The sequence below is a fragment of the Malania oleifera genome, chromosome 12 (genome assembly GCF_029873635.1).
Source record: "Malania oleifera isolate guangnan ecotype guangnan chromosome 12, ASM2987363v1, whole genome shotgun sequence".
Classification (NCBI taxonomy): Eukaryota; Viridiplantae; Streptophyta; class Magnoliopsida; order Santalales; family Ximeniaceae; genus Malania; species Malania oleifera.
The window spans coordinates 65,004,977-65,133,578 of record NC_080428.1 but is presented as its reverse complement, the minus strand read 5'-3'; the positions used below and the strand labels follow the sequence as shown (position 1 = coordinate 65,133,578).

The window sequence follows — 128,602 nt, the reverse complement described above, 5'->3', positions numbered from 1 at the left end:
TAAGAACTATAATCCAACACATTAAAGGGACAAGTGTATTATCATTAGAGAATGACAAGTCAACAATATCATACGTGGACAATGCAACATGTATTGCACAAATCAAAGGTGGGTACATAAAAGGTGATAGAACTAAACATATTTCACCAAAGTTCTTTTACACTCATGAATTTATGAAGAAAGGAGATGTTGACATTTGCAAAATTCGTTCAAGTATCAATTCAGCAGATATATTCACAAAAGCATTGTCAACTTGAATTTTCAAAAATCATATATATAACATTGGAATGCGACAACTTAAGAACATTTCTTAATTGATTGTATTTTTAGGGGAAGTATGAATATTGTACTTTTTTTCCTCTGTTAAGATTTTATTTCAAAGGGTTTTCCTTAACAAAAGTTTTAACGAGACATATTCATGATGTATAGTCATCCAAGGGAAGTGTTGTAAAACGTGTATATTATACATGTGGATGACTATTAATGGTTCATTATGGAATTGACTTTTGAGATGTCAATATAATCTTTACCTCTATAAGGACATGTTTTACAATCAAAATGGATATAAAAAAAAATAATTAGCAACATCTAGTTCTTGAAAAACTAAACTGTTAAATTTCTATAACTCCAAATTTTTTTACTTTAATTTTTCTATAATTTTCACTTTATTTCATTTACAATATTTTCAAGATTTTTAAATTTTTGCCTACCCTTCTTCCACCATTTTCCTTGATAGAAAGAGACTTGTGGTTGATTAATAAAAAAAATATGAAAATTTTAACGATTTTTTTGAATTTCTAAGCTTGGTAGTTTATTAATAAAAAAGTATGTTTAAGAGTCAAACGTTGTGGTGCATTTAATTTTTAAAACCACAGCGTCTTTTTTCAGCCAACAGTGTCTTATGCCCAAATAAAAAACAGAGCGCTTCCCCTTCTTCTTCCTCAGTTCTCGAATCTCTCAGCGGAGCAGGATACAGAAATCAAACCATAGAGGAAGCAGAACAGGGTGCCATGGAGGAGCTGAATCAAACACAGCATCAACTCACCCCCGCGAGCCGCCTTGCCCTGACGAAACCCATCCGCTGCATCGTAAAGCTGGGTCTGTTCTGTAATCTCAGCCTTATCTCTCTGCTTCCTTTCTCTCTACTCCTCACCTGTCAATCCCTAACTTTCTCGAACAATGTTCAATAAACTGTTTGATTAAGTGGCTTAAACTGCTTTTGTTGCTTTCAATCGCATGGCTTCTGGGTCTTGGCAGCTACTCAAAAAAAAAAAAAAAAGGGGAAAAATGCTAAGTAAAACAGTAGCTGTAGATGTGCATGGATTTCTGATATACACGGTTTCTAATGAGTTTAGGAGGTGCGGCAGTTACTTGCAAAAACGAGATAGAGAAGATAAATGAAGAAAATCTTGGTATAGTTTCGTTGCAGCTGAGGCAAGCGATGATTCCTGAGTCTTGCTCCGGAAAGGTTCTTGGGATGGACTGGAGCAGGCGACCTGGAGTGTCAGAAATTTCCTCAAATGCGGATGATTTCAGAGTCCAATCATCGTTGGACTCTAGCAGTTTTATTGTCGTTCATGGCGCGGGTTAGTTATATAGCTTGATATACGAATTTTCTTGCTACTTTTGCAGCATTTCTTGATATGTTAGGAACGTAGGGTTAGGGACATTGAAAATGAACTGGGTTAGTGAGTTAATGATGGTTTTCTTTATATGTATTTGATTGTATGTATGATGAAGAATGATGGTTTTAGGATGAACAGTACAAGTGTATAACCTATTGGCTTTTATTTTTTAGACTCATTGTACAATAAAGGGTAAGCTTATTAAGGTGATTTTGCCAGTTCTAACTTCTAATTTTCTAAAGCTGTGTGAGGGTTGAGTTCACAATGTTCAGTGCTGGATCCAGGTTCTTTTGGGCACTTTCAAGCTAGCAGATCCGGTGTTCATAAGGGAGGATTGAATCAACCTCTTGTCAAGGCTGGTTTTGTTGCAACACGCATTTCTGTAAGATTTATACCGCTTTGATTTCTGTTAATTGCTGATATTCACTTGTTCAGCAACTATTCTAAGCTGCCTTATTCTTGCAGTGGCTAGAAGGTTTCATGCATGTTTAAGTGTTTGTAAGACACTAATTCTCTAGTTAATAACCTGCCTTGGCTTTTAACATGCTCTCTGCAGGTACAGTTCCTGTGTCCAAAAAAATTATAGGGGCTAGAATGTGTTCAAACTTCAAATATTAATAGTAGCACACCTCAAGCTTTTGATGTGATTTGATGTCCATGGTATTGAATAATGGCCGTTATGCTACGTAATGGCCGTCATGTAATGGAAAAATAGGTGGCCGATACCGTTACAAGCTGCATTAGCGGTGAGTAGAAAATTCACGTGGGTAATGGCTGTTACAGCACATAACGTCCGTTACGCACGTTACGACCGACAGCCCCTTATAGTGTACCTTATCTCCTCGAGCTCCATTTTGTGCGTCTTTCCTCCGTCTGATCTCGTCATTTGAAGCCTCCGAAGAACTGAAAAGCAGCTTCGAGCCTTCGAACCCAGATCTGTCGTGCTCCGCAAGCTGAGTTCCTTCTTCACTCGAATCACTCTTCGAGTCTTCGTCTCCTTCATACAGTTTTGATCTATTGATCTGAAGCTACGAAATCCCTAAAATCCCCAAAATCAGCTTTGTCTCCCTCAGTCCTTCGTCATTCGTCTCCTTCGTCTAGCGTAAGAACCCAAAAATCAGCTTCGAATCCTCCAAAATTTGGAGGCCTACAGGTTGCAGCTGCAGCAGCTCTCTCGCAGGCTCGCAGCTTCCGTGGGAGTCGGGTGTGGGTAAGTGGTAACTGGGTAGTGGCCAATGGGTATGTTGCTTCTTCACTTAATAATTTAGTTTGTTTCATAATTTCAATTTATACTTTATATAAATTGTAAATTTCATTTTGTTTTAAATTTTAATTTATTTAATTAGTATATAAATTGTAAATTTCAGTTTTAAATTTAGTTTGTTTTATAATTTCAATTTATACTTTATGTAAATTGTAAATTTCAGTTTATTTAATTAGTATATAAATTGTAAATTTCAGTTTGTTTTAAAATTTCAGTTTATAAATATAATTAGTATATAAATTTAGTTTATTTATTATTTAATTAGAATATAAATTAACAATTGTAAATTAGTAACGATTGTATAAGTAGAATTTATTAATTAAAATAAAAAATTAGTATAAAATTTTTAAAATATAAAATTTATAGAGTTACTTGACTCTTAGAGAGTTAAAACCTAGAACTTAGAACTTAGAAACTTACAAATTTAGTAAAAAATTATTAGCTAATATTCTACATATTTATTTATTTTAATACCTTGACAATTAATAATTTAATAGAAGATCTACAATTTATAATAAATTCTAATTTGTACACAATTAGTCAAGTCTCAACTCTTAAGTGACTCAAGTTCAAGTATATTACCATTTAAATAATTAAATTGTAAGATTTACAATTCCATATTTATTTGGTTAAGATTTACAATTCCATATTAGTTACATTTCTACATTTTTTACTCATTAAAGTAATGTAAATAATAAAAAAAATTATGTTTTTTTTTTTAAACAGTGCACTAAAATTAATATAAAAATCATAATGTCTATTAAAAAACATTTGTAGGTTGAATGAAGGCCTTTAAAATTCATTAAAAATCATGTATTAGTGGATTTCATGCTTATTTTTCGATTTTGGCATGGTTGTGCATGCGTGAACCATGTTCATGTCCTAAGGGCCAACCCCCAGGGTGACTCACTTGATGATTTCCTTCCTTCTTTGGGGTTTTTACTCCCCTTATGAACTGAGTGAAGAAACTAGTATCATGGTTATACAAAGGAAATTGGATAAACCAGGTATAATGCTAGGATGTGAGGCCAATTCAGACTGCCAGCTATTTTTATATGAAATTCAATATGTTATTAATATCTCATCTTTTAACAAAATAATTTTCTTGAAACTGTTCCAAGTTGGGGCTTCTAAGCGTTTGGGGCCTCTAAGCTTCTCAGTTTTGTTTGCAGCACACTTTTGAATTTGTAGCATGTAAAGACTTGCTTTTTAAGCTATCATGATCATGGTTTAGTATTTATTCTCTTGTATGCATAGCACCCACACTGCAGACTTGAGCTCTATTCTTTAGGGTTGAAGTACATGCCTTTTAAAAAATTGACACATGCGCATGCATGCACACAAGAACTTTAAAAAAAGAACTCTAAGGCTCCATTTGGATCAAAGATTTTGTTTGACAAAAGGAGAGAAAAGAAATAAGAAAAGAAAATTAATTTTTCATTTTATTTTAGAATGAAAATTTATTTAATTGCAATTAAAGATTGAGAAAAACTATAGTTTAAAGACTTGTAAAATCAAATTTTAGTTAATTGATTATTGTATATTTTATTTTCCTTCTTACTTGATAACTATACATGTGGATTGTTCAGACTTTTCTTCCTTTTCCATAATATTTGCGAAGTTCCAAATAGGGCCTAAATGCATTCTTGCCTACGGTAGTCTACATGTTGTAGAGATGCATAACAATGGCCTTTTCTACATAGTTTAATTTAAATGAATTGTTTTTTCTCCTCGCCCCCCCCCCCCCCTTCTATGGATTTGAAATATATCGGAAACAATATTTTTTATTTTTTTTTGTGATTGTGGGGGGTTTTGCCATGCTGTTCACCAACCACTGACCCACCTGCCTCATCCCTGTCCAGCATTGGAAGGGAAATAAAAAAGGTGAAATTATATGCTGCGAGAATGCAGGTACACTATGATGCCCAGAGTAATATTACCACTGTTCTGCTTATTGTAATGCTTGCAAAAATAATCTGCTACTACAATGTACATCCAAGCTAGTATGCTTGCTACTTGTTATAGTCTACTATAGATCTGCATTATATAATAATAATTTTATTATTCTTTCTATTATAGGCATATGTTTCCCATGCAACGGTCAACACCATTGTGATAAGTTGGATAACCATTTTGCTATGTTAAAATTTATGCCAACCTATTGTTTGATTTACTATTGAAGGCATGCTTTGACCTAATGATAAGGCTATTATTCCCATGGTCTTAAATTTCCACGAAATTGTTGAAATTTCCATCGAAATTTGCGGTTTCTGTCACCCTCGAAATCGAAATGGTAGTTGATTTCTATCTTACATAATTTCTCAGAATCTCAACGAATCATCTAAAATTTATCGAAATCTCAAAACTTCAGCGAAACTTGTCGAATTTTAACTATAGAATGAAATTTCCTCATATTTCAAATGAGACATTTAGGAGTGAAGTGAAATTTCTCTCTTAATTTATTTTGTTTTTTTTTTTGTTGAACAAAAGATTATTGTGAGTACTTTTGAAATTATATGAAAAAATATACTTATAGCAACATTTTATTTAACCATGCATATCTAAATTATCATTAAATTCATATAAATTTACTACAACATTTTATTTAACCATTCATGTCTAAATTATCATTATTTGTATATGAAATTCTTATCATTATTTGTATATGAAATTCATTTGTATTAATTGAATAGTTTAACACACACTATCTTACAAATATGTTTGATACACATTATATTACAACTTTTTCACCCCATACACAACATAGATGTATTAACTTGTAATATATTAGCCCTAAAACTTACATTAATATATCTATTAACTATTTTTAAGGTTTCATAAAAGAATTCCATGTTTTACTACTAATTTTTGTTATTTTTTCAAATCAAAATCGAAATTGATATCGAAATAGAAATTTTTGTTGAAATTTCCATATTTTTGGAGCTTCGAAATTTGAGTCGAAATTGAAATTTAAGACCTTGGTTATTCCCAAACTTGGAGGTCACAAGTCCGAGTCACAAAAATAGCCTCTCCAAATGTGGAGGTAAGGCTGTCTATGTTATGCCATTCCCAGACCCTGATATGCACGGCCACTTTGTGCATTGGGTTTTGCATACATTATTATGTGATGTACTATAGCAACTGTCGCTCCAAACGCTTTAGAGAGCAACACACTTCTTGGTTACCTTTACATCCCTTACATGCCTGCAATGTACATCATATCACCTTGTTCTGCAACGTGTTGAATGTATTCAACACTTGATGCTTCACTTTAATGTTGCATTTTAAAGAACTTAAATGTTAGTAAACTAATATGGAAACAAGGCTCACGACTTCAGTATTTTTTCTTTAATGTGCGCAAGTTGTTATGTGTAATAAAGGTGGAGTAAAAATCTTCTCCCAGTGTCCCTGTGTTGTTTCTGAAAACCATGCAAGATTTTATCACATTTTTATCTGTCCTTTTGTTATGGGAGTAATTTCCATGGATTTATGTGGGGCCATTGCATAGATTTGAGAAGGCATTGTCTTAGATAAATAAATCACCTCACTTGTTGATCTATGTTAGATAATTCCTGGTCCATTATTGCTTTCATAATCTCCGGTGCAACCAGATTTCTTCTTCATTTTTTTAAAAAATAAATAAATAAAAACCAGCTTTTTTCCTTAACCTGTAAGAATCAAAATCTTCCATGTATTCTTTAATTTTTTCACCCTCATATATTGTTTCGTTTGTTCTAAAGCTAACGTACTCTCTCTCTTATAAATTTTTGTTGGAACAAGGATCTTCTTGTGGTCCCATATTAATCTTTTCTGATTGTTTCCATAATTGCAGGTTACATCACTGAATCTTGAAATAGTTAGGGCACTAGCTAGAGGTATTGTTCTTGTTTACTAATCACTCTTTTTGTTTGGTCAACTCTTTCTTGAGAAACTGAACTCATCTGGAGCAAAGTATGGACTGTCTTCCAGTAAGGTGCAGGAAGCTAAATGTCTGGCGCTGAGTCAGCTTTCACCAATTTGGTTGGCAAATAGTTCAATATTGTTTGTTTCAAACTGTCTTAGGTTTCCACTTCATTATTCTCATCTCCATTTCTTTCAGGTTTCATGTAAAGCACAGTGCTGTTTAATTTCATGGATAAGAAATAATGCTTTGAGGAATCATTGCATTGCCCTCTTGTCTTTCTCTTTTTGTACTGCTCTCACGGCTTCTCAGCCAAGAGCTTATTTGGGCCAGAATCACATGTACAATCAACTTCTTTATGTGGCATTTGAAGTTGCATAAAGTTGGTCATGCACCTCTATGTAATTCAGATTAGCCATAATTATTAGATGTTAATTAATCTTTTTATTCAATGCTTTATATTTTATGCTTAATTAGTACCTCACTTCTGTGCATGGCATTTGAATTTGCATGAAGTTGCTTATTCACCTTTTCAAAATCCCAATTACATGTGACCTTAGGCAGTTGATCTTCTGATCTAATGGTTGCTGCATATCCTTATGCAGCTCTATTCTTCATTAGCTATATTACTTTTGGAACTAGAGTGCATTACATCTAATCAAGTATTGCATTTCTCTTGCAGAGGGTATTCCTTCCGTTGGACTGCCTCCATTTTCATGTGGATGGTCAACCTGTCAAAGAAATGTTAGAACTTCCCAGAAATATTATTTATATGTTATATGCATCAATTATTAAGATCTCTCCCTTCTGTGCATATGTGCTTGTGTGTGTTGTCTTTTGTGTTTTCTGTGTGTATGCATGTGCACTTGATGTGCTTTTATCTTTTATCCTCTCTTTTTTTTCCTTTTATTTTACTTATAACTGAACCCCTGAAACTTGAAATCTGGGCTCTGATATTTTTCGCAGATAGCCTCTGCTGATGTCTCTGTGGTAGCTAAGGCTATTACTGCTGGTTTTGTGCCCGTAAGTTAGTATTCCTCTACTTAAAATGAGTTCTTTAGAGCTTAAAATAAATTATAACTGTTATATTATTTGTATGAGTGTTCAGAAAGCCCCTATTTGTGATGCAGAATTAGGAGCTAAAATGTAAATTCTGATGGTATTTGATCATTGAAGCTTTCAAAATGATATGAAATTGAATGAAATCTTCTCTATATTTGTCCTCCCTTGCTTTTCTTTTTCACCCATTTGCTTGTTAAGTGAAAAGGCCTCGAGGATGTCAGCAGTACTCAATAAGCAGGGAATCACAAACATGCTTGAAAAGTGTGTCAAGAATATAACTATAATAATGAGAAACTAGTATGTATTAATTTTGCATCATATTCTAGTTTGATGTGCCTCATGATATACTAAAGGACTCCTTAGCTTGCTTAGTCCTACCCTCGTCTCGGTTTGACGAATGCAAAGCTTGTCATTTTAGTTATCCATTTACTGCACCTTACCACATTTTTTTAAGTTATTCATCCAATTCATTATCACTCTTATTCTATGCAGTGGTGGTACTGGTAGCATTAATTGGTTTAGATTACTATTTCACCATATTTTATTCTAACAGAAAATATTTTTATTTAGTTATTTTCAAGGATGTACAAAATTGGTGTTACCCAGAAAAGGCAGATTGATTTGCTTTTTTTAATAGCAGAGAGTAAGGGAATGACTGATCTTTGAGTTGAGAGAGGAAAAGAGAAAAAAAATTTCTTTATATACGAGCTTAAAACTTCAGAGATTGCCAAATGTCATGTTGTATTAGGATCAAAGTAAAACTGGATCAAAACTTCTGTTGGCAGCATGTTGATTTCTGATGACCTTGACCTTGGTTACATTCTTGCCAGTTGTAAAAAAGAGGAATTGCCAACTTTGACTAATTGGACATACTGAGGGAGGGGCTTGAGGAACGGGTAACCTTCAATGAAATTTGAATTTGCAGAAATGGATTAATTGCAATTTCATATCAACTGACAACAATGTTTTGAAAGGCTTAATCAAGGCTCACCGTGAGACAAGGCATGCCTAAAATGCCTTGAGGCTCAATCTAAAATACCAAATTCCAAAAAGGCTGATGCATTACATGCAAAGGCTTATGCATTTGTACAAAATACACGCCTTTTGCGCCTTTTTGGTTGAGGCTTGCGCATTTTGGGTTGTGAGACTCAAGTTAGATTTGCATAGAAAATTTTAACTACATTTTTATATAAATGAATGTCATAATATAAGTTGATTTCTAAATCTCTTGAACCCAAACCTTTCCAAAAACTAAGTTGTAACTTAGATCGTGAAAATAATTTGAACTTTGTAATAGTATAGCTATCTTTTTTCATGATTTATGTCATGAATTCATGTTAGTTAATTTTGAGTGGCCAACAAGTAGTTTGCAAAGTATGTTTAATTTTCTTTACAATATATTTGTGTTTTTTTTAATTTTTAAAATATATGTTATCTATTTACATATTTTGTGTTTTTCTTAATTTTTTTCTTAATTTTTAAATTATGTATTATCTATTTACGTATTTTTTTTAATCTAAAAATTAAATCCTCAAAAGGATTATGCCCCAATGCCTTAAGGCTTACGCCTTGCCTCTTAAGGGTTAAAACGACTTGCCTTATGCCTTCACCTTTTAAAACATTGACTGACAATAAATAAAGATAAATTATTACTTTTTGGAAAGGTAAATTTTGCTGCTAGATATGCATGGCATATATGTCAAGAATTGTCGAAAATTCACTTGTGAGTTTGTCCTACATTGAAAAATAGACTGAAGTATGGTGTTTATGTATATGGTTGGGCGTAAGACACAATAGGCTTAGGATTTTGGGTCAAGATTGTATATAAAGTGCCCATAAGGACTCACCTAGTGCTAGCAAGTGGTATTAGAGTCAATGATTTTTAACTCTAGGCGAGCAACATCATAAAGTTGAGGTGTGGAACTAATTCTTCATATGTGTTAACATTTGGAGGACTAAGCATGTGACCAAGAGCAACAAGGATCATCTACACCTAGTAGGTGGATCTAAATAGGATCTGGAGATGGAAGGATTTTATTGGAGAATTGGGCTTCTCCACGATGACCAGTTTTCACTCAAGGAGGAGAGTTCGAATTTGGGCTTGAGTGTTAATGCATTTGTTCCTGTGGGTGCAGAAATGTGGAAGAGGAGTGGTGATGTGTGGACTCCCATGGTTTCATGCCTTTCCCATGGTTTGAGTAATGACCTCCTAATTGGTTGCATGACAAGCAATGACTTTCATTTAAGGAGAAGTAGTTGGAACTTACAAGCGAAGGGGAGATTGTTGAGAATCTCATTTATGAGTTTGTCTCACATTAGAAAAATAGAGTGGAGGATGAGTGATTATATACATGGTTGGAGCTAAGACTCAATGGGCTCAAGTTTTTGGGTCAAGTTGGTGTCTACTCATGTTTATGAAGTACCCATAAGGACTCCCTATGTGCAGGTGCTGTTGATATAGGCCTTAAAGTCCTTTAAATGGATGGTTCATGTATCAATCCCAATCAGAGAAATGAAATATTGGACTCTTATAACATATGTTCTTCACCTCTAATAACCATAAAAGATTGATCCTTGACAGGATGACTAAATCATTAAATAAATATTTATTTTTGGTGAACTTATTGTATTATTTTGCTGGTTCTGTGCATCTGTTGAGTTCGGAAGAGTCAATTGTTGGAGCATGAATATACACCATTAATTAGCATGAGCTCCTTACTAGGTATATTCCTTTTATGGAGCACTGGATATTAGATTTGAACATGTTTAGAACGCATCATCATTACAACTGGTGAAGTGAATTCTAAGGCATTCTATACATATAAAATTAACAAAATAAAAGCAGCATAAGTTTGTTACAACTGTATGTCTCAAGCTGTACTGTTATATCAACACATTCACATGTTACATTGGTTTTTATTTTCCTTATTGCATTTTCTTGTCTAGGTTCTACATGGAGATGCTGTACTTGATGATTCACAGGTTTGGTGTCTCTGAGTAAAGTTGATCAGCTTTTGCTCATTTTGTTAATTGAAAATTGATATGTACTTATCATTTTATTTGATCAGGGCTGCACAATATTGAGCGGGGATGTAATTATAAGTCATCTTGCAGAGCAATTAAAGCCTGAATACGTTGTTTTTCTTGTATCCAGTCCATGGAATAGATCATTTTCAAACTTCTGTATCTTGGATACAGACGTGAATTGGAGCCAGAGAGCAGTGAAGCTAATATATATATATATATATATATATATATATATATAATATATATATTGTAAAAAAAAGGGAAAAGATTTCTTTATGGAGAAAAAGAAATACAAGGAGCTTAAGAAAACCTCCCTAGGAGTACAAGATCAAAAACTGAATTTCCTTGTGCTGCATCACACCAAATGCAGAAATGCATTGTGCTCTCACATCTGGCTCCAGATTCATTTAGTCTACACTTTTACATTTCGATGCATGCTAAGAATGATACCTTAATTTTGAACTGCTTGTCACATCTGACACGTGAAGACAGATGTTTTGGGTGTGTATGATCGTCCACCAACCCAGCCAGATGCAGTTCTACTGAGGGAGATTGGTGAGCAAGTACTTTTTGGCCCTAGATTTTGTACATGGATGACTCTAGCACTTGGGTTTATCCATCAGCTGTGACCAGTATGACTGATTTTTCAAGTATAACAGCCGTGGATGAAGATGGAAACTGGTCTATTGCGAAACCCAAACTACAAAACATGAATGAGCAAGGTTAGTGACTGACTGTTTCAGTTCTTACACTACAATTGTACAATGTAGTTGTGAGGCATGTGTGTGAGCCCAACATCATACCAGCTATTGGAGCTAGTTCATTAGCATGGGCTGCATTTGAGTGAGTATATTTGTTATCTAGTTTTTAAAATATTCACATGAGAGCTTAACTGTTGCTGTTTTAGTTCATGCACCACCTCAATTCAATGTTTCAAACAACAAAGACTTTTGCTAAGCTTCAGTATACTGTGGTGAACAGTTGAGATCACTGTAGCAGGCCACGATACTACTGGGGGGATGATGACTAAGATATCAGAAGCTGCAGTGATTGCAAAACTTGGAATTGATGTCTACATTGTGAAGGTAATGAGTTTCTAAGACATATTCTGCTCTAACTTTATATAGTTAGGATGTGTTGTACCGACTTCTTTTTATGGAAGCAGGCAGCCACAAGCCACTCTCAAAGGGCGCTAAATGGGGAATTGAAAGACAACATTCCCGATGACTGGCTTGGCACAGTCATCAAGTTTTCCGGCCAAAGAGCTGACTACCAGAAACTCTAGCACATGTGGGGAAAGTAGGGATCCCAGCTGCTATTGTCCTTGAATCATGAAGACAAGCATTGAATGCAAGCAGGATGATCATTGGACAAGTTGGACCAGGCAAGAGTATTTTTGTCTTAGCATGTTGTGTCAATGGGAAAGTTATTGGGCACCGGAATTGCTGTAGTTAAGTGATTAAATTGTCAAGATTGGGATTTGTTCACTATTGAAGATTGAATATATATTTTTGTCAGGTTCATTTTTAATTTTTCTTGAGCTAAAAATAGTTTCCAAATCAAGGGGGAATGACTAGTCATTTGCAAGTGAAGTACATGATATGGCAGTTCGAATGGGAGTTATTCTCAGAAAACATGCCGATTAAATGCCTTCAGTAACATTTGATTTTAAGAGAACTATAATGCATGTTATGTCCATCAAACTAGGGATGAACATAATTTGGTTTTAACCAAATTAATTGACCTAGTTCAGTCGGTTTGGTTCGATTTTGGAATGGGATTACTTTGGGTATTCTGTTTTTATGGGAAAAATGTAATTCGATTTTTAATAATTAATAATTAAATATAAATTATTAAATTATATGATTTACGATTTCAATTTCAGGCCTGATTAGGTGCCATTCCAATTCGGCCATTCCTAATTTTCCATTTCCCTCTTCCCTTCCTAAGTTTGCAATAAGGCACTTCAGTGAGTTCGCATCGCAACTTTGCATGCAGCGCACACCAGCAGACGGTGACGGTGAGTTCACACTTCCAGGGTTCCAGTCCCAGATCCAGTCATGGAGCTTAATGCCATGAGAGCTGAGATTCTCAAATACAAGTACAGGAAGCTGCTGCTAATAATAATAATCTCAATAATACTTCACCTTCTTGCTCTCATCATCTTCCTCACATTGCTTTGCTCTTTTCTGGGAAGTTTCATAATTATTTTTAATTTTATTCAAATAAATTCAATTAATCAAATTATTCAAAAATTTGATTCGATGGGATACAATTCAGTCTATTCAGTTAATCAAAAAAAGATTAATTAATTTAATTAAATAACCAAATTGGCCCGACCAATTACACACCCCTATATCAGAGTAATCATTTTTATTCTTCAGTTCTCTCAGAGACGAAACTCATATTTAGAAACATGTATCAAGAATTTTTGATCTGGTAAAACTAGAAAATATATATATATATATATATATATACATATATATTAAACAGAATAAAAATCAATATATTAACAAATGTTGCGCCAACCTATGAAGTTACAGCTTTCCCAAAAATTGAAACGAAGGCAATAATGCAGACGCAGCTGCCGATCAAGATTGCTTTTTAATGTAGATTAAGGCATAGTCTGAGAATTAAAAATATAAGGAGAGAGAACATATGAAAAATTCATATTTCCTTTATCGATTATGAAAAAAAATAACAAAATATAATAAATCAAGACAGAATTTCAACTTTTCACCGTGGATCTTCAACTCTAATCAATTTTCAATTCATTTTGAACAAAAGGTTGCATTCTCTAAAATATACGACACAAACATTTTTTTTTTAAAACAAGAAAAAAAAAAATGATTTTCAAATTCTCCTTCCTTAAAAACAAGATCCACTAATAAAATTCCGGCCTTGCCTTAAAATATTTAGGAACAAACTGACATAGATTACAAAGCAAAGTCCTTAACCCCAACCTGAATTTCCTAAGCTGCATTCACATCAAGTTTAAACATTTTTCAAGCACCCAACAGTGTGACATCCATTTATCAAATCAATGACAATCTTAAAAAGCACCCCAAATCAACAAATAAATTGAGAGCAAAATATACAATCCAGACAGGGATGAAGTGACCAAAGTCCATTAGGGAATTAAAACCAAACTATAAATATCAAGCTTGCACCAACAGAGTGCCAAGACGTATTTACAGTCTTACTGACTGGACTTTCATGAAACAAGGCATGGCTCAAAGAAAACAAAAATATTGATTATAAAGGTCTATTAATGACTAGAAGTCTTGTTGTGAATGAAGGCCACACCACAAGGAACGGATAGATAAATATTGGTTCCTTAAAATGAGTTGCCAATTCGAGAACCAACATAAAACTCTTCAGTAAGACAATATATATATATCTGCTTGGTTTGGAGTTCCAGACTATGAGCAATCGACAAAAGGGAATTACTTGGGGCCAATGTCCTTCAGGGCACAGATCTGCTCCTCTCCCATGGCACACATTACAGAGACAACAAGGTCTTTTCCATCAGCAAATCCATCTTTGATCTGCATTTAGTCAAAATTGGAGACATGATTATTAGAAATTGAAATACCAATGTCATTATTCACAAAGTTGAAATAGTGATGACAGCGATTTGCAAAACAATCATATTAAGTCAATGCAAGCAATATTAGAGCACGAATCCCATATGAGAGCATTAATTGGACACTTATATTGCTTTAGTTCTAATATTTATATTAGGAGAAACAGAAACATTCCTAAGCTACACCTACTACTGCTAATAATGCACCTAGTAAACTTCTAAAGTAAAATATGCCCAATTGGGTCGAAGGGGTACAAAGTCATTCTCTATAATAGCTAAAAGCTGTTCACTCATATCCTAATTAGCAGCAGTCTCCTTCACCCCTCGCCGCTTTAAAACATAAAGAGGCCTTTGCTATATGAAAACTGTAGGTGTATTTTCCCTTTCAAATTTGTGTCTACAATGATGAGATGCTCAATAAGATCCTCTCTATCCTAGTGAGAAAGGATTTAATATCTCAGTTAATTGAAGAAAATGCCCTTAATCACGTGAATTGGAGAAAAAAGATAAATATAACCAATCCCACTTTGAGCTTGTTATTATTGTTGTGTTTAATTTCTCTCTTCAAACTCCCATAAAATTAGAAAACCAAATCTAGCTCAAAAGCACACCACCTTACATCAACTGACCTCTCCCAGAATTAAACATAAGTATTTTGTTGCAGTGACTGGAGATGCAGAACCTAGACCCACACTTCCTCTTACATTATTAACCAGTGTTTTAAAGGCATTCGTGACGCCCGCCTGATGCATTTTGAGTATAAAACACCCCAAGGCGTAACTTGAAAGGTGTAAATCCTAAAATGCGTATGCCTCAAGGGAGAATGCATACACATCAGGACAAAAGGCGCGCCTTTTAAGCGTCGTAAGGGAAGGCGTACACCTTTTGGGAGCAGCCTGATTTAAAATACTTACAAAAAAAAAAATTAAGTAAACAAAACTAAAAGGGCTTTGACGGGCATCAAAACCCCCCTTCGACGTTTCATCTCTCTCCGACGACCCCTTCGAACCTCTTGTCTCTTTCCAAGCTTGCGTCTGGCTTCAAAGACTCCTCCCAGCTTCTCGTCTCTCTCCTACGAGTCGATAACCCCTTCCAACCTCCCATCTCCTTGAACTAATTCAAGTATTCAACTCTCTCTCCAGCGTTGTTCGTAGCAGACTCTGCCAATGTCTCTAAAACTCAAGGTAAGCTGCAGCTGCTTTTGATTTGTTTCAGTTCACTTTTATACTATAGATAAATTTATTTTATTTAATAATTATTTAAAAAAATACAGTCCCAAAATGCTTACGCCTAAACGCCTTAAGGCTTACACCTCAACCACTTAAGGCTTACGCCACCTCGCAGAGGGTAAAATGCCTCCCCTTACCCCTGCGCCTTTTAAAACATTGTTATTTACACATCCAAGGGAAACAAAGGGATATCTAAGCACTGTGTCTTCATAAACTACCATATTCAAAGTTACCACAAAACATAGAAACAGCTCAGTAGTAAAGTCAGATTACAAATATAACTAGAGATCAGCAGGAGAATGATGCTGTAAAAAAGGAATCAACACCTTCTTGACAACACCAATCCTCCAACAACAACCCCCCCGCCCCAAAAAAAAGAGAAAAACCAACAAAAGGAAAAGGGAAAAGAAAGGGCAAACAAAAATCAATGGAAATAATTTTTTTTTTAAAAGTGGAAGGAATTCTCATCAACTGACCTGCGAGAGCAGATTGTCATCAGTTGGAAGCCTCAGATCATCTTTAGTATTACCACTCTCAGTCAGCAGACTGACCTGGAACATTGAAACATCAACCAGCCCATTAAACTAAATTCTGGCAGAACCAACCAGCCAATCAAGCAAGGGAAAGTAAGAATATACAAATCCATCCTCAGATATATCAATCAGCTGGTAATCAGTACGGTTGACATGGGGAACCTGCAATGTAAAGCACAGAATTTAACTTCTAGGAAAAATTAGTGAGCAAAATGCAGCAAACTAGAATAACACAAACAAAAACGAAAAAACTAATCCAAGTAAGATCATACATCACAGTTGTGGGAGGAGGGCACAATATCTTCAAGTTTTTTTCCATTGAAGATGTCAATTCCAACAAAGTGACACTTGGCATGGCCGTGCTTGCCAGTTTTAGAAGTTGAAACCTCCACAACCTGTTGTCAACAAAGAGACTTCAGAACAGGACTACATTTAATCCTCAAAACAGGCAAATACATGGGAATCAGGATAGGCAAATATTTGGCCTTCCTCAGAACAAAATTGTAGGAATATTCACCAAATAACTCGTGGTGATCAAGTAACAAAGACAAGGGGAACCTTTTTGCATGGGCGAACAAAACATCTGAGGGCTGCTTAACTGATTGAATAATAGAGAAAATACAGACATGAAAATAGAATTGCATGCCAGATTTGGCTTCTGCTGGTTTGTGAACCTAACTAATAGAAGAAGGACTACCGACCACAAACTGCATCACGAGCGCAAGGCATATTAAAGTACTAAATTTTTGCCTTCTCATGTACCATATTCAGTTTAATATATTGAAGAAAACAACAAAGACACAAAGCATAAGTGCTTCTATTCTCCAAGAAAAGACAGGCACACTATTGTTTCTTTGCCACATGCCGCCCCACTCTCCGCTGACCCCACAACTTCATGAAAAAACATACAGAGCCACCATAAAAACATATTAAAGATATGCTGGTCAAAACCAGCACAAAACCAGAAAACACACAGAGCCACCAGCACAAAACCAGAAAACATTTCTCACAAATTTTCAGCTTTTAGGAGTAGTTACCCAGTCTTAAAGGAATAAAAATCAATTGTCGACCTATGAACAGTAGTTTAGTCATGGTTCAGCAAAACTAACAGCAGATCCGAAAATAAACCTCCCTCTTTTTCCTATCCAACGCCTTTCCCCAATCACAACCCCCTCCAAAAAAAAACCAAAGCCTCCTCATGCGGGTGTGTTGCAATGTCATTGATTTTAATTTTCAAGCACGTCACTCCTAAGGATTAAATGAACATTTTACTCTATTTTCCTAATACACGGTAATGACTAGCAGACCAGCAGCCGCCGCTGCTGTTCACGGCTCCTCTTTGGCTGCTCCTCTCCTCTCTCTTTTTAATGCTTCTACATGACCCCAGCTACCCTAACTAATAGCAGACCAGCAGCCCCTGCTGCTGCTCACGGTTGGTCACGGCTCCTCTTAGAGAATACCCTAAACTCACACACTCGAAACCTCCTCCTGCAGCTTACTGCTGCTGCTGTTCGCCCTAAGACAGCCCATAACAAAAAACCCAAAGTTGCTCTTCTTCTTGGTGCTATGCGACCCTAAAACCCCAAAACAGCAGCCTCTTATTGCTGCTACTCACGGCATTAATGAAGCCCTCTAATCTTTCTTACAAATGAAACTACCCAAACTCCAACTTTTCATTTCATAAGATCCGTGTCAGCTGGAACATCATCTTGAAGTTCCGCATCAGCAAGTACAAACCCTACAAATTATCAACATGTTACGGATTCAGGAGCAATTAAGACCAACAAACATCAAATGCCCTAGACGCTCGGAGAGTGAAAAAAAAGAAGATGAAAAATCCAACATCATGTGAATAACTAAACCTCCCAAATCAGAAAACCTAACAATCAAACCGAACAAATCCAAGATCTACACAGCCCTGGAACTCCAGATTCAACGGGGCATCAAAACAAAATAAGAAACAAATAAAGGAGACGCAAAAACAAATCAAAAAACGAATATCAAACCTTGCAAGGCCTGTTTTTTATCACAATGTAACCATTCTTGCGAATGGTACCAGCCTGCTGAGGAAATGTCTTCGAAGCTCCCGCATCGGCCTTCGACTCGAAGTGGTGCTCCTCGTCCGACATGGCTCTCGCAAAGCTTCGAATGAGAAGAAGGGAAGAAGTACACGAGACACAGAGAACCAGAAGAGAGGGAGAGGGAGAGGGAGAGGAGTTTTACATATAGGCTTATCTCTCTGCGTGAATAAAGGTGTCTAGGGTTTCCAATTTCAGGAAAAAGAAACATATATTTGACGCAGCGCCGCATGTGTATACAGATGCGGCTGTGGGCATCCGCCACGTGCACTTCTGGCGGCTGTTTCTCGGGCCGACTGTGTGGGTGAGCTTCCTGATGGGAGCGGAGGGTGAGGTCGCGACGTAGGGGATAAAACCTCTTCCTGAAGATCCGGATGGATCTGAGCCGTTAAATTCGCAAAATAGGGAACGTTGGATTTGGATGAATGTCTTCAGGGTTGCGTTGGAAGGACGCTGATGAGCGACGACACCCGCACACGTGGGCTCCGCCGGCCAACTTGCCTCCTGCTGTGAAGATTCTGCAGTAGAGCGTGGAAACCTGTTTTTTTTTTTTATTAAAAAAAAAAAAAGTGAAATTACAGAAAGCCCCTGAATGGTTTGACCTTAATAGGGGGCTATCTTGTAATTTTACACTTGCATAGGAATATTTAATGCTCGTGTTTAAATTATGTAATTAGTCATAATAAAGAAAAAAATAATGAGAACAGTAGTACAATAATAAGAAAAGCATAATAACTTTTAATTTTGTATCCAGAGTATTAATTTTAAGTTTTGAATTTGAATTTATGTGAATTTAGAGAAAAAATAATATAAAAATATATATTTTTAACTTCACTCAAATCTAAATATAATATAAAAAATTCATACTTTCAAATATTACTTAATAATATTCTATTCTAATAATTATGATAATAAATCATAACAATAACAACTTTAATTATTTTTTACTCAGAACAATTTGAATGAACTAAACAATCAAATGGTTCCTTCAACATTTTATGCTATAAATATTTGGCAGGTTTGAGTTTTAGGGATTATGATTTTTTGTTTAAAATTATATTTTAGTATTTAAATAAAAAATGGTAGAACGATGGATCCATTATTCCAGTGGATTAGTTGAGTATCCAAAAAGTTTTAGACACCATTATTTAATTTAATTTTTTTAAAAAAAACATTAGGGCATTTTCAAGTGAATTTAGTTGGTATTGTATGATGCTTCATTTTTTATTTTGAAGTTAAAAAAAAAAACCACTTTTGGATTTAGAGTGTGAATAAAGTTTGTTATAAAATTGTACTTTAAAAAAAAAAATTGATGGTCGAATATGCCTACCCATACAAACCACTTGAATAGGGGGACTTTCCCTAGCGAGAGGTAGATTAGGTTTGTCATAGATCAAACCCTAATTAGGAGGCAAAGTCAAATTTGTAGATGCAGACACATCTCTCATGTACAAACCAGATGACCATATGAAGATGTTTCGTAAAATGACCTGCTTAGGTAGAACAATTAGACAATTCTATCCATATAGCATAACTACAAATGCACAATTTCACCCACCTAGTACAATAAAAAAATTTACTCTTATTTTGTACGGAGTCCATCATTCACCCATTGTAATTGGAGTAGTGGACCACTATTCATTATATATTTTTTATTTTATTTTCAAAGAAAGTTCATAATGAAAACTCCCACAACAGTAATCATTTATCTTAAAATGTTCATCGATTTAAGGATATTTTAGAATTAAAAATTTTAATATGTTAAAAATGATATTAATCCTATATTTAGTTTGCGAAATGTCTATTCTTAAAAATATTTTAGTAATAATAAATTAGTTATATAAGAAATTATATTGATATCATAAAATAAATAATAATAATGTCAAAGTCACATAATTAATAATTATTTTTGAAGTTTATTTTTTTATACTATACATTAAATAAAATAATGAAAAACTTATAAAGATTAACTATTATTTTTTAAAAATTTTTATAATATTTTATTTCATCCTAAAGGATAGTTATTTTGCGAATCAAAATGAGCCATAAAATTAAAAGGAGATTGTGCATCTTAGAAATAATTTTATATAGTTCTATGGTGACTTATTTTTTTTTAGCTTAGGACTGTCACATTAAAAGTTTTAGCCTAGGTCAATTTACGAGCAACAGCAGATTACAACAATTAGGAGGAAAACGACGTCGTTTGCCACTAGCCAGTGCCAGTGCCAGTGCCAACGTTCCACAGTCGTAAATTGCAGTCCTAAATCCTCTGATGCTTCAACTTTCAGCACTGGGAAGAAACTCGTTCCTGAGGCGAGGGAGGCTGCGACTCTGTGAGTAGGCAGGCACTTCCTAGAATTTCCCCAATCTGAGGAGGGTCGGGAAATCGCGAGCATGGCGATTGCAGGAGATGCGAGGGTGTCTGTGACTCTGGGCACTCATCGGGCATACCCTCTTCGAAAATCTCTGCCCCCATCAAAGGTGCTTCAACTCTGAACCCCAACCCAGTTCATTCATATATAATCTCTTAGCGTTGTGCCTTAATTCGTTCTAGATTCACGCAATTTTTCCAATTATTGCTCAATACTCCGTTTGATTGCCGAGAAAACTCGAAAAAAAGAAAGGAAATGCCAAATTCGATTGCTATTCTTTTCTATATTTCTGAAATTCCTCTGAAAACGACCTAGCATCTAGTACAGTTTGCCCCAGATAAATTTAGGGTTTGTTTTGCAAGGTGTGAAGTACATGGATTTCTATGCGGACCATATTTATTTTTGTTCTATGTGATCTTATCGTAGACGGTGCTTGCTAAGTAGGTCTGTGTGGTTTTGTAAAATTATTAGGGGCGTGTGTTCTTGGCTTATGATGTTCTTGCTTGATGGGTAAGTTTCCACACTTTGTAGCCGATGCCTGGGGTCAGAAAGGACCCGCGTAGGCTGATAGAACTGCCAACACAGCCCTCGAATTTCCAGCAATGAAAAAAATTTCATTTGAGGGATTTTCTTCTTACCATTTCTATTCGTTTGTGTCAAAATTATGTATGGCTACGTAGAACACAGTGAATGAAAGCACTTGAGGAATATGGAATGATGCATTGCACACTGCACACACCTTAAGTTGGTCCTTTCTTTCAGGTTTAGCTTGGATGAACATTCATCTAGGTTTTAAATTTTGGTGCCTACTGTTGCGTTTCTGTTCTGCACGTCATTCAATGATTTGATAGAGAATTGAGTGGCACTACATACTTGAATGGCAATTTCCAATTGTATTTTCCATCTGCATTTGCTTTCTTGATCACCAGAGATTCGCATCTTAAAAGGACACTTATCTTGTTCCGCTAGGAAACCCATTCTGATGACTTTTCAACATGCTTTGTGTACTCATTTGCTATTTTGGTTAATCTTTTTTCCTTTTTTTCCTTTTTCATTTCAACAATTTCTGTCCGCGGACTTCATTCTTTGCCCATTTGTGATCATAACTTTTGGTGTAAACCATAAGGTTTGTAATATATTTAATAAAAGTGGATTCTGCAAAATAAGCTTGCAAAACACCCCAAATGACCAGGTTTGCTGTTCAGTTCTATGTTTAGACAAATCTTTCAACCACCTTTCATTTCACCACCTCAAAAATTAATAAGTTTGCCTACAAGTTCTACATTAGATGAGTATGATGACCATCCTTTTCCTTTTCTCACTGCATAGTCCATTCTTTTCATCCATCTGGGCAGGACTTTTCAGATTTATTTTGAGTTGCGCCTGACTTTTTTGTCTTCCAAGATTCTGTGCAGTTGCTGTTATAAGCTGTTATATAAGTCTTAGGATGCTAGCTCACGGGTTAAGTCTTTTGGAAATTCTCTACAGTGCTTATCCAAAAGAAAGGGTATTGTAGGCTTTCTTACTAGGGTTTATCAAAAAAGAAGGGGCATAGTAGGCTTTCTTACCAGTATTGATTTGTGTGTGGAGTAGGTGATTCATAGAATTTTGCCACGGTTATTTTGTGTTCCTATGCTGGCCTTTTTTAGAACTTAAAGTTGTGGATTTTTTGTAGAGAAATGAAACACCTAATTCTATTCGTAATGGTTAGTATTCATTTTATTGGAGTGTGGTCAGCTGTTCCAAGTTCCAACCACCTTTTGTGTATGAAATCATTGTGCATCCTTCTCATCAGCCCTTTTTTAACCCTCCTAAACAAATGTGACCATAATAAAGATAATATCTAGAAAAGATAATTCCATTTTTCCTATTTAGTACCTAGTCTGAATCTACTATTGTGATGCCAATTTCACATTTTCCCAAGCAAATTTTGCATTTTTGATTAATATTTGTCGAAGCCCACATTGTATGTTCATTGAATAATTCTTCTATTATATTTTTCTTTTGATCCCATTCAACACTGATTATTAAATAATCACCCTGCGCTATCACTCTCAATCTAGGAATGAAGAACATATTAGCGAGATAGTTGTGGATTTTTATTTGGTTGTTCATGTGTTTTAATTTTGCTCATTACATCCAAAATAAATTTCATCTACCAGTTGTATGGCTATTCTTCTTGTTCTCCGCCCATTTTAATCGCCTACTGCATTGAATTTGATTAGAATAAACTTTTTTTGAGTTAGTATGTCAATCCATTCATATAACAATGATAATATTGTGAAATCACGCCCTAATATCATGTGAGAACACAACGAATTTACATGGTGCGACAATGTACCTACATCCACGGAGCCCATGCACAATTTCCACTATATTATCGAACGAAAATTATCTTGGGATTTTAACCCTTGGTCACAAATATGTATATATAGCCCCATGTAAAAATCTCAAAATACCCTCATATGACAACATAATTACACTATCCCTGTCTTAAACAAAATGTAGGCCGGGGGGGGGGCGAAGACAAGGAGGTATGGAAACATCGCACTTGTAACAAACTTTAAGTGGATAAATTCTTCTGAATATGAGTCATAACTCAACAAGATATTCACCTCCTTAGAGCTTTTAGATATGTACCTCCACCTAAAGTTACACATTACTAATTCAGCAACTAATAAGATGGAGTAAGTTCAAGCAATGTTAGGACTTCTCCTTAGTAACAACTTTTATCAAAATATCAACTACATATTTTTTTGTAGCCAACTTATCCCTTTGAATCTCATTAACACCAATCAACTTTCGTATCTTGTTATATCTGACCATAATGTGCTTTGTTCTAACATGATAGATTTAATCATTGTTAAGTGAATTACACTCTGACTGTCACAAAGTAAATGCATAGTCTGCTACTCTATGCTAAGTTCAACTACGAATCCCTTCAACCACTTAGCTTCTTTTGCAGCCTCAGTCATTGCTATATACTCCATTTCAGTGGTTGATAATGCAATAGCTAACTGTAATATGGATTTAAAACAAATAGAGACGCCTGCCATAGTGTGGCGAAGACAAGGAGGTATGGAAACATCGCACTTGTAACAAACTTTAAGTGGATAAATTCTTCTGAATATGAGTCATAACTCAACAAGATATTCACCTCCTTAGAGCTTTTAGATATGTACCTCCACCTAAAGTTACACATTACTAATTCAGCAACTAATAAGATGGAGTAAGTTCAAGCAATGTTAGGACTTCTCCTTAGTAACAACTTTTATCAAAATATCAACTACATATTTTTTTGTAGCCAACTTATCCCTTTGAATCTCATTAACACCAATCAACTTTCGTATCTTGTTATATCTGACCATAATGTGCTTTGTTCTAACATGATAGATTTAATCATTGTTAAGTGAATTACACTCTGACTGTCACAAAGTAAATGCATAGTCTGCTACTCTATGCTAAGTTCAACTACCAATCCCTTCAATCACTTAGCTTCTTTTGCAGCCTCAGTCATTGCTATATACTCCATTTCAGTGGTTGATAATGCAATAGCTAACTGTAATATGGATTTAAAACAAATAGAGACGCCTGCCATAGTGTGCACGTAACTTGTTATGGACCTTATGTCTTCCTACATAATCTACATCAACAAATTCCTTTACTAAAGTTGAATCTTGTCTTGTACCTAATTGAATGATGCCAAAATTTATGGTGCCTTTCGAGTACCTAAAGACCTACTTCAAAGCACTCTAATGCTCCTTGCTTGAATTTTCCATAAATTACTCATCATACTAATTGTATGTGTAAGATCTAGATGGATACAAACCATGTCATATATTAAGAAACTCACTACATTGATATATGGTACCCTTGACATTTCCTCCACATCCTCCTTTGATTATGGACATTGTATTAAAATTAGTTTGAAATGCTTTGCCAATGGGGATGACATTGGCTTGGAGATTGCTTATACTAAATCTCTCTAACACCTTCTATGTGTAAGCTTTTTAAGATACCCAAAACTTTTGATTTTTCTTGTCTCTTCATATTTCCATCCCAAGGATCTTTGCAACTCCAAGATCCATCATTTCAAATTCCTTTCTTAATAAGTATTTTCAACCATCGATGTCACGGATATTCCTTGCAATAGACAACATATCATCAACATATAATAGTAGAAGGATAAATAAACCATCAGATAGAATTCTAAAATAAATACAACAATCATACTAACAGTGGGTATATCCAATACTGATTATGTATGAATTGAAGTGTTTGTACCCTTACTTTGGTGATTGCTTTAGACCAATGTTTTAAAAGGCAAAGTCGTAAGATGAGAAGTTTTATCTTTATGAGGCGAGTCGTAAGCCTTAAGGCGTTGGGGTATAAGCCTTTTAAGAATTTTGTTTTTAGATGACAATATGTAAATAAATTACACATATTTAAAATAAATAAAAAATGAAGAAAATCACAAATATAATGTACAAAAAATAAAATATAAATTGCAAACTACTTGTTAGCCATTCAAAAATTGCTAACTTGAATTTATTATGCAAATCATGTTAAGAGATAGTTGTAACTTAACAAAGTTCAAATTATTTTCAAGATCTAAGAATCAACACTCAATTATTTTGAAAAGTTGAGGTTCAAAAGTTTAAAAATAAATTTATATTATGACATTCCTTTCCAATAAACATGGAGTTAAAGTTTTCAAGCCAAATCTAACTTGAGAATCACACACTCAAAATGCGTAAGCCTTGACTAAAAAGGCGCAAAAGGTGTGCTTTTTTGTATAAATGCATAAGTCTTAGCATGCAATGCTTTAGCCTTTTTGTGATTTGGTATTTTAGATTGAGCTTCAAGGCATTTTAGGTATGCCTTGCTTCGAGGCGAGCCTCGTTTGAGCCTTTTAAAACATTGCTTCATACTGTACAATGATTTTCTCAACCTGCAAACATAATTCTCCTTTTTAGGTTTGAAACCTTTCGACTGCTCCATATAAATTTGTTTCTCGAAGCCACAATGAAGAAATATTGTTTTAACATCCAACTGCCCTTAACTCCAAATCAAATTGAGCTACCATGACTACTAAAAATTCAAATGGAGGTATATCAGACAATTAGAGAGAACACCTAATCATAGTATCCTTTCCCTATGAGAGTACCTTTTTACCACTAATTTGGCCTTGAATCGTTTGCCATCTCTTTATGAAATATCATCTTTCTTCTTAAACAACCATTTGCATCCTACTACTTTCCTTCCTTTAGGAAGTTCCAATCCGATTTTTATGCAAAAACTCCACCTCTTCCATCATAGCTTCCCTCCACCTCTCTGGACTTGACATTGCATCTTAGAAAGAACTTAGATCTCCACTACCACTAACTAGAGCAAACGAGTCTATATCCTCAAATCCATACCTTTGTGATTCATGAGTAATGATTTGGGTCTATCTATAGCTACACTATGTTCATTTGACCGCTATTGATCATGCTACTCAGTTGAGGGCACCTTTGGTGCTAGTCCTGTAGTCTTACCAAGCTCCACCTTCATCTTTAGTCCCTTCTTGTTAACATTACTGCTTTATCCATCTTCTTTGTACTTCAACTTGGATGCCTCATTAAACACCACATCTTTGCTCGTAAATACGTTCTTGTTCTCTGAATTTGACAACTTGAACCCTTTAATCTCTTTTTCATAGCTAGTGGAAATGCACCTCTTGGATTTAGGGTCTAGTTTGGATATAAGCTCACTAGGATTATGAGCGTATGCTAGACAACAAAAGATCCTCAATATAGAGTGGTTAACCTCTTGACTTGTCCAAACTTTCCCGGCCACTTTACTGTTTAGGTTCGTAGAAGATGGCCTATTAATAATATAATAGATTGCACTAGTTGCATCTATTTAGGCAATTTTGCATGTAGTTTCATACTTCTAGCCTTCTTAAACAAGATCATGTTCATCCTTTTAGCCACCCCATTCTACTGCAAAGTCTGACAAAATTGTTAAATGTCTGACAATTCCCTTAGACCTGCAAAAGTTCAGAAACTCATTAGACTTGTCCTCTAGTCCATTAATAATATCTCTGACTTTTCTGTCTATTTCTTAACCTCTACCCTCCATTGCTTGAATTTGGATAATATCTTTGACTTTTCCTTATCCAAAGCTTCCTAGAGTAGTCATTGTTGAAGCTAACAAAATATTGAGCTCTGTTCCTAGTTGGTACTCTTGTTGGTCCCCAAACGTCATTGTGAACATAACCTAAAATGCTTTTGCTCTTCTAGGAGGACAACATAAATTTCACTTTGCACTGTTTACCCAAAACATAATACTTGCAAAAATCAACTATGTACTCCTTCAACCCTTTTAATAATTTCCCCTGAACATAGGCACATATTCCAGAGCATAGTGTCAACGGTGTTGGTACCCAATGAAGTGACTACTACACTACCATAAATGTACTTTTTAATAGCTGATATAGATTGTGATCGACTTAATTATCCTTCATAACTAACATAGAACCCTTTGACACCTATAGGATCCACGTCCCAGATTCGTTGAAAGTCTATGCAAAGTCTTTTCTAAGTAATCTAGAAAAAGCAATTCTTCTTCAAAAGACTAAGTAACCTAGAGAAAGCAGATTCTCCTTCGATTCTAAAACATGTCTAACATTTTGAATGTTTTATTAATGCCATCAAGCATTCTAACTTTCATAGTATCAATGCCAATTACAGGATAAAGATGATCATCCCCAAGAACTACTTACCCACCATCACATTTCTTGTAGGTATCAAACCACTCTCTATACGAACAATATTGAAAGGAGCAACCAGAGTTCATAGTCTAAGTATCCTGAAAAGAATTGTTACCTGAAGCAGTAAGTTTGAGTTCTTCATCATCTGAATTATTTGCCACCACACTTTCAAAGCTTAATTGTTTGTTTTTCTTGTCTGCCTCTTTCTCCCAAAGAGGACAATTCCCTCGGCAATGCCCATTTTGTTTACACTTGAAGCACTCAATGTTCTTGGCATTGATCTAGACTTCAATGTACCCCTCTACTTACACTTCTCCTTGGATCTCCCTATCCTATGCTCAGCCTTGGAAACCGAGCCCTCTAATTCATGGTCCTCTTGGTTGAGTCTCTTAGCTTAAGGAACTCCAAAAACTCTTCATAGCATAGAATGGATTTCTCGTACAATAGTGTCATAGCCAAGTGTTCAAATGAAGAAGGAAAAGAAGATACAACATCAATACTTTATCTTCACCTTCTATCCTCACATCCACTTTGAGCAAATCGCTGTGAGTCTTATTGAACTGATTTATATGCTAATTTAGATCTCCACCCTTAGGCATATTGCTCTTCGACATAAACAAGCTCAATTTCGTTCATAAACCCTTGACAATTTTCTCCTCTTATCACATTGAATACAATAGAATCTGTCAAATAGGATCAGACAGTACTGAAGGCAATCTGTTCTAACTCTATCCAATCATCATCGTCCATCTTCTTCAGTTTCTCTCCTATTAAAGCCCTTTAAACGTTTCGTTGATCAAATAGATCTGTTGCTCGCATCTGTCACAAGTTAAAGTCTCCTTTACCATCAAACTTGTTGAGTATGATCTTCACCTTACTCATCCTTGCTGTGATCAAAATGCAAACCTTAGAAAACCGTAGCACGAACCTAGTGCTTTGATACCAATTGTTATGAACTTGCACCCTAAGATTACACACACAGAGCAATACAAAAAAAGACAAATCAAAAGAGAAGAAGAACATAATGAATTTATGTGGTTCAGCAGTGTGCCTTTATCCACGAAGCCCCTGCAATTTCCGCTATACTATAAAATGAAAACAGCCTTAGAATTTTAACCCTTGGTTACGAAATTGTATATATAGCCTCCACATGGAAATCCCAAAATGTCCTCATGTAATAACATAATTACACTATGCCCTGACCCAAATATACTGTACTGTACCATGGGGAACGAAGCCTCCCCCCAGCATCCCCCTGCAAGGAAGCCTGTAGGGCTCTTGAGCTCTCCATGCAAAATCCTCCACTTTTAACAGACTTCAAGTGATAAATGTCTTGAATATGAACCATAACTCAACAAATAACATGGTGTGCTTGTTGAAGCAAAGAGGTTTAAACAGTAGCCAAATCTGATCCCAGGAGGTTGTGTATGGTAACCAAAGGTGTAGTTGGGTGAGGGCCCACATGATATTCAGTAATTTCATTCTGCCTAAAAGGAGAAATGAGGTTCCTCGAGGGGGAAGGGGTTTGACGTCATACCATCCCATCTCAGATGTCTAGAGATTTTAATTTTTCATTCTTGCCTATTCCCCTCCCCCCCCCCCCCCCACCCCCCCACCCAATATCCTACAGGCTACAACCTCTCAATAAATCAAGTGGTTATCAAATTCTGGAATTGAAATGTCAGAATGGTACATACTGAATCCTCCAGCTGAGTCTCATTTGCCATCATTTCCATTCTTCTTGTTCCTATGTAGTCTTTAACTTGTTTGACACCCTGCAAATGCATTTGTTTCTGTTTTTCAGTCAGCAAATGCTTGGGAATACTAAATGGTAGGACCTTTGTCAGCATTGTTTTTTTTTTAACTCAATTCTAGTTCTAAAAATGATATCATACATGCAGTTAAAAAAATAAAGTGAGGTGATTTAAATTGCCATCTTCAAAATAAAGTGAAGTGATTTTGATTTAATTTTTTTTTTCAAACATGTGTTTTATTGCAGATAAATTTCACTGGTTTCCAAAATGGTGTATCTTGCTATAACGTTTGCAGCCATTTGAAACAGAATATTGGAATAATGGGGGAAAATAAGCTGCCTCCACGAGCTGTTAGTCAGGAAGCTGAGAGTTTCCTCCTAAATGCTATAAATTTGAACTTCTTTGAGCGGTTGAACTTGGCTTGGAAGATTGTGTTCCCTTCAGCAGCATCAAGGAGGAGCTCTAATGCAAGTATTGCCAAGCAGCGCCTAAAGATGATCCTTTTCTCTGATCGGTGTGCTGTTAGTGATGTTGCAAAGCAGAAAATCGTCAACAGCATCGTGCATGCCCTATCAGATTTTGTAGAAATAGAATCACAGGATAAAATCCAGCTTAGCGTGTCTACAGATTCGGGTCTCGGGACTGTTTATTCTGTCACAGTGCCTGTACGGCGGGTGAAGTCAGAATATCAGGAAGAGGAGGAGGTTGGAGCAATAACGAACATAGAGTACAGAGATACTGGGGAGAAATCTGGTTCTGTTGATGTCACTTTTGATTTCTTTATTCCAAGCAAAAATGGTTAATGAATTTCCATGTTTATGTTCAAAGAAAGGTGATGATCCCAGCAGGTCTAGTGTGGCCAGTGTCAGAATTCTTCCTTTATATGCTTGGATTTTTAGCTTGGTTGATGATCATGTATATATCTGTGAAACATCTTGCAAGGGACTTGCAGATTTTGCTACTTTGGAGTTTGCTTTTTAAACCAATGACTTTATAACTTGCAGTTTTGCTCGTGTAGTTGTGTCAGAGCGTGCGCACGCATGCAAAATGACATCAAATTGACTACTCTACAACCATTTTTGTGCCATTCATTCAGAACCTCTCTCCTCCATCAACACCCTGTGGTTATTTTCCAAAATTTTATCTAACACTACAGGTTAGGACTACGATCATTAAATAAAAAAATTTCTATGATTCCAGATTAACCAAATCGAGGTCTCAAAACACATGTTTCAGCTTTCGTATCTCCATTTTCAGCCAAGTCTCATATAACCAGCCTCTGCGGGATAGAGAAGAGAGAACAGGAAAAAAGATTAAATTGGGGAGAAAAATTGAAGATAATTGAGAATGAGGCGGGCACGGGTAGGGGTGTACACCGTTCGGTTCGGTTCGGTTATTACCAAAACCGTCAACCGAACCGAACCTATCGGTTTTTAAAACTACTAAACCGCAACCGAACCGTATCTTGTCGGTTTAAAACCAAACCAAACCGTTTATTTTACGGTTCGATTCGGTTAATTCGGTTTTATCAAATTTTAAACAAACAAAATAAAAACGTAATTAAATAAAGCCAAGTCAGGCCACGGCCAACTGGGCCACGACTTTGAGTGAAAAGCCCAGCACGGAAGTGAATAAGTAGATCCAACTTCAATAAATAGGGTGAGGAAATTTTTTCTTCCCATTTCCAATCGATGTGGGACGGCCAGAGCACCAAGATAATGTGGGCGTGACCGTGAGCGACTGGCTTAGGCGACAGGCATGAGCATGGGCATTGCTGTGTGCCTGTGTGTGAGCGTGGGCGCTGCTGTGTGGAGATGTGAGAGTTGCTGTGTCCAGTGTGCCTGTGTCTGTGTGAGCGTGAGTGTGGGTGTTGCTGTGTGTGTCTGTGTGAGCGTGAGCGTGGGCGACTGGGCGTTGCTGTGTGTGACTGTGTCGGCGTGGAGATGTGGGGTGGGCGTTGGCGACTGGCGTGGGCGGTGGGCGTGAGCGGCTGAGACTCGGAGAGCATGGTAGTCGGCACTGTGCAGTGTGCCGTGGGCGTGAGCATCGTGGAGATGTGGGCGTTGGCGACTGGCGTGGGCGGTGGGCGTGAGCATCGCTGGTGTGGGCGTAAGTGTCGGAGACTTGGAGGGCATGGCCGTCGGCACTCGACTGTCGGCACTGTGCAGTGTGCAGGTTACCAGGAGGCAGGAGATGGAGAAGATGATGCCTGGCGCCTGCTGTGGTAGTAGCACTGTAGCAAGCTGGTGGTTCGGTTCTTCCAAGTTCCCAAGCACTCATCCCACATGGCCAAAACGGGAAGTTTTGGTTCTCATTCTCCTTTATAAAATCCTTCCCCACTCCTTCGGAAAGTATTAGTCAATAATTTAAATTAAAAAATTAATATAGGTATAATTTTTTTTTCATGTACTTGTAATCAAAGTTCCCATGGATAATTATTTTAAAATTATAATCGGTTTTCGGTTTTTACGGTTCGGTTTTTGAGTGAAACCGAAACCGAGACCGAAAATCTATTTTTTATATATACAAAACCGAAACCGATTACCGAAACCGAAAAACCGAACCAAAGCTTCAAACGGTTCGGTTTCGGTCCGGTTCTCGGTTTTTCGGTAAATTTTGTACACCCCTAGGCACGGGTGAGAGAGAGAGAGAGAGAGAGAGAGAGAGATTAAACTAATCATCCCATTTCAATAGCCTGTACAGCCATACACTCAAGTTTATGAAAGTAAAAAGCCCTAAAAATAATTAAAATTATAAAATAAGCACAGTAATTAAAATATAAAAATAAACTCAAAATAACTAAATTCCTAAAATGAGCAAATGTCTTGAATTAAAATAAATTTCCTAATTCCTTGGCATGAAAGCAATCTATGAGAACCAATAGGATGGAGCCCACAAAGACCATCCTTGTACACAAGTAGCATTTTGGAAAACGGCGATCCCTCCCAATGTGTCAGTGCTATCCTCTGTTGGAAGAAGTCACAAGCTCATCATGTAACATGACCTCAAATCTCATCTTTATCGTGGAAGGGATGGTGCCCAACAGACTTTCAAACCTGCAGGAGTATTAGAAGACAAAGCAAGATGCTCAAAGGTGCCTTGGTGTCAAATGACTAGGGGAAGGGCAAGAAAAATAAAAAAACCAAACTAAAAAACCTGTTGACCATTTTTTCGGTGGTTCGGAGTTCTTAATTTTTTGAGTTATCGGTTCAATTTCGGTTTGGCCCATTCAATAACCACAATTAACCAAACTGAACCAATATACTATAAATATACATATAAAATACATATTTTAATAATTTATATTAAAAAAGTTGTATTAATCTAATATTCATGCTTAAATTTTATTTTAAATAATTTAAATTTACATGTTGATTAATATTAAAGAAAAAATATTATTTTTAGTAATTTCAAAACTTTAAATTATACTCAACGGTTCAATTTTGTTAACCATTGGATATTTGTCTAAAAACCAGTTAACTGAATTTTGGTTAACAGTTTTAAATGGTTCGGTTTCAATTCACATTTTCTAATGAACAGAAAATTTGATCCAATTAATGGTTCAGGGGTTATGGTTTGGTTAACTGAACCATGCCAACCCCTACAAATGACCCACATTGAAAATGAGACTAATGTTCATATCATCAAGCAACTCAATATGCTGTATGCATTAGATCAAAGTTTAATGATGGGAATGGGTCGATACCACTGGCATGCAATATCTAATGCTGTATGCACTAGAACAGTGTGAACGGAAACACATAGCTTGCATCCAAAGACCTGCTCAAAAGGGCTCTTGCCCATAGACCTAATTACAGAACTGTTATAAGAGAACTCAATAATGAACAGTACCAAGTGTCAAGTGCCATGGTGTTATCCTACAGCACGCATCTAAAAAAATCATCTTAACTGATTAACAACCTCAGTTTCATCATCAGACTGGGGAGTAAAAAGCCAAAGAAAACATTGTTGGTACCCAATTTCCAAGTTGTCATAAAAAAATAACTGATAAATTTTATGTCTATAGAACAGCTATGCTAATCATGTAGTTTTGACAGCTTTCCTAAAGAATAGCTTGGCAATATAAGAAGCATAAAGTCTCACTGCAAAGAATAAATTGTGTCATCTTAGTAAAGTTGTCAAATACCATCATAATGGAATCATGACTCAGGATTTTTTAAGCAATTGACGGCAAAATCTAAAGTCATTCCATGGTAGATGCAACAAAGGAAGAGTCCAGGGTTTTATTTCCTATCTTTGGCTAACTGACAATGTCCAAATTAGGGAACTACCATAACAGCATTTCAATTCAAGGAATGCCAACAAACATATGCTCAAGAAGGCGTAGTACGGGCTGCGGGAGTGCCTTTCACGAGGTCAGGTGTTCAAACCCTTCCGGGCTCGTTTCCGCCCCTGGACTCCTGAATTTACCCTCCCTTTGGAGTTGTGGGGTCAACTTCAAGGGGCGCAGGATTAGTCACGTGGGCCGTAAAACAGACGTGTGGATACCCGGTGTGTATTCCAAAAAAAAAAGAAGGGGGGGTCTTATTGCTACTTAAATGGCCAAACGACCAACAGACAACTTCCAAAATAAGAAATCTCTGAATGAAGTACCGGGAATGGATAGTTATAATGACATGAAAAGCTTTTTATCACTTAAGAATGTTAAAGCTTGAAATAAATTGTAGGACCACAACCTAATAACTTAAGCATTTAGGTAAGGCAGTAGTCTAACATGGTATCAGAGTTGGTTACCAAGAGGTCCTAAGCTCTAGTCTTGTTGCCCACATTTATTTTGTGGTGTTTAAAAAATTACTATATTCCCTATAATGAGTGTCATTCATCATGTGTTTATCTCTCCACATGCTGTCAGGCCGCACATGCAGGGGAGTGTTAAAGTTTGACATACATTGTGACCCACAACCTAATAGCTAAGCTTTTAGTGAAAGTGGTAATCTAACGAAGAATATTAACCCGTAGGCTGGTTTCTTGACTGAAAATTGGATCCAAAGAAACATAGAGAGATTGAATTACAGCTTGTATTTTTGGGTCACATTTCAGAATTTGATTCTCAGGCAAGAAAAGTTGACAACTAGCTCCCTTTCATGTTTATCCAGTTGTCCAATAACTCTACATTGAAAAAGCTCATTTATTTTTTTCTGGGTTAAAAATTATATGAAAAGCTTCATGATCAATCTGCAGTTGAAGCAAATAAAGATAGTTTTTGAACCAAACAATACGTTTTGGCTAGGCAACAGAAGATCATCTAATGATCTATTTCCCACCTTTAATCCTCAAAAGCAGAACTTTCCCGTCAATGAAAAAATAAACTAGTCGAGGACTAACTTAGTTTCTTGCCTCATTCAAGCACTAGTTTTTGAAGAGTCCAAGTTTGCTTCTCCCTTTTGATCCTCCAACATTTCAAAATTCGAGGCCAACTTTTTTCTAACTGGGGGAGAGTTGATGTAGGACAAGAAGCAAGACCATGGGAAGATCCATGTTGGAGACTACTTAAGAAGATTTGATATGTTAATTTCTGGATTTAGTTCGTAGTATATTATGTTTTTAGTATTAATTAGTATAGGATTATGTGTATCTGGGGGTTGTTTGTAATACTTGTGTAAAGTAGGGGTATGTTTGTAATGCAATGTAGTTTTAGGGGATTATGCGTAATTTCATGTGAAGGGAGGCTATCTTATAAATAGTGTGTGAAAGCTATGCTGTAGGCAGTTGTTGATGAATTTGAATGGGAGTGAACATGAGTTCCCCCTAGTATCTCCTCTCTTCGCCATTCCCCTTCCTCTCTTCTACTTTTTCTAATTCTCCCATGCCTGCAGAAAGCTTGATGCTGCCCCTGCATCACAGTAGAAGAGAGAGAGAATTGGGGATAGAAAATCAGAAATAGAGAGACACTTCTAAATAGAGAAAGATTGAGAGAATTATAGAAAAGAGTAGAACTAAGAAGATAAGAAGGAAAGAAACGAGAATAGAAACAGATGCAAGCACAGAGCAGAAATAGAACAGAAATTAAAACAGAGCAGTGGGAAGAAAGGAAGAAGAAGGGAGGAGAAAGGTTGCAGTGCAGGACAGAATAGAAAAACTGAGGCTGTAATTGAAGGCAGAAAAGAGACTTAGAGAAGAACAAGAAGTGAAGAAAAAAAAAAATGGAGGGAAGATGAAGAAGAATGATTGAAAGGAAAATGGGGGAACTTAAAATGGAAGAATGGAGATCCGGGTTGGGCTCTGATACCAAATAATGCAGGACAGCATCATAGATTTGCAGCCATGAGGAATGTGGGAGATATAAAGGGGAAGAGAGAGGAAGAAGAAAACAAATGAAGGAGACATTTTGGGGAGGGGGGGGGGGGGGGATGGGGAGGGGATCACACATTGACTGAATTCAAATTCAAAACCCACTCCTACATGGCTTTCACACACTATTTATAAGAAATCCAATAACACAAGAAATTACACATATACCCCCAAAACTAGGTGAAATTACACACCCACATCTAAATTACACAAATATTACAATCAAGCCCCTAAATACACATAATACCATACTAACTAAACTAAATACAAATAATAAACTAATTAATAAAACACAACCATCCTTCTCCAATTAAGGGTTGACCAATGGTTTGGTTTCTTGTCTGACATCACTTGATCAGAGGATGCACTGAAAGCCCACTCCTCAACCCCCCTTCTTTTCTTTGATGACATCTTCTAGTTCATCTCCTCCATACACATACACAATCGTGGGGAAGGTAGAGACAGTCGATACCCAGTGGTAGTCTAGCCTGCTCCAGATCTGAAGTTGGTTATGGGAGGTGGATGGAGACTTAAGGGAAGCCAGTGGCCCTCAACTGCAGAAGGTGTTCATGGGAGGTGATGGTTATGGCCAATGGCTGTGGGAGTTCCTTGCCAATTGTAGATCTAGTGATGGTCAATGTGCAAGTTTGTTGGCTGTGAGAGGTCATCATGCAAAGCGGTGCACGAAGGCAGCAGTGGCTGGCTGATGATGGTGTCATGGTTGTGGTGAGAGTACAGGCGCAGAGAGGATGCGGCAGGCAAAGAGATTGGATGAGGCAATCGTGATGCCTTGATAAAATGCTTATGAATGTCTCTCAACAATAAAATGGGCATTGACGAACCAAAGGGATTAAGAGGAGAATCAGATGTTCATCCAAACATAATTGGTCTCATAGTGGTTAGAATCTTACAATTCACAATTTGATTCATACAATTCATATCAATTCCACACCAAATCGATTTGAATCTTCCTAGCGAATCTAAAATCAACTGAATCGCTGCTGAATCTATCGATTCAACTCATGAATCTAACAAATTGATCCTAATCTACCAATTCACACAATTCTAGACCCTATCGTATACTAACAAGCTCAACTGGTTTAAATCCTCATTTTTTTTAATATATATATATTAACATGGTTAGCTTCCATTCCTCGTTTACATCAGTTTTTTTTTTTTTGCTAAAAAAGAGGAGAAAATAGAACTTTAGGTCTTATGCTGCTTTCACCAAACCATTCTTCACTCTTGGAGTAAAGTGCTCTGCCATTGAGAAGAGGGGGTAGAACACATATTGGTTAAGGTCTTACTCAGGATTTGTTATGTCGTTAAGATTCAAAAGTATTTTTTTTAGTATTTTCAAGAAAGAATATGCATGAATTTTTTTAAAAAAAAAATTGTTCATAAACACCAAGAGTTCAGTTTTTTAATTATTTTTTCTCAATTCCTTCCCTCAAACAGCAATATGTTCTTATTTTAATTAATATCTCGACTCATTCCCTTACTTTTTATTTGTTCAGGGAAAGCATACACATGAAATGTGATTTTTTTCATTGTCAAAATGTAAATGTATTGTGCCATTTTTCTTGTTGTTTATATATCAATACATGCTTGTCATTTAGAATTGATTTTGGAAATTTGTACTAAATCTTACAATTTGATTCAATTCTCGATTCACAATTCCCAAAATTGGAATTTTGATTCACGATTTGGATCTCAATTTGACAACTATGACTGATCTCTTAATTAAAAGCCCATTCAGTGCAAATAAACACCCCCTAAGTTTACCAAGGTAGTGGTAGGCTTCTCGTTTCTCATAGATTCCTAAGCAATGGAGGTTGAAAATTTATCTTCCTGTCCTGCATTTGGAAGAAAAGGGACAGCAATAGCACATCCTGGGGTAATCTTCTTAGCCAAAACCATTCTTGATTCTTGGTTATTTCTTCCACTTTAGCAAACTATGTAATAGCAAGCTCACGCTGTAAATGAGGGCCACAGTGGTCTAATAATGTACTACGTGGATGCCAGTTATCATGAAGGATACAAATGTTTTTACCATTTCCAACAGTGTACTTGATGTGAGGATACGCTCAAGACCTGATTTTCAAAATCTTCCACCAAACCCAAGAGTCTAAAGATGACTCACTTAGTGCCCAAAATTTATTCTCTTTTATTTTGTAAGAGTGCATCCATATTACCCATCAAAATCCCTTGGAAGAAAATAGCTACCAGATTAGTTTGATTACGGCAACATTATTCCATTCTGAAATGAGTTTAATCCCAAGACTGACTTCATTTACTGGTTTACACACTTCCTGCCATTAAGTAATCAATTGGATTGGTGGTGATGATGATAACCCCCCTCAGCACCTCCCAGCTTCGAGTCCTCAAGCATGGCAACACCCATTCCGACCCCTATCTGTCACCTCCCCCAAAACTCCCACATCAAATCTCGTCTCTTCGTGCAGGTTCCTTTAACAAACTCAAACCCTTCAATCATATAATTATCTCTATTTCTTATTTGACCATCTGTCTGCATCAGATTCTTCCATTCGATAGCAGGGCTCCTTGACCGAACATTGCAATACATCAGAATCTTCCCTGTGGGTCAAAGGCATCCCCTATATCATCTCATTGCCTTTGCCAACACTGGAAACCCTACTAGGCTATTATCAACCTTAATGTTGCCAACCATCAATGTCCCCTGCTAGTCGTTAATACCAGCATCGTCTAGCCCTTGTTCCAAAACCTGACAACCCTTTTTCTCTCCTCTTCTTGGCTTTTTGCATTCATAGATGTCTTGCTCGTACTTGAAGCAATTATGGGAAACAATGCACCATTTAAAACTGAGAGGAAGGTGATCACCATCAATTGACCGGATGCTTTGACCTATCACATCACAGAATTTGCAAGTAAGCTTCCTTTCTACAGTGTACTAGAGAAGGACGAGCTCATGTAGGTGCTGAAGTTGATGGGGGTGTTATCTGCTGCCAATGAAGGGGGCAAAGCGAGTCGTCACAGAGTTGTATAGAGAAAGGCAGAGATAGTGTGTCTTTGAAGGTTCTTGTAAATGGCAAAGGCAGGTTTATTTGCTTGAAAAAGGATGATAGCAAGAGTTCCCTTGATGTATGTATTCCTAAAGGGGACCCAAAAAAGGGGGGGAGGGACTTCCCTGCCGCCCTGTTGGAGTTATCGTCAACTTCGGCAGAACATTCCAAATCCAACAGTAGTAGTTGGCAACATGGCAACTGCAGTTCTTTGAACATTCAGAGCAGAGGGAAAAAAACAAGAAGACAAGCGTGTTACAGAGGCTATTGTTGTTCTTCTCCTATGCCAATGTGATCAGATGAACTCTGGCAATGAGGGTGGAGGCAGGGATGGAAACACCCTGAAATCAAAGGGATTTGGTGAGGGAGGGGGGTGTCACTTGCCTAATACAAATCCTATTTTCATAATGCATGAGGATTGGGTTATAAGGAAAGCTTTCAAAATTTCTTCTGGGGCTGATAGGCTTGGCCGAAGCTGGGCTGGTAATTCAGAGGCCCAAATCATATGGGCAGAAAAAAACAAAGGCTGTTTGGGTCATTAAAAGTAAAGGCCCAGACCCAGAAACACAACAATTAAGGCCTGCGGCAGAGATGGAGGGAGGCCAACCAGAACAAGCATGAGGCAACATTCAGAGGACAGTATATAACCAAAAAAATCAGCAGCAGAGCGCTCTGCTAAAGAGGATTTTACGATCAGACAAAAGCAAGTTGACATCTGCAACCAAGTTTATCCTTTAATTGCAGCTCCAGTAGAGATGACAGACATGATATCAGAAGGGGATACGGAAGACGAGCAATGTATAATTCATAAGAAGAGATGGGTAGTATGTGCGGTCCAGAGAAGGAGCTTCCGGTTGATTAGATGAGAGCTGACTTTATAAAGTAAGGTTTGTTCTAGATGTTTGAAGGTTTCAGAGGCGATGTTGAGGAGAAAGGGACAGAAAAGAATAATATTCCAGCAACGAGCTCACAACAGTTAAGAGACGGATGGTCTTCATTTGGTTTCTGATTATGCACAAGCAGGTATAAATTATTTTAATCACAACTTTGACCAGGTTAAATCTTTAAATATTGCGGATCTGTCTTCTGACCCTAGCCATGGGCTCAGTTCTAACCTTGCAGTTATTTCAGTCATTCCTTCTGGTGGTATCAGGGGGGGTCGTACTGGGAAAATTGATTCTCTTATGGAGGATCATTGTTCATCTAAAAGTAATAAAGGCATTCTTGCCCTTCCTATCCAATCCACACTTTCTTCACTAATCTTTGCCATAGGGAGGATTTTACCTTTTTTGTTTGGGAGGGGGGTTGTTCTGTGACTCTAGCTCTTAGGGAAGTGAGAGAGACTGCCTAAACCTGCAAAAACTCCTTGGAGACATGGGATCGGAATTAGTAGACCCTAGTGGAAACAGGTGAGGATGGGTTTGAGTCCTAAGACCTACAAAGGAAGGAAGAAGAAAGTTCAGAAGGAGCTTAAAAATCTGGTATGGATGATTAACGATTGTGGCAGAAAAGGTTTTGGAAAGGGTAGAGTATGCGCATCAGATTATGAAGACAGTCAGTTGGAATGTTGAGCTAGGGTACAAGAGGAAGAGGAGTTTGATACAGGAGATCTTGGACAAGAATTCTCCTAATATCGTCCTTATATTGGAAACCAAGATGGGCTCGATAGATAGGGGAGTAGTCAGGAGTATTTGGGGTGCTCATTGTAGGGATTGGGAATTTGTACCCTTGCGTGGCGCTTCAGCGGGTATCCTTGTCTTATTGGACCCGCACTCTACTTCTAAGGTTGATATTTTGATGGGGTTTTTTTCTTTTTTTGTTTTATTCGAAGTGAGAGGGAGGTGGCAATGGTGGGTTTCTTCAGTTCATGGACCTTCTAGACCTACTTTGAGGAGCTCATTTTGGGAAGAGCTTTGTTCAATCTTCAGCTTTTTCTCCCCTAGGTGGATCGTTGGAGATGATTTTAACACGGTTAGTTTCCTAAGAGAACAGAAGGGGGAGGGGGTGGGTAGAACTAGCACAAGTGTGCTCAATTTTGATTTGTTAATTAGGGGTTGCGGTTTGAGAGACCTTCCTTCGGGAAATGCTTCTTTTACTTGGTTTTCAGGGGGGGGTAAGAGCGACAGCTAGTAGGATGGACAGGTGTCTATTTTGTAGTGAATGGGAGGATGAATTTCCAAACCTTTCCCAAATGCTCCTTTTAGGTTTGAGAATATGTAGTTGAACCATGCAACATTTAAGCCTTTGGTTAGGGATTCTTGGGGAGAGGATTTGAAGAGAGGTTGGGTTGGGAATGTTTTAGATTCATGAGGAAATTGAAAAGTTTGAAGGAGAAACTGAAAATTTGGAATAAGGACATGTTTGGAGAATTTAGAATTAGAAAATCTAGTCTTTTAGGCGAGTTGGGTTTTTTGGATAGGGAGGAGGAGGTTATTCTTTCGAAAAGTGAGAAGGCAAGAAGAATGCTGGAAGAGGTAATTTTTCAGGAAATGAGGAGTTGAAGGCAAAAGACCAAATTCAAATGTTACAGATGGTAACTGTAATTCCTCTTTTTTCCACAGGCTATCTAATGAGAATAAGAGTAAAAACTTGATTAAGGAGCTTGATATGGGGGGTCACTAATGATCATCATTATATTGCATCCATTGTATTGACTTCTTTCCTAAATATTGTATTCAGCATGGTCTTAAATTTCCACGAAATTGTTGAAATTTCCAGTTTCCGTCACCCTTGAAATCAAATTGGCAGTCTATTTATGTCTTGCATAATTTTCGTCAAAACCTCAACAAATCATCTGAAATTTATTGAAATCTCGAAATTTTAGCGAAAACTTGTTGAAATTTCAACCATGCAATGAAATTTCCTCAGAATTCAAATGAGAAATTTAAGAGTGAAGTGAAATTTATCTCTTAATTTATTCTATTTATTTTTATCAAAACAAAAGATTATTACAAGTGCTTTTGAAATTATATGAAAAAATAAACTTATAACAACATTTTATTCAACCATTCATGTTGAAATTATAATTATTTCTATAATAAATAATAAATGATTTATGAATTTCATTTGTATTAACTGAATATGTTAAATGCACATTATATTACAAATACATTTGATGCACATACTATATTACAACTATTCCACCTTATACACAACATAGATGTATTTAACTAGTAATATTTTAGTCCTAAAACTTACATTATCATATCTATTAACCATTTCTAAAGTTCCACAAAGAATTTCATGTTTTACTACTGATTTTTATTATTTTTTCAAAACGAAATCGAAATCGACATCAAAACCAAAATTTCCATCGAAATTTCCTTACTTTTAGAGCTTTGAAATTTGAGTTGAAAGCAAAATTTAAGACCTTGGTACTCGGAGGACCATAGTAGAACGATGATAGAGGAGGAAAATAGAATCCTATATTCGATGAACAAATGCACTGGTCAAAGAGACCATTTGATGAGAAGGAAGTGAGTTGGGGGGGGGGGGTATTTAGGTATGGATAGGGATAAGGCACACGGCTTAAAAGATTTTAACATGGCTTTCTTCCAAGATTGTTGGGAGATTATTAAGGGTGACTTATTGAAAATTTTCACTGATTTTTATAAGAATGGGATTCTAAGTAAGAGTATCCTTGGCACCTAAAAAATCTATATCTTCTAAGGTTGAGGATTTTAGACCTATTAGTCTTCTCTCAAGTGTGCATAAGATTATCACTAAACTGTTAGCTAATAGGTCAAGTAGCACAATACTATTTTGAGTACTTGGGATGCGTTTTTTTTTTTTTTGTCGGGGGGGGGGGGGGGGGGGGGGGGGGGGGGGGGGGGGGGGGGGGGGGGGGGAGAGAGATAAATGGAGGATATTTGTAGGAATAAGAGGGGATTCATTTTCAGAGTAGATTTTGAGAAAGCTTATGATAGACTGAGTTAAAGCTTCTTGGACAAAGTTTTTGTGATAAAGGGTTTTTGTGAGCATTAGTACAGGTGGATTAGGGACTGTTTGTCTAATGTGTGATTTTTGGTGATTGTCAACGGTGAATCCAAGTCTTGGTTTATAGCTTCGAGGGGCATTAGGCAAGGAGACCTGTCATCTCCTTCTCTATTGGTCCTTGTAGCTGATATTTTGAGTAGAATGGTGGATAGGGCAGTAGAGAGGGGATTGGTGAAAGGGTCAAGTGTGGGGATAAAGGGGGTGGTGGTCTCTCATCTTCAATTTGCAGACGGTACCATTTTCTTCCTTGATGATCATAGTCCTCTGTTTAGGAAAATTTTGGGTATCCTTCAAGTTTTTGAGAGGGTTTTTGGGCTCAATTAGTATGGGGACGAGTGGGTTAGCAGCCTTAAATGTAACTGTCAAGCCAATTATTGAACGGGCTGCAGACATGGGGTGTGGCTTTGGATTGAACCTTGACTTACTTAGGAGTTCCTTTGGGAGGGAATCCTAGAGTTACAGATTTTTGGAATCCAATAGTGGAAAGGGTGACAAAGATATTAGATGGTTAGAACGGGGCCTTTCTCTCTTAGGGGTAGCATTACGCTTATTCAGGCTTGTCTTTCTAGCATTCCACTGCATTTCTTGCATGTAGGATTACACTTTTTCAAGCTCGTCTTTCTAGCATTCCACTGTATTTCTTTTCTATTTTTAAGATTCCAACGGGGATTACTAGCAAGCTAGAGAGAATCATGAGAGATTTCCTGTGGTCTGGTGTGGGTACTCATAGGGACAATTTAGTGAGCTGCGCAGAGGTTTGTAGGTCTAAAAAGGAAAGAGGGCTGGGTCTTGGTAATTTGGTGTCTAAAAACACTGCACCTTTAGCAAAATGGTTGTCGTATTTCCCCTCCTAAGAAAATTCCTTGTGGCTTAGAGTTATACAAAGTAAGTTTGGGTTGAATGAGAATACGTGGGATACCAATGTGTTGTGAAAAATAAGGGCGGCCTCTCCCAACAATGTGCAGCGAAATGAACATGAATAAAAGATCACACATACATACTTGCAACAAACAAAATGGTGATAAACAGTAAACATTCCGCAACCATAACAATATAAAGAGAGTAACAATAAAGGCAACGACACCAAGAATTACGTGGTTCGACAAAGCCTACATCCATGAGAGCAATCGGTAAGAGATTCACTATGAAAATCAAAGTCTCACAATACAATGATCTTCTCTCCTTCTCTCACCCTCTCTTACTCTCTTACATGTTGAAATATGCCTAGATTGACATATATAACAACCCCTCAGAGGTTTCCCTCCAAATACCCAACCACTCCAACGTACAAATTCAAAATTTAAATTCTTTCTCGCAGCCCAGCGACCGCTCGTCGACGAGTACAGGACACTCGTCAACGAGCCAGAGAAGGTCACTCGTCTACAATGTTGTCCACTCGTCGAAGAGTCTTTACTGTTGTCCTGCACCAAGACCACATCCATATGTTTTTCCCTTTGTTTATCAACTCGCAAAGTATAAAAGTCACACCATAAACAACAATCTCCACCTTAGCGATTATATGCCCCTTAGGAGAACCCCAAAAACATATATGAATGCTCCACCTTGAATTATGAATGTTCGGTTGGGACCGTCTCCCTTCTAGCACTTGGAGAAATGCACCAAGTCCAAGCAACGCCGCTTGAACTTGCCGATGGCAGCTTCAGCTTCTACCATCAATCCCGATACAGTTATAGACACAACACCCGAAGACTTCACCCTAAGCTTCCAAGAAGACTATCCCACAACAGTAAACACAAAATTTGCTACAAGCCTTATATTACCAAAGCCCCTTGCATAGTCTTCAACAAAACTAACAGTCCACTTTGTTGCCTGCTTAAACACTCCATTGTACAATCATGGAGGACCTTTGACATATTTCGGGCATCATAGCCCGTCCTTGGGTACCAAGCGGTAGACATTCCATATAGATTCTCCACAGAACTCCCCTGAGACAGCAAACAAAAGTCTCCCTGCAGTTCCGTTCATAAAGCCACCCTAAGATAACATCAATCTCCCTGTAGCTCCATCCACAAAGCCACCTTGAGATAACACCAATCTCCCTGTAGTTTTGTTCAAGCGAATCAGCAAACCAAGATCCATCTTGGCCGTACCCAACACATTCATGTCAAAACCTTCCACCAAAGTATCCAACTGATTAGTCTCAGTCAAAGCCTTTCCATCCAATAACATGTCATTCACACACAACAAATACATCACTCCACGGCATCCTATTACCCTCTTCCACACTAGAAGTCTCACCAACTCACACGCCTGAGTAGTGGTCTAATAGTACACAAGCCCACAGTGATCCTGCTAGTCTCCCAAGCTGAAATCTCCCTGCAATATAAACAACTTCATCTCTGCTCTAAGTCTGTTGCTCCACCTGCATCACATGCCCATTCAAACCATGATACTGTAAACCCGATATAGAACTCCCTGCATTTCTCCCTGAGTTCCTAACTCCACCTGAATAACATGATTACTGCTACTGTAGTTTTTTGACATTTGTTTCTCTTCCTTTACTTGAATACGCTGCCCCATGACTTTATCACCAAAAGCCATGTCCTCGATCACCCCTTTGTTTGCCATAGGATCACCTAACTTGCACCCACCTTTCTTATAACCCAGAAAGATGTACTATCCGGACACAATACCAAACCTAAATCCTCCATCACTAGAATAGTGCACCAATGGACATCCACTCACAATCGAGTAATCTACTGCAAAACCTGCCCACCATTCACCTGCAACTTTACCATCGAGCGATACCTTTGGCGATCGATTACACAAGAAACACACCATACTCACTGACTTCACCAAGAAGTACCCTGCAAGCCTTGCATATAACCTGCCCTGCTCACAAAACTTCTTGAACAAAACCAGCATATTCAGCCCCAATGTTTGACTTGAGAATCTCTCTCCTAGTCTGGTTCTCCACCTCAGTCACTGCATGAAGTACACCAAGACCCTTCGTGATAATCCCACGAAAACACATATGTCTATCCCCTGATGCTATCATCATTGATTCTCAAACATCTAAATACATATAGTCACCCATATGCTCTAACCACATATGCCACAAGAAACCCAACTCAGACTCAAGAGTAGCAACTTCACCTACAACTGTAACATCCCGTAGTGCAAATATGTTTCACGCTACTTTATCCCCTTTCATCACTATCGAGTTACCACACATTTTCATTTCTTTGCATTTAGACTCGTAACAATATCCATTACAGTCTAAAATTTCCAATGAAAATACCATTCTTCCTTTTAGACCCAATTCATGCTTTACATCACATATGGTTTTTACAACACCATCATACATTTTGATTTTGACATTTCCAATAAAAAATATTTTGCATGAAATATCATTTTCCATCAAAATACAACCAGTATAAACTAACCTATCGGTGTCAAACCATTTTCTAGGATAAAAGTATCCAGTGACTAAGATTCAAGAATCACCTGTGAGGCACTCCGAACCCGATGAAACACATAGCATATCTCCAACACTACATTCTGAGTCTTTCTCCACTACACTTTGACGAACCCTTAGACATATATCGGCATTCCTGTTCTCACCAAACTAATGCCGGAGAATTCTCATCCATGACGAGATACAACACGTCCTTAGCCAAACAAAGACGAATGATTGCTCCCAATTCATTCCAAGTCATTGCATCCATGCTATCGGGTTGAAATTCTGTATAAACCTTCATCATGCCTTGTTACAACACGAGATCCTTAAATTCAGAGACCATACAACACGCTTTGATACCAATTGCTGTGAAAAATAAGGACGGCCTCTCCCAACAATGCGCAGCGGAATGAACATTGTACAAAGGATCACACATACATACTTGCAACAAACAAAATGGTGATCAACAGAAAACATTCCACAACCATAGCAATATAAAGAAAGTAATAATAAAGGCAATGACACCAGGAATTACGTGGTTCGGCAAAGCCTACATCCACGGGAACAATCGGCAAGAGATTCACTATGAAAATCAAAGTCTCACAATACAATGATCTTCTCACCCTCTCTTACTCTCTTACATGTTGAAATATGCCCAGAATGACATATATAACAATCCCTCGGAGGTTTACCTCTGAATACCCAACCACTCCAATGTTCAAATTCAAAATTTAAATTCTTTCTCACAACCTAGCAACCACTCGTCGACGAGAATAGGGCACTCGTCGACGAGCCAGAGAAGGCCACTCGTCGACAAATCTGTCCACTCGTTGACGAGGCTTGGCTGCTGCCCTGCACCAAGACCACATCCATATGTTTTGCCCTTTGTTTATAAACTCCCGAAGTATAAGAGTCACACCATAAACAACACAATGCTAGTTTGAGATGTTTTTTAGGGAGTCTAAGGAGGTCTATTTCTCAAAATTTAATCTCTATTCACTCCTCGCACTTAATTTGAGGTGGGGATGGGCTCCCGAATTCGTTTTTGGAAAGACCCATGGCTTGGGAATGTTTCTTTTTCCACTTCTTTCCCTTGTCTTTTAGATTGTGCTCTAAGCATAATAGAGTTATTTCTTTCTTTGATGGAAATTTCAATAGCCCTTTGGTTTTTTGGAATCTCAATTTTAGGAGACCTATAAATGATAGGGAGATGGTGGAGTTCTCATCCTTTTGTTGTCCTTATTGATTAAATGCAACTTGTCTTTAGGGAGGGATGTTCGTTCTTGGTATTTGGATCAAACAGGGTGTTTTCTTGCAAATCATTCCATGAATTCTTTGTCAATTGGATTGAATGCCTCTCTCAGTGATAGTTCTCGTATTATATAGCAAATAGAAACGTCAGTTACAAGGCTAAAATTCAGCAATTACAGCCATCTAAGAGACTAATTGAGGCAATTACAATCAGCCTATTAATTATAGAATATCAATTACAATCAGCCTACTAATCACAAAATATCTACAACAATAATATAAAATCATTCAATAATTAGAGAGACTAATTATGGCACCGTATATGATTGACATCCCCCCTCAAATTGATGTTGACCGATCAAGAAGCATCAATTTGCCCACAAGGAACTGATGGTGCCGTCGTGTCATAGCCTTCACGAAGACGTCAGTTATCTGGAGGTGAGTAGAAACATGAGGTAGGGATATAATTTGAGTGTCCAAGGCTTCTCAAATAGAATATGACAGTTTACTTCAATGTGCTTTGTATGCTTATGATAAACAGGATTAGCAATTATTTGAATGGCACTAGTATTCTCAGCATGAAGAGAAATAGAATCAGATTGAGAAAAACCAAGCTCAGCCAGAAGCCCGCGAAACCAGATAATCTTAGAACATGCAGCAAACTTTGCCTGGTATTCGGATTCAGTAGAGGCATTAGAAACACAAGTTTGTTTCTTACTTTTCCAAGAGATCAAGGAGTCACCAAGAAACATGCACCAACCAGTGACAAACCGCCGAGTATCAGGACATCCAGCCCAATCTGCATCACTATAAGCAAAAAGGCAAAGCGGAGAGCCAGTTGGAAAAAACAACCCACAGCTAGGTGACCCCCGAAGATATCTAATAATACGACGAACAGCAGCTAAATGAAGGTGGCAAGGAGTTTGCATAAACTAACTAACCTGTTGAACAGCGAAGGAAATATCAAACCGAGTAATAGTCAAATAGTTCAAGCTCCCTACCAACTATCAGAACAGTGTGGGTCAAAAAGATGATCACCCTCCTCACTTTGATATTTCACATTGACCTCCATAGGAGTATCCATCGAAGGCGAACCCTGAAGACTGGCTAGCCCAATCAAATCCTGGGTATATTTGCATTAATTCAAGAATATACCTGAAGAATCCGTGTGCACTTCCAAACCCAAAAAATACATAAGAGGACCAAGATCTTTCATATGAAAAGAAGCCTAAAGATTCTACTTAAGATGATCAATCAAGTTGGAGTCGGTGCCAGTAATGACAATATCATCCACATATAAAAGTAAGAGAACGAGACCAGTCGAAGTCTTGCACAGAAACAAAGAAGAGTATTGGCTTTGAACAAAGGAGAGACGAAGCAAAATAGATCTGAATTTTTCAAACCACGCTCAGGGAGCCTATTTTAAGCCATAGAGAGATCGCTTTAACTTACATACCACAAAAGAAGGAGAAGAAAACAAACCCGGAGGAGGACTCATGTAAATATCCTCTTTGAGATCACCATAAAGAAAAGCAATTTTTACGTCCATTTGGTGAAGTGGCCAGCCTTGGGAGGCAGAAATCAAAAAAATCATACGCACTATAGTTATCTTCACCACAGGAGCAAATGTCTCTTCATAGTCGACCCTATATTCTTGCCTGTTCCCAAGTTCAACTAAGTGTGCCTTGTACCTGTCTATAGTCCCATTAGAGCGGAGCTTAATTGAGAAAACCCATTTACAACCAAAGGCTTTAACAATAGAGGGGCAGGGAACAATATCCCAATTCCCAGGTATGATTGTCTTGGAGAGCCTGAAGTTCCTCATCCATTGCTTTTTGCCAACATTCATGTTTAAACAGCCTCTAAAAAGTATGTAGGAATGGAAATAAACGACAAAGTAGTGTTAAAAGAAGTGTGGTAATCATCATACCGATTAGGCGGATGTGATACCCAAGTAGGTCGTCGAGGACCAAGCTCAGGAGGCATGGGAGAACTAATCGGAGCTGTCTCGGATGTCATGTCAATCTCAGGAGAAGTAGTCAAAACAATTTCAGATGAAGGGTAAGTCTCTGAAAGAGGCAGAGTTGGTCGATGTCGAGTATACACAAGTCCGGGTTTGAACCGGTCAGGAAGAGATGGCAATTCATCAAAACAAGGTAGAATACTAATCTCAGAAAACGACTCAACATGTGTAGGGAAGAAACATTGATTCTCAAAGAAAACAACATTACGAGATATACGAAATTTGTTAGCACAGAATCATAGCAAACATAACCTTTTGTGGAAAATACTATAACCCATAAAGGCACATTTAACAGATTGAGCAGAGAGTTTGTGACGTTCATGATGAGGTATATGAACAAAGGAAACACATCCAAAAGTATGCAGATTAAGATAGCTAGGATGCTAATGCTACAAACGGTAATAAGGAGAATCAAAATTCAAGACCTGAGAGGGCAGTCTATTAATTAAGTAAACTGCAGTAGATAATGCCTCAACCCAAAATTTAGACAGGACAGATGATTAAGGCAGTAAGGTGTCAACAACATCCAAGAGGTGTTAGTTCTTTCGTTCCGCCACCCCATTTTGCTGAGGAGTATGAGGTCAAGAAAGCTGAGAGACAAATCCTTTGTGATGTAAGAAATCATGAAACTCATGGGACATGTACTCTCCACCAGAATCAGACCTCAATATATGCTACAAAGTTCTGAAAAAACAGATAGGACCTCAGATTTGGCCCGAAGAAAATAGACCCAATTATACCAACTGATATCATCTATGAATGTCATAAAATATTTATATCGAGCATGATAAATTACAGGAGAAATGCCCCACACATCACTATGCACAATATCATAGCATTTTGCAACACAACTACCATGAGAAGGGAACAACAGAGTCTTACTCTTACCAAGTTTGCATACAGAACAATCAAATGACAAATGTTTAGAAACATGTTCTTTATTGCCTAACAAACCAAAATTTAACGTACGAGACAACACAACAAAGTTTGGATGGCCCAAACGTTTATTCCATGCTTCACTCAAAGTATTAACTGTTATACAAGCTAAAAATAAACTACTATGAATAGAAAACTACGGTGGAAAGAGTCTGCCAACTTTAGGCTCCTTTGCGAGTTTCTTCCCCAACTGATCCTGCAGAAGACAACCTTTTTCTCAACTAACTGGCCAATCGAAATAAGATTATTAGACAGTCCAGAAGATACACAAACATCTTTGAATGAAGGATTGATATCTCCTATTTCATTAATGGCTAAATGACTCCCATTAGCTACTTGAATTTGCGACAAACCATGATATGGACGAACATTACACAATGCATCAGATGATTTGGTCATATGATTGGATGCAGCAAAATCAATAAGCCAAGACTTATGCGAAGTATTACCTTGAAGCCCCAAGGCCGAAAAAGCTTACATAATTATTTGCTGGACCATTTCAGGGGTAAGACTAGAGGATCCAGCGACAGACGAATAAGCTGAGGACATGCCTGGAGCAGAAGTGTTCACTATAGCCTGATCAGCAGTGGCGTGACGATTTGGAGGCTGAGTGGGACATTCTCTGCTAAAGTGGCCTAATTCTTACAATAGTTGCACACTTTCTTTGCACAGTTGGCGGCAATATGACCATACTCCTTGCAGCCGAAACAATGAACCTTACGCATATCCTTACCCTTCCCTCTCCCATGGGCTGCATAGGCAACGGGATTCAAGTTAGCATCCTGCTGGAACTCAACCTATGTGAGAAGGCACTGCTCCTCGTGAAGTAATTCTCCAACACAAACATCCAAAGATGGTGAAGGATCTCGGTTCATTAAATTTGAACGAGTAGCCTCAAATTCAAAGCGCAATTTCATCAGAAATTGATATCTCTTGCTCTACTCATGAACAACTTGAACAGTAGAGATAGATGCAACAGGTACCTTCACATAAACCACATCAAAAAAATCTCCCCATAAATTCTAAAAACTAGAAAAATACTCCTAAATAGGGAGATTGCCTTGAGTGTAACTAGCTATCTCATATTCCAACTAAAATCGACATGCAGTATTATCCTGAGGATAAACCTTCAGCAAGTACTCCGACATAGTCTTCATAGTCTTATAGGCCCTTAAATTGAGCACAATAAGAATCAACCGACCCTAAAATCCAGAACATCACACGTGCATCTTTGACCTTCCACTTGGCCAACTCCTTGGGCTCCATAGGAGCTGGATCACTACCATCAATCTAGCCCATTGTTTTAAATAACGGCCGTTACATAGCGTAATGGCTGATACGTAACGGAAATCGGAGGCTCCGAAACCGATATGGACCGATACTGCGGTTCGGAAAAAATTCACAGCCGTAACGGCCGATACCCCAGCATTACACGTCGTAACGGTCCGTTACGGACCGTTACATGGCCGACAGCTCGCAAATTCCCTGAAGGCTTTCTGCTGCAGGAAGCAACGCTGCTTTCCCCCTCTCCCCAGTCCCCACACCCATCTGCCATTCAAAGGGTAAAATGGAAACTAAAAAACTGACCTTGAAAACTTGTTGGCTGAAGCAATAAGAAGGCTTCACTTCTTTGAAGCCTGAGAGTGAGCACACCGAGCAGATCTACTCATCTTAGCACTTCGCAGCCTTCCAGGACTCGGGAATTGCAAACTTGCAGTTGCAGCAGCTTGGCGAGTCACCGGCGACAAGTCTGCAGCAGCTTCGCCGCCTCTGCGAGTCGCCGATAGCCTGTCGGCACCTTCCTCCGCCAATCGTCGCAGTCGCCACCAGCCAGCCTCTCGATTTCAGCTTCGAAGCTTGGAGTCATCGCTGCAGTTTGTGCTTCGCAGCCTTCGCTCCTTCGAGGCTCCTCCGAGTTTCCTCCCCTCTCTCGGTCTCACTCGACTCCCCAGCGTATGAGACACTCAACACTAAACACCCACAGCACTTATCTTATCATTATGTTTTTTTTTTTTTAAATTATATTTTGTTGTAAAATATGTTTGTTAAATTGAATTAAAAAAAAAAAAGTAATTTAATAAAGTAAAAAATTAGAAATCATTAATAATTATGTAAAATAAAATTTTCTTAATTTATAAATATTTTAATTGTCTTATATTTTTTGAAAGATAATTATGAATATCTAATTCCATGACATAGCAAGCAATTATTAATAGTAAAATAATTAATATTTTTTAAGGTTAGTAAATAATTAATATTTACCAATAGTAATTGAAGCCTTTTTTATAATAATATTTGAATATCCACTACTGCATTCACCATCAGTAAACAAAGCAGTAAAATTATGTATGTACACAAGACATCCATGTGATGGCATTTTATATTATCTAGGCTTAATTGAGCTCTATTTTTCACCATTCTTAAAGAATTCCAAGGAATACTCTGCACAATTATTATAATATTTAGTCTTAGGATTTGCCAAACTTATAGAAATAAAATTAATTCATGGCACCAATTGGCTAACATACTATTTATGTCAGCAGGACAAAGTGGTCATTTTGATAAAGAAGATATCATATTCACTCCCATCTATTGAAAAAATATTAAATAATATTCATATTATAAAAGAAAAAAAAATTAAATAACATCTGTCACCCATTTTATGTTACATGTGTATCTACTTGCCATTTCTTGAGTAGGGTGACCCTATTTATTAATATTTTTTAAGTTTTAAAACATCATTTTGACCTTAAATTTAAAATTAGGTAAAATAAATGTTTACATCTATTTTTTGTTTTTAGTTATCAAATAAAGTAAAAATTGATAACTTAATAAAAAAAAAATTAACATAATAGTTAATACATTAATAAATCTGATTTTTACTAATTACTACCGGAATTTGTAGAAAATTTTTATTTTAATCCATATACTGAGAAAATGCTTAAAAAGTTAAATAGTCAATTTGTAATGTATGGATCTCTATTAGTGATGTTGTGATGTATATGAAAGTAGAGCAAAAGTCTTTTTTACCTTTAAAATTACAATATTAATTTCTTATAGTTATAAATGAAAATAAAAACAAGTAATAAAAAATAATGAAAATACCTTTTTAAAGATAAAGGAATATATTTTTTTTGTAATAAAATATCTCATATTTTATAATTTTGTTTATTTAAATATAAAAATAATAAACATTACTTATTATTTTTAATCAAATATTATATTTTATTTTTACATAATAAGTATTTAAAATTAGGACTATTTAGTACTTATTATTTAATATTTACTAAATTACTAATTATATTATTCCTGTCATTGTAAAAGGGTTGTAACTTTGTATTTTCTTTATATTTTGTGTAGAGATCATCAAATTAAGTCTATCAATATGTCACGTGATAAAGGAAATGAAAACTCACCTAGTGAGGATATTGGATGGCATTTTGGTACTACGATGGACGGTAATAGACATGTTATTATGTGTAAGTTATGTGGGAAGATAATCAAAGGGGGCATTACACGCTTGAAACAACACTTAGCACATAAAAAGGGTCAAGTAGCTGGATGCTCAAATGTGACAACACAAGTAAGAGAACAAATGATGAAACATCTACAACAGTATGCTGAGAAGAAAAGAGAAACAAAAAAGGCAAGAAGAAGCAGAAGCCCAAATTAGAGGAGATTTTGAGAATTTGAGTGATGAAGAAGACTTGGAAGAAGAAAGTATAAGATTTGCTCGACAAGAAAGCATACGATCACAACAACAATGGGAAGAGAGACAAAGATTTCGAGCAAGAACAACTGGAAGGGATAATATTTATGAAGAGAGAGATGGTTCTGGCAGTGGTGCTACCAGTGGTTTCAATAGAGCAGGAGCTCGATCTTATAGTGGTCGAGAAGCTGGAGGTAGTGGATGACAATGAATCAATCCTGATGCCCCTAAAGCTAGACTAAAGGCGATGGATCCTATTTTAGAAAGAAGCAAGAGTGTGAAACAACCAAAAATCAACACAAAGTTACTGAAAGGTTTAAAAAGTAAATTAGGAAAAGCAGTTGAAAAATTCCTAATTTATAATCGGATTCCAGTGAATGTAGCTGACTCTCCATTTATGCAGCCTATACTTGATATTGCTGCAGAGGTTGGAGAGGGGGTGAAGGGTCCATCACCCTATGAGATATCTGAAATTTATTTGGAGCAAGATTATCAAGAAATGAAAAATTATATAGCTTCTTTTGCTGAATTTGGAAGGAGAGAGGTGTAACACTTATGGGTGATGGTTGGTCAGGACCAACTAGAAAACACATTATAAACTTTTTAATTTATTGCGATAGAGGCACCGTGTTTCATAAATCAGTTGATGCCTCAGATGTGTCAAGTAGAACAACTAAATATTATTTCAGGTAATTTTCTAATTTTAATTGTATATGCAAATAGTATTATGGACTTGCATGTTTTTAATTAAATAGTAGTAATTATTGAATCTATAATTTCATTTCACATTAATGGACGAGGTGGTTGAAGAAATTAGAGAGGAGAATGTTGTCTAAATAGTGACTAATAATGAAGCTGCAATGAAGGCAGGAGGAAAATTATTAATGCAGAAGAGGCCCAATCTCTATTGGACAGCATGTGCAGCTCATTGCATAGACCTTATTCTTGAAGATATTGATAATAAAAGTAACGTGAAAAAGGTCTTAGAAGATGCAAGAACAACAGCCTTATTTATTTACAACCACACATGAACAGTGAATTTCATGAAGAAATTCACAAATAATAGAGAGTTACTTCGCCCTGCCATCACTCGATTTGCCACAAATTTCATTGCTTTGGAGACTATTGTCAAGCATAAACAAGCACTAAGGGAAATGTTTACATCTGATACTTGAAAAAACTCAAGGTTTGGAATGGTAAAATCAGGCCCAGCATATGATTCAAAGAAAATTATCTTAGGCAAAGAGTTTTAGCAAAAGGCCTCTGATATAATTAAAGTGCAAGAACCCTTGGTGAAAGTTCTTAAGTTGGTTGATGGTGATGAAAAACCAACCATGGGCTTCATATACGAGGCAATTGATAGGGCGAAGTTGGTCATTCAAAAAGATTACCGGTTTTACAAAGACTATTGGAAAATTATTGACAACCGGTGGAGTTTTCAGTTGCACCAAGATTTGCACGCTGCTGGTAAGTGTAAATCAAAAACAATTTCTTATTATTTTAACTTTAAATTATGCATAGTTGCATTAGAAAACTATTGATTAATATGTTTCTAAATTTAATTGTAGGGTATTTTTTGAACCCACAATTTCTTTATGGTGCCCCACCCTCTCCTGAAGTTGCTAGAGAAGTCATGGATGGAGTTAAAAAAGTGATCACCAAGTTGGTACCCAATATAGATACTCAAATTCGAGCTATTAATCAAGTAAGTATTAGTTCCATTAAATTGAATAATGAATTGTTCTAGTATTTTGTAATACTTTCAAGAATAATTATTAATACATCTAATTAATTAATTATATTTCACAATCATCATTTTTTAGTTGTTGCTATATTGAGATAGACAGGAGACTTTTGGAACCCCGTTGGCTCAAAGGGCAGTGAAACAAACAAATCCTGATAAATATGGCTATATAGCTAAATAATGGAGAATGACTCTATTTTCTCTCTTTGTGTTTAAATTTGACTTTTGAAATATACGCTATACTAACATAAAACTTTTTTTAATTATTCATGCAGCTGAATGGTGGATTCATTATGGCTTGTGTGCTCCTGAACTCCAAAGAATAGCGATTAGAGTTCTTAGCCAAACCATATCAGCTTCGAACTGTGAGCGTAATTGGAGCACCTTTAGCCTCATTCATACGAAAACAAGAAATAGATTAAAGTACATGAGACTACAAAAACTTGCTTTCATACATTACAACATGAGATTAAAGTTAAGACGTACAATGAGAAGAAGCCAACGAGAAATTGAAGAGGGTCTCAATCCTATCAATTTGGACTACAATTTCGAAGAAGATGATCCTTTAAGTCAATGGTTAGAGGAGAGAGAGACACCACTACTCGACGGTCAGGACAATTCAAATTGGTTAAATGAAGAAGTTGGTGGTACTACAGAAAGAGGTGATCAACCACTAATAAACGCGTATGATGATTCAAGTTCAAGCCCTGAACGTACACAAAGTGATGACAATTTTGGTTTGAGCCCACCAAATGATGATGATGGTAATAGTGGTGCTGGAGCTGGAGTTTGGGGGGGGGGTGGCAGTGGTGGTGGTGGAGGCGGCGGTGTAGAATATAATTATGGATATGATACAAGGACATCATTTGCAAGGGATATATATCCTTCTAATCCTTATGGACTACATGACATACCTGAAAATTATGACTTGGGTATTCCTCCAGGGAACCAATCTTCACAACCCAGGAGAAGGAGTGCTCGTGGTGACCCTAGTGATTCTACTGAAGATTCATATGGTATGGTTCGTAGTTTTGGCGACTTTGGTTTAGATGGTTCATCATCACAATCATATCGATCTCATCCAGCATATCCACATTATGCATCTCGTGACTCACATTTTTATCCCAGTGGATCAGGAATCTCAGGATCTAGTGAGTCTTCTTCTACACACTATCCAGAGCCAGCCCCTGCCCCAACTTATAGACATTATTCAGGAGAATCTTCATCACCAGTACATTTTCAAGAGCAACAACAAAATGACGCAAACTTGGGCTCATTCAACTATGTATTTCTACAAGGATGGGGAGATAATTTCTCATCCCAATCTCAAGATACAGATGCAAATTATGAAGACCCTCCATGTCATTCTTTTTGGTGGTGACATGTGTTATGTTATAAATTTGTAATATTGTATTCATGTATTTTCAACTATTTATTGATATTTGATATTAATTACTTTTTAAATTCATGTATGTGTAATGTGTATATTGAGTATTAAGTCTATTGAGTATTGATTCATTTTTAGTAACTTTATGACTTTAATTAATTGATTCTTACATTTCTACATTTTTTACTCATTAAAGTAATGTAAACTATAAAAAAATATGCTTTTTTTTGTAAACAGTGCACTAAAATTAATATAAAAATCATAATGCCTATTAAAAAGCATTTGTAGGTTGAATGAAGGCCTTCAAAATTCATTAAAAATCATGTATTAATGGATTTCATGCTTATTTTTCAATTTTGGCATGGTTGTGCAAGCGTGAAAAAAATTCACGACCATTACGCCCGCTTCCCATTACGTAACACCCGCGTCTCCCACGACCATTTCGCGACGTTACCCGCGACCACGATTTCGAACCATGATCTAGCCCCACAATTCTTTGCCCGTAACAAATAAACGAAACTGGAATTCCCAGGCAGAGTAATTTTTTCCTGTTAAACGCACCCCAAAGGAATCACTAGAAGACATGATGAAACCCAACAAAAAATTGAATCACAAAAAATAAAACCTAATTCACGTGTCAACAGCCTTTGGTGGGGCCTCCAGAAACTTGAATCGGCAAAGATATGCACCAGAAACTCTCCACAGATCAACACCACCAAAGATTTGTGACGAAACAGAACACGGACAGCCACCAAAAAGGATAACCGAACACCACTAATCGACAACCACCAAAGATTCTGAAGCAAACAAAATCAACCGCCCAATCCCAACCCAACAGAAACTGCCGAATAGCAGTTTAACACCCACCGGAAACCCAACAAAAACTGCCGACAGTCAAAAAGTGCCAACGACCCAGAAATTGCCACTACCCACAGAAAATAACCAAAAAAAGATAATTAGAACAACCTTAATTGAGATAACGCTTTGATACCATGTCAATTGGATTGAATGCCTCTCGCTGAGAGCATTCTCGTATTATATAGCAAATAGAAACATCAACTACAAGGCTAAAAATCAGCAATTACGGTCATCTAAGAGACTAATTAAGGCAATTACAATCAGCCTATTAATTACAAAATATCAACTACAATCAGCCTACTAATCACAGAATATCTACAGCAATAATATTAAATCATGCCATAATTAGAGAGACTAATTATGGCACTGAATCTGATTGACATTCTTGACCTACTCCAATTCTTCTTTTCCTCTTTATCCTATTATTTGGAAGGTCAAAGTACCCCAAAATCAAAGTTTTTACATATTTGTTTGCCTTAACAAAATTAATACCAATAACTTGTTGCAGATTAAGAGAACTTTGAAGGCTCTCTCTCTAGATGTTTGCATGCTCTGTTATAGGAATTCCAACTTCCAAGACAGCATCCCATTTTTTTTTGCACTGCAATTTTGCATGGAGGATTTGGAACAAATGGTTTCGTATACTGGAAGAGAATTAGGTTTGTCCTTCTTCGGTGGAAGATTTGTTGGTGACCTCTGTCGCAAGCTTTGGAAGAAGGAAGGATAGGGCAGCTTTGTGGAAGAGTGGCATCTTTGCAGTATTACGGGGTATACGGAAATGCACAGATATTTTCTAGGAAGTAGGAAGAAGTTAAACTGGGCACTGGTGTGGGAAAAGATTCAGTACATGGCTTCTTTATGGCATGCGGATTTGGAATTTCTAGGGGAGCTAGTTTTCCAGATTTACGTAAGGGTAGGAGGAATTTGCTGTTTTGATGTCTCTATCTTTATGTTGTTGTTAGTTCTTTTTTCTGGTTCTCTCAGATTTTTTCCTGGAGATATCTTATTCTCCCTCCTTGTAAATTCTTTCCCCTATTAATGAAGTTTATTTTGCAATAAAAAATAAAAATAAAAAATAAACTTCTTGCCACTTTAATTTGCAACTACTTGTGTTCCATTCATTGCCTTTCCAAAGGAAAGCTTTGAATTTCCTCTTTAGATCATGTGACAGCTTGAGGAAGAAAAATAGAACAAACCTAATAAGCTTGAATGCCATGCAGGATTTTGATTAGCTGTAATCCACCAGCATAAGATAGCATTTCATGGCATTCTCAAACCTCGCAGTTACTTTGTGATATAATTGGCTTTCTTGCTTCTTTATGAGGATGCTTCAACGAAGGTGATTTTCAATGGGATTGGCTGCTGCAGTTGGCTTTTTTTTCAGTCTCTCACTTTTTCTTCTTTTGGTTTTGTCTCTATATTTAAGAGGATACCATTATCTTCCACATTGTATATTGTCGTTTTTTTTTTAATAAAAAGACTTTTTCTATCAAAATAATAACAATAATAATAAATTTACATATAATTGTCTATTGGGAGAATGAGACCTACACGGCCATGGTAATGCCTTGTATGATTTGAGAACTCCTAGGTGACCATTCCATATATTTCACATAGCCTTGAACAAATATATTAGGAGCCTCACAACCATCAGCCTCATAGACGCATGGTAAACAAAATGGTAGTTGATTGATTAATGCTCTATCCTATTCATGTAACGAAAAAGATACCAATAGCATCTATTTTCTCACTTCATTGGAAAATAGTTTCAATTTCCATCTTAAGATTCTCATAAATTTGCTGGAGAACTGCCACAATTCACATCAATCGAGTGCTTCATATATGTCCAAACTTTTATAACACTTGCACAGGGAATTTGTCAAATCAGGTCTTTAAATCTAGTGTAATGGCTAAAAACATAAACTAAGATCCTCGACATATATCGTCTAATGAAAGTGCAAGATTTTCAAAAACCACAGTGTTACGAACCAAGCTTCTTCAGGGCATTATGCTTGTCTGTGACCCATCGCCTTGTGTGCATGGGATAGGTTAACATCACGTAAATAGTAGTATAGGTTTTATGCTTTGAGTGTGTGTAAGCCCTAGGGTAAAGTGGGAGTATGACTCGGGTCAATTTGCTGTTTCCTAGTGTCAAATTTAAAATAACATATAAAATTCTTTAGGGGATGGTGAGTGTTCATCAGTCTTGTAAAACTCACTAGCTTTTGTTAAATGTGTTTAGTCTACTTGCCTCCCCCGCTAAACAAACATTGCTTGCGGAGGTGGTGTAAATGAATTTACTTGGTTCAAATGTTTACCTCTTTCTTGCCATTTGCTTTCATGAATTGCTTATTGCTTCCGCTTAATTTTCATTCAATTGTTGTGAATGTGTTCTTGTTGTCAACTGCAGTAATTTTTGGTTGAATAGTTAAGCAACAGTGCTTTAGCTAGTGCCACACAGCCCCTTCTCAAGGTGTGAAACATTCGGTTCATGATAGTTGGTATCAAAGCTTGGTTAATTGTTATGTGAATTCAATTGCCTTCATTGTGGGATTGTGTAAAGCATCAATAGGGTTCTTGGTGGATATGTCAGGGACCTCCATGCAAGGGTGGAAACTTTATAAGGCTCAGACAACAGAGCTAACTGCAAAGATGAACTTAGTGGTTTCTACTATGGGAAACTCCAAAGCTACGAAGCATAAAGAAACAAAGGTGCAGGAATCAGAATGTTTGAGCATGCCCATGATGGTAAGAAATTAGAGAAATTATTTGAAATGGAGAAATACTTTTGTGCGATGAGGACCAACTCAACAAGTGAAAGTTACCACAACAACAATGTACTTGGTTGGTGATGCTAAGTTGAGGTGGCGTACCAAGTGCAATGAAATTAAGAATGCACAATGTGTAGTTGATTGTTGGGCAAACTTGAAGAGAGAGCTCAAGCCTAATTCTTTCCTAAGAACGTTGAGTACAATCCTCACCGAAACTGAAAGACGTTAAGCACAATGGTTCAATCAAGTAGTATGTGAAAGAATTTCTGCTTATATGTTGGATATATAGGATATATTGAAGAAAGACAAGTTCTATTTTCTTAAGGGGCTGAAACCATGGGCAAGCACAGAACTTTATCGATAAAGAATTCAAGACTTGCCTAGTGTACAAGCTGCCACGAAACGTTTGACTGACTATGCTAGAGAGAGTTTCACAATGTGCAAAGAGTGGTGTGGGAACAAAAAGTCTTTCAAAAAAGGCAAACCCAAAAGTGGGGGAACCGACACCAAGGCATCAACTTCAAAAGAAGCTTCACCATCTCGATCATTCAACACATCCAGTGGTAAAGGTAAGATGACATGCTACTTAAGTTGAGACCCTCGCAACGTTGTCCGATTTACCTCACAAGTCATCACTCAATGCCGTACAAGCTGCCATTGCGGAGGGGGCACTGCAAGATGACAAGGATGAGGACCAAACCTCGAGGATGGGGCTATAGGAGCAATGCAATTACTTAGTGCGTTAGAGAGGCGGGCAAAAGTTACCCAAGCAAAATGGTTAATGTTTGTAAACTTATAGATCAATGGGAAGAGAATTTGTGCTATGGTTGATATCAAGACAACCCATAATTTTGTTTCATAGGCAGAAGTGCAAAGACTCAAGTTGGCTTTAGATAAAAATACAAAACGCATGAAAGTGAACTCTGCAGACTGCAGCTCAGCCTACTCTGGGAGTAGCCAAGCAAGTGACTGTGAAACTTGGACAGTAGGCGGGAAATGCAAATTTCAAAGTAGTGTTGTTGAATGATTTCCTGGTGATTCTTGGAATGACATTCTTGAGGGAAACTAAGGTAGTACCTACGTCGTTTTCTAATTCCCTTTGCCTAATGAGAGGCCACCCTTGCATAGTGCAAGTCATTGCAAAGAAAGGAAACGATGAGAAGTTCTTTTTTGCCATGCAGCTGAAGAAAGGATTGAGGAGGGGTGAACAAACAAATCTTGCCACGCCAGTGGCAGGTGAAGATGTAGGCTAAGAGCAGGTGCATACTACCATCCAAATTGTGTTAGAAAAGTATAAAGTAGTGATGTGAGACAAGCTACCTCACAACTTACTTTCACAACAAGGTATAAAGCATGAAATCATGTTGTTACTAGGAGTGAAGCCACTTGTTAAAGGATCACATCAGATGGCGCCTCCAGAGTTAGCAGAGTTGAGGAAACAACTTGATGAGTTACTGCGAGCAGACTATATACGTCCTTCCCAAGCACCATTTGGAGCACTGATATTGTTTTAAAGGAAACACAATGAGAGCATGCGGATGTATGTGGACTACCACGTGCTCAACAAAGTGACTGTGCACAACAAGTATCCCATTCCACTGATTACTGATTTGTTTAATTAGCTAATTCAAGCAAAGTATTTCACCAAACTTGACTTGCGATTAGGCTACTATTAGGTGACAATAGCAAATAAGGATGTACCAAAGATAACTTGCGTGACATGATATGAGACATGAATTCTTGGTGATGCCCCTCGGGTTGACGAATGTGTCAGCGACGTTTTGCATCTTGATGAACCAAGTATGTCATGAGAATCTTGACAAGTTTGGCATGGTATACCTAGATGACATTGTTGTCTATAGTTCCACTATAGAGGAACATAAAGAGCATCTATGGAAGATGTTTGGTGGGCTGAAGGAGAATAGTCTTTATATGAAGAGAGAGGTGCTCTTTTGCTCAACAAAGCATTACATTCCTTGGTCATGTGATTTAGCAAGGTCATATCTGAATGGATGTCGAAAAGGCAAGATATTATTCAAGATTGGAAGATCCCAACAACAATGAAGGAGCTGCATTCCTTTCTTGGACTTGCCAACTGTTACAAAAAGCTCATAAAAGAACTCAAGAAAAACTACTCCTTTGACAGAATTGCTAAAAAAGGGTCATAGGTGAAACTACACAAAGAAGTGCCAAGAAGCCTCTAACAACTAGAAGGATGTCATGATGAAAGATCCAATACTTGCTCTTCTGAATATCATGAAACCCTTAAGAGGTATCAAACTATGCCCTTGGGAGAGTCTTGTTACAAGATGGGCATCCTATTGCATATAAAGGCATCCTATTGCATATAAAAATCGAAAGCTTAATGAAGCAGAGCGAAAGTACACGGTTCAAAAGAATGAGATGCTAGGATGATAAATTGCCCGCACGCAAGGCGGCATTACCTACTTGGTTCAAAGTTTGTGGTGAAAACAAATAACTCAGTTGTTAGTCACTTCTTTACATAATCAAAGTTATCGCCCAAGTAGGCTAGTTGGCAAGAATTCCTAACAGAGTTTGATTTCTTATTTGAGCACAAGACACTGTGAATGAACTAAGTCGCAAATGCACTGAGCAAGAAGGTCAAGCTTGCGGCCTTACAAATGGTAACACACTTGACAGAAAGTAAGTTTACCACAACAATGTCAAAGCGCCTTAAGTAAAACCTTGCCAAAGATCCAGTTGCCCAAAACCTCATGAAGTTGGTAGAAAAGGGCAAAGTGTGGCAGTTCTAGTTAGAAGATGGATTGTTGATGACACATGGTAACTAGCTCTTTGTGCCTCGAGCTAGAGATCTGAGAAAAACAGTGCTAAGAAAGTGTCATGACACCTTATCCAAAACGGTATCGTACTTTGGCATTATTAAAGCAAAAGTATTATTAGGCACACATGCATGATGATATGGTCAAGTACGCCCGAAAGACAAGGTGAAGCGGAAGAAGATTGTAGAATTGCTGAAACCCCTCTAAATACCAACGAGAGCGTGGGAGAGTGTCTCACTTCACTTCATCAGCAACCTTCCAAGAGTGGGAGAAACAGAGTCTACACTTGCGGCTATAGATAGGTTTCCTAAGTACAATACTTTCATACCGCACCAAAGTATTGTTCTGCAAAGGAGACAACACAATTAATTTTAAACATATTTTGAAGTATTGGGGTGTTCCACAAGATATTATTAGTTATTGAGACTCAAAATTCAATGGCAAATTCTCAACAAAACTTATCAAAATCCTCAATTCATAACTGAACATCTCTTTGAGATACCAACCATAGATAGATGGATAAACAGAGATATTCAATTGGCTACTAGAGGGATCCAAGCGGAAATATTTTTCTCTTATCACAAGTCTTGTGATATATAACATGTACAAATGAACATCCTCGAAGCAAGGAATCCCCATTTGAATGATTCACAATTCCTATTAGTACTCATGCTGAAACAAACGAAGTCTTTTTTTTAAAAAAAATCCAAGAAATTCTAGGAGCCGGCAAAAAGAAAGAGCTTTGCTCGGTTGGCCTTCCTACGCTGACGAATGCCTCCTTTCTCTTCTCTTCAATCTACAAAGTTTGGTTTTTCGGGGGTGATAGTGGAAGAGTTGATAGATAAGTCACCCTAACTGCCACTCTACAAAACTGTACTCGATGTGATTCAATTCTGTTTCAATGCCTAAAAGAGCTCAACAACCACCAGAAGTCATTTTGAGCTTATTACAGATCAACAGTTGTTACCTCCCATAGTGGACGAGTCATATAGAAGAAGAAAGAATCCAAGAGCATACATCTTCACCAAAGAATGGAGACAACATGCAGAGATTGCCCGAGCTTACCTAGAGAATACTTCCAAGCAAATGAAGAAGCGGGCAAATTAGGGGAGAAGATCGATGCACTTCAACGTTGGTGACTTGGTGCTTATCAAGCTCCATCCTGAATGGATCAAGTCACTAAAGGGTCTAGATAAGAAATTATTTCGCAAATATGACGGGGGCTGATCTTGGCTAAAGTCGAGAAGGCCTCTTACAAGGTTAATCCTTTGGCTTGGATGAAAGTGCATCCTGTGTTTCATGCTCGCTGCCTTAAGCCACTCAACGCCGACAAGGGATATTCAAGAAGAAGCACCACTGAAGACAATGCAACTTAATAAAAGAGAAGTTGAAGTCAACCTTACAAACAAAGAGTTCATATCACCAAGGAGAAGCAACACAGGTTCTTAGTGAAGTGGAAAGGACTCGGAGATGAAGAAATCTACTAGATTTCAATGAAAGATTTGCGACCATTCGTGAACAAAGTTGAAGAGTACCTGACGTCAAAGTCTGCAAGGACATCGATCACATAAGTGGGGGAGAAGGTCATGAGCCAAGCTTGTTCATGACATTATGTTTGCCTGTGACCGACTGCCTTGTGTGCATGGAATGGCTTATCATTATGTAAATAGTAGTATAGGTTTTATGCTTTGAGTGCATGTCAGCCTTAGTATAAATATAAAGTGGGAGTATGACTCCTCAAACAGTTTGATATTTTTTAGTGTCAAAGCTAAACTAGCACATAAAGCTCTTTAGAGCAGAGTGAATGTTCATCAATCTAGTAAAATTCACTAGAATTTGTTAAACATATTAAGCCTAATTACTTCTCTCGCTAAACGCACATTGCTTACGAAGGTATTAATGAATTATGTTGCTTCAATGTTTATTGCTTGCTTGTCATTTGCTTTCACAAATTGCTTACTGCTTTCGCTTACTTTTCATTAAGCTATTGTGAATGTGTCCTTGTAGTAAACTGCAGTAATCTTTGGTTGACCAGTCAAGCAAGAGTGTTTTAACTAGTGCAAGATATATTTTCTTTGGTTAAATGTCTTTAAATAGAAGCTAGGATCCTCAACATATATTGTCGGACAAAAGTGCAAGATTTTCAAGAACCAAGTGATGAAGTACATAATTTAGGGGCCGTTTGGTGTCACTATCAAAAATTAGAGAAATGGAAACCAGAAACAAAAAACTAAAAACCAAAAACTAATAAATTGTTTGGTAAATATTTATAAAACTAAAATAAATAAAATTTATGATTAAAATAATAAAATTGCAAAATAATACATATTAAAAAATACTATAATAAAAATAAAACTTATTATAATTATTTTACTTAATTGTTATACTTTCAAATTTTACTTTACAACAAAAATTTTATTGGGCATGGCAATTGAAAAATAGTGAAATATTTTGTAATTGCCTTTATTACTATCTTTTATAATTTATGAATATTTTTATTTCAATTATATTTAAATTCATATGTTCACTCTATTTTTATTTTATTTTAAAATGTATAAAATGAATGATATAATCCAAAAGATCTATTTCTAGATATTAAAACTTTTAGCAATAGGCCAAAACAATTGAAAACCATAAAATATGGTTTTCAATTTTTTTTGCAAAATAACAAAAAACCGACAACAGAAACAAAAAACCAGCAACATAAACAAACACGTTTTTATAATTTGTTTCTTCACTGTGCAAAAACATAAACATAAACAAAAAACAGCAATGATACCAAATAGGCCCTTAATTACTACATCGAACATGGACAAGTTGATCAATAACATGCAAATCAAGACAACCTACAATAATGAGAAAACTAAAACATACATCAGCCATTTAGAAAAGGCATGAATAGAGATGAGATGCAAACATCTCAAAAGTAGCAGGAAATACCTCTAGCTAAGCATTATTCAGCTGCTAATATCCCTTTCAGTGACTATCTCAATAGTAGATCAAGAACAATGTCCAATAAATCATTCTTTAAACTAGTCAGAATTCAAAAGAACGGTCGAAGCTCCAATGACCAGATAACTCCACATGCAAGAACCCGACATAAGAAGTAAAAATAGATGAGCGGATTTGAAACTTGAAATATTATTAAGGACCTATTTGGTATCTCTGTGTAGTGCAGAAACATTATGAAAATGTGTGTTTTATGTTGTCAGTTGTTTCCGCAACCTATTACCAAAATATTCAGTATCCAGAATCAATTTTTTTGGATTAAATCATTCATTTTATCCATAATTTTATTTAAATTAAAAATAAATGATCATATGAATTTAAAATTAAAATAAAGAAGTGTTTTGAAGGTCTCCTACTTTGCAACAAATTGTCGGTGCTATATTAGGAGCAATTAACCAAGGGAATCAATTGGCACATCCTCTTGCACTGCTCCTAGACTAGAAACTTTTTGAGCTTGGCCAATATTTTCAAATTCAAACAGGCTCTCGCAATGGTATTGCTCTCTCGCAAAAAGCCTTCTCTTTGCACATCTTGTTGGTGCTCGAAATCATGGTGATAGTATGAACTGATGGTGGGTTTTGTTCAATACAAATCAAAGTCCTTTGATTTGAGATGGATAGGATAGGGAAGGTTGGAGCTCTGTTTGTCTTTGATAAGAACCGTAAACGCAATCAGGAGGTATGACTAACTTCAGCTAAGGCTTCATGGTTTTCTCAGGGATTCTCATCTCACAAAGGTAGGTTGTGCAATGGTTTTCAAAGAGCCCAGGTAGGGTATGTCAATTAGGGGATGGGGATTCAAGCAACTAGGGTAGGGAAGTACATGGAAATAGGATATGGAAATGGTATTCCATTTTTCGTTCTTGAAGGGTCGAAGGGGTGTGGATGATCTTGATTCAAATATGTGTTTGTTGCTTTGGAGAGTTCTTGTTGGTCTGGATATAATAAAGCAGATAACAAAAAGAACAATAATCGTTTGTGGAGTTGTCTCAGGCAATGCGAGTAATGATGGAGGTCACTCGATCCCTAAAAGTGTGGGGAGGGGGTCTGCATTTTTTTTTTTTGGGGGCGGGGGGGGGGGGGGGGGGGGTGGGGAGATGAATGAGAAGTTAATTATCGCTTCTGGTTGAGCGGCTGAGATTAGAGGCGGCTAGGGTTTCCTACAAGGGTGATCGGTTAACAAAGATTGAGTGGGTTGGGCCTAGTCTGACTATAAATATTGATTTGGGTCGGCTATTAAAGAACAATAAACCTCTTTTAAACTCTTTGAAGGGCTTGTTGATGAAGGCCCAAGAGTAATCTAATGATTTAACACCAGGCTTGGGCAGTGATGAAATGCGGAGCAGGCCTATAAAACCTTATAGGTCCCAAGCCAAAAGGAAGCCTCTCCAGCCCAAATCTGGGGAGGCTGCAGGAGATCAGAGTTTTTCACAGCAGAAGCAAGATGATCAGCCGTTATCTTCAAATGAGACATAGGATGATAACCCTAAGCTGCCCTCCTCTTCAAACAACATCCTTAGCGGGCTTCGGGAAGGGTGTTCCAATAACATCAAAGAGCAAGCAATGGAAGTAGGAAATCAAGGTACTTCCCCTCAACAAGATAAGAATGAAAATAGAGTAAGCGTCAAAAGAAGGGGGGGATTATGGCTTCAAGAATCTTAATTCTTAGGAGTGTGAAAACCAAGACTTCATGCTTGGGTTAGTTGGAAATCTTGATGGTAAGGGAGTTAGTTCACATAATTTGAAAAGAGGAAAGGTTAACGCCCATCAAAATAAAGTGCAAACAAGTGTTCAGGGGAGGAAACTTAATAGAGAAATGCAAGACTTGTCAGATGAAAAAACACATAAAATTATTAAGGGGGATTCCAAAGGGGCTCTAAGTATTATGGAGGAGCCAATTAGTTAGAGGACCAAATGGTGCAAGGATAGTATGATATGGGGTGATGTTACAGATGATGATAGTGTAGGGAGTAGCAGTTTTAAATGCGAAAAAGGATTACTTTTGGATCATTTCAGGAGTAGTATGCATATTCCTCTGATTCTTCCATGGATCGCCAAGGGGATTTATCTTATGTGCTGCTTCCTCCTTTAGAAGGCTTAGAGGGGATTAATATGCTTGATAATGATGTTAATAAAGTTGAACAAAATGTTAAGGATAAATTTCTACCTACTCCAATCCAATAAATTTCCAGAAAAGACAAATGAAACTCAGTGTTTGTTGGATGAATTGGGCATCAAGTTGTCTGATCAAGGAGGAAATGAAGTTTGGCTTGATGGGGGAAAATCAAAGCTGAAGAAGGGTCAAAGGGAACTAGATAATTTGAAGTGTTTAGTGAACTATGACAGAAAGGGATTGAAGACAGAATTTTTGGGTTGATATTAGCAATTTCTTTTGTTTTCCTTTATTTTTTTTCTAAGTTTTATTTCATTTTTTCTCTTATTTTGAGGATTTAGTATCCTCAATATGGTTGTACATGCTCGTTCTTAACAGATTTTCTTTTGCTATGAAAAATTCCCATAAAATTTCAAAAAATATTGAAAAAATATAAAATCCATTTGAAAATAATTTTATTATATTTTAATTGTCATGTACAATAAGATTGTTCTTGTAAAGAGAATTTTGAAATATAATAATTAAGTAAAAATAATTTTAATTATTTTTATTTTTATTATAGTGTTTTTAATTTATATTACTTGTGCTGATATTTTTATTTTAATCATATTTTTCAATAGTTATTTCAAGCAAGGAAAAAAATGAGCATTTATTAATCAAGTTTTTAATTTGTTTTAGTTCTAAAAATATTAACCAAATAGGTTGCCGGTTTTCAGTTTTTTAGTTTCAGTTTTCATTCCAAGTTTTCATTTTCATAATTTTTGACAATGATACCAAACAGCCCCTTAGTTAAAACTTAAAATATGAAATACCCAGAAAAAATATTTCTGGACTTCAAAATTTTCAGATAGCTCAAGAAGGCTTTCTACATTTTTTTATCAATGTTCTAGGACAATTTGTAGCAATTCCCATTTAAAGATACCATCAAATAGGAATGCAATTTATTTTCTTAATTTGAAATATGATAACAGCAGCAGCAAATGAGAATCAGCTTTTGATATATTACCAGAATCCGATCGCAGGTCCACTACACATTTATGTGCACTCCAACCATGAGGCTTTCACCTGAAGAGAAATACAATTTGTCACAACAACGTAACATATTTTGGAGTATTAGTAATAATCTGTCACCAACTGTTACTCATTAAAAAAAAAAAAAAAAAATACATACAATGAAACGCATATTCAGTCTTTGACTATCACAAAGTTAAGAAATTTATCATAAGTACGGCACCCTAAAAGGACATTTGATCTAGCTGAATGATTCTTTGAGAAATGGCCACCTTCCTTGGATGTAACCAAAGCCCCTCCCAGTTAAGGAAGAGTGTCAAGGAGCCTAAACAAAGATACCCTTATGCAGAGCATCAGTTCTCAGGAATTCACCGTGGGAGCTGAAAGGCAGTTGAATCATATCCTAAGTGTGCCACAGCCAAAGTGGTATAAGGGTAGTGGCCTGAAATTAAAACGCCATGAAGCTAATCTGGTCACACCACCACCTGCAAGGATTAGTACTCATGACCTCCCACCCTCCAAACACATGGAAGTTCAGACCTTACTACAAAACTACCCCTACCTATAAGCATGGGACTGGTCCATAAGACTGTAGGACAGTTCAGAACCTTCATAATGTCTGTGTGCCTGGGCGCTCTTGCACATTCTCAACAAAATAGCATTGGAGAAACTATTCAAAATTGACAGCATGAAGGTCTGAAAGGATTCGAGTAAGTCATCACTTGACCACCAGAACATGACTCAGTCTGATACTTGACAACAGGGGCCAATGTCCAACCTTCATGAGAGATACAGACACTTTGTTATCATTCAGCTTGACTTTTTCCAACGTGCTTTCTTCACTTTTTAAAACAGAGCCGAATATACTTTCTTCCACAAACAAGACAGTGCTTTAAAAAATCAAAATACACAATATCTCATCTTTCAAGGAAAACTTGTATCTTCTGATCCAGTTACCCTTGGCTTTCTGTTTGTCGCCTTTTCCCCATTCACGTTACTCATATGAACCATTCATCTTTTCTCAAGGTCCAAAAGTGTTTTAAAATTAATTGATCTTTTTTTATATCAAGCAATATCATTCTGACTGCAACTCAGTAAAACTTATAATTGTGTGAGTGTGTGTGTGTGTGTGTGTGTGAGAGAGAGAGAGAGAGAGAGAGAGAGAGAAAGAGAGAGAGAGAGCCAATGATAAAATGCACACACCCAGACCAAATAACCAAAAGCACCTTTAATATGGATCTGGGTTGAATAGATAGTCTTCAATATTCTTTTCTAATTCTAGAATGTGAAGCATGGTCCTTATCCCAGCTGAATAACTCAAACAAATTGAACCTCAATTTTTTTTATGAAATAGTTAAAAGCAGCATCAAGCATTCCTGAGATACAATAAGAATGCCCATGATCAATAACTGCCTCAGTATCTCAAGGCTTACATTTTTATATCTAATAAACCCGACAATCATGATAACCAAAAGCAGTACTATAGTTGAGTTCCTTCAGGTTAAGTTTGACATCCGCAAATGAAAGACAATAAAGTTGTTGACAAAAGAGCCAGGTGACATATTTGATTTTAAGGAGAAAAAGTAACATGTATTTCTGCGATACAACAAGAAATTCGTGCACTTAAATACAGCAACAACACCACCAAAACCAAGCCTTTTAAGTCCCACTAGGTGTGGTCAGCTATAGGAATCCTTTTCCGCCAATTTATGCAATCATGAACCATTTCTTTTGACAAATTCAAAGCTATTAAATTCTTACTATCTCATTCCAAGTTATTTTAGGTTTATCCCTACCCCTTCTACTACCCCTCACAATAACTAAATCACTCTTCCTCACTAGCACACTATGTGACCTACGTTACAAGTGCCCAAATCATCTCAGTCATCATTCCCTTATCTTATCTTCTATATGACTAAACCTAATTTACCGCGACTATATTAATTTCTTAATTTATCTTTCAGTGTTATACCACTCATTTGTCTAAGCATTCTCGTCTCGGCAACTTTTACTCTTTGGATATTATGTTTCTTTGTCACCCAAAATTCTTATCCACATAGCATAATCTTATAGTCGTCTTATAAAAATTCCCTTTTAATTTTAAGGATATTCTATGATCACAAAGCATATTTGAAGCACTTCTTCATTTTACCCAACCTGCTTTCACTCTATGCATTACATCCTCTTCAATTTCTCCTTCAATCTGCATAATAAATCGAAAGTATCGAAATCTACAAGTGCTATTTATTTCTTCATCATCAAGTTTAACCTTGTCTCCAATGTTCCTCCTACTATTACTGAAATTACATTTCATATATTCTGTCTTATTTCTACTTATCCTAAAGTCTCTGGATTCCAAAGTTTCTCTCCATCATTCTAACTTAGCCTCTACTCCGCCCCTAGTTTCATCAATCAATACAATATCATCTGAAAACAACATACACCATGGAACCTCATTTTGGATATACTTAGTCAATTGATCTATCACTAAAGGAAAAAAGATAAGGGCTCGAAGCAGATCCTTGTTGTACACCTATGGTGATTTGAAATTCTCTAATCTCTCCATCTATAATCCTTACACTAGTCATTACTTCATCATACATATCTTTAATAACATCAATACACCTACTACATACTCCCTTTGTTTCTAAAACCCACAATAAAACTTCTCTAAGTACCCCATCATATGTTTTCTCTGAGTCAATAAATACCATATGCAAGTCCCTCTTCTTTTCCCTAAACTTTTCCACCAATCTTCTTAACAGGTATATAGCTTCTGTAGTAGATCTCTCAGCATAAAACCAAATTGATTTTTTGATACCTTCATTTCTCACCTTAATCTTTGTTCAACTACCCTTTCCCACATTTTCATCATATGGTTCATAAGTTTAATTCCATGATAGTAATTACAATTTTGAATATTTACTTTATTATGTATATAAGTATTAAAGTGTTTTTCCTCCATTCATCTGGCATTTTCTTAATTTTTATAATTGTATTGAATAAATTAGTTAACCATATAATTTCATTATCACCTAAGCATTTCCAAACTTCAATTGGAATGTCATCCGATCCTATAACTTTTCCCTTTTTATCTTTTTTAGTGCAAACTCAACTTCATTAACTCTAATTTTGCAAATAAATCTCATAATTTTAGTCTTTTTCTCATTTTTCAATTCTAAGTTTAAGCCTTCTATTTGGTTTTCATTAAACAACTTACTAAAGTAACTTCGTCATCTTTCTTTTATATCTTCTTCCTTAACCAAGACAATATCATCCTCACTTTTTATATATTTTACATTACCTAAGTCCTTGATCTTTCTTTCTCTAGTTCTAACAAGTTTAAATACATCTTTTTCCCCTTCTTTTGTATCTAATCTATCATACAACTTATTAAATGATCTATGTTTAGCTTCACTAATGGCCTTTTTTGAATCTTTTCTCGCCTCGTTATACTTTTCAAAGTTATCCATGCTTCTACATTTTTGCCCTGTTTTATACCACATTATTTTTATCTTTACAACTTTTTAGACATCTTTATCCCACCACCTTCTTTGCTACTCGAAAATCTTCCCCTTTATTCACCTAAAATCTCTTTTACTATCTTTTTAATAGAACTAGCTATCCTACTCCAAAGAGAGTATCTACCCCATCATCTATAGTCGAATCACCATCTTTGATCATTTTATCTTTAAATTTTATTATATTTTCTCCCTTTAGGTTCCACCACCTAGTTCTCTTACACTGGTTTATTTAATCCTTTCTCTTCCATTTTTAAATTCGTGCGCTTAAATATAGATCTTTTTTAATTTTCCTGAACAAGAGAACTCAGACCTTTGACCATGGACATTCTTTTTTTTGACAGCTCTGCATAATTTTAGAATACGAGGAACTAATGACAAAGCCATCACTGCCAAGTAAAATAGGGAACATGTGCTATTGCCCTCTGAAGCAGTTGTTCATTCTGTCCATGGTTAACACGATGTCATATTATCATCAATACCAAAAAAATGTCCATGAAGAAGCAAATGGCCCCAACAAATGAGTAAGAAGTTTCTTTAAGGGTCATATGCCTTACAAAAATTTTTTAAATACTATAAACTTTGACAATATGTAAAAAAAGAAAATCCATGTTAAATATAAATAATCTGGTCCATTGAATTTGTTTCCAAAAATCAAATAATCCAATCTCCTTCACTCTCGTAACTCCTGGAAAATATATTTCAGCTAAGGTGAAACTAATTTAAAATTAACTTAATTTCAAATAAAAATATTTTATTGGGAAATTTTCAGCAGAAGAAGAAATACTATGTATAATGAAAAGGAAACAACAAAGAAAATTTTCTAGTAATCTTTCTGAGAATCACACAAAGATCCAAAGGCATTTTGACACCACTTTGAATTTCCCAGCACAAGCTTTAAAAATGGTTCTCACTTCTCAACTTGATCAACATTTCTGCTACACACACAATCAAGTCTGCATCATTGCACAAAAGAATAAAACATTCATGTATATATTTCATATACACCTCTGTATATAATTTTGAAAAAAGAGAACATACCTTTATGAAGCACTTTCATTGCTGAGAAAAAATGCATCTTCGTAATGTCTAATCATTATCCTCCAATTTGTACTTCTCAGACTTGAACTTAAACACCACATACAATAGGCCAGACAACAGCTTTTTGATGGAATCATTCAATTTCAAACGTACACATTATATACTAACTCCAATAGAACTCCCAATGGATATTCTATTGAAGACTACATACACCACATGGTGAATGCAAATAAAGCCTTAAGGTAAAATGCCTTGAAGCTGTTTTTTGTCACGAGTTTTTGGAATTCCTCAATATTTTGCAACTCAATTAGTGTCAAATTTGTCTCTGTGTGCTCAACAATGCTGTTGTTTGCTTTTTTTTTTTGCTCGTCACTTTCCTGTTCACCTTCTCCACCAGTATGCATATTACAGTTCCATTTTCCAAGTCCTTGAAAAGATAGTTATGGCTGGGAAGCTCTCTCTCACTCTCTCTCTCGAAGAGAATATGGTGCCATCTCACATGCATCTCTCAATTTGTGTGGAATTTGTGAGTATTTAATGGTATGTTTCTCATAATTTAATTATCTCAATATTCACAGGAAGAGGGACAGCCACTTGGGTCACAACCCCCAAATATGAGAGTTGAATTGCTAAGAAACCACAAAAGATTCCCCTGTTTCTCTATCACATCATACCTGAACTATGCAGCTTGAATTAAAAGTTGGGGAAAAAAACGCACAGGTGCAAATTCTAAATTAAACAACCACTTAATCAAAATTAAAATATGAACAATGGTTGGATTGTTAAACAACTTCATTTCATTACGGGAAAAACCAAAATCAAAACTTTCTTTTCCTTGGCTATGATAGGACTAATAATGTGATTCGAGGAAAATATCTTTTCTAAAGTGGGCTCTCAGCTACACACCAAAGAAAGCAAATTAAAGAGTATCATCATCTTATAAATGAACAACGAACACTCCACTCCATTTCTCCATTGCTAAAAGCACATAATTACAAGAAGAGGGGCAAAACTCAGCATTGAAATTTCATAATACCTCAAAATACTCACAACGCGAAACCCTTCAAATACTCAGGGTCGCGCTTGGCCCGCTCCTGGAACTTCTTAAACCATCTGTCCAAGATATCCATGGGCACAACGAGCTTGCTCCCATCAACGCCGCAAAAGGATTGCATGAAGTTAAACAAGTTTTCCCCAACTTTCATAGCCAAATGTTCAATTTTCTTCTCCGCCACGACGTCGAGGGATGGTAAGGAGGCAAGGTCCTCAACGGAGACGCCGATCTTGGCGGATAGCGGAGCGGAGTCGGAGGCGGTGAGCTCCATCTGGCCGCCCGGCTCGGGCCACGGGAGTGATAGCACGGCGGAGGGACGAGCGACGGTGACGGCACCGCAGAAGAGGAAGGGCGACCCTGGTGACTGGATGTAAACGGCTAAGGCTTTGTCCGGCGGGAGAGAAAATCCGTTGAGAAGGAAAATGCACATTTCCTTGACTTGATCATACGCCTCCCCTGCGCAAGATAGAATAAGAAGAAAACAGTTGCAAGAATCAGTGAGAGACCTAATGTTGCAGAACAGAGCTTAGAACGCTAATCAGAGAGAGAGAGAGATACCCACGAAGTTGTTCACGTCGAGGATCCAATGGAAAGTATCGATTTGGGAGAAGGTGGAGATGTCCATGGGGAAGCTTCGGTTCGGAAATAGTACTCCAAACATTCTTTCTTGGAGAGAGATATGTGCAGCAAGATTAGAAGGTTTGGAAAAAGGTGGAGAAGGAAGAAGATATATCCGGCGCGGCCGAAGGAGTACAGAAATGTCCAGAAGCGTCCAGATGGAAGACGAGTTGCCGAACTGCCGAAGCGGTGCCGTTGTCTTCCATTTTGCTTTTCTTCTTTGGCTTTTACCAGCGACTCTCTTTAACTTTTAGCAACGACCCCATGACATTAATTATTATTATCGTTCGCTACTCTTTTAAATTGTTTTAATTAGGGTAGCAAAATAAAAATAAAATTGTTGACAGCATTTTGGTGGCTAGATTATAATTGAGAGATTCCAGTTTTATACCTTATTGAAGTTTTTATGAGTTTGAATTCGAGGAGAGATTAAATTAAACTTAAATGTGTTGGCTTATTCAAAATTATTTTGTTAATAAAAATAAATGAGTTGATAATTTTTTATAGATGAGTCAACAATTTTTTACTCTTGTGATGCATTACTTGAAATAAATCTATTAACAACATTCTAAGTTTGTATATATATAGGTTTGAGTATGAAAAAATTTATTCTTGAAAAGAATATTAGTACCATTTTTCTTCTTAGCAAATTGCTTAAATAAATTTATGCGAAATGTATTTTTAACAAATAAAGATCACAGTGTATTAGTGTAAATAAAAATAAATAAATAAATCATGTCTAATCTTTACTGTCCACAAATCTAGTGAAATTTTATTTTATTTTTTGAATTGCGAACTTAACAAAGCTAAGGTACATTAATTTAATACCTTCATCCATCCTTATCTAATATACTACTTCTTCATATATGCCCTTATGCGTGTCTTTTATATTACATTCAACCTAACCCAATGATTCAAAAATTTTACTTTGGTAATAACTATATATACAATATGTTTCAAAATGTGTAAGGTAATTGTAGTGTCTTTATGACAATGTTAGTTATTAGAAAGAGTCGACTTTACAGTGTTTCATTCCCTTCCTTTTTGTGGTGGCTAAGCTTGGTAGTATAGTTAAGTACGGAGCATATTTGCTAATCTTATCGGACTAAGGTATATATGTATATGAATAAAATAATTATCTTACATGCTAATTAGTTTTTTCTTTTGTTGTAAAATTATATTTTTTGTATTGCACCCAAACTAGTATAATTATTGAATACTTGTTGTTTGTCATGATTTACTCAATTATGATCTATCTCAAACTAAATGATTTTCAACTAAAAATTAAAGAAAAAAAATTAGAATTATTATTAAACAGTCAATGATAAATTTGAGAAGTATGCATGTCCCAATTATACTTGTATTACTTAATTATTTTTATATTTATTTTTCTTTTCATTTTATAGTTCGTATCATTCAAAGTTCCATGCAATACACTCATTATTATGATTGGCTTGATTAGCTTATAAGATAATGTGACCCCTTGATTTTTTTAGGGTTTGTGAAAATTTTTTATTCTATTTATATTTTTTCATAATATAATTTCTTTTATTTTTTTTCAATTTTTCATAGCCTGTATTGAGAAATTAGAAAATGCATTTTCTTTTTATAATTTTATCCAACTTTTCTAAATATCAATGTTAAAAATATTAGGATGCGGGGTGACATTTTGTATTCTTTGAAACATTAAAAATAAAATAAAAAATCTAAAATTCAACATAACCTTAGTGCATGTTCAATTGCAAAAAAAAAAATCATTTTTTAGTTTACAATTTTTTAAAAATAATTACAAAAATGCTACATGATTTTTGGTCTTCAATATTGCAAAGAAAAATGTAAAACAATAAATAAGGTTTTGACTTGTGGAAAAAAAATATATTTTCTATATGTAGTTTTCTTAATTTTTGAGATAATCCAAAAAGATCTTTTGTTTTTTAGATTTCCTATATAAATATGAAAAAAAATGAAAAAATAAGGTATCATTTTTCTAATTATTTGAAAATTTTAAAATAAAAAAAAATTATTTTTCACAACTAAACAAGACCAAATTTTATTTTATTTTTTTCTAAATTTACCATATAAATGTTCAAAAAAAATGAACATAAGGCATATATTTTTTTATTATTTAAAACAATCTTGCATGAAAATATATATATATATATATATATAATGAGGATTTTATTTTTCTAAAATCCAAATCGCACATTCCTATAAGGCCTTATGCATATAAACACCACTTCTCTCTTGTTTAATTTATTCTATGGAAATTTAGGGAGGCACTATTGGCACTTTATTTTTATTTTTCTCGCTAGTATTGAAATGAAAAATTGTATAATATCTATTAATTTTTTAATTGTTTTGTGTTTTTACTTGCAAAGTGAAAATCAAGGAGTACCATTATCATTTAATACATTAAAAGTAAATTTATAGTGCTAATTATAATTTTTTGTTGGAGTACCAATATCATTGAATATATATGGCTTTTGTAGGAATCTTATGTTTGGTCAATTTTTTTGTATAGGGTAACCTAACCAAATGTCTTTTTCGATACCAAAAATAGATTTGAACATACTTCCTTCTCCAATTTTTCTTTAAATTTGTCAATTTTTATTTTAATCTCCACAATTTTATTAACAACGATGTATCATGCATAGAAAAATTACAACGACAATATCTTTATTTACCAAAATCAAAATCATAGATCAACAATCTCTTTATTTAATTTATTCTATCAAATTGTTCTTACATAGATCTCCTTTATTTATTCTATCAAAATGCTATTTAAATTGAAGAATGATGGGACCTCTTTTCATGTAGCAACCACTGAACACAATAAATTGAAAAATTATCAATTAAACTTTATGTCACATTTTAAACAAAATTAATTGCATGCATCCTCAAATTTTAGATTATTTTAAAAAAATAATTGACAATCAATAATTAAAAGTCATCCAAAATTTCAGTATATAATTTGTAAAAATATAATGTCATTAGGAAAATATTAAGTACACTATTAAGACAAATCATATTTTGTCATCTTTCATGCATTGGTGAGATGCATTTATATATATATATATAGAAAATATTACCTTTCCTACCAACTTCAAAATCATTTATCCAAAATCTATTGTGGTGTTTTTTCAATTATACAAATCTATTGATGCCAACAACATCAAGGACCTTAACTAAAGCATCGAGAAAATCAGTGTCATCTACGTTGTCGTAGTCATAAGATTTCCCGAAATTGTGGTAGATTGTGAGCTTTTTGGTGGACGGTGTCGTGGTTGCGGTGTTGATCACATCATAGCTCTTGACACCGCTATCGGGGGCTTTGTCAAAGAGCTTCTTCAAGGGCAATTAAGTTGACCTCACCGTTATACTCATCCTCCTGTAGTCTACGCTGGCCAAACAATTGGATACGAAGAACAACAACATGGTTCTGGAAATGGGTCTCCCATATGGAGAAGTCCAACTTGTGGTTCCATTTGGGGTTGCTTTCGCCGGAGTCTCCTTATGTGCCCATTCCGGTCCTCCACGGCATGTGGAGATATAAAGACACAATAATAGAGAATATAACAATTTTTTAAATACTACAGAATAAACATGAGCAACAAGACTATAACCCATAACCTTCTGCTAACTAACTCTGATACCATATTAAATTATTACTTCATCTAAAACTTAAGCTATTAGGGTATGTGTTGGGACCCACGGTACCTACTAGGTAAATTTGGTAACTTCAGAAAAATAAATAAAGTAGGTAAATAAATAGTAAATACGGACACCAAAATTTTACGTGGAAAACCCTTCAATGAGAAGGTAAAAACCACGAGGCGCACCGAGCAAAAACTCCACTATGATAAAGGGGCTTACAATAATAATAGTCTCAAATTTTGCTCAAAATTTAAGACACCCAACAAACGAGAGGTACAATAAAATTTATTGATAAATCTCAAACCTAAAAATTACCCTCACAATTTTCATCACACTCACAAGATATGGAACACCTCTCCCAACAGACCCCTAATAGTGTTTAGAGAAAAATATGCAGTACTCTCTTGAGATCTCTTCTCACGGTGTAATTGGCCTGAGCACAATTCCTCTATTTATACAGACCTTCTGCCCGCAATTCACATGGGTTGATGAACAAACCCCGTCACGCTGGCTATGTGCCAGCAACCAATGTTGAAAAATACCGGCTAATCTTGCTACCTTTGTCGACAAAAAAAAACTACCCATTCGTCTGCCCCTTTTATTGACAAAGCACCACCAAAATGAGAATGGGTAGGCTTGTCTCCTAATAATGGAGATGGCATGGACCCCAACAAAATCTCCCCCTCCAGGTCCATCAACTAAAAGAGGATGTTACGTGGACTCCTAGATAAAGCTCATACCAGCTAGCCTTACGCTTAATTTAAACTTATCCCGAGGTATTATTTTTGTCATCATATTTGAAGGGTTCCTATTTGTGGAAATCTTCTTAATCTGTAAGGATTTGTCTTCCACATTTTCACGTATCCAATGATATCTCACGTCAATGTGCTTCGTTCTTGAATGGTACATGGAGTTCTTACTCATATCTATTACACTCTTGCTAACGCAATAGATAACATATTCACTTTACTTTATTCCCAATTCTTGGAAAAATTCTTTCAGCCATATCATCTCATTTCCAGCTTTTGTGGCAGCAATATACTTTGCTTCTGTCGTAGATAAAGCGACACACTTATGTAGTCTAGATTGCCATAAGATAGCTCCCTCTGCAAAAGTGAATAAGTATCCAGACGTGGATCTTTTGTGATCAAGATCACCTGCCATGTCAGAATCAGTAAAACTTTCCAAAAATAAATTAGAACCTCCAAAACATAAGCACAATTTTGAACTTCTATTCAAGTACCTCAGGATCCACTTCACTACTTCCCAGTGTTCTTTCCCCGAATTATCAAGAAATCTGCTTACAATGTCCACTGCGTAAGCAATATTCGGCTTGGTGCAGACCATTGCATTCATCAAACTCCCAACCGCTGAGGAGTATGGAACAACTTCCAATAGTAGGAGGACATGTCTTCTTGCTCAACTTCATATGATCAGCAAAAAGGGTGCTAATGAGCTTAGCATTCTTCATGTTGAATCGTTCATCCCCAAAATTTGTTGTGTTGATCCAAGATATTTCATATCAAATGATTTGGACATCTCTCCCTTTAATTTTGTAATCAATAGAGCATCTTGTCCTACAATAAGCATATCATCAACATATAACAATAATATTATGAAGTTGTTACCAGAGAATCTCTTAATTAAAGTAAACACATGGATCTGTCATAGTTCTTTTATAGTCATGATCATTCATAAATGAGTCGAATTTCTTATACCACTACCTTGGCGCCTACTTTAATCCATAGAAACTCTTTTTCAATTTACATACCATGTGTTGTTTTATTTTTACCTCAAAACCTTCAGGCTGTTCCATATAAATTTCTTCCTCCAAATCACCATGAAAGAATGCAGTCTTTACATCTAACAGCTCAAGCTTAAGATCCATCCTAGCTGCTAAACTGAGAATAGCTCAAATAGATGTCATTTTAACAATAGGAGAGAAAATTTCATCAAAATCAATACCTTTCTTTTGTTCAAATCCTTTTACCACTAATCGAGTTTTGTGTTTCACTAGCTTGTCATTATTATCTCTTTTGAGCTTGAAACCCCATTTGCACTTCAATGCCTTCTTGTCTTTAGGAAGATTGACTAACTTGTACATGCCATTCTTCCGCAAAGCGTTCATCTCTTCTTTCATGGCCTATAACCAACAATTTTTATCAGGATGAGTTAGTGCTTCTTGAAAATTCTCTGGCTCCCCCTCATTAGTAATGAGGATATACTCAGAAGTAGGATATCTTGTTGATTGTTTTCTTTCTCTTTCTGATCTCCTTAGTTGCGGTTAATCGATCTCTACAGGGGTGGGTTGCTCCCCCCCTCATCACTGCCTACTTCTGACATGTCATTGTCACCTTATCTTTGCATATCTTCTTCACGTGTGACATTATTAGGAAGAGAAGGACTTGTTAAATAGTTAGTTACAACATCATCTTTATACTCATCTTTATGTGTTCCAAACTCAGTTTCACGGAACACCACATCTCTACTTCTGATGATCTTCTTCTTTTTTGGGTCCCATAATCTATAGCCAAATTCTTCATCGTCATACCCGACAAATATGCATGGCAATGTCTTATCATCGAGCTTGGTCCTCTGTTCCTTGGGTACGTGCATAAATGCTTTACACCCGAACACCTTCATATAAGAATACGAGATGTCCTTTCCCGACCAACTTTTATCTGGGATGTTAAAATCTAAAGTTGTCAACGGAATTCTATTCATGACATAACAGGTTGTGCCAACTGCTTCACCCCAAAACGACTTTGGTAGTTTAGCCATTTTAAGCATGCATCTGACTCTCTCTACAATGGTGCGATTCATTCTCTCAGCCACACCATTATGTTGTGGGGTACCAGGAACTGTCTTCTCATGCCAAATTCCATGGTGTGAACAGTAACTTTTAAATTCTCCTGAAGTACTTCCCTCCATTGTCTGTTCAAAGGCATTTGAGCTTTCTACTTGTTTCTCTTTCCACCATGGCATAAAATTTTTGGAAAAACTGGAACATCTGGTCTTTTGATTTTGGAAAATAAACCCACAACTTTCGTGAAGCATTATCAATAAATGTAACAAAATATTTGTTACCTCTCAAGGTCTATGTCTCAAAGGGACCACAAACATCATAATATACCATGTCTAATATCTTAACCTTTTTATTATAAGACTTCTGAAATGAGACTCCGTGTTGTTTACTATATAAATAATAATCACAGGGATTTATAGTTTTACCTTCAAAAGATGGAATCAACAATTTCTTCACCAAAATCTACAACCCTTTCTCGCTAATATGGGCTAACCTCCTGTGCCACAGGTTTGGTGAGGTGTTATCCTAAGCCACATTCAATCCCTGCTTACACAGCTCAACATTTGTTTTGTAAAGTGTGCAACAAGCTTTTCCTTTTGTAATTACCAACGATCTCTTGGTAAGTTTCCACTTCTGGTCACTGAAGTGACTTACATAGCCTTCTCGATCTAAGGCAATTCTTGAAATTAAATTCATTCTTAAATCTGGAACATGGCGTACCTCCTTCAGTGTTAATGACATCAATCTTTGAGTAGCTGGCATTGCCCATTCTCATCGTGCCAAAGTCTCCATATTTGTAAGAACTATAGAATTCTTTCGTAGGAGTAGCATGATAGGACGCCGCTGTGTCAACTACCCACTCTGATTATGGGCTCACCTCATGCAAACACTTTTCCTTGTCTATGGAGGAGAGCACCACAATTTCCTCATGTTCTGCTACCGCAGTGGTATTTCAGTTATTGTCCTCCCTCTGGTTGTTACTTTCTCCTTGTTCTTTATTTGGGTTCCGACAATACCTTTTTTATGTGACCCAACTGGCCACAATTGGGACATCTGATTTTACTTCTGGACTTAGATCTAAATGATTTGGACTTATCGCGACCTCTGGACTTGTCGCAATTATCGAAACTCCTATTCTTACTCCTTTATCTGTCCTCTATGACGAGAGCTTGTCCATGACTATGTGGATTTTTCATTCTCATGTTTAACAAAAGCGCATATGTCACATCGTTCAATTTGATGGTATCTTGTCCATGTAAAATTGTTGTCGCCAAATTATCGTATGAAGATGGCGAGGAGTTTAGCAATAGCACAACTTTATCTTCCTCATCTACTTTAATGTTGAGGTTTCCTAGCTACGCAATTAAACCATTAAATACATTCAAATGTGACAACAAATTTGTACCTTCACTCATCTGGAGCGCATACAACTGCTTCTTCAAGTACAGTTTATTTTTCATGGTTTTTGACATGTATAGTCCCTTCAATTTGGTCCAGATTTCGCTAGCTCTTTTTACATCGTTTACTTTGTTAAGGACTTCATTTGATAGGTGCAGTCGAATTGCACTCGCAACTTTCTTGTCCATAGCTACCCAGTCACCATCTGACATGGATTTCGGTTTCTTTTCTTTATCGTCTAGTGCATTTTTTACGCCTTGTTGGATTAGCATGTCCTTCATCTGCCTTTGTCGTGTAGAGAAATTATCATCGCCGGTAAATTTCTTTACATCATATTTTACCATCGTCGTTTCTGAAAAATATCGTAAATAGTAAACCACTAACCTAACTCTGATACTGCTTGTTGGGACCCACAGTACCCACTAGGTAAATTTGGTAACTTTAGAAAAATAAATAAAGCGAAAATAAATAGTAAATAAGGACACCATAATTTTACGTGGAAAACCCTTCAATAAGAAGGTAAAAACCACGGGGCGCACCGAGCAAAAACTTCACTATGATAAAAGGACTTACAAAAATAATAGTCCCAAATTTTGCCCAAAATTTGAGACACCCAACAAACAAGAGGAACAAGAAAATTTCTGGATAAATCCCAAACCCAAAAATTGCCCTTACAATTTTACACCACACTCACAAGGTATGGAACACCTATCACAACAAACCCCTAGTGTTCAGAGAAAAATATGCAGTGCTCATTTGAGATCTCTTCTCACGTGTAATTAATCTGAGCACAATTCCTCTATTTATACAGACCTTCTGCCCGCATTTCACATGGGTTGTTGAACAAACTCCCTCACGTTGGCCATGCATCAACAACCAATATTGAAAAACACCGGCTAATCATGCTGCCTTTGTTGACAAAAAAATAATTGCCCAGTCGTCTGCCCCTTTTATTGATAAAGCACCACAAAAATGGGAGTGGGTAGGCTTGTCTCCCAATGATGGAGATAGCCTAGACCCCAACATTATGGACCAATAATGTATATCAAGTTTTAACAATCTCAAACTTTCGACTTCGGCACATCTGAATCACCCATATCTAGTTTCAAATAATATTTTCTAAAATAAATTTATTTATTATTTTTATATAATTATTTATTTATTAATTTTTTTATTATAATTATCATTGAAAAGTCATCGAACGAACATGTCTAGTGTATATATATATATTGATAATTATAATAAAAAAATTAATAAATAAATAATTATTTAAAAATAATAAATAAATTTATTTTAGAAAATATTATTTTAAACTAGATATGGGTGATTATGAAATATTTTAAAAATATTTATAAATGGGTATAAAGGTATTATTTGAATATCATGGATATATATAATTTGGTAAGATTTATTATTTAAAATTTTTTGGCTAAAATGCATAAAACCTTCCTTTACTAAATGTTAAGTGCAAAATACCCCATTGAACTTGTAAAATTACCATTTAACCCCCTTCAAGTATTTATTATACTTTTTGTTTATCTTCGGCCTATCAGTCATCGAATATTTCGAAGAGTAATGGTTTAATTCCAAAAACACCCTTACATATATATAAACATGAATTGACAATGTTGTTGGATGGAAACTCAGGTGTGGTATTGTTTTTTTTTGGATTACACACCGGGTTTCCACGTGTCCGTTTTACGGTTCACGTGACTAATCCCGCGCCCCTTGAAGCCGACCCCACAACTCCAAAGGGAGGTAAATTTCAGGAATCCAGGGGTGGAAATGAACCCGGGAGGGTTTGAACACCTGACCTCATGAGAGGCACTCCCGCAGTCCGCACTACCACCTGAACCACACCCTGGGGGTCTCAGGTGTGGTATTGTTGGGCATATAGCAGATTGAATCAAAAGAGGAAAGGCAACATGAACTGACTCTCTGTCTTTGGCTCTCTCTCTCTCTCTCTCTCTCTCTCACTCACTCTCTCTCTCTCTCTCTCTCTCAGTCTCTCACACACACACACACATTATGTACCTAACTGCATAGCTTCTCCATCAAAATTGAGCACCGTGCATGATTCATCGACCTTGATGTGAAATCGTCCTCGATTGAGCTTAATAAGAACCTTCATTGATCTGGAGTAGCAGTTTAGCTAAAAAATCTCTATAATAAGATAAAATAGGTGCAATGGGGAGTTGAAAGGTGTTGTTGTGTTGGTGCTAATGGATGCGCCACATAAATATCATGTGGTTTAAATCTCCTTAGAACGGACTTCAGAGGGGGATATGCAAAAAGGTTCCGGTTGAGTGTAGCAGCAAGAGTAATCAAAGCCCTTGTCAAGATGCTCAATGCATGAATCTCCAATTGGAAGGTATCTTTGTGTAGAACAATTGCTCATGAAACTAAGATTAATTTTCGTTAAACGTCATATGCCAAATCCTAATCATCTTCACATCCCAAGAGTAGCCCACCTCTTTAAACTTGTTAAATCTTACAACTTTTGTTTTGTCTTTGGTGAAATAAAATAAAAATTAAGTTGTAGGATAAAAAAAATCCAGGGAGTTTTTGTGATTTTGCATTGTTGGTGTGCAACTTGAGTCAGTTCTTGCTTCTGAGGCTTTTATCTCTCCTCACTGATTAGGTTTGCATTCTCCTTTGATTCATGCACCAAAATCAATTAATGGGCATCTCCCAACATTCGATGTTCATTAGAAATTTGCATCAAGAGAAGATATTTTTCATCTAGAAACAAGATGGGTTGATGTTTCTCCTCGCTTGTTAGTTTACTTTCACAAAAGATGTTTGATGTAAGTCCATTTTCAATTCACTTATTTATGTTTTTGCCTCTTTTTTTTTTCATCTACAGGCATTTGATATAATTTTCGAGCTCTCAGATTCATAATTTCTTTGCTTTGATTTGGTTTTCTCAGTTGGGGCCAGATAACTAGAGCACAGTTTTGTTAAGGAAACCACAAATCAAGGAGCAAACATGAGACCCCAATTACGTGATATTTCCATTTGAGAAAAGTCAGCAAATCTCCTTATTATAGAAAAGGAACGTGGAAATTAATTTAGGATTAATTTTGTATTTATTCCATTGTTCCCCAATTACAAGTCTAAATAAGGGTTGTAAATTGTTGTAAAAAATATAATTTTGAACAGAGTTTTTATTATATATTCTTCTTCCTTTAATTTTTCACATGGTATCAGAGCTGATTCGTCGAACCTTTGCTCCAATTGTCTAGTGAGCTCACCACTAGCTCCGCCATTGACGACAACGAAGGAACTGTCACTCCTTCGCTACCTATCTGATCTTCGTCTCCGCCATCAACGACCTCCGACGCCGTTGTCTCTATTGTTGTTCTTCGCTGAAGTCTTTGACATTGTCATCGGCATCTCCGTCAACTTTTCGACGTCGTCTTCCTCGATCAACTTGTTGCTCTTTTAGATATGCACCTTTACAGATCTGTCGTTCGATTTGATGTCATCTCATGATCGTCTACGTCGTCGTCTTCAACAAAGGAGAGAACACGCTGGTTCATCCGAATTAGAGGTTGAAGATGACCTCCTTTTCACAGCTACAGATTTGCGCCCAGCCAACCCATGTCAAAAGTGGGCTCTGAATCCCACCATTACTTCCACTCAATCTTGAAAAGCAATTCCAAAGTGACGCTTTATGGATCAAGGCAAATCAATATTTTAAATATTTAAAATATTCAACTGAGTGGAGAATCAATTCTTTCAAAAAAAATAAAATAAAATAAAAGTAAAAAAAAAAAAAGTGTTTCATTTGAGAGGTTTCATTTTTCCTCATGGCTGAAAAGGAAGAGAATTTTGATAACCCGACCCATCACTTGTACCTTCATCCTTCGGATCACCCCAGCATGGTCTTGGTTACCACTCCACTTACTAAGGACAACTACACCTCATGGAGTCAAGTAATGTTTCTCGCTCTTGAGGCCAAAAACAAGCTCAACTTCATTGATGGCACGGTTCCTTCACCAGCTTCTTGTTCCTCACTTGAGATGTGACGACTTGCTTAATTCCCACATTTTTTTTTTATAATAAAATTCAATATCACAAATCTTAGTAGATCATAATCCACCTGGACTCGTGGGTACCAGGGATACATCAGAACATATATCGGAAGCCTAAGCAGCAGGAAACATACAATCATATACATCTCATTATACCGTACATCACAATACCAGAGTAACTACAATCACTGTACACATATATACACAACACTCAACCCAAAAAGATGTCTTAGAGCAATTTCCACAAAATACATCCGACCCTATCAAAATACTTACCCTTCTGGAATTGCAGATCTACCGTACTAGATCAGTGGGGCTTTACCCGCTCTCCTATTAGGGGCTCCTGAAAAGTTTTGTAAAATTTTGGGGTGAGACACCTTTCAGTAAGGGAAATAAACTAATACCAGTGTGTGGCAATATGAGTATTCTATGTTATACATATATCATACAGAACATATTCAGTAACTGTTTTATCAATTTTGGGAAAACATATATATCATAAAAACATGGCAGAACATACAGTATTTTCATAAACATATTTCATCTCATATAATAATAATACAAAAACATTCCTGGTAGGTTAGCTGATTGTTGTCATGTATTACTCCCACATGACTAGGTTGTGTGGCCCGAAAGCGGGACCTGACAATGGTTGGCCGACCACTGCTAAGTCAAAAGTACAGTTTGTAAGTCTGATGAGTCTTCCTAACCTGGTCCGTACACCAGGGGCGCTCACACACTTCCTAAAAACTACATCGACCATCCAATCTCACACCACTCCATACAACGGCGTTAACACAAATATCATGATCACGAAGACCATGGAAACATAGGAACGATACCGTGCAAGTGCTAGCCTAGACCAAGCCAACCAGGTTATGATACCATATAACATATACTGAAACTGTGATACATGGATATTTCATATCATTAATTATCAAATCAATCATGCCATTTTTCATATATACGTACATCATGAAAATCATCGGCCCGTACGCCAGTATTACACATTTTATCATAGCTCGGCCCGTACGCTGGCAAATCATAGCACAACCCGTACGCTGGCAAATCACATCGATAGCTCGTCCTGTACGCCGGCAAATCATATCATAGCACAGCCCGTACGCTGGCAAATCACATCCATAGCACGGCTCGTATACTTGGCAAAATATATATCCATAGCTCAGCCCGTATGCTGGCAAATCATAAGCATAGCACGGCTCGTACGCCAGCAAAACATATAAAAATCTCGGCCCGTACGCCAATTTTCCATTATAAAAATCCGTATCATTAACACATTCTCAGAAAACAGTATTTCATAATAATTTTTACTCATGCCACACTAACAGGTTTTTCATATTTTCAACATACCATCATTTTCCGCAGTGTTTTCTCAAATATAAATCATATATATGAATATAGTTACTTTCCTGAAATCAAATGCTATATATACATACATTTTCTTAAAAAGAACTAGCTAGTTTATCCTCTTACATGATTCCTGAAAAGCCCCTAAGAAAATCTGTCTCGCACCCGCAGGGTTCCCCGTTCAACGCCCTGAAAACGGAATTTCCCAGAACTAAAATTCAATATTCCTATGCGTACTATGCTTTCTTAAATTGTTAAAAATCCAAATATTGAGTAGAAAGCCTTACCCTGGATTTGGGATGGTTTCCAACTCAGCCCCATTGATGATCTGCTCCGTCAAACTTGTAGAGAACTTTCCAAGGAGCGTCGTGGTGGCTTCAGATCCTCGAACCGGTAGAAATCCAGCTCGAAATCGAAGAGAGAAGGAGGAGCGACTGAAGGGTAGGAGAGAAAGAGATGCTGCGCAAGAAATTTCGGACAAAAAAATGAGTTTTAGGCCTATTTAAACTATAGCCTTCGTCGACAAGCCACGTCACCTCATCGACGAGGTCAATACAAAATTCGTCGATGAACTCTCCCCTTCGTCAATGAAATTCAAAAACCCCAAAATCATCCCCTTGGTATTTCCTCGTCGACGAGTCACGTCACCTCGTTGATGAATCCTGTAGAAAGTTCATCAACGAACTCCAACCCTCGTTGACGAGCTCCTGTTATACCCTCGTCGACGAGTCCCTTGTATTCGTCGACGAGGAGCTAAAAAATTCCTCGGGATTTATCCTTTCCAAAATACAATGTTGTTGACTGCCTCCTTCTGTTTCCAGTTTCCATTTCTCTTTCCTTTTATTATTTAAATACCATTATTTTTCGGGTCATTACATGAGGTATGACAATGGAAATGAAGCAATGTCATGGTAATATCCTAGCTTCTCAATTCCATTTCTAAAGATATTTCTTCCAGCATAATCTATTGCAAATCCACTTTTGTCATTTGGGCCGATTTAAAGGAACGGTATTCTCAAGTGAATGGGCCACATCTTTACAAACTTAAACAAAATATCGGTAATCTTGTTCAAGGTTCTCTTTCAGTTACAACATATTTTGCAAAGTTGAAGGGCTTATGGGATGAGTTGGCCAAAATTCAATCCCCGCACATTTGCACTTGTGGTACCTGCATTTGTGGTGCCCGTACTTGCACTTGTGGTGCCCGTAAGAACAATCTAGCCCAACAAGAATTTGACAATGTGTTGACCTTTTTTATGGGCCTCAATGAATCCCACCTTGCAACTCGTGGATAGATACTATTGATGGATCCACTTCCAATTGTAAGTCATACCTATGCCTTGGTCATGCAAGAAGAATGCCACCGCAGCTCTCGACTCCACCATCCATTGAAGGCATTGCTTTGGCCACCTCCAACTATCCACCATAGAAAGACAACCGACCAGGTCCACCTAAGAGGTCCCTCAAAAGCAGTCATTGTGGGAAAGATGGGCACACTATTGATTGTTACTATTGCATCCATGGCTTCCCTCCGAGATCTCATAACTCTAAGCATGGCACAGGTTCCAAGCATAGCGCCAATCAAGTTTCCTCTACTACCAGCAGATTCTCCTTTTACCCCCGAGCAATGCCAGCAGCTCTTAGCTATTCTCAACAATTCCACGCCTCCGCAATCCATGGCACACCAAGTAGGTAGTGTCGACTTTTCATTGGAAGGTACGCCCAATAGTGATCATCTATGGATTCTTGACAGTGGTGCAAAGGGCCATATGGTTTACACACCCACTATTCTGACCCAATCTTTTCCAGTCCATGGTCGAACAGTTCAATTATCGGATGACTCCCGTGCCACCGTTACTCATATTGGATCAGTTCGATTCTCTTCTACTCTCACTTTAAATAATGTTCTTTGTGTCCCGACCTTTCATTTCAACCCAATTTCCGTTCGTAAGTTATGTAAAATACACCATTGTCTCATTATCTTTCCTTCTGATTTATGTTTTATTCAGGACCTGCGCTCGATGAAGATGATTGGGATGGGAACTGAGCGGGACGGCCTTTACCACTTTGCAAACACCAGAAAAGCTTGTTGTCAGGCGGCCACCTCCACTTTGAATTCTCATATTTGACATCAACGTTTAGGACATTTGTCCAATAAAAAATTGTCTTTTCTTTCCAATAAAGAACCAGAAATTTGTAATTCTGATTTGCAATCGTGTTTAATTTTCCCGTTGACTAAACAGACTCGTGCTCCATTTCTAACTAGTTATATTTCTTCCCATAAACCTTTTGAATTACTACATGTTGACATTTGGGGGGCTTATCGCACCCTTTCTATTATTGGCGCACGTTATTTTCTCACTATTGTTGACGATTTTACCCCTAGTACTTGGGTTTATTTAATGCACCACAAATCTTACACCTATTCTCTCTTGCAATCTTTCATTCACCTCGTTGAAAACCAATTCTCTACCACCATCAAAATCATACGAAGTGATAATGGGCCAGAATTTCACATGCCTATGTTTTATGCACCCAAGGGTATTATTGTCCACCAAACCAGTTGTGTCTCCACTCCTCAACAAAACGGAGTGGTTGAATGCAAACATCGTCATATCCTCAATGTTGCCCGCTCCTTACTCTTTCAAGCACATATGCCTACACACTTCTGGGGGATGCTATTCTTACTGCTACCTATCTCATTAACCGCACACCTTCTCCAGTTTTGGGTGTTTTATCTCCTTATGAAAAATTGCGTGGTGTCAAACCCACATATACTCACCTAAAAGTATTTGGATGCTTGTGTTTTTCTTCTACTTACTCTCATAACCCAGCCAAATTCGACCCACGAGCCATCTAATGTGTCTTCCTTGATTACCCGTATGGTCAAAAGGGGTACCGACTCTATAATCTTAACACACACAAAGTTTTTGTTTCCTAAGATGTCATTTTTCATGAAGATATTTTTCCTTTTTGCCTCTTCTAAACCCGAACCTACAGAACCTGTCCTACCTTGTCCTGTATTTTCCCTTGACCATATTCTAGATGACCCGTCTTGTAACAACTTGCTTAATTTTCAAACATATTTTTTTTCCTTAAATAATACAAATCAGTATAATAAATCTAGAAGATCATGATCAACCTGAACCCGTGGGTACCAGGGATAAAAAAGAACAATAACGAAAGTCTAAGTAGTAGGAAACAAAAATCATAATATCATAAACATAAAACCATCCATCACAATACCAGAGTTATTACATCCATTACATTTATATACACATCCCAAAAAGAAAGTCCTAAGGACATTTCCCACAAAATCCAACCGTCCCCACAAAAACTTACCCTTTAAAGAGCGCAGATCAACAGTACTATATCAGCGGAGCTTTACCCACTCTCCTATCAGGGGTTCCTAAAATGTTTATAAAATTTTGGGGCGAGACACCTCTCAATAAGGGAAATAAACTAATACTAGTATGTGACAACATGAGTATTTCTATGTTCTATATATAATCATACATAAACATATCAGTATAATTATTTATATCGTATCTGGGAAACGTATATTCTCATATCATGGTAGAACATACATGATTTTCATAAGCAGAATTCATCTCATATAAATAATAATACGAAAATCACCCAGGTAGGTTAGCTGGCTGTTGTCATGTATTACCTTCACATGACTGGGTTGTGTGGTCCAAAGGAAGGACCTGACAATGGTTGGCCGACCACTACCAAGTCAAAAATACAGTTTGTAAGTCCGATGGGTTTGCCAGACCTGGTCCGTACACTAGGGGTGCTCACACTTCTTAAAACCACATCAACCATCCAACCTCACGCCACTCCATAAAGAAGCGTTAACACAAATATCATGATAAATCATGAACACATAGCAGTGGTACCGTACAAGTGCTAGCCTAGACCAAGCTAACCAGGTTCTGATAATATATAGCATATACTGAAACTGTGATACATGGATATTTCATACCATTAATTATCAAATCAATCATATCATTTTGCATGTATACGTGTATCATGAAAATCATCGGCCCATATGCCGATATTTCATATTTTACCATAGCTCGGCCCGTACGCCGGCAAATCATATCCATAGTTTGGCCCGTACGCCAGCAAATCATACATATAGCTCGGCCTGTACGCTGGCAAACATATCCATAGCTCGATCCGTACGCCGGTAAATCATATCCATAATTCGGCCCGTACGCCGGCAAATCATATAAAAATCGTGGCTCGTACGCCGATATTTCATTATAAAAATCCATATCTTTATCATATTCCCAAAAAACAGTTTTTCATTATAAATTCTACTCATGCCACACGAAATAGGTTTCATACATACTTAAACATATCATCTTTTACAGCAGTATTTCCCAATCATAAAGCATATATAAATACATTTATTTTCCTAAAATCAGATACTGTAATAACATACATATATTTTCATAAAATAACTAACTTAGTTTATCCCCTTACCTGATTCCTAAAAAAGCCTCTAAAACAATCAACTCAACACCCGCTGGGTTCCCTGGTCAACACCCTGAAAACGACATTTTCCATAACTAAATTTCAGTATTTTTACATGTACTATGCTTTCTACAACTGTCAAGAAGTCAAATATTGAGTAGAAAGTCTTATCCTGAATTTTGGATAAATTCCGAACTCGACCCACCGACAATCCACTCTAGCAGATATGTAGAAAATTTCCCTAGGAGTGTCGTGGTGGCTTTGGATCGTCAATCAAGCGGAAATCCGGCCCAGAAATTGAGAGAGAAGGAAGGAGAACTGAAGAGGAGAGAGAAAATGAGAGTTTTGTGTGAGTTTTCGACCAAAAATGAAGATTTGGCCTATTTATACACTGGTTTTCGTCGACGAGTCACGTCACCTCAATGACGAGGTCAATAGGCAATTCATTGACGAACCCTTCACTTGTCGATGAAATTCAGAGATGCCCAAAACCCCTTCTCGGTATTTTCTCGTCAACTAAAAGTACCCTCGTCGACGAGCCCAATACGTTCTGTCGTCGACGAACGTGACCTGTTTACCCCCTTTTAATTTCCTTTTCCCCCTTCCTTTTATTATTTAAATATTATAAATTCTCTGGGTCACTATATTCTCCCCTCCTTATAAAATTTCATCCTCGAAATTTATTGTTCACGTAACTTATCATCCCTTAAAAGAAAAAAGGGTCTACTTATTTTATTACTTACCCTCACTTATGGCGGAGGAATACTGTGGTTACATTCCGAGTCTTGGGAGATTACATAAACAAAATAAAATTCTCCCAAAACTAAAAGGCTACTTACTAATTAAACTTTACATGTACCTGCAAAACAAATATTACCTATTTACTTACATTTACTTGTCAAATCTCTTAGAATAAATGCGGATACTTCTATTCCATCTGCTCCTCGGACTCCCAGGAAGCCTCTTCCACTGCATGATTCCTCCACAAAACTTTTACCAAAGGAATTTTCTTATTACGTAACTCCTGAACTTTTCTATCCAGAATCTGTACTGGCACCTCCTCATACACTAGTGAATCACTGAACTCTAATTTACCGTAGCTGATAATATGAGAAAGGTCTGGGACGTACTTCCTCAACATGGATACGTGGAATATGTCGTGAATTATGGATAACACAGGTGGCAAAGCTAGCCTGTAGGCTACCGGCCCACTTTCTCTAAAATCTCAACTGGACCGATAAACCTAGGGCTAAGTTTACCCTTCTTTCCAAATCACATAACCCCTTTCAAAGGAGTTATCTTCAAAAATACATGATCACCAACTTCAAATTCCAAATTCCTGCAGCGATTATCAACATAACTCTTCTGTCGGCTCTGGGTTGCACTAATCCTGTCTCGGATAAGCCAAACCTCATCACACGCTTGCTGAACAAGCTCTGGTCCCACTACTCGCCGCTCACCCACTTTATCCCAAAATAAAGGAGAACGACATCTCCTACCATATAGAGCCTCAAACGGTGTCATGCCAATGCTGGTCTGATAACTGTTGTTATACGCAAATTCCACTAGTGGCATGAATTGACCAACTACCCCCAAAATCTAATACGCATGCTCGGAGCATATCTTCCAATATCTGTATTGTCCTCTCAGTCTGTCCATCCGACTAAGGATGGAATGCCTTGCTAAAAGACAACTGAGACCCTAGTGCTTCCTGCAAACTCCCCCAAAATCATGACGAAAAGCATGGGTCTCGATCTGACACAATCGATACTGGCACCCCATGAGAACGCACTATCTGCTGAATGTAGATCTCCGCTAAACGGTTGAGGGAGTAACTGATCTTGATAGGCCAAAAGTGGGCGGTCTTAGTCAAACGGTCAATAATCACCCAAATGACATTCTAATCATGTAACGCCGTCAGCAGTCCTGACACAAAATCCATAGATATATGATCCCACTTCCACTCTAGGATAAATAATGGCTACAACTGCCCTGCCGGCCTTTAGTGCTCAACTTTTACCTACTAGCACGTCAAACATTAGGCTACATATTTAGAAATCCCTTTCTTCATACCACTCCACTAGTACAACTCTCGCGGATCCCTATACATCTTTGTACTACCTCGATGAACTGTATACAAAGATCTGTGAGCTTCTTCTAAAATAATCTTTCTAATGTCAGCATTGGCAGGAACACATAACCTGGAATGGAATCGCAAAGCTCCATCATCTACAACACTGAATTCCTTGCCCTGACCACTTTGCACTCTGTCCATCACCTCTGTTAATTCTTGGTTTTCTCCCTGAGCAGCTTTAATCCTCTCATGTGAAGTAGGTTGCACTACTAAACTAACAATGTGAGCTTGAGAACCATTTTCAACTAATTCGATGCCGAGCCTATCTAGATCCATCATGATCGGATACTGGATCTCCAAAGCCACCAACGCTAATTCCCCAGACTTTCTGCTCAATGCATCAGTTACCACGTTTGCTTTCCCTGAGTGATAGCTGATGGTACAATCAAAATCCTTAATTAGCTCCAACCACCTTCTCTGCCTCATATTCAATTCCTTCTGCGTGAAAAAGTACTTTAAACTCTTGTGGTCAGAAAAGATCACACACCGCTCGCCATACAGGTAATGCTTCCAAATCTTCAATGCGTGTACTACTACAGCCAATTCAAGATCATGGGTAGGATAGTTCTTTTCATACTCTTTCAACTATCTCGACATATATGCCACCACCCTGCCATGCTGCATCAGTACACAGCTAAGTCCCTTCAAGGATGCATCACTGTAGATACTATAACCCTCACCCCCTGACGGGATGATCAGTACCAGCGCCGTGACTAGCCTTTGCTTCAACTCTTGAAAACTCTACTCGCAGTTGTCGTCCCATTCAAGTCAGGCATTCATCCTAGTCAGTTGTGTTAGAGGCTCTGATAAAGCTGAGAATCCCTCAACGAAACGACAGTAATAACCAGCTAACCCCAAGAAATTCCTGATCTCCTAGATGTTCCTAGGTCTAGCCCAATTCACTACCGCCTTGATCTTACTAGGATCCACGGAAATACCATCACCTGAAATAACATGCCCCAAAAACACAGCCTTCTCAAGCCAAAAGTCACATTTGCTGAACTTAGCGTACAATTTCTTTTCCCATAACGTCTGCAAAACCTGCCTCAAATATGTCTCATGCTCCTCAGAGCTCCTCGAATAGACCAGTAAATCATTAATAAAAACAACAACAAACTGATCTAAATATGGATGACAAATCCTATTCATCAAATCCATAAATATAGCAGGAGCATTCGTCAGACCAAATGGCATAATAAGGAACTCGTAATGCCCGTACCTAGTCCTGAAGGCCATCTTCGAGACGTCCTCTGCTTTCGCTTTCACTTGATGATAGCCAGATCTAAGGTCAATATTCGAATACACCTATGTACTCTGGAGCTAGTCAAACAAGTCTTCTATACGGGGTAAAGGATATTTGTTCTTGATTGTCACTTTATTAATCTCCCTATAATCTATACACATCCTCATAGACCCTTCTTTCTTCTTTACAAATAAAACTAGAGCTGCCCACGGAGATACACTAGGTCGTATGAAGCCCTTATCAAGCAGATCTTGCAACTGATCTTTAAATTCTGCCAACTGCGCTGGCGCCATCTGGTATGGTACTTTAGAAATCGGCGTTGTACCTGGAAGTAGATCAATAGGGAAATCTACCTCACTATCGGGTCGCGAGCTTGGTAACTTATACGGGAAAACATCTGTAAATTCTTTTACTATAGGTGTGCTAGCAAGTTTCAATTCATTCTTTGACATTTCCTTTACAACTGCCACAAACCCCTAACATACCACTCAGCAGAAGTCTCCTAGCCTGGATATCTGAAACTAGCTGAGGCGGGGATTGCACTTGCGACCCTACAAACTTGAGTTCTGCTTATCCCGGAGGTCTAAATAACACTTCTCGTGAATGGCACTCTATGCTGAAAAAATTAGCTGCTAGCCAATCCATACCAAATATTACATCGAATCCATGCATATCCAGCATTATTAAATCGGCAGACAAGATTTCCCCTTAAATATCAACAAGGCAATCCCGGAGTACCCTACTAGACCTCACTACTGACCCAATCGGTATAGACACTAATAATTTAGTATTTAATAACTGTGTTTCTGCCCCACATAGTCTAACGCTCCCTGAAGACACAAACGAGTGTGTGGTTCCCGAATCAAACAATGCAATAATTTTAAAAGAAAGCATACTAACCATATATGTCACCACGTCGCCAGTTGTCTCAGCATCACCCGGCGTTAGAGCGAACACTCAAGCTGGAGCTGTATTCCTCTGCTGGCCCCCATGTGGTGCCTGATAACCTCCCCAGTATGGTCTAGGAGCTGGAGCTGCATCTGGTGGTGTAATGCAGTCTTGCACCATATGTCCCAATCTACCGCAGCGATAGCAGACCACACCACCTGCTCGACACTCTCCCCAGTGTTTCCTACTACAAGTCTGACATACTGGAGGACCCTGCACTACCTGAACCTCGCGACCTCCAGTCTCCTACCTCTGCCCTTTGCCATGATTTTCTCTCCTCCACTGACCCTGCCTAGGACCCTGCTGGTAGCCCAAAGATGCAGATCTCTTCCTCTGACCCTGCTCCTCTGCATCCGAACGCTCACCAACCTCTGCCAAGGCTGCTCTATCTACTAATTCATCAAAATTCTAGATCTGTAGTACCACCACTTGCTTGAATATACTCCGCTTCAAACCTCTTTCAAACTGCCTCACTTTCTTTACTTCATCAGAAACAATATATGGAGCGAAGCGAGAGAGCTTGATGAAATGCGTCGCATACTGCTGGACTGATAACTGTCCCTATTTCAGACTCAGGAACTCTTCCACTTTAGCCTCCCTGACAGTAGTTGGAAAATATCCATCGAAAAACAATTCCTTAAATCGATCCCAAGTCATGGCTATCAACATAGTCCTCTGCTGCTCTAGAAGCCTCACAACAGTCCACCACCTCTCGGCCTCTCCTGTCAATTTATAGGTGGCGAAGAGGACCCTCTGTTCATTAGTACACTGCAACACTGTCAAGACTTTTTCGGTCTCCTGCATCTAGTTCTCAACGGCTACAGGATCAACTCCTCCTGAAAATGCCAGAGGATTCATCTTCGTAAACTTATCGATAGTGCACCCATGGCCAACCGATGGACCACCCTGCTCCCTCGAGCTCCTAGTGATCTCAGTCATAACCTACTGAGTCACGCTACGTAATACCGCGTCAGAGTCTGTCCCGCCTGCACTTAATGGCCCTGCTCCATCACTACCACTTGCATGGGCACTACCTTCTTCTAGATCCATCCTGAAAAATAACAATTGCAACTCAATAATCGTATCCTTATAATTTACCCACTTAACATAACCTCTTATCTCAACACTCTCAGCTTATTTCTAACCCTAGTCCTATATTATAGGAACATAACCCAACAATAGTTTACCATGGTTTTCCTGAAATCGTCACCTCAGGAAAAACACAGAAACCACCATGGAAGTCCTGCCTTTAGCCTGTAAAATAAAACCTTAAATCATTTTCCTATACTTTGGTATCGTTTTCGCTGCACTCTAAAGTCTAGAGAACCTAGCAACCTAAGCTCTGATACCAAACTGTAACGACCTGCTTAATTTTCACACATATTTTTTTCCTTGAATAATACAAATCAGTATAATAAATCCAGCAGATCATGATCAACCTGAACCCGTGGGTACTAGGGATAAAACATAACACATAACGGAAACTGAAGCAGCAGGAAACATAAAATCATAATATCATAAACATAAAACCATCCATCACAATACCAGAGTTTCTACATCCATTACATTTATATACATATCCCAAAAAGAAAGTCCTAGGGACATTTCCCATAAAATCCAATTGTCCCCACCAAAACTTACCCTTTAAAGAGGGCAGATCAATAGTACTACATCAGCGGAGCTTTATCCACTCTCCTATTAGGGGTTCTTGAAATGTTTATAAAATTTTGGGGTGAGACACCTCTCAATAAGGGAAATAAACTAACACTAGTGTGTGGATACATGAGTATTTCTGTGTTCTATATATAATCATACATAAACATATCAGTATAACTATCTGTATCATATCTGGGAAACGTATATTCTCATATAATGGCAGAACATACATGATTTTCATAAGCATAATTCATCTCATATAAATAATAATACGAAAACCACCCTGGTAGGTTAGCAGACTATTGTCATGTATTACCCCCACATGACTGGATCCTGTGGCTCAAAGGCGGGACCTAACAATGGTTGGCCGATCACTGTCAAGTCAAAAATACAGTCTGTAAGTCCGATGGGTCTGCTAGACCTGGTCCATACACTAGAGGCGCTCACACTTCTTAAAACCACATCTACCATCCAACCTCACGCCACTCCATACAGTAGCGTTAACACAAATATCATGATAAATCATGAACACATAGCAGCGGTACCGTACAAGTGCTAGCCTAGACCAAGCTAACCAGGTTCTGATAACATATAGCATATACTGAAACTGTGATACATAGATATTTCATACCATTAATTATCAAATCAATCATATCAATTTGCATGTATATGTGTATCATGAAAATCATTGGCCCGTATGCCGGTATTTCATATTTTACCATAGCTCGGCTCATACGCCGGCAAATCATATCCATAGCTCGGTGCATACGCCGGCAAACATATCCATAGCTCAACCTGTACGCTAGCAAACATATCCATGGCTAAGCCCGTACGCCAGCAAATCATATCCATAGCTCGGCCCATACACTGACAAATCATATCCATAACTCTACCCGTACGCCGGCAAATCATATAAAAATCTCGGCCCGTACGCCAATTTTTCATTATTAAAATCCATATCTTTATCATATTCCCAGATAAACAGTAGTTCATTATAAATTCTACTCATACCACACGAAATAGGTTTCATACATACTTAAACATATCATCTTTTACAGCAGTATTTCCCAATCATAAAGCATATATAAATATATTTATTTTCCTAAAATCAGATGTTGTAATAACATACATATATTTTCATAAAATAACTAGCTTAGTTTATCCCCTTACCTGATTCCTGAAAAAAGCCCCTAAAACAATCAACTAAACACCCGCTGGGTTCCCTAGTCAACACCCTGAAAATGACATTTCCCATAACTAAACTTCAGTATTTCTACGTGTACTACACTTTCTACAACTGTCAAGAAGTCAAATATTGAGTAGAAAGTCTTACCCTGAATTTGGGATGAATTCTGAACTTGACCCATCGACGATTCACTCCTGCAGATATGAAGAGAACTTCCCTAGGAGTGTCATGGTGGCTTCGGATCGTCATTTCGGCGGAAATCCAGCCCAAAAATTGAGAGAGAAGGAAGGAGAATCGAATAGGAGAGAGAAAATGAGAGTTGTGCGTGAGTTTTCGGTCAAAAATAAAGATTTAGCCTATTTACACACAAGCCTTCATTGACGAGCCACGTCACCTTGTTGACGAGGTTAATAGGCAATTCATCAATGAACCCTTTACTCGTCGACGAAATTCAGAGATGCCCAAAACCCCCTCTTGGTATTTTCTAGTCGACGAAGAGTACCCTTGTTGACGAGCCCAATATGTCGCGTTGTCGATGAACGTGACCTATTTACCCCCTTTTAATTTCCTTTTCTCCCTTCCTTTTATTATTTAAATATTATAAATTCTATAGGTCACTACACGTCTCCTATTTCGTCACCATCAACATCTCCTTCTCCAGTGCCTCAACGATCTAGTCGTCCCACTAAGCCAGCAACATACTTGAAGGATTTTCATGTGGAATAAGTTCTACCATCTCGATCGCCCACTCAATCATTCGGCTCTACACTGGTCCGTTCATCAGGTACTCCTTATCCTCTCACTGATTACCTTTCTTATTCCCGCTTAACTCCTATTCACTGTGCCTTCACCACAGCTATCTCTCTTGCCAAAGAATCGCAATCTTTCTTGCAGGCCATGACCAATCCAAACTAGCATACTACTATGCGTGTTGAGATTGATGCTCTCGAGCTCAACAATACCTGGATCCTCACTCCTCTCCCTCCAGGTAAGAAGTCTATTGGATGTAAATGGGTCTATAAGATCAAATACAGTCCAGATGGATCCATCGAACGATACAAGGCTCACCTCGTTGCCAAGGGTTAAAGTCAACAAGAAGGCATTGACTACACCGAGACATTTGCTCCAGTTGCCAAGATGACCACCGTTCGCACCATTCTAGAACTTGCTTTTGTGCATAAGTGGAATCTTCATCAACTTGATGTTAACAACACTTTCCTCTATGGAGATCTGGAAGAAGAAGTATACATGCAGCTTCCACCGGGATTCACATAAAAGGGGGAGACTAGAGTATGCAAGCTCATTAAGTCTCTCTATGGCCTCAAACAAGCCTCAAGGCAATGGTATGCCAAGCTTTTACCCACCCTTATTAATGCAGGATATTCATAGTCCAAGGCAGATTACTCACTTTTCGTCCGATCCCACAAGAACAATTTCACCGCCATTTTAGTATATATGGATGATATTATCATTGCAGGAAACAGTTTGGATCAGATCAATGCGGTCAAGTAATTTTTAAGTGACTACTTCAAGCTCAAAGATCTGGGATTTCTAAAGTACTTGGGAATTGAAGTGGCTCTTTCAGCCAAGGGAATATTTTTGTCCTAGAGGAAGTATGCCCTTGGGATACTGGAAGACATTGGCTTCCTTGGAGCTAAGCCTAGCAACTTTCCCATGGAACAAAACCTTGCACTCAGCAAGAGTGAAGGTGAACTCATTACAGATCCTTCATCATATAAACGACTTGTTGGAAGACTGATTTATTTGGCTGTCACAAGACCAAATTTAGTCTATTCAGTACATGTACTAAGTCAGTTTATGGACAAACCATGTATACCACACTTGGATGCAGCACACAGAGTCTTGCGATATATTAAGAAATCTCCATGCCGGGGGCTTTTCTTGTTGGCTTCTAGTGAAATTCAACTCCATGCATATTGTGATGCAGATTGGGTACGCTGTAAGGACACTAGATGATCAGTCACCGGGTATTGCATCCTACTTGGAAAATCACTCATTTCCTAGAAGACCAGGAAGCAAGCAATGGTTTCTCGCTCCTCAACTGAAGCAAAGTATAGATCTATGGCCTCTACATGTTGTGAGGTCACTTGGTTAAAATCTTTACTCTCAGATCTTGCAGTAACATATTCTCAACCAGTCATATTGTACTGTGATAACAAAGCTGCTATACATATAGCCTCAAATCTAGTGTTTCATGAACGAACCAAGCATATCAAGATAGATTGTCATGTGGTTCAAGAAAAACTCCAAAATGGGATCATTCAAACAATCCATATGCACAAAAGCCAGCAACCTGCTGATTTATTTACCAAAGCTCTTGGAGTTGCACAATTTAACTACCTACTCAGCAAGTTGGGTGTTATATCCATGCCAACTTGAGGGGGACTGTTGAGGAAGACCACAAATTAATGAGTAAACATAAGGCGCCAATTACGTGATATTTCCATTTGAGAAAAGTCAGCAAATCTCCTTATTATAGAAATGAGCGTGGAAATTAATTTAGGATTAATTTTGCATTTATTCTAGGAGCATGGAAATTAATTTATGATTAATTTTTTTTTATGCCATTGTTCCGCAATTACAAGTATTAATAGGGATTGTAAATTGTTGTAAAAAATATAATTTTGAATAGAGTTTTTTTGTTATATATTCTTCTTCCTTTAATTTTTCACAATTTTTGTAGTAGAATTGCAGCTAAGTGTTTAACCACATAGGATTGGAATTAATCTGCATGTCCATCAAAACAATAAGAATAAGAAAAACAAGAATGAGGAAGATGGAGTCACAGTTGCATCAAATAAAAAGGGCTTGGGTAGAGGATCTCAATAGTAGTCCATTCCAGGCGATCCCATTTTGCAGGTTATTATTTCCGTTTCTGTGCTGCTGTGGTGTGAGTTTGTTTTGGTTGGTTGGTTGTGGTGGGGTGTGTGTTTGTTTTACTGGTTTTTTTTTCTCAGACTATAAAAAAATTTACTCATTTTGGAATTATGTAAAACTTGATAAAACAGCATGCCTAGTTAATCTCTGCCTTTCCATAAGTTCAGGCATAGTTATTTTTTTTTAAAAAAATTATTTTTTATTTTTTCGTTTCTTTGAAACTAATATTTTTAATAAAGAGTAAAAAGCAATGTTAAATGTTATGTAGATCTCCTCCTCGATGCCTAGGTTGAATAGTGAAGAAGTGGGACATTCTAGGTTCAAACCTATTAACCCTAAAAAAGGCATTGTAATTGTGTAAATCTAATAATGAACATGCAATGTGGCAGTTACACTGAAAATTAGTGCTTAATTTAGATTTTCTATTAATTTTCTTTTTTTTTGTTAGTGCATTGGGAGGCCACCCGGCCTAGGCTACTAAAACCCCTTTCCATGGTTTGATCTTAGGATCCATGTTTAAACTATGGGGATGTCCGGTATGGGATGAGTTTTCTTCTTTAAACAAGTTGTAGGATTTGTGATTGGTAAATCTCCAAACTTGGTTCATACATATAATGAGGATATGATGGTAGTGACTTCTATTTAAATAGTTTTTTGGTAGCCAATATATGAATTTAAGTTGCCTTATTTGAAAGGGAAAGTTATTGGAGGAAATAAAAGAGGGGTGTTATACGCCTCGACTCGCCATGTAGGCTCGGGGTGCTACTTTAGTGACGTCGCTGTACCTAATACCAAACTCATCATATAAAATGCAGCTGAAATAAAAGATACAATCTCCAAAAATCCATTACCAGAGTTTTATACTACCTTTATATACAAATAAATCCATTTTCTCATAATTGCATCCCATAAAACCAAACAAAAATAAAATTTCTATCTATACACACTACCTACATAAATTTACACCACTAGGTCGACTCCTCTAGCTTGCTAGACCCGATCTCTAGGATTTCCTGAAAAGACAGTTTGTAAAGTAGGGGTGAGGCACAGCTCAGTAAGGAAAAGACTAAGTTAATGTCAGTGTGTGGCTAGCATGCATTTAATGTACAGAAAATAACCAGTTCACTGAGTAGATAAACACATTTATGAAATCATTCTTGATTTACACTCACACGCACAATTAGCCGAGGATAGGAAAAATTACCCGTCCATACAAGTAGCTTCCCTCTGCTCTAGTACTATTACTGCTACCAGGGCACTCACCTTTCTCAATAAGTCCTCGAAGTTATCTTATTAATTAACCGTATTCACATAAATTAACAGATATGCATATAAGACACTCCCTGTGACAAACACGTCATTTACTTCCCCTATGGCACGGGTTGTGCAACCCGAAGGTTAGATTAAGCCGGGGTGATCAGCCCAAATAAAGTCAAAAAATAACATTATCTGCAAACACATATGTAGGCATCCACAGCAAAGCTGCAGGTCTGACGTCCTTACTTCAACCTCACACAGGCAGTCGGCTGGACCCCCTACACTTCTATCCAGAACAGTGTGGGTGCACATGATCTAACTAGCAACGGTATCATGCTCACAATACACTGGTCCCCAGGGTTTCTAAAGCATATCATGCAATTTAAATAATAGAATTCACTATTTAAAATATCAATTTACATATATTTCCTGTTATTCCAAAAACTTGGGCCCCGACCACAAATACAATCCAACTCACAACCGTTTAAATAAAACCCCAGCCTTCGGCCGTCAAATAATAATGCTGACCCTTGGCAAATCAAACAATACCCGACCACTGACTTTTATTTCAAAATCCTACATTTTTCACAAGCAATTTCAGTATTTTTCACAACAATTCCAGTATTTCACAAACAGTTCCAATATTTCGCAATCAGTCTCAAATCCAATTAACAATAAATCCTACCAAATAATCATCGCCCACACAATTTCAACATTTAAACATAACCATATAAACAACCAAACTTTCCACCTTTCGTTTTTATTCAAAATACCATACCATATATCCTAGGTTTGTAAGATCTATTTTGAATTGTTGGTTTTCGAAATAACCTTTAAATTCTTAAATATATAAATATATATATATATATATATATATATAACAATTTAATCAAATCATATTTAATAAAATTATGACTTAACTTAATCCCCTTACCTGATTCTTGAAAAGCCCGATAAAACCTCGACCTACACCCCACAACGTTTAAAACCCTTGAAACCCTGAAATTCAAATTTTATCATATTATTCATCACAATCACCAGAGTAATTTTTCCTAAAATTCCCTCAGATTTTGAATACCCTAAATAGTCTATTAAAAGCCTAAATTGTTAAACTTACCCTCGATTTATGGTTGGCGTCTCGGAGCTCCAACTTGAAAACCCGCTCTGGCTAGATTGTAGAGAATCTCCCCACGAATCTCCTGACAATTTTCATTCTTTAATTGGGATTAAGATTTAAGAAAAATTGAGGTGAGAGTGAGAATTTGCCTTACCCTAAGAGATATGCCTACGCTGCTCCTACGACAAATCCGCTTCAGTAGATATGTTGGTGGCAGAAAAAGGACTCCAGTGGTATTTTATGATTTTTGATTGGGCAAAAATTAGTTGAGAAATTGAAGAGAGTGGGAGAGAGATACGAGGGAAAGATGAGAGAGTGAGAGAGAAGCTGAGAGACACTACTCTCAGGAACTTAATGCTGAAGGAATGTTATTCCTTCAGGTAAACTTATATAATATTATATTAATATACATATATATATATTATAATATAATATTATTTTAATTAATAATTATTATTTTTTTAAAATTTTAATTTTAATTTAATTTCAATTAATTAATTAATTTAAAAAAAAAAATTTAGGATCATTCCACTAATTTTGTTTAACTATTTTTGGGGTTATTACATTCTCCCCTCCTTACAAAAATTTCGACCTCGAAATTTGTTGAATACAGCCTCAAGTAAAATCAACCGTTAACCTAACAAGTTTTGAGTTAATCCTTTAAGCCACTCTATTAGAATTGGTAACTAACATAAATCGATGTGTTATGCATCCTGTCCTAATACACCTTACTTCAACACCAACACTCAACAACTTCAATTCCCACCTCCAACCTTCCAAAGATCTAATATCAACATTTCCTATTTAGCATATAATTGATGCTCTCATAATGTTTGTGAAATTAATCACAAATGTTGTTCATGCTCTTTTTGAGACTTTGAACACCCAAAAAATCATCCATAAAAATTATAATGAATTGATCCAAGTATGGTCGAATAACTTGATTCATTACATCTATAAAAATGCAAGGTGCACTGGTAACCCCAATTGGTAATACCAAAAACCTATAGCCACCTTTTTGTGTACCCAATTCTATCTTTGGGATGTGTAATTCCCAATTCTTAATTGGTGAAAATTAAATTGCAAATCAAGTTTCAAAAATTTTGGGAGTTTACCAATTAATCAAATAATCCACCAATCTCTGGAAGTCGATACCAAATCCTATTGTAATGTGATTCAACTTCCAATGATTAATGCATACCCTCAAGGTCCCATTATGTTTCTTAGTGAATAACACAGGTGCAACCTATGATGATGTACTAAATCAAACAAATTCCTTGTCGAGAAAATCTTCTAGTTGCACCTTAGGTTGCCTTAGTTCAGTTAATGTCATTCTTTATGAAGCAGTCGACATAGGCTCCGTTCCTAGCACCAAACCAATATTAAATTCAATCTCCTCTTGAAGATAGCCCCGATAAATCATTTGGGAACAATATCTAAAAATTCATCACCTGTGGGTAAAGAAGATGGGATTTGTTAACTCGTATATTTCTTTCATGGTTGTTACAATCCCAAACATATGCCCAAATTCTATCCTTTCCCAAGCACCCTCACTCCATTTGGATCTCTAAGTATTTTTTTTTTTTTAAAACAATCAACTAGGTGTATGATCAATGAATAACCATTGATGATTAGCCTCATCTTTAAATAGAGAACTTACAATGATGACTTATACTCATCAAGGACTATACCTGCTGGGGCATCTCAAACCAGGATGTGTAATCATTAGCCTGTCAGATCAAATGTATAAAAGGCACTTTACACAATCATCACAACTTTGACTTGTGTGAGTAAAAATTATATGAGCTTCTAAACATTCTCCGTAATTCTAATCACCCAATTCATTTACAATGCCAAACTAATACACAGGCTTACACTTTTAAATTAGGGTAAAGTATCATTTTCCTACCAAATTGGTTTCTAAATTTTTTTTTTCTTGCTTCCGACAGTTTTATGAGTCCACTTCTAGCCTATATTGGCAATCATTGAATATCAAAATATATAGTTGGAAAGTATCCTCAATGAAAAACAAAGATTGCAATTATGGCAAGTCTAAGTCATGGTATATTGACTCAAGCCAACCCTAATCTTGCTCCAGTGACTGGCCAAATTTGTAATAAACACGTGTCTTTGTTTTTGGTATAGAATACAATACTAATGAAGTTGTTTAGTTAGCTATGATTAGTGATCGGACATTATCTGGCAACATAAATCTTGTGTGAAATGAATCAAGAAGGAAAATGTGATATTCATTTGTGTTAGAGAGTTGCTAATGGTAGAAGAATTAGATTCTGGAGATAGCTTCAAAAACCACAATCAACTGCAGATCACCACAAAAGATTTCACATTAAGCTGTATACAAATCAAATCCCAATCAAGCTGATGCCCAAGCTGTTAAATTAGTGTCCCATTGCCAAGTAGGATTCGCATAGGATAGAGCAAAAAGATAAAGCTCCAGGTCCTAGCATGTATGGTTTTCCTTCTAGGTAGCGGTTTGCTAAAGGTCCGAGTATCATTATGATTTTTCTTCTAGGTAAGTTACTAAAGATGATTCGGTTAGATGTTATTTGGTTTACAAGATCCTTCGGAATACTTGGTAATGTGATGCCCATGACATCTTATTCTAATGTTTGTTTCCAAATTATGGTGATAACATTACTTTCCAAGAAATAAAGAATTTCCCTAAAATATAGGAGTCCAATTGTTGCCCACTTAGTAGCTTACATTTTTATGGGCATCTTAATTTTAGGATTAAACTGTCCCCATTATTTTGGCCAACTTATGAAAATATATAGTCGATGCATATTCTCATCGACCCATCTTTCTTTTTCACAAACAATACTTATGCTTCACAGGGTTACATGCTGAACCTAATAAACCCTCATCTAATAATTCTCTTAGTTGTTCCTTTAATTCTTTTAGTTCTGCTGGTGCCATTTTGTACGGCGCTTTAGAAATCGGTGCTGTCCCCGAAACAAGATCAATAGTAACCTGTACCTCATAATCAGGAGGTGGTCCCGGCAAATCCTCGAGGAATACATCAGGAAAATCCCTCACTATCGGGATATCCTCTAATCTCAACTCCCCTTCCGGTGACCCCCTCAGGGTGCCTGATTACCTCCTTAGTACTGATGCTATGGAGATGGATAGTTCAATGTCGCGCGGTAGTCCTGCACCATATGTCTAGATCCACCACAGCAATAGTAGATAGCTAGTCCTCCCCTGCACTCGCCCTAATGCCTCTGATGGCATTTAGAATAGATAGGACACTGCAAACTCCCCTAACGGGCTTGAGATCCTGCATCCTGTCACTGGCCAGAGAAATTACCAGGCCGCCTCCATAAGCCTTAACCAGTGTTGGCCTAAAACCCCTAAGGCAAGGATCTCTTCTTCTGGTTTGCGACTTTCTCCTCCTCATGAATACTAGCCCCAACTGTCATGGCCTTCTCCACCAGCACAGAAAAACTCTAAGTCAACGACGCCACCACCTGTGCGCATATTTCCTGCCTCAGACCTCTCTCGAACCTTCGAGCTTTCCTCAGCTCATCTGGGACCATATGAGGAGCGAAACAGGATAGCTCCACAAATATGGTCGCATACTTCTGTACAGTCATGGGTCCCTGGGTTAGATGTAGGAACTCCTGAGCCTTCACCTCTCGAGTGGCAATAGGGAAGTATCTGTCGAAGAAGTTCTCCTTGAAATGGCTAAAGGTGGAAAACCGCACCGTCTGCTCCTTTATGCACTCCAGCACACAAGACAATTCCTCTATTTCCTAAACCCAATCTTCGGCTGCGACTAAGTTCACTCCTTCTACAAAAGTCGACAGATTCACCAGGGTAAACTACTAAAAAGTGCAGCCTCGACCAACTGGTGGTTGATACTGCTCTCTAGAGTCCCTCTATTTCCACTTCCTAGCCTGCCGTGCTATATTTCGTAGCACCACCGAAGTATCAACATTGTCCTCACTAGAAGTATCCACGTGATTATCCCCTCTAGCTACAATGTTATTTCCCCTAGAATTTATCCCGAAGATAGGATAGAAACCAACTAATAAACTCCTCATTTATCATAATGGAAACAAGTATGAAATAAAGAAACTACTAATATGTATGAATTCTCAGTTTAAAGATTCATTCCCCTAGTTCTGTCACAAAACCGACAAGATATCAGTCTCCAACATAACACTAACTCCACACACGCACTCGACTGCTCTAACGTCCCAACTTAAATTTCCAAGCTCTGGTCTCTCAACCCAGAAACGACACCATCGATGGATTTACCATGATTTTCCTGAAATCATCATTCTAGGAAAAACACAGAAAATCGTTAAAGGAACTCTACCTCTAAGCTTCTAGACCAACACCCGACCTAACCTACCCATTCCCATCCTTATCCTATCTCAACCTATACTCTGGTAATTATAAACCATCAAAGTCTGCAAAACCTAGCCAACCTATGCTCTGATACAACCTGTAACACCCCGACCTGTCACGTGGGCCCGGGGTGCTACTTTAGTAACGTCTGTGTACCTGATACCAAACTCATCATATAAAATGTAGCAAAAATAAAAGATACAATCTCCAAAAATCCATTACCAGAGTTCTATACTACCTTTATATACAAATAAATCCATTTTCTCATAATTGCATCCCATAAAACCAAACAAAAATAAAATCTCTATTTATACACACTACCTATATAAATTTACACCACTAGCCCAGTTCCTCTAGCATGCTAGACCTGATCTCTAGGATTTCCTGAAAAAACAGTTTGTAAAGTAGGGGTGAGGCACAACTCAGTAAGGGAAAGACTAAGTTAATGTCAGTGTGTGGCCAGCATGCATTTAGTGTACAGAAAATAACCAGTTCATAAAGTAGATAAACACATTTATGAAATCATTCTTATTTTACACTCACACACACAATTAGTCGACGATAGAGAAGAATACTAGCCCATACAAGTAGCTTTCCTCTGCTCTAGTACCATTACTGCTACCAGGACACTCACTTTTCTTAGTAAGCCCTCGAAGTTATCTTATTAATTAATCGTATTCACATAAATTAACATATATGCATATAAAACACTCCCTGTGACAAACACGTCATTTACTTCCCCCATGGCATGGGTTGTGCGGCTCAATGGATGGACTAAGCCGGGGTGATCAGCCCAAATAAAGTCAAAAAACAACATTCTCTGCAAACACATCTGCAGGCATCCACAACAAAACTGCAGGTTCAACGCTATTACTTCAACCTCACGCAGGCAGTTGGCTAGACCCCCTACACTTCTATCTAGAATAGTGTGGGTGCACATGATCTAACTAGAAACGGTATCACGCTCATAATACACTGGTCCCCAGGGTTCCTAAAACATATCATGCAATTTAGATAATAGAAATCACCATTTAAAATATCAATTCACATATATTTCCTATTATTCTAAAAACCTAGCCCCTGGCCACAAATACAATCCGGCTCACAGCCATTTAAATAAAACACCGGCCCTAGGCTGTCAAATAATAATCCTGACCCTTGGCCAATCAAACAATACCCAGCCACTGGCCTTTATTTCAAAATGCTGCATTTTTCACAAGCAATTTCAGTTTTTTTTCACAACAATTCCAGTATTTCACAAACAGTTACAGTATTTCGCAATCAATCTCAAATCCAATTAACAATAAATCCTACCAAATAATCATCGGTCACACAATTTCAACATTTAAACATAACCATATAAACAACCAAACTTTCCACTGTTTGTTTTTATTCAAAATACCATACCATATATCCTAGGTTTGTAAGATCTATTTCGAACGGTTGGTTTTCGAAATAACCTTTAAATTCTTCAATATGTAAATTAATAAATAAACAAATATATAACAATTTAATCCGTTCATATTTAATAAAATTTTGACTTAACTTAATCCCCTTACCTGATTCTTGAAAAACCTGATAAAACCCCGACCTACGCCCCCACAACGTTCAAAACCCCTGAAACTTTGAAATTCAAACTTTACCATATTATTCATCACAATCCCTAGAGTACTTTTTCCTAAAATTCCCTTAAATTTTTAATACCCTAAATAGTCTATTAAAAGCCTAAATTATTAAACTTGCCCCTCATTTAGGGTTGGTGCCCGAGAGCTCCAACTCGAAAACTTGCTCTGGGTAGATTGTAGAGAATCTCCCCACCAATCTCCTAGCAATTTCCGTTCTTTAATTGGGATTAAAATTTAAGAAAAATTGAGGTAAGAGTGAGAATTGGCCTTACTCCAAGAGATATGTCTATGCCGCTCCTACGACAAATCCGCTCCAATAGATATGTTTGTGACGAAAATGGAGTCCAACGGTATTTTCTGATTTTCGATCAGGCGAAAATCAGTTGAAAAATTAAAGAGAGTGGGAGACAGAGACAAGGGAGAGACAAGCGAGTGAGAGAGATGCTGAGAGACGGTACTCTTAGGAACTTAATCTTGAAAGAATGTTATTCCTTCAGGTAAACTTATATAATATTATATTATATATAAACATTATAATATAATATAATATTATTTTAATTAATAAAAATTTTTTTAAAAAATTTTAATTTTAATTTAATTTAATTTCAATTACTTAATTAATTAATAATACTTTTTTTTTTTTTTAAGATCATTCCACTTATCATTTTTTTTTTTTAATATTTTTTGGGTTATTACAGAGGGTGTCTGCTGTTTAGCCCTTTGGAAGAAGGAGGTTTCCTAGACGTGGTCTCATTTATTAAAATGATGGGTGAGACAAACCTTGTGTAAATTGAATCACTCAATATCTGCCAGATGCTCATGTCAATGGTCATATGACATTTTGAAAGTCGTGAAGGCATGATGAAGAAAATAATTTGGATTTGGATTTCACTATTTGGGAGAAGTTCCATTAGTTTTAAAGGGTTGTGCAAAAGTTTTATTTTCCTATGTTTTTTTGTCTCCGAATTGTTAGTGCATTTCACTTGCCTACGGATACATCCAGAACTGCATGTAATGATTTAGAGGATGAATTTTAAAAATTCCTTTATTTGTATAGAGTGTTAAAGATGCTCATAAAGTTTATATACACTGTTTGACGATGATCTAGGCCTGAGTGATTTGCCAATTTGATCAAGAAAAGGAATTGTGTGAAGAGAATCCACTAGGTCACTGGCCTAGCCTATCGTAGGCATCTAGTTTGTGGATGAAGCACACCGTAGCCAAGATACCAAGTCAAATAGAGAAACATCAATTATGGTGGACCAGTAGACCTAGATTTGGAATAGAATGGAAGTGTAGAATTATGAGTGTAGTTAGGGGATCAAATGACCAAGCAAGAGGGATTGGACAATCAATTGACCAAAAAAAATTCCCATGTCAGATTTGAAGATTGTGATCTATTTATATGATTGAATTGAAATAAATTAAAGAACCTGAGCTTAAACTTTTGACTGATAGAGCTACTTATGTGGGTTAATGGTCAATTCAAGGCTTCTGGACTTTCGACTTGGGCTTGGAGCCTATAATAGCTCATAACTAGTTTGGCATTAATATACATTATTGCTGCAAAAGTTAATTTCAATGCATCGTTTTTGGTTTATGGAATAACTATAAATGGCTTAAGTTCTTGGGCAATCCCCCCTTTGGCAATCCCCCTTTTTTTTGTTATGAAAAATTACAACAAAACTAGCAACCTTCCTAAAACACAAAATAACATAAGTATCCCTCGCAATAGAAAATTATTTTGTTATAGCAGTATTGCCCTCAAGCCCCCACCAAGGGGCGTTTCCCCCTGCACCCTTGCCTGTTATCCAACTAGCATACTGTTGTTGGGAGGGGGGAGAGGGGCACCCCCTCAACTGCCCATGAGAAACCGCATACAAGAGTCGCACCTAAAATGATGCTTAATTTGGCTAGATCACAAAGATATATTATATTTCCATTTTTAGTGATGTTCATTTTCATTTTCATTTTCATTTTTGTATTAGGAAGACAGTGCGCGCGCGCGGGGGGTGGGTGTGGTTTGTTGGTGTGGTGGAGGAGTAAGTAGCACACGGTAAGAACCTACATTTCAATTCTTAAACCTTTTCTAACACAAAAATCGACTTTTGAAAGGTCAATTGAGTCCAATTGCGTAAATATACACCCCATATGCATATTTTTTATTTTTTATTATTTTTAATATTTTTGTAAAAAAAATTTACACATTCAACTTAAAAATAATTTTCGTAAAACTTATTACGATATATTTGGAATATATGTCTATAAATTTTTTGAAAAATAATGGCATGATTTTCGAGTTACGATGAGCTAATAATCATCATCTCAACAATCGAGTTTTTTACGGAAATATTAAGAAAAAAAAAAAGTAAAAATCACAAATATAGAGGAAATGGGCAAAAAAATACGGAAATGTACCCAATCGACTTTTCAAAAGTTTGTTTGGGCTTAAAAAATATATAAAATAAAATAAAAAATTTGCACAAAAATCTATGCCCAAAAAAAAAAATGAGAAATGAATTTTGAAAAGTCGGTTTAGACCTGCACGCATACACACACACACATTTTGCCGCCTAACCTCTCGCCGATGGATTTTTGCTTCCAAGCTATGAAACGACATTCAAAACCTTCCAACTTAACCTACACATTCCTACCCTCTTCATCATTTATGCCTATGCTCTGGTAATGATCATTCCTAAAGTCTATAGAACCTAACAACCTAAAGCTCTAATACCACCTGTAACACCCCGAACCCGCCACGTGGGGTCCAGGTATTAATTTCTATACTATACTATCTCTGATACCACCTGTAACGCCTCGAACCCCCCACGTGGGATCTCAGTGTTAATTTCAATACTGTACTATCTCTTATACCACAATTATCAATAAAAGCAGCGGAAACCATTTGAAACTCAACTCTATTACCAGAGTTCTATACCATCACTATATAAGTATCACCAACTAGCATTATTACAATCCAAAGATCAAAATAAAACATAAAAGTTCCATATCTTACAACCACTCACACTAACTACAATAACTAAACCCTTCCCCAGCTCTCTAAGCTCGGTCTCCTAGAATTCCTGAGAAAAATTCAATATTTCATTGGAGTGAGACACCTCTTAGTAAGAATGAATATATTATCATCAATGTGTGTCTATCATGAGTTTTCGTGTAGACAAAATATAACCTTTAATTTAACTTTAAGAAACATTGCATTTAAAACTGTAACTCACGCCTATTTAAATAGGTAAACATACTTTCCATTTCATTTATAACATAATTCTATCATATACTTTCAACCCAGTCATAACATAATTCTATCATTATACATAGAAGAGTCTTTCTGTATGACAAGCATGTAATATCATGAATTCATCCCGCATGATAGGGTTGTGCAGCCCAAAGGCTGGACTTAGCTCGAGTGATAAGCCCAAAGCTAAATCAATAAAATCTTGTCTATAAGTACGACTTGCCAACCCCATGCTGACCCATATACGAGAAGAATAATCTCATGCTGACCAGTATACGAAAGGGTATATCCTCATGCTGAACTTTATACGAGAGGATGAAATCTCATGCTGACTCGCACACAAGAAGGGAACACTACTCTTCTCTGGCTAAGTCGACTATCTCATACCACACTTTCACCGTACAGTGTGGTTGCACTATACTTCTTCTAGTAGCTTCAATACCGAGCTTTCACGTGATCATTAATCATTTCATTTATCACTTATTATTTCCGTGGCCCGTACACCACCGTACCCTTTATTATTGCAATATTCATGGATTCTTTTAACAATTCTCGAAAACCAGTATACTACTATACATTTCCAATATAGCATCATAAAAGAATCACTACAGACTGTATAACATAATTTAATCTTATGCCACACGATTTGGATATTAATTCATACTTTCATAAATAAACCTGAGAAAAGAATAACATTATATACTCGTATATTCTGCTGAAAAATATGGGAATTATCATCTCCACAATTTAATTCAACAAAGATCTATTTCAAATGAAAACGGAGATAATCAACCCTACTCACTTTAATCTTTCACAAATACATGTATAATAACTCAAAACCCTTATTTCATATACCTAATTCATTCACAAAATAATGTATAGTATTTTTGTAATCAGATACCCAGTTTTGAACGGTTCACCTTTCGAAAATAACTAATACAATCCCATTTCTTTACTTATACTCAACTTTAACCATTTGAATTCCACAAATACAACTATCATGATATTCATATATCCATATATGTCAGTTTAATTGGTTCAATTAGAAAACAAGCTAACATAATATATTTCCCTTACTTGTTCATGAAGATATGCCTAAAACGTTTGGAGGACCGAAACCCTAGCCTTTTGAAACCGCCCGGTAAGCTAAGAGAGAAGAGAGAGACGATTAGAGGGCGAGAGTGGACTCTGGATGGCCTTAGGAGAGAGAAAAACACATGAGGGAGGAGAAAAATCGAAACCTTAGCTTTTAGAGAAAGAGAGAAAAAAAATTTCTAAAAAAAAAAGAGTGAACTTCTATTTATAGGCAAGTTGCCCCCGCACAAAGCCATCGACGGTTTGCCCCTGCGAGCCTTTATAAATGCTCTCAATAGTTGAAACCGTCGACAGGTTTTCTGAGCCTATTGAAATCGTCAACGGTTTGGCTTGTTTCCAAACCATTTCCTTCTTTCCTTTTTCTTTTCTTTTCTTTTCCTTTTTCATTTATTTCTCTTTTATTTTATTTATTTTTCTTTTATTTTCTAGGTTTGAGTCTCTACAGTCTCCCCTCCTTATAAAATTTTGTCCTCGAAATTTGCTAAAGATAGCTCCAAATAAAATCCATCTTGAATTCAGTAGGTCTAAGTTAAACTTGTAACCATCCCAAATCAAAACTAATAATTAATACAAACGAATGGACTAAACATCCTACTTTAATATCCCTTGCTACAAACCCAATGCTCAACAACTTTACTTCTCATTTCTAGTCCCCCAAAGCCTAAACACAAGTTGTTAGATACTTCCCTGTAGTCTAGGTTTAGCTGCAAATTATCTCTTAACGAGGACCTTATCATTGATTTCAACTTCAAAACTAAGGTATATTAAGCTTTCATTATACTATATTACCACCTTACTTCCCAACTACAACTCCTCCAACCTAATATATACGACTTTCATAAGCTTATACTTGTAAAATGATGCAACTATCATTAAGAAACCTTCTTAAATGAAAATAATATCAGTTCCTTTAACAAGCTGAACTCTTACTTCCTAAACAATAGTATCTTAAATCCCTGAAGATTTAATCATCATATAATAAACCAACAAAGATACCATTCATTGCAATCTTTAAAAATATAAAGGTATTACATGTTATCCCGTCACCTACATTTCCCGCACCTCCCGGAGTAAGCATGTAAACCCGCGTCTAGGCAGTGTTCCTCTAATGACTGCTTTGGGGTGCCAAATTGTTCCCCGTGGTACTGATTAGGAGTGGGTGTGTTATTTGGTGGCCCACGACAGTCCCGTGCCAAGTGACCCGGTCTACCACACAAGTAGTAGTTAGCACTTCCAGCCCCACCCTCACCCTGATGCCACTTATTACATTTAGGACACTTAGGGTGTATCAACTCACCCTAATAGGCTCGACTCTCCACCTTTTGTCTCTGGTCCACATTACTATCATGTCTCTTCCACGGGCCTTGACTGGGACCCCGACTGGTATCAATATGAAACTCTGGAGGCACATACCTCTTCATCTGATCTAACATCTTTGCACCTCTCTGCCAGCTCATTTCCATCGTTGTGGCTTTATCCACCAATTTCAAGAAGTGTTGAACCTCAAACCCCACTACCTATTCGTAAACCCTCTGACTCATACCCCTCTCAAATCTCCGCCGCCTTCTTTGCCTCATCTAGTATCATATACGGGGCAAATTGGGATAACTTCACGAACTTGGCCACATATTGTTGCATGGTTAAATTCCCTTGATTCAAGCCAAGGAATTCCTCCGCCTTTGCATCGATGGTGAAAGTGGGGAAATATCTATCAAATGAAATCTCTCTAAAGTGGCTCCAAGTGCTAGCCTCTACTCCTCTAGTAGCTTCACAGCTAACCACCATAGCTTAACTTCCTCCGTCAACTTGAACGTGGTATATATGACCTCCCATTCATCAGTGTCATGCAACACTGTCAGTATCTTTTCCATCTCCTGAATCCAGTTTTCCGCAGCAATCGGGTCAGCTCCACCCGCAAACGTCGAGGGATTCATTTGGATAAACTGCTCAATAGAGCAACCCTAGTATGCGGGTGGCCCATCCTGACCCCTAGAGTCCCGTCTCATCTCTGCCCTAACCTGGCAGGCTAAACCTCGCAGCAATGTGGAGGTATCGATGTCATCCTCGCTGGAAGTCCTTAAGCCATTATCTCCTCCAGCGTCCATGTCCTTACCTCTGGGATCCATCCTGAAGATAAGATAAAAATCTATTTAGAATCCTAACGATATAACACAATCAGCACAATTATCACACTAGGAATTTAGAAGATATTCAACACACTATACATGATTACATAGACTCCCTTTCAGAGACTTCTCCCTCACGAATCAATCCTTTTAACATTCAAATGCAACTTTTCAAGTTTCCGTCTCACTGCTCATAAACAAAATTGTCTATGGTTTGCCGTGACTTTTCTAAAACTGTTGGCTGCTTTAGAAAAATCACAGAAGTCTTCGATGGATTTTTTCTTTCAAGCTACGAAACAACATTCAAAACCTTCCAACTTAACCTACCCATTCCTACTCTCTTCATCATTTATGTTTATGCTCTGGTAATGATCATTCCTAAAGTCTACAGAACCTAACAACCTAAAGCTCTAATACCACCTGTAATGCCCCGAACCCGCCACATGGGGTCCAGGTGTTACTTTCTATACTATACTATATCTTATACCACCTGTAACGCCCCAAACCCGCCACATGGGGTCTGGGTGTTAATTTCAATACTATACTATCTCTGATACCACAATTATCAATAAAAGTAGCGGAAACCATTTGAAACTCAAATATATTACCAGATTTCTATACCATCACCATATAAGTATCTCCAACTAGCATTATTACTATCCAAAGATCAAAATAAAACATAAAAGTTTCATATCTTATAACCACTTATAGTAACTACAATAACTAAACCCTTCCCCAGCTCTCTAAGCTCGGTCTCCTACAAGTCCTGAGAAAAATTCAATATTTCATTGGAGTGAGACACCTCTCAGTGAGAAGGAATATATTATCATCAGTGTGTGGCTATCATGAGTTTTCGTGTAGACAAAATATAACCTTTACTTTAACTTTAAGAAACACCGCATTTAAAACTGTAACTCACACCTATATAAATAGGTAAACATACTTTCCATTTCATTTATAACATAATTCTATCATATACTTTCAACCCAGTCATAACATAATTCTATCATTGTACATAAAAGAATCTTTCTGTACGAAAATAATGTAATATCATGAATTCATCCCGCATGATCGGGTTATGCGGCCCGAAGGCTAGACTTAGCCCGGGTGATCAACCTAAAGTTAAATCAATAAAGTCCATTCTGTAAGTATGACTTGCCAACCCCATTTTGACCCGTATACGAGAGGAATAATCCCATGCTGACTTGTATACGAGAGGGTACATCGTCATGTTGACCTGTATACAAGAGGATAAAATCTAATGCTGACTCGTATACAAGGAGGGAACACTACTCTTCTCAGGCCAAGTCGACCATCCCATACCACATTTTCACCCTACAGTGTGGTTGCACTATACTTCTTCTAGTAGCTTCGGTATCAAACTTTCACATGATCATTAATCATTTCATTTATCACTTATCATTTTCGTGGCCCGTACACCACCGTACCCTTTATTATTTCAATATTCATGGATTCTTTTAACAATTATCAAAAAACCAGTATACTACTATACCTTTCCAATATCGTATCATAAAAAAAATCACTACAAACTGTATAAAAAAATTTAATATGATGCCACACGATTTGGATATTAATTCATACTCTCATAAATAAACTTGAGAAAAGGATAGCATAATATACTTGTATATTCTGCTGAAAATATAGGAATGATCATCTCCACTATTTCGAATGAAAACAGAGATAATCAATCCTACTCACTTTAATCTTTCACAAATACATGTACAATAACTCAAAACCCTTATTTAATATACCCAATTCATTCAGAAAATCATGTATAATATTTTTGTAATCAAATACCTAGTTTTGAATGGTTCACCTTTCAAAAATAACTAATACAATCCCATTTCTTTACTTATTCTCAACTTTAACCGATTGAATTCCACAAATACAGCTATCATAATATTCATATATCCATATATGGCAGTTTAATCAGTTCAATTTAGAAAACTAAGCTGACATAATATATTCCCCTTACCTATTCTTGAAGATATGCCTAAAACGTTCGGAGGACAAAAACCCTAGCCTTTTGAAACCGCCGCGGGAAATGATCCGGCAAGCCAAGAGAGAAGAGAGAGATGATCGGAGGGTGAGAGCAGACTCCGAATGGCCTTAGGAGAGAGAAAGACACATGAGGGATAAGAAAAATCAAAACCCTAGCTTTTAGATAGAGAGAGAAAATGAATTTTCCAAAAAAAAATGAGTGAACTTCTATTTATAGGCAAGCTGCTCCTGCGCGAAACCGTCGACGGTTTGGCCCCATAACCCTTTATAGATGCTCTCGGTAGTTGAAACCATCGATGGTTTTTATGAGCCTCTCCTGAAACCGTCGACGATTTGGTTTGTTTCCAAACCATTTCCTTATTTCCTTTTTCATTTCTTTTCCCTTTCATTTATTTATATTTTCTTTTATTTATTTTTATTTTATTTTTTGGGTCAGGATCTCTACAAACACAACTTACTAACGTACACTTGCAAGCTTGGTTGTCTTGCAACATTACAAATTAAATACAAAACATATGCCAAAAGAAAGTCAAATTGTGTGGGGTCCACATGGGTCTTGTATTCGAATCTGCTTCAAAATATAGACTAAGATCCTCACGCACCAAAGTCTTCAAGTAGTCATCAAAACCCCATGCGTACTTATAAACAATTATAAATTGAAGTAGACATTAGAAGGCTGTCCATGTGTCACCATGTCTACAAAGGAAATGGGTAAGGCGTGTTGATCCCCATCAACTGGTGCCCCTTGCGCAAAAAAAATAAAGAAAAAAAAAAGTAAATGAGAACTAACTTTCGGAAAGTCGATTCTAGCACACCACACCACACCACGTGGCCTCCCCCCTCCTCTGAGTCCCCTACCTAGTATGATGTCCCTCATGTGCCCTGTCCCCCCTTACGCCCCCTCACCCTATGTGCCTGCATGCCCCCTCTCCCCCACCAAAGCCTATTTAATCTTCCCCCAATTTCCTTCTCCGTCCCACTTGTGCTTCTTTTTTCTTCTTCATTTCTTTTGCAACCTCTCCACCACCTTCACAAATTTTCAATGTTTACTTTGATTTTACACATCAATTCCATTTAATATTGAGGTATGTTTATGATTATGGTATATTCAATACATTTTTTTTTTTATAATACTTAATAATTGTTTTATTAACTATACATTTATTTATTTTTATATGCTTGCACAACATGGATCCCAAACCTACCAATCCTTCAGTCCTGATGTTGGAGGCCCCACATCCCACCTACAGGGTATAGAAAGGGGTCATTCTGATGCCTTTAAAGGGCATATGTGTGCACATACATTAGAGATGCAGTGAGATGCTAGTATAATTATTATGTGGATTCAATGAGTGGGTTTCCTGTAGATTGGCAACGCTATTATGGGTAGTACTACACAACATAAATGGGCTAGCTTGTGTTTTAGACTACTTGGATGTCACACCTCACTAGCCGGAGCGGACAATCTGGCTCCTCCCTGTCGATGGCAAACACAATGAAGGTAATTTTCTTTGTCTAGCTGGTTACAACCTCAATCCATTTTATGGAAGAAATGATTAGAAGAATCTTAACATGATATTTTTAATAGTGTGGCTTCATTAATATTACTCGCATCGTAACTTTGAATTGACATTAGTATTCTATAATATTACTCACATGCATAATCTTCTAAAATTTCAAAAAATACACAAAAAGAGATTAGTTAACATTGTGACAATAATATACTATCATTGTTGTTGTAACGTCCCGAAGAAGGGTCCAGAATAGTAAGGAATAATAATAATAAAAGTTTGATGGAGTTGCCACTAACTTGTTATTTACTTAAGTATGGTTAGTTCACCTAATTACTACTTGTTGATTGGTCTCTAGACTAATCTTAGGTCAAGGAACCAATAGTCTCGATCTACTTTTACTAGAGTTGGGATTGAGAGTTTAGTTATGTGAGAGGAAGGTACTAGCACCCCCTATACATCCATTCTACGAAAGATACATAATTAATCATTATATATCCCTAAATTTAATCTAATTGTCTTTAATTAACTATTTAAAAAAAAACCTAAATAAATATTAAAATTTTAAAATAAAATATAAAATATGGTGCAATTTTATGAATATCTAATAAGATCTCTAAAGGGGGGTCTTATTAGATAAACCCCCCTTGAAAACTAATATAGGTGAGGTATGAAATATCTCTTTATCCTTTGCTTGTTCATTGAGATACACACATACAAAAATAGAATATAATAATAATAATAATAATAATAATAATAATAATAATCAAATAAATTCATTAAATTTGATAAAAAAGAATCTTTAAAACTTCCCTTGATTTTTTCAAAATGTTTTAAAATTTTTTGAAATTTTTTTAACATTTTTATAAAATTTTCTAAGAATTTTAAAGACATTTTCTTCATTTTTGGTATTTTGGTTTTCCTTTTTTTTTTATTTGAGTCAAAATAACTCAAGTAATTTTCATTTATTTTTCTAATTTTTAAAATTTTTTTGAATTTTTAAAAAATAAAAAATAAATTATAAAATTAAATAAATAAGTCGACGGTTCAAAAAATTTAGATTGGTTGAACCGGGTTTGATCAACTTGGGGAGAGTGACCATGTGTCAACTATTGGTGGTGACACATGGCACCACTTTATAATAATTATGTGTTAACCATGGTGACTACACTATCTTGGTTTATATGTTTTGATGATATTAACCTATATGTTGTTCCTAGTGTTTCCAATCTTTGCAGATCATGTTTAGTACAAGTTTAGTGGCAATTACATGAAGTACTAAGATAAAAGGTAAAGATCGGACCGAGTTGACGTTCGAAGTAGAAAGATCAAATGGACACTCACTCATAAAGGACACAAGCACAACCAAAGGAAGCTTTTTGTTTAATTATATGTAATGGGATGTGTGTTTGAGGTAGTTTATGTTGTAACTCTTGTGTTTTGTTTCTTGCATGATTTCTGAACAAGAGTTAAGCAAATGCATGCATACTATGACACTTGAGTTTATAGGATTGTACTAAAATCACAAACTCAACTTTCATGATTTTCAAAGTTAAACTTAAGAGTTTGTCAAATGAATCCTAAACTCAAATATGTTTTCTAAAGGGAAAAGTTTCAAACATCTTGACTTTATAAATATTTTCATACTTAGTTTTGGTTGTGTCAAAACGAGTCTTATGTCCTAAGCACTAAAGAAAGTCAAAGCTTATTTTCATAAAGGACATGGAAGTATATAAGAAATCCAAATAAGTTTTCAAATGTATTTTCTTAATCAAGATATCTTATATTCAAATGGAAATTCACTTTGATAAGTTTTAATCTTCATTAGACTTAATATATTTCATATACTTTTGTCCAAAAATGTTTTAAGACTTTAAAAGGCTTTTTGATAAGGAAAAATAGAGTAATCACCGACTAACATAGTGCGCCTCAAGTCCTAAACACCCTTCGGTATTTAAGATATAACTTTTGCTAGAAAATTCCGAAAAGGGCAATCTTGGTGTCTATGGAAAGATAAGAAAAAATCCCACAACTTTTATGTTGATGACTTTTTCTGATTTAGGGCACTGGTTGACCAGTGTAGAAGAATGGTCGACCAATGCAAGGGAATGGTTGACCAGCTTTTCCAGTGGCCAATTTCTTCTCACAGACCAGGTGACTGGTTGACTAGTACAGGAGAATGGTCGACCAGTGGTTTCGACAAGATGTAATAAATGTGCAATAATGGCTAGAAACGACTAGTTTTTGTTGGGATTCACTCCCAACGGTCCAATAACAACTAATTTGGTTTTTTGGCTATAAATATAAGTCCATAGACTTGTTTAGTATGATTTTGATGATTTATACAAGCATATAGTTAAAAATATCCTTGATTCCAAAACCTAAAATATTGCATCTTCGTTCATATTTACAAGTGCTCATCTCTTTTTTTCTTTAATTGTGTTTGATTCAATTAATGAGAGAGAAGTGTGAGGTTTGCTTTGTATTTAATATTTGTTCATTCAAGGAGCATTTTCATTGTAATCATCTTCTTCTTGTAAAGTTCTTTGTGAATCATTGTGAGGGTTCTTGGTGAACCGCTTGGCGAAGACTCTTTGTGAGCAAGTAGGGATTTGTTCATGAGTGTAGGGATTGGTCCCCGAGTTGTAAGACTTGCTCTGCAGGTGAAGGAGTACTTCAGTGGATTGTGGAATCCTTGGCTTGGTGCTAAGGTGTGGACGTAGGATTGGTGCCAAACCACGTTAAATCCCGATGTTAAACTTCTCTCTCCCTACTCTTTATTATTTATCTCGTGCTTGATTTATATTTGATATTTTTTTATTTAATTGCTTGAATCTTGGCAAGAGCTTTATTTTGTAGAGAAAATCTTGAATTCGCTAAAAGAGTCCATTCACCCCTCCCCTTTGGATTATATACTCTTGGGTGGGATGTTTAACATTATGTTTTTGAATTTTCTACAGCAGGGTGATGTCAGCATGACGTCACCCATCATGTGGCAGAACGTAGCTCGCCCAAAGAATTTAACACAATAGTGATCTGGGCGTCCAGAGTAAACACATATTGGATAGTCAGGATTGCATCACACCACTCCTTAAATACGCGATCCTAGATGCGCCACGTGTCATCGTTCATATGGTGACACGTATCCTATTTGTGTGTGTGTGTGTATATATATATAATGTAAGGACCCAAACTCGAGTGGGTTCCTATATAAATTTTATTCAGTAAGTTTCAATTATTTTTATTACTAGAGCACTAAATAACTTTATTAAAAATACACGTCTCAAATATTAAAATTGAAATTTCTAAAATTCTAAAATACACTAACATATTTTAAATTGTATTATGCTAAATTTTTATTCTACTTTGCTATTTATATTTCCGTCTATGCACTTGCTATGCCAGATTTTTGGTACACTCTTCAAAATTATCTCAAATGTAAAATAATGATTGGGGTGAGACGACCAGTAAGTAAATATGATTATTATTAGTGTGTTACCAAAATGAGTTTTCATAATATTATAATTTCGTAAAATAATATTTAATATCATAACTTCAAAACTGCTTTTAAAATAAATATAAATTTAAAATTTTTTGTATAAAACTTTTATTATCATCTATAACAGTAAAATTTTATAATCATATACTATAAATGTTAAACTAAACTTAAAATTTTTACTTTAAAACTATAACCATATAATCATTTAGGCACAAAGATGCCCCCATTCGCATAAACATATATTTTTCCTTCAAATTATCAATAGTTCTGTTCACGTAATTAAATATGTATATACATATATACTATAAAAACCACCTTAGGTCTATTAATCGTAAATTATGTTTACCCCCATGATTGGGTTGTGTGATCTGAAGAGTAGACTTAACTGGCTGGCCGGCCAAATTAAATCAATGTACATCATCATTAAGTGAGATTTTCCCTCTTAAACACTGATTCGATCCAGGTGTGCACTCAGGAGAAATCCACTGTCATATAAAACCACTCTATAAACAGTGTAGATGCACTCTGATCCGTTTAAACTTTAAGTTACAATTTAAAGCTTTTGTAATTTTTTGTATCCTCTGAATCATAAGGGATTTTGAAAACATCTTAATATATAATTTATGCAATTAAAATAATATCATGAAGATATCATTTTTACTCATATTTTCGTGAAATACGTAACGTAAAAATAAACTCATGTCATCTTTACTCATATTTTCGTGAAATATGTAACATAAAAATAAACTCATGCCACACGATTTTCATATTTAAAATATTTTTTTGAATAAAAATTAATGTTGTAAAATACCAGAGGGATTTAGAACATTTCTTAACTCAAAAATAAACACAAGTATATTAAAAATAAAACTTGTATAATTAAATATTCATAAAAATAAACTCGAGAAAATTTATGAAAATAATTAACATAATCAAAATTTACTTACAAATAAATTTAGGTGTAAATTTTAATAAAGATCTAATATAATAAAATTTACTTACTCTTACTTAACCTTGTGAGATGATCATAACGAATATCTCAGAAAAATGAAATCAGAAAAAGTGAGTGAGTGAAAATTTTAATTATTATAAAAATTCTTCTTCTACCACTAATTTGTTCACTCGCTAATCTTTCGCTTCCTTTGAAATTTTTTTTTGTGAAAAATGAAGGTTGAGAGCTTCATATTTATAGGAAAATTTTGGAGAATAAAATGAAATTTGTAAAAGTGTGGGGAGAGGGGTGAAATTCTAATTTTTTAAAAATAAATAAATGTGCAAGGAATGTGCATGAGATGAGCTTAGGATGAGAGGTATGTGATTGGGATGGGGGTACATGTGGGAAAAATGTGAGTGCTTGCCGACACTCCCGTTTAATTAATATTTAATTAATTTACTTAATTAATTAATTGATTATTTTTTAAAAAATTATTATTATTATTATCATTATTATTATTTTAAGCTATATTTTAGTATTTATTATGAAAGAATAATTAAATTCGAATTTCGAAAACTCATGTGAGCCCCACACGGCTTCGAGACTCATGTGGGCTCCACACAATTTTGTGGGCTTCATATGCGCTGGATGTAGGAATGATCACCTGTATTGTGAAATTTATGAAGTGTTTATAAGCACATTGATGTAGAACGGTATTAGTCGACCTATGTCCTACAGTTCAATCCTCACACAAGCACATACATTTAAAATACACTTCAATTCGTAACTCTTTGTAGGTACATATGGATTGCGTGAAGATTTTTGGTGCATGAAGACTGTAGTTGATATGTCGAAGCAAGTTCGAGTCTGATACTCGTGTGGACGCCACCTGATCATGTGGGTCCTGCATAGGATTTATTATTATTTTATCATATATTTTTACAAATTATGTCAGTCAAAATATTATTTTATGTATATGTACTTATTTACGTGTACAAACAATGTTTACCTTATTTATCTATGGAATTCCATTTTAACCAAGTTGACCTTTAGGGAGCGACTGAGTCGCAATGGTCTTTGAACACTCGTTAAGATAGGGTCTTTCTTAGGTATCAAACATGAAATCAAGGATCATACAGAAAAACACATCTGTATTGATGTTAACTTAATGACCATTATTATTATTATTATTATTATTATTATTATTATTATGCTTTGATCATATATATATTTTTGGGGTCATTACATATAATCCCCATTTTTCCCTCTCTCTATTTTCTTTTCTTTTTTCTCTCCACTTCTATTCTTTCTCTCTCTTTCTTCTCCCTCGCACCACTCTCTTACCGTCTCTCTGCTGTCTCTCTCTCTGCACTCCCGTGCTCTTCCTTGTTCTCTCTTTCTCTACTCTCCCTTTCTTTCTTTCTCTCTGTTTCTCGCATATCTCTCTCTCTTTCTCTATTACTTTTCTATTATTTTTGTTCTCTTCTCTCTATTTTTCGCTTCTCTGTCTCATTCTTTCTCCCACTTTTTTTCTTTCTGATTTCTATTTCTCTATTCTCCGTCTCTTATTTGATCTCTCTCTTTTCCAATTTTTTTCTAATCCTTTTTTTTGCTGGTTGATTTATGAAAACCAACCTATGAACTACTACAGATAAGTTTCCTTAGCTTTATTTATTTTTATTGTTTTTGCATTTTTTTCTTGAGACTTGTTTTAAGAATTTGCAAGCTATTGTTTTATATTTCTTGGAGTCCAAATAGGGGAAAATGGTTTGTTTGACCTAAGCATTGACCTAGGTTAGATTAGGGTTGGGTTTATGATTTTAGTTAGGTTGGAGCTGCAGGGTCTTGGGCTAGGTCAGGTTAGGCCTGTATGTTGGGCTTGGTTAGGTTAGCCGAATGACTTGGATGGGCTTTGGGCTAAAATTAGTTGGGTTAAATTGGTTGTCGGTCAATTGGCTTAGATTTAGTCAAGCCTAATTGGGCCTAATGTATTTTGGGCTTAAACCTCGGTTTGAGTTTTAATTGGATTAAGCCCATTTGGGTTGAGAGAGAGGAAACAGGCTAAATGGGCTAGGCTAACTCAAGTCAACATCGGCTTAGGTCCACGTGTTTGGGTAAGACTCGAGTCATTGGACCTGGATTGGGTATTCGAGTTAGTTGACCTGGGCCCGG

General features: G+C 36.7%; 4 protein-coding genes across 9 annotated transcripts; 2 read left to right on the top strand and 2 right to left on the bottom strand.

The window, feature by feature from the left end:
* Window positions 1-866: 866 nt before the first annotated feature.
* LOC131143734 (isopentenyl phosphate kinase) lies at window positions 867-12,409 on the top strand. Its single transcript, XM_058092014.1, has 12 exons — window positions 867-1,098; window positions 1,356-1,586; window positions 1,910-2,007; window positions 6,722-6,764; window positions 7,473-7,534; window positions 7,757-7,813; window positions 10,799-10,834; window positions 10,921-10,998; window positions 11,368-11,434; window positions 11,539-11,601; window positions 11,861-11,964; window positions 12,045-12,409. Exons 1-12 carry the CDS (start codon window positions 1,011-1,013, stop codon window positions 12,162-12,164), a joined length of 1,047 nt encoding a protein of 348 aa, XP_057947997.1. The 5' UTR covers window positions 867-1,010; the 3' UTR covers window positions 12,165-12,409.
* Window positions 12,410-13,937: 1,528 nt separating this feature from the next.
* LOC131143733 (eukaryotic translation initiation factor 5A) lies at window positions 13,938-18,631 on the bottom strand. Its single transcript, XM_058092013.1, has 5 exons — window positions 18,234-18,631; window positions 16,500-16,622; window positions 16,333-16,389; window positions 16,171-16,245; window positions 13,938-14,427 (listed from the first exon to the last, which is right to left on the bottom strand). The coding sequence occupies exons 1-5, from the start codon at window positions 18,354-18,356 to the stop codon at window positions 14,326-14,328; spliced, it is 480 nt and encodes a 159-aa protein (XP_057947996.1). The 5' UTR covers window positions 18,357-18,631; the 3' UTR covers window positions 13,938-14,325.
* Window positions 18,632-20,475: 1,844 nt separating this feature from the next.
* Window positions 20,476-30,182, top strand: LOC131143732 (cell division topological specificity factor homolog, chloroplastic). Of its 2 annotated transcripts, none has more exons than XM_058092011.1 (2): window positions 20,476-20,786; window positions 29,431-30,182. In XM_058092011.1, exons 1-2 carry the CDS (start codon window positions 20,700-20,702, stop codon window positions 29,986-29,988), a joined length of 645 nt encoding a protein of 214 aa, XP_057947994.1. In that variant the 5' UTR covers window positions 20,476-20,699; the 3' UTR covers window positions 29,989-30,182. The 2 variants fall into 2 exon arrangements, with proteins under 2 accessions (XP_057947994.1, XP_057947995.1); XM_058092012.1 differs by having other exon boundaries at window positions 20,522-20,786; window positions 29,494-30,182.
* Window positions 30,183-31,849: 1,667 nt separating this feature from the next.
* On the bottom strand, window positions 31,850-76,002 carry LOC131143731 (protein OPI10 homolog). 5 transcript variants are annotated; one of them, XM_058092009.1, is made up of 6 exons: window positions 75,745-75,979; window positions 75,169-75,642; window positions 70,797-70,946; window positions 69,566-69,624; window positions 66,379-66,516; window positions 31,850-32,241 (listed from the first exon to the last, which is right to left on the bottom strand). In XM_058092009.1, the coding sequence occupies exons 1-2, from the start codon at window positions 75,845-75,847 to the stop codon at window positions 75,179-75,181; spliced, it is 567 nt and encodes a 188-aa protein (XP_057947992.1). In that variant the 5' UTR covers window positions 75,848-75,979; the 3' UTR covers window positions 31,850-32,241; window positions 66,379-66,516; window positions 69,566-69,624; window positions 70,797-70,946; window positions 75,169-75,178. The 5 variants fall into 5 exon arrangements, with proteins under 5 accessions (XP_057947992.1, XP_057947990.1, XP_057947988.1 ...); XM_058092007.1 differs by lacking the exon at window positions 66,379-66,516; XM_058092005.1 differs by lacking the exon at window positions 70,797-70,946.
* Between the last annotated feature and the right edge of the window lie 52,600 nt (window positions 76,003-128,602).

Coding starts and splice junctions, on each gene's coding strand:
- LOC131143733 (XM_058092013.1), bottom strand. CDS start 18,356: ATGTCGGACGAGGAGCACCACTTCGAGTCGAAGGCCGATGCGGGAGCT. Junction 16,390..16,499: donor CCTCCTCCCACAACTGTGAT/GTATGATCTTAC, acceptor TTTACATTGCAG/GTTCCCCATGTCAACCGTAC. Junction 16,246..16,332: donor ATATATCTGAGGATGGATTT/GTATATTCTTAC, acceptor TCAATGTTCCAG/GTCAGTCTGCTGACTGAGAG.
- LOC131143732 (XM_058092011.1), top strand. CDS start 20,700: ATGGCGATTGCAGGAGATGCGAGGGTGTCTGTGACTCTGGGCACTCAT. Junction 20,787..29,430: donor AATCTCTGCCCCCATCAAAG/GTGCTTCAACTC, acceptor GTTTTATTGCAG/ATAAATTTCACTGGTTTCCA.
- LOC131143731 (XM_058092010.1), bottom strand. CDS start 75,847: ATGTTTGGAGTACTATTTCCGAACCGAAGCTTCCCCATGGACATCTCC. Junction 75,643..75,744: donor CGACGTGAACAACTTCGTGG/GTATCTCTCTCT, acceptor TATCTTGCGCAG/GGGAGGCGTATGATCAAGTC.
- LOC131143734 (XM_058092014.1), top strand. CDS start 1,011: ATGGAGGAGCTGAATCAAACACAGCATCAACTCACCCCCGCGAGCCGC. Junction 7,535..7,756: donor GGTCAACCTGTCAAAGAAAT/GTTAGAACTTCC, acceptor TATTTTTCGCAG/ATAGCCTCTGCTGATGTCTC. Junction 10,835..10,920: donor CTGTACTTGATGATTCACAG/GTTTGGTGTCTC, acceptor TTATTTGATCAG/GGCTGCACAATATTGAGCGG.